Here is a 144,179-nt window from a genome sequence, read left to right on the forward strand (position 1 = left end):
TAACCCTGGCCCAGAACCATGCCTTGGTTGTTACCATAGGCTTCCGTCCCTAATTTTAGCTTTCCTGCATAGTTTCTTGTTGATAAAAACTGAACAAGAGGGAAACTAGAATTTTTATTGTTTTCTTGGCTAAGTCCAGTCAGAACGAGCTCCCCCAGAGAGGGGTGACAGGTGAGGAAATGGGGCACAGTGCAACCTAAAAATCCTGCTACCATCTCTGGTCACCCCCTTTAAAGTTGGATGGACCTCCAACCTTTTTCCTGAGCCAGGGTTTCCCAAATTGTGTTTCCTGAGTGTCAATAGGTATTATAAGAAAAAAGGTTTTCAAGGTCAAATTAGTTTGGAAATGCTACACAGTAAGTCCTCACTTAAGGCCATTCGTTGGTAGGTTCTTGGGAACTCAGACTTTAAGGGAAACACGTGTAAGGAAACCAATTTTACCATGGGCTAATTGATACAAACAGGATAAGTTTCAGGTCACAAAAACATCACCGAACTTCTAAATAAAGACCAAAACACTTCTAAAATCAAACACTGAAATGAATGTGAGCTTTTACATACATTTAAGAAAGATTAATAAACGCAAGTAAGATAATGATTTACCCATTTATTCCAGTTCAGGGTTTTAGGTGGCTGGAGTCTATCCCAGCAGCTCAGGGTGCCAGGCAGCAACCAGCCCTGGACAGGATGCCATCTCATCGCAGGGCACATTCGTACACACCCCCACACTCCCTCACACTGGGACCATGTAGGCACGCCAATGAACCTAACACGCACATCTTGGGGACGTGGGAGGAAACCGGAGTATCTGGAGAAAATCCATGTAGACATGGGGAGAATGTGCCAACTTCATACAGACAGTGGCCCCAGTTGGGAATTGGTTTTTTTTTTTCTCATCAACATTATAACAAAATGATGTGGAATGAAACTGTTATTTGAGGATCTGCTGTATTAAAAAAGGAGTGCATTATCTTCCTGAGGCATCTGTAACAAAGTACCAAAGACTGGGTGGTTTAAAAACAAGATAAATTTATTCGCTCCCAGTTCTAGAGGCTAGGAGTCTGACATCGAGGTGTCAGCAGGCTGGCTCCTTCTTGTGGGATCACAGGGAGAACATGTTCCATGCCTTTCTCTCAGCTTCTGGTGGCTGCCAGCAATGCTTGGCATTCCTTGGCTTGTAGATGCGTCATTCCAATTTTTGCCTCCTTCTTCACATGGTGTTCTTCCTGTGTGTCCGTATCTCTTCTTTTCTCAGAAGGACACTAGTCATTGGATTTAGGGATGGCCCTGCTCCAGTATGACCTGGTCTTAACTTGATTACATATGCAAAGACTCTATTTCCAAATAAGGTCACATTTACAGGTGTCAAGGGTTAGGACTCGAACATATCTATTTTCAGGGACACAATTCAACCCCACCAAAGGGAGGAACAAATTTCTTTATCTTACAGCTCCCTACAGGCTTTAATTTTGGTGACCGTGCAAGAGAGGAAGACAGAGCATGCTGCTTTTTTCAAATTCATGTAATCATGAAAAAAAAATTTTTTTAAATGGAATATCCCATGCAACTGGTGTTCTGAGGATCATGTTTAGGAAAAAATGCCTTGGGCAAGTAAGGAAAAAGTGTAGCCTCTTTCTTATTAAGTCTCTACTTAGGAGTGGCCACTAAACCATTGCTAAAGGTTCACAATAACTGATTGTACCGTCTGGTTGCCTGTTGGTGGCTGTTTATTATGGATGTCCCACCAGAGATCCCTGGCAGTCCCCAGGGCCTCTTCGTATGGGTCTCCAGACATGGCTGGTGAGGCCCGGGTGATATAGTGGGGGAGACTGGTCAACTCAGGCCATCCTCGAGGACAGCATGTTCGTGTTCTGGTGTTTATGGCTAATGTGGCACTCTGGTTTCAGACATCCTGGAACTTGCATGATGTTGCATTTCCTGAATTCTGAAAGGGGACATAGTGTCAGCTTGTTCAAAGGTGACTTGGGGGACAGTTGACAGGGCTGCTCTGTCTGTACGGGTGGGTTGTACAATGCATGCCCCTAGGGGGCACAATTCCCACAGCAGACATGTTAGACCTAATTTTCTTGTAGTTTAGAGTGTCCTGTTCTCAGAACATAAGTATTTTGTGACAATTTTCCAGCAGGTGGCAGAAAGTTGAAGAAGGGGAATCTTTTTCTAGTTGGCACAAAGGTGACATATAATACAGAGGTGGCCATGAGGGGGAAGGAAAAGCCATCATCATGAACTCTTGGAATGTTAGATCTGAAAGGGCTCTGAGAGGGTACTGGTCCAACTCTGGATTTGTCAGGACTGTTGCTTACAAATAATGGAAACCCAACTCCAAATGGCACAAGCGAAAAGGGGAACTAATCAGAACACAAGAACAGGATGCAGCTGGGACTCGAACATATTGGATTCAGGGATTCAGGGACTCTGACACCACCAGGACTTACCTGTCTCTCTGAACTTTCCTTTCTGCTCCTCAAATGCACCTGCCACCTGCTTGCTTTCTTTCTTAGTCTGCATGGTCCAAAATACAGTGGCAGACAACTCCTGGGTGTCACATGTTAGAGGTTTAGCAGTCAGCAGGTAGACTGACCTTATCTACGTCCCAGTGTTAAAATTTCTGAGGAGGAAACTTAATTGGTTCAGATCAATCAAATGGGGGGAGTGTGTGTGTGTGTGTGTGTGTGTGTGTGTCACTGTAACCATGGCAACTGAGTGGCTATTGGGGGTGGTGTGGGCAGGGAAGCATTGCAAGCAGAGGTCCAGAGACAGAAAATGGCTTGTCACCAGTCACAAAGACAGCTGACAGCAGAAGTAAGAGCGAACGAATTGATGGTCAAGTCTGTGTGCTCTTCTTCATAATCCTACACTGCCTCCCTCTCAACAGAATGTGATTTTATTGATACAATTTCCCACTTCAAAGTAAAAAAAATAACAAAAATATAATCAGAAAATTATTTAGCTCTTCTAGAAGAGGCAAGTGGAGAAATGAAGAAATACAAAGAAAAAGGCACTATATAAATACTAAGGTCATTTCCTGGTCCACTAAATATTTTCATACCTTCCAGGGCTGGAGCCAAAGAAATGTTCTGAAACAGTGAAAAAGGACACTGTGTGCGTAATTGGGAGGTGGGATGGCAGAGGGTTTGACAATCCCTATCTCCGTGGGTTACAGTTATGTTTCAATTACTCTGTCCTCTCCCCCTCCAAAATTATGAGGTAGGTATTTTTAGCTCCACTTTTCAGATGAGGACACTAACATTCACTAAGATTATTACCCAAGCTGATGAGTCAGCGCCAAGATTTCGACCCAGCCCGAGACTGTCTAATACCAGTGCCTATCAATGGTAACTCATTATTAATCCACGCAGATTGACAGTGATGAATGAAAAACTCTGACATGACATTTCTGCGGGTTTCTGGGACAAGCACTGATCACCTGGAGGCGGGGTGAAATTGGCGTTGCCTTCCTTGCAATAATAGCTGCCACTTTGGGGGAGCAGTTACGTACCAGGTACTATGCCGCGTTTATGATCTCCTTTAACCCTTAGGACCATCCTATGACGTTGGTACTGTTATTGTCTGTATTTAACAGGTTAGGAAACTAAACCTCAAACAAGCTATTGCATTTTCCTGAGTATTCTGTGAATAAATTCCCATCAGTGAAATGCTTAATAAAATGCTACATTAATAAATTAACAAAGCTCTCCCTGGACTCACTGGGTTGAACTTCTACACGCCTGACGTTCCCACCCCCTGCCACACGGTGACGTCACTACCAATCCTATCGCCTGGTTCCCAGCCAAGAACGCCGAGATCTCGCGAGAGCCGTGGCTTCCTCCAGCCTGTCTTGGACATGCGCGCGGCATACTGCGCTTTGGCCAGAGTGGTTTGATGGTTTTCTGTCAGTCTCCCTACAGTGGAGCTTTAACGAGGTACCTCTTTCCTTTAGGCCACCCAAGATCTCGCGAGACTTGCAATTCTGCTCCCCGCCCCCCGCCCCCGACCCACCTTGCGCCTGCGCAGAGCTCTTAAAAGCAGAAGGTCGTGCTTGGAGGAAGTGGTGGCTTTAGGTCCCGAGGCCGAATCGTCGTTACTATTTCTCTGAAGCTCCTCTCGGCCGCTTGCCGACACATCTTCCGCCAAGATGCCTCGAATTATGATCAAGGGGGGCGTGTGGAGGAATACCGAGGTGAGTCCCCTTTTCCCGCCGTTCGCTGCCCTCCGCCTCCCTCCAGCAGCTTGTGCGCACGCGCGCGGAGGTCGGGGAGGCGAGGAGGATGCCTCGCGGGGGTCTGCTCTGCTTAGGGGGCTGCGCGGGGGCGGACCGTCGGGGCCTCTACTGTGTGCCCTGACCCGGGCTGTGGGAGCGCCTCAAGGACAGGGACCATGATTTAACCACCTGACTAATGAGCTCCGTACTCACTGCCAGGCATTTGTTAGGCCCGTAGCGAGCATTTGTTGAATTGAGGACGCGCCACCCCCTTTCCCTAGATTTCACTCTGGCTAGGAAGCTAAGGACATCAGCTAAAGTTGGTCCTCTGGGCCACCACCCTCTCTCGGGCCGGGCACCGCAATGTCTCTGATACTTAAAAATAAAGAAGTTGTTCTGGCCACACTTTGTTTCTTCATTGACTTGCATGCAGAGGGGGAAGCAGCTTGAGTGCCAGGTTCAAATAGCCCGTTTATGCCCGCACCTCTCTGGTTATCTGTTATCAGGGCATAACCTGTCTTTCCTCTCGACGGATCTCAAGGTCTGTCTCTCTTTTCCTGTCACTCCGTCTTTGCCTGCATAGAAGCCTGCTAGGACAAATTGCCTAGGTAGTCTCTGCTCCCAGAAATGTAGTGGATAATGCCACTAGTGAGCCAAAGGGCAGTAGAGAGAGAGTAAATAGAGATTAGATTTTAGTGCATTTTGTGTACAGAGTGCACTGAATTTATCAGTTTCTGGAGCACGTCTTGTCTTTTCGTGCTTTTTTTTTTTTTTTTTTTTTTTTTTTTTACCTCTTGTGCCTTCTCGGAATGTCTTCCTACTGCTTGGCATCTTTCTGACCATCCTTTAAACGTAGTTCAGAAACACTTCTTGGAATCTTTGTGCATTCACCATGTAAGAATTAGTTGCACCCCCAGTGGTCTCAAGGTCCCTTTGTCTTCCATGTGTTATAGCTTGCTTTGTCCTTTTGCAAGTCCACATTCTTCTGTGTGATGCTAGGTAAAGTTTCTTAACCTCTCAGAGCCTCAGTTTCCTCATTTTTATAAATGGAGATGATACTTAACCTCTCTTGAAGATTAAAATGAATCAATATATTTAGAACAGAGTGTAGTCTTTCAGTAAATGCTAGTTGGTTTATCCCCTCTTGAGACAGCACTGCAAGAAGATCAGGTCTTGGTATCTCTAGAACCTAGGATAGTAACCAACATGAATTAGGTTGCTTGGCATTTGTTAATGAATGAATCTCTTAGACGGATACCCACTTTATATACTTAGTCGAAGATGTGTTAGGTACAGTAGTACTGCAACAAAGTTACAAATACAGACAGTGAAAACTGCCTCAGCTTTCCACTGAGGGAACCAGGCTGTTTAAGTTGAAGAAGAGGTGACTTCTGAGGGAGAGACAGATGTACAGAATCAATTAACAGCAGGATTCCTATGCAGTGGTCAAAGCCCTGCAGTCTTTCTTTCTTTTCTTTTCTTAAAAAAATCTCTGAGTATGGGATGGGGTGGCTCAAGTATGAGGCATGTGGCTCAAGTCCAGTGTGGAAGAAAGTCTGAAAGTAAAATCCTTCAAGTGCATTCATCTGTGGCTGCATCAGCACTGATGTCTGTGGTTCAGTTTCTCAGGCTGCCCTGAGATTGGTGCATTCCATATTGTGATGGGTACCCTGGTGAAATGGTATCTAGAGACTGGAGGAAACCAGAGGCAAAGCTAATTAATGGAATAGGGAAGAAATATTTAATTCTCAGGTTAGACCTGAGATGTAGATTCTTGGGTCATCGTTGGGATTAAAGAGCTGGAGGCTTGGATTTATGAGAGTCCCAACTTGCTTCTTGAGGCCTGGATGTGTCCTATTTTGATTCTCTTTTCCCAAGACCTGGTTCAAGGTAGGTGTTCAGGAAGTGTTTTTTAAGTGAATGTATAAATGAACGAGAGTTATAGTTTAAAAAGCTATACCTTTTTGAAGAGGACAGCCACACATTAAAAAATACTTTTTCTTAATCTCTATCATAAAGTAGGATTTCTTAGATTGGGCTGTTCCTACTCCCAATTTATTGGCATTTGTGGTGTAAGGGAGGGTAAGATGTCCTTCTAAGGGATTTCTTAATTTCTTGCATTTTGCTAATTCATGCTTGTTGTTTATCATTATAGTTAATGATGTTTTCCTACTTTTTTTTTTAATCCCAGGGAGTGTGTGAGTATGTCCATTTCTCTCTCTCTCTCTTTCTCTCCCCCCAGCAGTCCTATCAGAGTTAATTTAAATTTTGTCTTTTCTCACTTGGAGTTTTGTGATTGAATGTACTTTTTCTTTGATAATTTTTTTAGGATGAAATTCTGAAAGCAGCGGTAATGAAATATGGGAAAAACCAGTGGTCTAGGATTGCCTCACTGCTGCACAGAAAATCAGCAAAGCAGTGCAAAGCCAGATGGTATGTACTGATTAATAAGTGGAAAACAGAAAATTACCTTAATTATGATGAGGAAAATGTCAGTTCTTTGAACCTTATAAAGGAAAGCAAACATCATGATATTACAGAAAGTATGAAGTGGGAGATGGAGATTTGGTGTTTGATTTAGCTGTCAATTGCTGCTTATGTGATCTTAGACAAGCCGTTTTTCTGTCCCCTTTTCCCTGCCCTTGTTTTCTCCCAATTAGGGATTATAATACTTGGCCGTAACTGATGGAGATGTGAGACTCCATCTAAATGAGCTAATGTATTTGAGAGTGCTTTGTGAAGCATAGAGTCTACTTTTAGGGACAAATGGTCTCTGGCTTATAGATGGATTGTGTTCCTAAAGTTTATAAGGTGGCTCGGTTTTTTTTGTTGTTTTTTGATTTTTTTTAGAGACAGGGGCTTGCTCTGTCACCCAGGCTGGATCATAATGGCGCTGTCATAGCTCACTGTAACCTTGAATTCCTAAGCTCAAGCGATCTTCCTACCTCAGCCTCCCAAGTAGCTGGGACTACAGGCACATACCACGAGCCCCAGCTAATTTTTTTATTTTTATTTTTTTAGAGACAAGGTCTTGCTTATTGCCCAGGCTGGTCTCAGGTGGATTCCTGGCCTCAAGTGATCCTCCCTGCCTTGGCCTTCCAAAGTGCTGAGGTTACAGGCACGAGCCACTATGCCTGGGCAAGGTGGCTGGATTAGAACTTACTTTCCTAAATACAAATGATAGGCCAGGCACGGTGGCTCTCGCCTGTAATCCTAGCACTCTGGGAGGCCGAGGCGGGAGGATCGCTCGAGGTCAGGAATTTGAGACCAGCCTGAGCAAGAGTGAGACCCTGTCTCTACTAAAAAAATAGAAAGAAATTATCTGGACAACTAAAAATATATATAGAAAAAATTAGCTGGCCATTATGGTGCATGCCTGTAGTCCCAGCTACTCGGGAGGCTGAGACAGAAGCATTGCTTAAGCCCAGGAGTTAGAGGTTGCTGTGAGCTAGGCTGACGCCATGGCACTCTAGCCTGGGCAACAGAGCGAGACTCTGTCTCCAAAAAAAAAGACTAAATATAAATGATAAATAATGGTTAATTTTCTAGGAAAGCCCATAGTAGTTGAGTTTACTCAGAGCCAAAATATCGTATATTTGCTACCCCAAAACATACTGTAAGCCAACACTACACCTATGGTATCACCTTTTAAATCATAGGGCAGTGAATATACTAAGCTTTTTACATGTGTTCTTGGCATGAGGATCTGGCCCCAGTCACAACCCATGTGGGCCTAGGAATATACTTTGGATTGTGTAAAAGTGGCCTAATTTCCTAGGCACATGGATAGGGAAAAGATCAGAATGTAGAAATTGGACTCCAAAGAGGAAGATGGTTCTTAGGCTGAACAAGTGGTTCTGATTTCTGTTTCTCTTAGTGTGGCACTACGCGCCTTCTCTAATATTTGGTAGGACTTACATCTCGTTTGCCAGCCTCTCCTCCAGCTAAGGAGACTGGATGGAAGAGGTGAGGTGGGTGGGCCATTAGGAAAGACAGAGAGTGCGTAAATTTCAAACCATACCAAATGAAAGCATACAATGTTGAAAGACATTAGTGAGTGTAAGTCAAATGCTTAAAGAAGTAAGCCAAGGTGTTGTGAGCGTCAAAGCATGTGAAAGTACTATGAAAATTAGAAAAAGTATAAAAATATGAGATGATGTCTTATTTCCAAACAATTTCGAAACCTCTAATAAACTATAAAATAGATAAAAACAAATGATACTTGAGAAAGAAGGCATGTCATGATTCAGCCAAGTACCTTTTTTAAGTGTTACTAATCTTGCATAATTAAAATACAGTAGAATGTGGTGAGATGGGGAATATTGAGTGGGATACGTTTAACCACACAGTGAATATTCTATTGTCAAAAAGAACAGCTTTAGTAATTGAAGGATGAGAATGTGTGTTTTTCAGACACTAGAAGTCAGTGTAACTAATATGTAAATTGAATATTTATGCTGGGTGACTAACACATAAAATGATATCATTTTAATAGGTATGAATGGCTGGATCCAAGCATTAAGAAAACAGAGTGGTCCAGGGAAGAAGAGGAAAAACTCTTGCACTTGGCCAAGTTGATGCCAACTCAGTGGAGGACCATTGCTCCCATCATTGGAAGAACAGCAGCCCAGTGCTTGGAACACTATGAATTTCTTCTGTAAGTGAATCTTCAAAAGCTGCATAAAGTGTGTGTATGTGTTCTGAATGGGACTGAACATACTTTCAGCATTTTCTGTCTTTAAACTTTTATTAATCATTACAGATGTGAATAAAACCAAAAGAGCTAAAGCTATTGGATTATATATTCCAAATCTCAGATGACTAATCATAATTATAATATATATTATATATTTTTAAAAGAATTAAAAAATTATACAAGTAACACAGGTTAATTATAGGAAATCTGGGAATAAATAGTAAAAGAGCAAATAAAAGTCACCCATAATCACACTGCTGAGAATTCACTATTGGAACATCTTGATTGTTTACTAATAGTTTTTTTTTTTTATTAGTATGCATTTGTGATTAGAGGCTGCTTGGATCCTATTTCATAGTAATTGGAAACACTGAAATTAGAGAATTTTAATACCATCTCTTTCAGATGAAGTGATAGTAGAAATGCTTTTTTTTGTTGAAGCTTGTACATTGGGTTTGGAGGGGGGGGTGGAAAGAGTGTCAGAGCAAGAAACCTGGTAATTCTAATGCTAAATGGTATGACAGTGTGACTGACCCATCTGGGCTTTTATCTAGGGATAAAGCTGCTCAAAGAGACAATGAAGAGGAAACAACAGATGATCCACGAAAACTTAAACCTGGGGAAATAGATCCAAATCCAGAAACAAAACCAGCACGGCCTGATCCAATTGATATGGATGAGGGTAAGTGTTTGCTTATGAGCAGTGTCTTTCTTTGGTAACTGTAAATTACTCAGGCTTCTTTTTAACTCTTTAGTTCTTTTCTGAACTCCTCTGACCTTTTGGAATTCCAATTTTATAAGCAGTTGTTAATTCTAAGTATCTTTCCAAATGTATTTGGTCTTTTCTACTATAGAGTAGTTGGTCTTTTTGTACAGTGCACCTTTATCTTCCATTTCTTCAGTTCACTGAATTAATTAAGCAATGTTGCTATAGTCCTAGCTACTTGTCTTGGGAGGCTGAGGTGGAGGATCACTTCAGCCTAGGAATTTGAGGCCAGCCTGAGCAATATAGCAGTACCCTGTCTCTTAATCAAACATATAAAACAAAACAAAAATTAAGCAATGTAATACCACTGGGCAGATTTCCCAGAGGCTAGAGGTGAGCCCTTGAATATCCTGTTTCTCATTCCCACTCTAGGGAGAGAGGCAACAAGTCAGGATATTGGACCTCAGTCCTATTAATTACTTCTTTGACTATAGGCAGGTCATTTAATCTGTGTGAGAAGGTAACACTTTTGAGACTGTGATGAGACTCATGATGATTTTGTGAGGCATTGAATCAAGAATCAGGAATTGGATTTTAGACCCATGTCTGCTACTTATTGGCTATTTGACCTTAGACAAGTCATCTAATCTCGCTGGGCTTTGAGTCCCTTTCCTGCTAGGTGGAGAATAATAATATCTACTTTTCCTTACAGGGCTGTTGTGAAGCACTCAATAAATACTTGAGTTTTTAAAATGTAAAAGTTTGAAGATAGTGGTTCCCAAAGGCAAACTGGCTACATTGGCTGCATCTTTGTGACATGGGGGACTTTTAAAAATACAAGTACCATGGCTTCCCCTGGAGATACTGAGTCAGTTAATCCTGGGGTGGGAGGATGGGGTAGAGGGAGGGCAGTGATCCTGGAATCTGAGTTTTTTAAAAGTTCCCATGTGATTTCATTGGACAGCCTTGTGTAGAAGTTGTTCTGAGGCATCAGTAGTGGCATTTGTTATTCTATTCTGGAGAGCCATGAAAGATGTGTTGGAGGAGAGACATAGTTCTTAGCGAAAAGCTATATCTAATGATAGTGATTTCCTCATAATGGTCTTTACAGTATTTCACAATTTGTGCTGTCCCAGTTGATGATAAGGATATGATAATGTGGTCACTATTTAATGAACACTTGCTGGATGTGATACATACTTCATTTTCTTTAGCGCTTGTCAACATCTCTGTGAAGTAGGAACTATTAATCCAATCTTATAGGGAAATGCAATCAAGAAGGATAAATAAGTGACTGAGATCACGTAGCTAACAAGTGGTATGCCTGATTTTTAACCTAGGTTCTTTGACCCAAAACTCAAGCTATTTCCATTATATTACAGCACATAATGAGTATATTTATGTTTTTTCTCATTTTCAGTAATAGGGTGTATCTTACATACCTTGCTTCTGTTGGAGAAGAACTTAATTTTTCTTCTTTTTTTTTTTTTTTGCAGATGAGCTTGAGATGCTTTCTGAAGCTAGAGCCCGCCTGGCTAATACTCAGGGAAAGAAGGCCAAGAGGAAAGCAAGAGAGAAACAGTTGGAAGAAGCAAGGTATGCGTGGATATAGGGAAAAAAAGTATTTTTCCTGTTCTCTCACTTAATCAGTACAGAATACTTCTGTAAGCAGCTGTGTGGCAAGCAAGCAATCAATTCTGCAGCAGACACTAGCTGGGTGCCCTGTAATTCAATTCAGTTCTGACACTATCTACCTTGAGATAGTGCCAGATCACACAGGTTGAAGCCCCAGGTGGTTTTGCCTGTGCTTCTGACCAAGTGGCTATAAATCCGGGTTCTTACAGCCACTTATTTGGGTTCCATTAATTTGCTAGAGTGGCTCCCAGAACTCAGGGAAACTTACTCATGTTTACCAGTTTATTACAAAGGATATTTTAAAGGACACAAATAAACAGCCAGATGAAGAGATACATAGGGTGAGGTCTGGAAGGGTCCTGCACACAGAAGCTTCTGTCCCTGTGAAGTTGGGGTGCACCTCCTCCTAGGAAGTGGAGGTGGTGTTCACCTTCCTGGAAGCCTCTATATGTTTGGCTATCTGCAAGTTCTCCAAACTCTGTCCTCTTGAGTTTTTATGGGATCTTCATTCTGTAGGCATGATTGATTAAAGCATTGGGTGTTGGTGATCAACTTTACCTTCAGCCCCTCTCCCCTCCCTGGAGTAGGGAGCTGAAAGTCCCAACCTAATCATGCCTTGGTCTTTCTGGTGACCAGCTCTAATCCTGAAGCTACCTAGGGGCTGCCAGCCATCAGTCAATTTATTATCATACAAAAAAACACTTAAACACTCTGTAGATTCCAAGGTTTTTAAGAGATATATTGTAGGAAACAGGGATGAAAAACAAACATATATTTCACAATGTTACAATATGGTTATCTTCCTCCATAGTTCAAGAATTAGTGTATGCATCCCTAGAACCAGTAAAACTGTATGATTTGTCAACCCTGCTGGGTGAATAATCACCAGAATCGTCCAATTCCCATTTTGCTAATATGTCTTAGTTTATTTATTACTCTGAAAAAAATCTTGTATTTTTTTCCATCTAACCATTTCTGAATAGTTATAGAAAAAATAAATACTTTAAAAAATTTTGTAAGCTATGGCAGAAGTAATGCCCAGTTTACCTGGTGTGTTGGGTTTGTTCTGTTAGCATGGGGAGCTTCATTTGTTGTAGCCATCTTGGAGTCAGGTGGCTGGAGGACACACAAGGTTATGTGACTTTTGCATGACTACCATTTAGTTACTCTCCTTGATGGGTATTGGGCAGGTACTGGCTATGAAGCAGGAAACTTGGCTAAACAGAGTTAGTGAGTAAAACCAAATTTTAGGCTTTTTTAGAAATCTTCATTTAAAAAGTGATGTATATTAGGCATTTTCTTTTACCCAGGATTCTCTTCACATTCCGCTTCTTTTTTCATTTTGGTTAAGTTCATGATTGATATCATTCCTAATGGCCCAGAAACCAAGATGAAGTAGGTAAAAGGCAAATTGAAACTGTATAACAGCTTATTAGCTTTTAGGATAAAGGCATTGGGATAACCTCCCTGGCCTTACACAGTGCCTTTTGTGGTCCCCAGGCTGGGTTGGAAGTGCTTCGTGATCTGATGACTAACATTGTGTTGGTGGTTTCCCCAGTATGGTTTTAAAGTGCCAGATCCTAGGATGGAGGAGGCTTTCATGCCTGAGGATGCTTCTTGGCGTAGCTGGCCCATCACTAGCCTAGAATAATTAACTTATGTGGGAGTATGATCAGCCTGGGATAATAAATAGAAACCAAGAGGACATCCTAAGTTTTCTACCATTCTTAGCCACCTTTCAGTTCTGTGCACTATTTAATGTAAGGTTGAAAAAAATATTTTTTTTCCATTTTTGTCCATAGTTGTTTGGGGACTAAATTTTTAGAGCCATGTGGATTGGGCCAGGTATATAGCAAATGCATATGTGAAAAATCTCCCAAATGGGGCTAGTGTTGATTGCTTTAAATACATTTTTGCAGATAATAATTTGCTCTATAGTTTCCTGTAAATTTTCTTGTAGAATTATAAATTTTGCTACACATACATCTCTCGTAACAGACTGGATTGGCCTGTATGTGAAGTGCAGTGCAGGGCTATTTACTTTAAATGTTAAATTACGATCTGTCTTATAACTTAAACCATTTTTTAATTGATTATAAAAGTAACATACTTCCAGTATTCATTTGGGGACATGGTAGATACAATGGTATGTGGCTTCGTTGTATTCACTTGGCATTATGTTGTAAAGGTTTTCTAGTGTGATTTGAAGTCTTTATTTCCATTATTTAAGGAATGAAATCTAACATTTTGAAATATATCTTTCCAGACCTGTTTCTCTCTCAATATAGTTGTGTATTTATGTGTACATACCTATATTAACATTTATACAGAACTGGATCATACTATATATACTGTTTTAATGAGAAGTCAGCTGTTACTTTTATTGGGGTTCCCTTGTAATTGTTGAATCATTTTTGTCTCACAGCTTTTAAGATTTTTTCCTTGTCTTTGGCTTTCGACATTTTTAATATGATGTGCTTGTTTGTGGATTTCTTTTCTTTAATCCTAATTGGAGTTCATTGATCTTCCTGGATGTGTGTAGATTAATGTTTTTCAATAAATTTGTGAAATTTCCAGCCATTATATCTTCACATATGTTATTCTGCTCTTTTCACTTCTCTCCTTTTGGCGTTCCTAGTATGCATATGTTGGTGCATTTAATGGTGCCTCACATTTCTCTGGGATTCTGTTCATATTTCTTCATTCTATTCTTTGAATTGCAGTAATTGATACTGTTTTGTCTTCAAGTTTGCTAATTCTTTCTGCCAGTTCAAATCTACTATTGAGTCCCCCTAGTGAAGTTTTCATTTCAGCTTTGTGCTTTTCAACTCCAGAATTTCCATTTGGTTCTTTTTAATCATTTCTGTCTCTTTACTGATATTATCTGTCTGAGTTAACATTGTCATCATACCTTCCTTCTTTAATTATGGTTTCCTTTTGTTCTTAGAACATACTTACAATGGCTACTTTGAAGTCTTTGTTAAATCTGACATCTGGTTGTTCTCACAGGCAGTTTCTGTTGCCTGCTTTTTTCCCAGCGTGTAGGTCTCATTCTTTCCCCTTTTTTTGCATGTCTTATAATTTTTTGTTGCAAACTAGACATTTTATATAATGTAGTAATTCTGGGTACCCCACCCCATTGTTATTTGCTGTTTGTTTGCTGACTGGCTTGATTATTTTAGTGAAGTGTATTCTCCCCTGTCCTCCCCCCAGAAATATGAAGAAGCCTATGATGTTGCTCTTTAGGGAGGCACAGTCTTGGGTATGCCCACAGTCACCCTGGGATGGCATGGTTTGGGCAGGGCTCTTTGACATCACTTTCCCTGACTAAGCTCAGGTGTTAAGCTTCACTAATGGCTAGCTGTTTGCTGTATTGTTTTCTTTTCTTTTCTTTTTTTTTTTTTTTGAGACAGAGTCTCACTCTGTTGCCTGGGGCTAGAGTGCCATGGCATCAGCCTAGCTCACAGCAACCTCAAACTCCTGGGCTTAAGCAACCCTTCTGCCTCAGCCTCCCGCGTAGCTGGGACTACAGGCATGCACCACCATGCCTGGCTAATTTTTTCTATATATTTTTAGTTGTGTGGTTAATTTCTTTCTATTTTTAGTAAAGACAGGGGTCTCACTCTTGCTCAGGCTGGTCTCGAACTCCTGAGCTCAAACGATCCGCCCTGCTCAGCCTCCCAGAGTGCTAGGATTACAGGCGTGAGCCACCGCGCCCAGCCTGGTGTATTTTCAACAATGCTCTGGGACATAAATTGCTCTACAAATGGATCCAATCAAATCTGGGCTCCTTTGAAGGGATAGTTCCTAAGATTCATGTTTGATATTTGTTCTGACCCTGGGAGGGCTTCTCCCGGCTATCTCTTTCTCTGTTTCTCTCTGACAAAACTGGTGGGCCCACAGTTTCACCTGTATCTCCAAGTAATCTATCCAGTTTCTTCCCAGTTGTCTTTTACCACAACTTCCACTGTTTTCTAGAGTGCCCTTAGGTTTGAACTTCTCTATATTCTGTTGCAAATGAAGTCAGTTCCTTTGGGGAGAGATTTGGAGCTCTGTACCTGCTTTATGAGCTGAGTGCTTGGTGGGGAGTCGGGGGTGGGTCATCAGCATTCTCAGGTCTCCTTGTCTTGCCTCTCCCAGCATGGAACCCTCATCCACAAGCTGGGGCAGGGACTGTTAGGACTCCAGTATTCTCGGCAGCACTGAGCCCGAGGGAGGACCTCTGTTTGGATGGAAGAAGGGAGCCTCACTTCTCAGCCACTCTTGATAGAACTTAGCCTCTCCAGTGGGTATCTGGTGGCAGCATGAGAAATACTGATGTCCTGCCTCTCCTGGAGTGAAAGCCCTATGACTGGGAGCAGGTGGGGACAAGGAGCCCTGTGTTCTTGGCTGCACCTGTGTGGAGTGGAGTCTCCTTCTTCCTGACCTGGGGGGAGGGAGGGATTGCGTCTTGATTCGGATATTATACTCTTGCTTTTCTGAGTTTAAGTAGATTTTCTTTAATTAATGTTTATATGTTTGATGTATCCCTTTTGGATCCCTTCCGGAGACTTTAATTTGTTTTTTTTTAATATATATAATTTGCATGAGTTTCTCTGGGGAGTGGGTTTATGGAGTTCCTTCTGCTGTCATTCTGGAAGTCACTTATATATACTGTTTTGTAACTTGTTTTTCCTCCTTAATATTGTGAATAACTTTTCTTATCATGAAATCATTAAAATTATAGCATCAATAGAAAATACAAAGAAAAAAATAAAAATAACCAGCCTGAACAAGAACGAAATCGTGTCTCTACAAAAAACACAAAAATTAGCTGGGCATGGTGGCATGCGCCTATAGTCCCAGCTACTTGGGAGGCTGAGGCAGGAGGCACTTGAGCCCAGGAGTTGGAAGCTGCAGTGAGCTATGATGATGCTGCTGCACTCCAGCCTGGGCAACAGAGAAGACCCTGTCTCAAAAAAAAAAACAAAAAACAAGCTATAGCATCATAGGAAAATAACAAAGAAAAAAGCAAAAATTAAATGGAATTCCCCCCTTCAGTGATTATCATTGTTAATATTTTGGTAGACATTCTTCACCTCTCCCCAGGCATGTATTCACTGATAGATATGTATAAAATTTTTACATATTTCTCTGTAACATGTAAACTTCATATAACATTTTTTATATAGCAGTATGTCTTGGGCCTCTTTTTATGTTAGGGTAGATTTACAGCCTTTTTAAGGATTATATTGATGGCTATATAATATCTTATAGCTCTGCTATAAATTCATTTAATTTCTTCTTCTTCTTTTTTTTTTTTTTGGAGACAGAGTCTGTTGCCCGGGCCAGAGTGCCGTGGCATCAGCCTAGCTCACAGCAACCTCAAACTCCTGGGCTTAAGCAATCCTACTGCCTCAGCCTCCCAAGCAGCTGGGACTACAGGCATGCGCTACCATGCCTGGCCAATTTTTTCTATATATATTTTTAGTTGTCCAGATAATTTCTTTCTATTTTTTAGTAGAGACGGGATCTTGCTCTTGTTCAGGCTGATCTCGAACTCCTGAGCTCAAAACGATCCGCCCATGTCGGCCTCCCAGAGTGCTAGGATTACAGGCGTGAGCCATCACGCCCGGCCTAATTTCTTATTGATAGATGTTTAGATTGTGTTTAGTTATCCACTATTCTAAACAGTGCTTGGTGAAAAGTCTTTTAATTAGGTCTAGTTTATTTCCTTAAGCTAAAGGCTCAGCAGTGAAATTTCTGGCTCAAAAAATGTGAAAATCTTTAGGCTTTTAATGTTTATTTCCAGATTCTCTTTTGGGAAAGCTATACCAGTCTACTTTCTCATTACCATTGTCGGAGACTGTCCACTTTTTACACCCTTGCCATTAAAACAAAACAAAAAACTTAATGCTATTAATTAGATATGCCCAAATGGTACTTGTTAATTGTGATTCTTTAATTATTAGTTAAGTAGAACTGTAGACATTTTAACTATTTGCATTTTTTCCTTTGTAAACTGCTTTATTTCTTTTTGCTTTTTTCCCCCCCACTGGAGTGCATTTAAGAAAAAATTTTGCTTAGACTCTTTATATTTAACCATTCCTAATATTAATTGCAAATATTTTTTCTATTATTTGCCTTTTAATTTCATTTTATATATTTTTTAATAGTGCTATACAGAGTTAGAAAACTTAAATCTCAAAGCTGTTGATCTTTTCCTTTACCATATATTTAATTTATATTTAGTAAGTACATGCCCATCCAGAGAAAAGGTACATATTATAATTCCTTCTGGTTTTCCATTTTATTTTATTATGTACATATGTGTGTACCTTTAAATCAAAACTGGAATTTATATTGGTAAATGGTGTGAGGTGAGGATTTAAGAGTCTCATGCTCTACCGACTGAGCTAGCCGGGTGGTCGTGAGATGAGGATTTAAATAAATATTTTTTCCTTAAATAATCAGATGGTTTTCTTTTTTCTTTTTTTTGAGACAGTCTTGCTCTGTCACACAGGCTGGACTGCAGTGGCATGATCATAATTCACTGTAGCCTTGAACTCCTGGGCTCAAGGGATCCTCCTGCCTCAGCCTCTTGGGTGGCTGGGACTACAAGCATGTGTCACCATGCCTGGCTAATTTTTTAAAATTTTTTTGTAGAGACAGGGAGGGTCTCACTGTGTTGCCCAGGTTGGTCTCCAAGGCCTCAAGTAATCCTCCCTGCTTGGCCTCCCAAAGTGCTGGGATTATAGACATGAGTCACCACACCTCGCCCACATGATGTTTTTAACTCTATTGGATTATCCATCTCTGCCCTATGGTTGGTAATTTTTAAAGTGATTTTACATTCTCTTTTTCAGACGTCTTGCTGCCCTCCAAAAAAGAAGAGAACTTCGAGCAGCTGGCATAGAAATTCAGAAGAAAAGAAAAAGGAAGAGAGGAGTTGATTATAATGCTGAAATTCCATTTGAAAAAAAGCCTGCTCTTGGTTTTTATGATACTTCTGAGGAAAACTACCAGGCTCTTGATGCAGATTTCAGGAAATTAAGACAACAGGATCTTGATGGGGAGCTAAGATCGTAAGTTGCCTTTCTGATTTTGGAAAGGGAACGGTACAGTAGGAGTTATATGAAGGGCCAAGTATTATCCTTGTCAGAGTCAGATTTTTATTATTTAGCACAGCATGGCCTACATTTATTAAATATAAATGTAATTTAAAAAATTTATTTAATGAGTTCGCTTTTCTGAGAAAACCAGTGACTTTGGTTGTCATGTTTTTAGCACAGAATGCTGTTTGCAGCTCTTGAGTAATAATGCTCGGCTCTTAGTGGATTGTTTGCTCACTGAATCACATCTTAACATTTGTGTACATTTATGAACAGGCTAGGAACCTGTGATAATCTAGTCTGGTTCTGTTTGCCTTTTCTAGTGAAATATTTTACCTTATTTTTAATTAAAATGAAATTAAAAGAAAAAACTCACTGATGAATTCTTAAATCTTTTCACTTGATGGGGATAGGTAGGTATATTTATCAAATGTTTTTGTTTTAGAGTGTAGAGGATTTTGCTTATTTCTAGAGATTTTTAGAGTTTCTTTAGATCTTATGTCTGAATATTAGAGGGAGAACATTTTGTGGTTGTCAAGGATTTTTTAGTTTCCTACTCTGTTGACCTTTTATTTCTGTTGACATGAATTGTCACAAACAGTAGATACCAGCCAGTGTAAAACAGGATTTTCTTGGGTGTACTCCATTGTATTTATTTCTCAAATTAGGACCTTGCTTTAGGTATGCTCTGCAAATAAAGAGATTGAAGAGGAGTAGACTAGGTAGGGGGAAAGGAAGGAGGTATTCCAGAGCTTTGAAAGACCACCTTGAGTCTGGCTTTAGGCTTCCTAACCACCTTTAGGTGTCATTTGTCAGTACTAAAATAGTCTTTTTAAAAAATTTGTGAATTTTAAAAATCATCACAGTTTAATAACAATTTTAAAGGGAAACTAAAAAATTCACAATGTTTTCTTTGAAAGTACTTGCATTATTCATTTAATTAATTAATTATTTTTTTAATTCAGGATATTATGGGAGTACAAACATTTTAGTTACATGAAATGCATTTGCCTTGCTCAGGCCAGAGCTACAAACGTGTCCTTCCCCCATACAGTGTGCCCCATTTCCATTAGCTGTGGGTTCACCCACCCCACCCGCTCTGCCCTCCACCCCCGCTACCTGACTGGCATCCAGTGAGTATTGCTACCACGTGAGCACCTTAGTGTTGATCAGTTAGTACCAGTTTGATGGCGAGTACACATGGTGCATATTTTTCCATCCTTGTGATACCTCACTTTGAAGGATGGGCGCAATCTCTATTCAGGGTAATATAAGAGGTGCTAGATCACCATTGTTTTTTGTAGTTGGTAGTATTCCATGGTATACATACACCACATTAATCCACTCATTTGTTGATCCTTTGTATGCTTGCTTCCCTTTTTGCATACTCATCTTTATCCTTTTCCTAGGTACCCACACATTTTTATTGAATAAATCATAATGTAGGAATAGTTTTATGTTTTTCTTTTGACATTGTATGTAATGTTTTATTACAATCTTTATACTTACATGTTTTAATATTTAGTACTTCAGTTACTTAGTGTTCCCTATTTTGTTAATTCTGTTGCTATTGTTTGCATTCATCTTGAATATGGTAAGTAAGTAATGGTGTAGGGAACAACTTAATGTAAATTGTTTTCTCTCTTTTTTTTTTTGTTATTTTCTTAGAAATGGGATTGTTTGTTCAAAGAGTATGAGTATTTATATAGCTTTTGGTGTTATTGCCTATATGTAACTTAAAAATCACCTCTTCTCTACTTTGATCCATGACAGTGAAAAAGAAGGAAGAGATAGAAAAAAAGACAAACAGCATTTGAAAAGGAAAAAAGAATCTGATTTACCATCAGCTATTCTTCAGACTAGTGGTGTTTCTGAATTTACTAAAAAGAGAAGCAAACTAGTACTTCCTGCCCCTCAGGTACTCTAATAAAAGCAGTTTTTTCATTGTGTGGATTTATATGTTTATAGCATTTATTTAGCAGACGTTTGTGTATCAGGCTTGTGCTGGGTGCCCTTGAGAAATTCATAGTCTAGGCTGGACGTAGGGGCTCTTGCCTGTAATCCTAGCACTTTGGGAGGCTGAAGTGGGAGGACCGTTTGAGCCCAGGAATTCGAGACCAACCTGGGCAATAATGAGACCCCTGTCTCCACAAAAATTAAAAAAATTAGCGGAGCGTGGTAGTATGTCCCTGTAGTCCCAGTTACTTGGGAGGCTGAGGTAGGAGGCTCGCTTGAGCCCAGGAGTTTGAGGTTGCTGTGAGCTATGATGATGTCACTGCACTCTAGTTGGGGCAACAGAGTGCAGCGTCTCAAAAAAATTTCATAGTCTAATGTGTGAACCACACATAAAAATAAGTCATTCTAATGTAGTATGATAAATAAGCAACTTCTCTGTATAAATTATTATATCAGGTCTTAAAGTGCTTATATGTTGGTATAGTAAGTAATTGTCAGATCTTAACAATTCAACAGCAGGTTAGGGTGCCAGGCCTCTTTTTTTGAATTTGGCTGGGACAGAGGTGTGATTTGGCTTTGTGGACTTTAAGGTGCCACCTTTTAGGGTATGTTTTGTTGTGTGATGCTTCTCTTTTAGAGAAGACAGCTGGGAAAATCAATGTGGGAGTTAGGGAAAAGTGAGATAAATACATTCCTTCATTCAGCTTATTACGGGCTCTATTCCTTTGACTTAATTATGGTTGGTCAGCAACATGGGGACTTTGAATAACCTTTTGTTTTGAGTAGTACATACAGCTCTGTAAAATTGGATAAGTTTAATGGAGCAGAAGAAAGGACTTAGGAGACCAGAAGAGCTTCTTTCCCCAAATGAATGCATTGGCTGCATCAACACAAAGTTCTTAGGCATAAACATAAACTGATTTTGTCATGCTGCTATTCTTACTAGTGATATTTCTTAAATTGAAATTTTGCCTGTAATTTTTTTCTTAGTATTCCTTAGGGTATTTGGTAAAATTACTAACATACCTTTAGATTTTCTTAGGGATTTTGTGGCTTATTGGACTCTGTGTGATATTTTAATTGGTTTCTCTCCATCTTGATAAATAATTTTGTACAAGCACTGTTATGTTCTTGGTACATTAATATGTTGGTTTGAAGGAATTTTGGTGCAGAGAGACAAACTTTGCAGCTTGATTCTATATCATGTGATTTTTTTCCTCCCCCACATTATATAGGGAAAGCTTTGAAAAACTTTATTTGTGGAAACTTTCAAAGCCATGAAAAATGAGAGTAGTTTAGTACAGTGAGCCCCTTAGTACTCGTCAGATAGCTTCATCTTTCTGGAATATGGAAATAGGAAGTTATGTTGGTTCTCAGTTAAAATGTTGCTTACTATGATAATTGTGTCTTTTTAGATTTCAGACGCAGAACTCCAGGAAGTTGTAAAAGTAGGCCAAGCAAGTGAAATTGCACGTCAAACTGCTGAAGAATCTGGCATAACAAACTCTGCTTCCAGTACTCTCTTGTCTGAGTACAATGTCACCAACAACAGCATCGCTCTTAGAACACCACGAACACCAGCTTCCCAGGACAGAATTCTGCAGGTAAGGTGTCATAGTAGAGTGAGCCTTACGCTTTGTTTCTTGTCCTTAAAAGTATTGTCAAAGAGAATATTAAGTGGTTTGGTTGTATTTCTTTTAGGGTAAACAGTTTAAAACTGAGTTCTAAATGCATAGATCCTAGAGCATTTCTGTAGTAGAGAAGCTAAATCAGTAGATTCAGTACTTAGGTGGTTTTAATTCTACATTTATTAGTTCACAGCTTTTTGAAGCCAGCCCTTCTACCTCCATTGGTCTTTTGTATCTGTTAGTAAAGCATGGCATTTCAAAATTGCATGTTGCCTAGCAATCCTAGAAAGATATCAAATGTGTGTAGTTAGTAATTTTTAGAACTTCCTTGCATTTCTATACTTAGCTTGGCACAGTATGTCAGCAGTGCCACTTTTCTCCCTCTCTTTAACACATGGGGTATGTGTGTTCCCAGGGTGTCTGCATACCGGAGACTACTCAAGCCTACGAAACACTGTGGAATCATTTAGTGCCTTTACATCTGATTTCCTCTTCTTTAATAGTCAAGAGTATAATTTTAAAGCCTTGATTCAAAAGTCAAATAGTTGTGTAAAGCTTAGTAAGAAAACAGTTGTGCCCCTCATCACTTGCTCCTCAGAGGCACCAGTTATAACTCTTTGTTTTTACTCTCTTATTGTGGATATGCTTGTTACTTGTTGATTGCTTTCAGTTTCAGACATTATCTGTTGTTTTTCCACATTGAATTTGACATTTGGCTCTCTCATACCCTCTGTCTCTATCAGACACTTTGTCTATTCCTCCATCTTCCATTATGATTGTATCATATTTTTGATTAGCTTTATATGCATGGTTTACCTTATGACTCTAAATCCTGTTCACTGCTGAGCCATGAAGTACTTTATAATTTGTAAAAATTATAAAAATATGTAACATTTATAATATATAGCATAATAGTGTACTTTGCTATGAAGTATTTGTTTTTCTTAGGAGTTCATACTTGGGAGTTAATACTACAAATGTTTTATTCATTTGTAGATTTTCTCAACTTTATTCAGGTTTTAAATTTCTGCTGTCATATATTGAATTTTTTAGAGCTCTTTTTAAACCGTGTTCAGTATTTTTTTTAACATCTTATTTTTATTTTGTGAATATCTTCTGTTACTTCCCTGAGGCTATTAATGATAGTTTTGTTTTGTTTTTACAAATTTTCTTTTCCTTGCACAGTCTCTAAGTTTTTTGTTTTATTGTTGTTCTGTCTTTCCTATTGGATGTTTCCTGAAATGTCTGGTGATCTTTGGCTCTTGGCCTATATATCTAGGGGTGGGAGTGGGGGAGCAGGTAAAAGCTGCCTGGAAGCTCCTTGGATGTGGGTGAGGTTCCTTGACTGCTGGCCTCCCTGGAGGCTGATCTGGCTGGGGTGTTTCACTGGGGAATTCTTGGTGTCAGTATTTCTAGGTCTTTTCTTTTAGCTTAGTAAGGTTCCTCAGAGAAGTAACTTCCAATCTCCTGCCTAGAGGATATAAAGCTGGCCAGCCTCTGGGGACTTAACTGGGGGAAAGGGTGGATGTCTCCAATTTAAAATAAAAACTCTCACTTCATTTCCCTTTTTCACAATGATGATTTTGCTCTTAACTCTTCCTGGTATTCCCTTTGTTGTGCTCTTTTCAGCGAATAAAGCCACTCTGTCTTTTCATTTTTGTGTGTGTGTTGGTGTGTTCATGTGTTAACTAACCATACTGTAGATTTTGCTTTATATTCTCTCCTCTTTTTTTCTTATTTTGTTATTCATGAAAGTTCACTAAATCATTGCATGTCAGCCAACTCAAGGCTTTGAGGTCTGGACACACGATTTCACAAGTGTATAAGTAAAATGGCTAGCATATCAGAAGCTTTAAGAACAATATTGTGATTTTGCATTTATTCTCTAGGACCCTAAGCATAAGTAAGGAATGTGTTCCAGGGTGTTCAAGGCCAGGTAAAGTGTCAGGTAAGCCTGTTCAGGCAGATTGGGAAAGAGTAAACCTAACCACCCAGAGAGGAAACTTGGAGGGACCCAAACAGTCCAGAATACAGACAGGAATCCACATAAACTAAATAAGCCTATTAATCATATGGGACAGTAATGACTATGAGTATTGTAAGAATCCCATTAGCCAACCCCTTCTGGTGGCCCTGGAGTGATGTAGATGCTTCTGATAGAGGCTCTGTCAGTGTTGATGTGGCTCAGGGTGGCTTGCATATATGCAGCACTTCTCCAGGACTTTCGCTGAAGTGCAGAGCCTAGCAGGGCATGCTTTCCTGGTTCTGTCACTTTATTCACGCCTCAGCCTCTCTCCTTTCCTCTTCTCTGACAGATAGAAATATCATGCCCCTCCCCCCACCCCCAGTGTTTTTAGTAATCCTATTTGGAAAAGTTTGCAAGTGTGATTATTAGCACTTGAAAATTTTAAGAAGAATAATAAAAGTTTTTTTCATTTTGGGAAAAAAATTACATCTTGGTATATGATGAATATAATGATCATTCAATGGAAATCCTTTTATGTGGTTTTTAGACAATTTTTTTGACATATAATTCATAAAATTCACCTATTTTAATATATTCACAGAGTTATGTAACCATCACCACAATTTTAGAATATTTTCATCTCCCAAAAAGAAGTCCCATACCCATTAGCAGTCATTCCTCATTCCCTCCAACCTGCCAAGCCCTAGGCAACCAGCAGTCTACTTTCTGTCTCTAGAGTTCCTTATTGTGCACATTTGTATAAATGGAATCGTATAATATGTGATCTTTCGTGACTGGCGTCTTTCACTTGGCAGATTTTCAAGGTTTACCCATGTTGTATCAGTACTCCATTCCTTTTTATTGCTGAATGATATTCTATAATATGAGTATACTACATTTAGCTTATTCATTCATCAGCTAATGGACACTTGAGTTGTTTCTGCCTTTTGACTGTTAGGAATAATGCGCTTTGAACAGGTGTTTGTGTGGACCTACGTTTTTCATTTCTCTTGGATACGTACCTAGGAGTGGAATTAGTGGGTCCTGTGGTAACACACTTACTGAGAAACTGCCAGGCTGTTCTCCAAAGCAGCGGCACCATTTTATTTTTCTGTCAGGAATGTGAATGTGTGAGGGTTCCAATTTCTTACATCCTCACCAACACTTGTTACCTGTGTTTTTGATTATAGCCATCCTGTGAGTAGTTATGAAGTGGTATCATGTTTTTGATTTGCATTTCTCTGATAGCTAACGATACTGAGCATCTTTTCATGAGCTTGTTGGCTATTTTCTGAGAAATGGCTATTCATATCCTTTGCCCATTTTTAAATTGGGTTATCTTTTTATTGTTGAATTTTAAGAGTTCTTTATGTATTCTGGATATAAGTTCCTTGTCTGACCTAAACTTTGCAAATGTTTTTTTCTGTTTTGTGGGTTATCTTTTCACTTTCTTGATGTTCTCATTTGTAGAGGCTTCAATTTTTATGAAGTATAGTTTATTTTTTTATTTTGTTGCTTATGCATTCAGCTTTATCTAAAAAGACTTTTCCCAGCCCAAGGTCATGAAGAATTACTCCTGTGTTTTTTCCTAAGAGTTTTAAATAGTTCCAGCTCTTAACATTTAGATCTGTGATTCAATTTGAGTTAATTTTTGTATGTACTGTGAGTTAAGGGTCCACCTTCATTCTTTGAATGTGAATATCCAGTTTTCTTAGCACAATTTGTTGAAAATACTGCTCTTTCCCTATTCTAGGGTCTTGGCATCCTTTAAAAAAATCAATTGACCGTGAATGTAAGGGATTATTTCTGGATTCTCAATTCTGTTCCATTGATCTATTCACCCATCCTTTGTTAGCACCACACTGTCTTGATTCCCATAGCAGGCTTTGAAAACTGATTGTTAAATAGTATTGAGGTAATGAGAGAATGTTAATTAAGAGAGTAGGAGTTATTTTGAAAAAATACCAAACAGGTTTGGAGGCTGGGCCATATGCAGTAAGTTTAGGGCTTGTAACTTTGGATTCTTCTCCTAAAAGATGTGGGGAAGTTGTCTGTAAAGTAAGTATATTTGTAGGAATTAAGTTTAGTTGTAACAGAAAACTCCTAACAGTGGCCTAAATAGAACAGAGGTTTAATGTCTGTTTTGTGTTGTAAATGTTGAGAGAGAAATAAACTGGGGCTGGTGTGGTGCTCCCTGGTGTTGAGGAGACCTAGGTGCCTTCTGTTTTGTTCCCACTCCCCCCCCACCCCCCTTTGCCCAGCTTCCTTTCTCAGCTGCTTCTTGTCATAGGTTCAGTGTCTACAGGGCCAGCAGTCATGTTTGCATTTGGTGGGCAGAAAAGGAGGAAGAGGAAAGAAGGACGTACTCTCTCCCTTCTTAAGAACATGTCTGTCCAGTACATCATTTCTGCTTCTGTTCCACTGGCCAGAACTTAGACACACAGCCACACCTAACTTCTGGGGCATACAGTCTTTGTCCTGGGCAGCCAGATGTGTGCGTAAGAATTGAGGCTTGTTTTGCTATGGAAGAAGAGAATGGGTTTTTGGTGACAAATAGAAGTCTCTACCTTGGTAAGGTATTAGAAAATGATCACAGCTGGTTGAAGCCCTTTGGAACCAGAATTTAACCTGGTTAACTATAATATATTTTAATATATTTTAAGTTATTTTTATGCAAAATTTGATAAATTGGTCTTTGCTTTCTGAACTTTCTTTGGTTGGGTATCTCTTTTCTGTGTGACAGGTCGTGCCTCTGGCTGCTGTTGTGTGTAGCTAGGGATATGAGGAGTCTGCTGTTGTCTCTTGGCCTCTGATCTAGTCCTAGAGTGCATCAGTCAAGGTTCATTTAGGGGATCAGAACCACTATGAATACCATAGAATAAGGAATTTGTTATATAAACTAGTCCTTTACATAATTGTGAGGAAAGCTAGGGAAGTAAAGATCTGGAAAGGTAAGTCAAAAGATCAGGAAAGGTCACTAGCCCTCGTGTGCGTGAGTCAGAGGTCAGAGGGAAATCTGGAAGCGAGGCACAAAGTGGGGGTTGGTGTAGAAGTCTGTGGATGGTCGTTGGCTCCTTGTGGCTACTGTTTCTGTGAGTTTGAAGCTGGAAGTCTGGTGCTGGACGTGGGGTTGCTGTTGGTCCCCAGGGCTGGCTGTAAAGGAGAAGTGGACGTGGAGCTGACAAAAGACACACCGAAACTTGCCAGCGCCTCGAAAGGTCTCTCACTGCCTCCAACAAAGGGCAGCCTTCAGAATTTAGTGGTTGCTGTTTCACCTCTGTCACCTCTACTTCTGCCCCTTCCTCTACCTATGTTTCACTTTTGATGTACTCTGACCCCACACCATGTGGGAAAGGGGATTCTGGGAAACATTCCAGGGTAACCAAGTTGACAAAAGCAACTCCACTGTGTAGGAGACAGCTCTCAGATGCACCAGCACTGTGCTAGGCTAACCTCCCCCACTCCTTGGCCAGATTATTTCTGAGGGGTCTTTAAGAATACTGTATTCTATACCTTTGCCTGTTTGTAATATTGGCACATATGATTTGTCATATTACTGCCACTCTTCTGGGAGTATATGCTTTACCCTTTGATCCTTATTTTATTTTCTTATGCAGGAGTTAAGCCCACATACATTTCTTTCCAGGAAGAAGTTTATATTTAGAATAGCAAAAGGAACATACATAGAACTTTTGATAATGTGAAATTCAAGATTTTTTCTCACAAATATAGAGTAATGGAATGTCTTGCTCTGTTTATTTTCATTTGCCTCAAAACAGTGGTTTAACACATTTTACTATGCTCCTGATTGCTGTGGGTCAGGAATTCAGACAGCACAGAAGGAGTGGCCTGTCTGTGCTCCATGATATCTAGGGCCTCAGTAGGAAGACTCAGCAGTTAGGGGTGACTGGACAGGTACAGGCCATAATCACCTGGAGGTATCATCTTTCCATGTCTGGTGGTTGCTGCTGGCTGTTGATTGGGTGGTCCTCAGCTGGGAATGTAGAGTGAATCTGCATGTGGCCTCTTCATGTGACTTGGACTTTCTTACAGTATGGTGGCCTCAGAACAGTTGAACTTCTCACATGGTATTTCAGGGCTCCAGTGTGAGTGTTGTGAGTGTGATGGGAAGCTGCATCTATTTTTAAACTAGTCTTGGAAGTCAAGCAGTGTCACTTTTGCTGCATTCTTTTGGTTCCAAGTGAATCAAAAGCCCACCTGGACTCAAAGGGAGGGGACATAGACCCTACCTCTTGATGGAAGGAGTATAAAGGTTGGATTGTAAGAAGAATATGCAGCATGAAAGATATGGTAGTGACCATCTCTGGACAATAAAATCTGCCACAGGCCCTAGGTTGGGGATTAAGAAATTTATAGGTGTGAAGATAACAATGAAGGCAAGGTTACAGTGGAGGGACTAAAGAGAACATAGTTAATTCTGTCTAAAGAGATCAGGCAAGACTTCTGAAAGGAACCTGACCCCATGAGTTGTTTTCTGTTGAAGTGTATAGGTCACTTGGGAATATCTTAAACTTCCCAGTAGAAGAAACAGACTCAAATATGCTCATGAACACTGTGCAGGGGTGGGGGACCTGTGGCCTTGGGGCCACACGTGGCCTTCTGGATCCTTTGAGTGTGGCCTTTTGACTGAATCCAAATTTTACAGAATAAATCCTTTTAATATAGGTTGAGGGGCTGCACTTGGGGATCTGGAGAGCCACATGGTGGCCTTGAGACCACAGGTTCCACCCCTGCTTGGATTATAAAGAGGTTTGGCACAGGTAATAGGAGAAGCTTTTGGATAATGGCAGTATCATATGTGAGGCCACAAATGCCATATCGACATAAAACTATTCCAAACCTCTGGTGTGTGATGTTTTAGGTTGACAGAAGGAATGGAAGTATTGAAATCTGCCATGGCCCAGTATTCATTTTCTCTCTTGGTTTTCATTGAGAAAATGTGTAAGAATTCTGTCTGCTTTAAGATTTGTATAGTAGGACCAGAAGAGAGGATTCTGCTAGCCTGTCTATACTGTTAAATGTGCTTCTTTGCCTTCTCGTTAATCAGGAAGCCCAGAACCTCATGGCCTTGACCAATGTGGACACCCCATTAAAAGGTGGACTTAATACCCCATTGCATGAGAGTGACTTCTCAGGTGTGACTCCACAGCGGCAGGTTGTGCAGACTCCAAACACAGTTCTTTCTACCCCATTCAGGTATTATAAAAAGACATGTTTTGTATTTTAGAAAAACTTGAATCCAAGGACTTGCACAGCATGTTTGCTTTAGTAACGTTGGCAGAGAATGGAGTTAAGTATTCAACTTGCCTTTTGGATTTCTCCTTACTCATAGTAATAAATAGCATAGTAGTATCCAGGAAATGTTTAAACTGTTTGGGGCTTCCCTTTTTTAAAAAAATTTTTTATTTTTATAAAATGTTTATTCTCCTAAATCCGCTGCATTCATAGGATGTTAACACTTTAATGCTTATCATTTCCACCAACAGCAACATTATCTAAGTAAACCAAAATAAGCCCTTTTATCAGAGATGTAGTCAATGATTATTAATACTTTTTTAAAAAAGACCTAAACTTCCCCCAAATTTCAGTGCAGGTAGTTTTATTGTATGTTTCATCTAGGAGGTTATTTAAAAAATAGTGTGTAGAAATGAATAGTTTCAAACTGAGTAAATATGTTATACCAGGTTATAAAATTCAACAAATAAAAAGCAATTGCCAAGCTGAATAATAAGCTACAAGACATCATAATTCTGGCTTGTACAGAAATGTGCAGTGTTTTCAAAGCTCTTAACAGTTACTCACGAATACAAATCTCCACAGCTTTAGAGTTGGAAGTTGAGTTTCGCAGTAAGGTAATTTTAACCTCCATTTACATTCATTTTAATATATTAAGAAGATGTTTATTCTATGTCACAATGGTGCTTTCCAGTGTTCACAATTTACAGTTTCAATTTGTACATGTGTAATTCACTAACATAAGGGACAGTTGTTATTATTACAAACTATCCATAAAAAGAAAAATAAAACCCACCTTACATAGAACTCTGAACATGGTATGTCTTAAAACAGATAATGCAACATGGTTTTTAATATTTTGGAGCTTCTGTTTTTCCAAAGTTTCAGATGCTATCACCTTGTTTCTGAATACTTTATATTTGATTTTAAAGAGTAGATCCTGATCCATTTTTAATGATCATTGGGTGAATTTTATAAAAATTGTAAACATTTTTATACAATCTAAAATCCAAAACTTCTCGAGCACTAACATGATTTTGATTTTTTGGATTTGGGATGCTCAACCAGTGAGTATAATGCACATATTCCAAAATCCAAAATACAAAACTCTTCTGGTCACAACATTTCGAATAAGGGATACTCAACCTGTATCAGTGATGAGCAAATGCCACCTCCTGTGCTAAGCCCCTGTGACCAGTGGTGTTCATTTCAAAACAGCTTACATGGGTTCTTCCTTTTGTCTTTAAAAGCTTCCCCTTGCCCCAGCCCCAGCCCCAGCCCCCGCCCCCTTGGATATAGCTATGGTCTGCCATAGCATGCATATCCTGAATTGCAATCTCTTGCTAGTCCCAAATAAACTCTTTGTTTTAGAGAGCCAGTCTCTCAGTCGTTTAAGTTGACAAATGGTAAAGTGACCATCCATCTACCCACCACCTAGTTTCTATGATTGTTATTGGTTTTTGCTTTATCATATATCCATCCATCTATTAATCCATTTTATTTTTAATGCATTTCAGAGTAAGTTGTATGTATAAGTCCATTTCATCCCTAAGCACCTCCATGTGCATATCATTAAGTAGAATTCAGTATTCATTCACAATTTTTTTGTTTTCTTTTTAAAGCTACTGTCTTTTAAGAAGAATTTTTAAAATACAAATGCTATAAAAAGTCATGTTAAAGGCCGGGTGCAGTGGCTCACGCCTGTAATCCTTAACACTCTGGGAGGCCAAGGTGGGAGGATCGCTCGAGGTCAGGAATTCGAGACCAGCCTGAGCAAGAGCGAGACCCCCGTCTCTACTGAAAATAGAAAGAAATGATCGGGACAGCTAAAAATATATAGAAAAAATTAGCCGGGCATGGTGGCACATGCCTGTAGTCCCAGCTACTCGGGAGGCTGAGGCAGGAGGATTGCTTGAGCCCAGGAGTTTGAGGTTGCTGTGAGCTAGGCTGACACTCTAGGCTGACACGGCACTCTAGCCCGGGCAACAGAGCGAGACTCCGTCTCCAAAAAAGAAAAAAAGAAAAAAGTCATGTTAAAATGGAATTTGAATTCTTAAGGGTTGGAATATTTGGGATTTGCTTTTAAGTGTTAGGATATATCCTCTTACTGGTTGTTTAGTGTAGAAAGCATCTCAGACTATTACAGCTGTACTTGATAGCAGAATCAAGAACCATTGGCATCCAGTCTTTATATAACATTTAACATTTCTTGTGAAGCTTGTAAGAGAGCCTAATACCTCTTTTCCTGTGTTCATTTGGCCCTCCGTATCTTCTGGTTTTGCATCAGTGGATTCAGCCTAACTGCAGTTTAGAAATACTCAAAAAAAAAAAATAAATAAAAAAAATAACAGTACAGCAATAAAAAATAATACGAATAAAAATACAGTATGACAACTCTTTACATAGCATTTACATTGTATTGGATACTATAAGTAATTTAGAGATGATTTAACATGTTAACTGCCTGGTGAGTTGTATTTAACTCACGCTAGTTTTGAGCCTGGGGCCTTATGAAGCATATGTTACTCACATGTCTTCACCTATTTTTCGAGTTGCATATAACTTGCACACAGAAAACAAAACAAAACAAAATAACAGATTTTTCATTAAATTAGAAAGGATCGTTTTGTTTTTGAAGTTTTTTTTCTACTTATGTAATAAAACACCATGGCCCCAAGGAAAAATTTTTTTTTCTAGTGTGGCAATGTGTTAAAGTATATGGGAGATTGTGCATAAGTTATATGCAAATATTATGCCATTTTATATAAGGAGCTTGAGCATCTGCAGATTTTGGTATCCAAGGTGGCTCCTGGAACCAATCCCCCATGGATGCCTGAGGGGTGACTGTATGTCTTGTCTCTCAACTAGATTGTAAGCTCCTTGGGGTCAGGGACTGTGTCTTACACGGTAACACCTCACCTATTAGGAGTAGCTGTCTGGTAGCACCACTAGTCTGGAACACACCAAGGTATAGGATGTAAGCAACTCTCCCCCCCCCCCCCAGAAAAGACTTTGAATAATTAAAATATAGGCTGCTGCAAAGTGTATAGATTTTATTCCTAGGAGAGTCTCTTAGCCCTCACTCAGAACTTACTCATGTTTAGATGTGATTCTAAAAGTGTGTGGTGTTTGGTTTCTAAACAAAATGTAAAGGGAGGAACTACGTAAAGTGTGCACACTGATGGTGACAACAATAATGATGTCATACCAACAGCTTGAAAGGGAGGAGACAAATGATAAGATGAGGACACTGAACTCAAAAAGTGTCATCTAAGGTCACTGAGTATGGCAGCCAGCCTCCCTGCCTGCTGCTTGTTCTTAGTCACCCTGATGCATTAAGAAAAGCTCGAAATAATGTTTGGTGGACCTAATTTAGAAATGTAAGAAAATATTAAATGTAATGATTATTAGAAGTCAATAAAATAAAAATACTGTGTGTAAATATTAGGCTAGCTAGACCAAACCTTTATTTTTACCTAGAGAGCTAACTTAAAACCAGCTAGACAGAATTTCTGGAATCTTTATTTCTTTCTTGTTTTCTATATTTCCTGTAAAATAATTTATGTGAAAAACATTTGAAAGTACAATCCAAATGTAAGTGGCACTTTTATTAATTGGGATTTCTGTTTTTCTAGGACTCCTTCTAATGGAGCGGAAGGTCTGACACCCCGGAGTGGAACAACTCCCAAACCAGTTACTAACTCCACCCCAGGTAGAACTCCTCTTCGAGACAAGTTAAACATTAATCCTGAGGATGGAATGGCAGACTACAGCGATCCCACTTATGTGAAGCAGATGGTAAGTGTCAGTTCCCTTTTCATACTAAAAAAGATTTTTTTATATCCCCTGGGTGTCAAAATTTTCCCCCCGTCAGTGCATATCACATATCCTTTAAGAATCTGTACACCAGTGGGTGCCAGAAAAGGAAAAGTATTTGTAAGACTTGATGAGAAGGGGGAACCTTTTGGGCTCAAAAAACTTACTTTTTCTTATGCTTATTATGTTTGTGAATATTGATGCTGAAAGTAATGCTCCTTGTGTCTCTTTTGATTTTAATTTTTATCGTTTATTAATACTTTCCTTTCTTGAATGACACATTTAATTTTCTCTTTCCATTTCTATAAATACAATTTTGAGTTTCAGATGCCTTATAAATTAGATTTTGAGACTGAATTACTCTGTTTGCTTCATACATTTAGAAGGGCAGTGTAGATCTCAAAGCCAAGTTAATTTGGTGTTGCTGATTTCAGTGAAGCTTTCTTTTGTGTATTTTGCAGGGTGATACAGAAAGCTAATTATAAAAGTTACAGTTTTTGCTTCTGCCCCTGTTACTGTTTTTATTATTTCACTATTGGGCCTTATTATCTGATGACACAGAAATCCTGCGTTTTTTTTAATGAAGTTTCAATGATAATTGACTTGTCTTCAGTTTACAAATTAATTTTAACTTCATGTATTGATTTGGTTAATTCATATATATTTTTAATGCCTAAATTGATATCAACTAATGCCAACTCTTAAGAACTTAATGTGTGCAGAGCATGCATCTGAACAATTTAGGGAATCTAAAGTTGAATAAAGATGTCCTTTGTTCTAAAGAAGTTTACATTCTGGGGAGATTGGCAGTACGAAGCTAAGACCGAAAATCACTGTAGTATCAGAACAGAATGAGCCTTTTGAATAATACCAGCATGCTTGGGGTGGTTAAAGAAAGGAATAATCGCTTTTGTGGGTATCAAGAAAGCCTTCACTGAAGAGGTATACTCAGAAGGAGGGTGGGGGCTGTCCCAAATGGAAGCCACAATATGAGTAAGCGTGAAGATGTTTTGGACATAGCAACTCTTCTGGTTCTCGCACCTATCATGGTGTAAGGAGTAGTGGGAAATGAGGCTGGAAAGGTGAGCCAAAGATGTACTGGGGAAAACTGGGTACCAGGCAGTTTCTTTGGGACATACAGACTCCTTTTCTTTTATCTACATATACTTTAGTATTTTCATTAAAAATAAACACATAAATTTGGGGATCTTTCAGATTAAGGTTTAATCAAAGGACAAACTAACTTTTGAACCTATTCTTTTCATTTGCTATTAAATTTCAGTGACAGAAATGTATGCCTTCAAATGAAAATCCTAGTGGTCTTTTTTCTGCCCCTGCCCCAAACCTTCTATTGGAATATCCCGGAGTATCTTCATTGATCACTAGTCAAAGTTTATGATTGGTCTTAATGTAAGGAAGAAAGGGAGATAGAAAATAAACAAAAAACCTGACTTAGCTCTGAAGTCAGGGATCATATTTCTAGAATTAATACGAGGCTATTTATTTTTTAGATACTCTCATAATACTGGTTGAATATTTTAATGTGTGTGAATTGAGAAGGACCAATTCTTTTCTACAGGAAAGAGAATCCCGTGAACATCTCCGTTTAGGATTGTTGGGCCTTCCTGCCCCTAAGAATGATTTTGAAATTGTTCTACCAGAAAATGCTGAGAAGGAACTGGAAGACCGGGAAGCAGATGATACTTATGTTGAAGATGCTGCTGACGTGGATGCTCGAAAGCAGGTGGGTAACTGTGCCGGCAAGACGGGCGAGTTTGGCTGAATGTGCCTGTAGATTTAAAAAATAAAGAACAGCTATTAAATGTCTCAAGATCTCCACTTATAAGATTTTTCAATATTTAAGAAAAATTACCCTACAGTAAATTACTATGCCACTAATAATATATACTCCCATAATTAATAATAAACTCATAATATCTTGATGGGCATTCTTAAAATATGTATATATATGGGAATTTAAATATTCTGTTAAATTTTTTTTTTTTTTTTTTTTGAGACAGAGTCTCACTTTGTTGCCCAGGCTAGAGTGAGTGCCATGGTGTCAGCTTAGCTCACAGCAACCTCAGACTCCTCGGCTTAAGCGATCCTACTGCCTCAGCCTCCCGAGTAGCTGGGACTACAGGCATGCGCCACTATGCCCGGCTAACTTTTCTATATATATTTTTAGGTGTCCGTATAATTTCTTTCTATTTTTAGTAAAGACGGGGTCTCGCTCTTGCTCAGGCTGGTGGTCTTGAACTCCTGACCTTGAGCGATCCACCCGCCTCGGCCTCCCAGAGTGCTAGGATTACAGGCGTGAGCCACCGCGCCCGGCCCGTTAAATTTATTATGCTTCTCAAAAATACACACAGGAAATCTTTTAGACATTGCTTCAGTCTAGCAAAGAAAAGATGGTCAGTCTTAAAAACAAGTACATCTTGGATTGGTTGAATAAGTGGTTTTAAGTCAATGTAAACTAGTAAAAACTGTAGGTATGGAAATTCAGAGAATGTGTCAGAATAATATTAGTAACATCTTGTACTAATATATCTTACAGTTAAATTACTTTCTCATTTGCACATAACAGCCCAATGATGTAAATAGGAATAGGTATTACAGGTTGAGCATCCCTAATCCAAAAATCTGAAATTTGAGATACTCCAAAATCTGAAACTTCTTGAGTGCCATCATGATGCTCAAAGGCAATGTTCATTGGGGCATTTTGGATTTCAGATTTTCAGATTCAGGTTGCCCGACTGGTAAGTATAATACAACTGTTTCAAAATCTGAAGAAATCCAAAATTCCAAATAATTTTGGTCCCAAGCATTTCAGATAAGGGATACTCAACCTACAACTCCATTTTAGAAATGAGGAAACAGACTAAGATGAATTCAGCTAACTTTCCTAGGTCTCATGACTGGTAAATGGTAAATTTTGAACTAGCACTGAAATTATGTGACCCTTTTCAGTAAGTCTTGCTACACTCCATTTCTGGATGATTTTAGGAAGCTTTAATCCTGGGATTGGAGTTTAGAATGACATCAGTGGAAGTCGTATTGTAGAGGGAAACCACGTGAATATGCTTTTTGGTGGGGAACAGAGGTTGATTCTTTTTTTGTTTAGTTCTCACCTACTTTGGAGTTACATTTACTCTCAGAAATGGCATGAGATTTTATTGTTACCCCACATTATTCATAATTTAAGAATCAGTAAAGAATACATTTATTGGCTGGCTTTTTGAATTAAAAGTCAGAAGCTTTGGGGTAAAAGAAAAGGGTTGTGTTGCAGGAGTCTAAGTGTAGGATTCCTATTCAGACAATAAAAGTACATGCAAAGTTGGAGTACATTCTAATAGACATCGGAAGTTCTTAGTTTCTATTGTAATGAGAATGAATAGTCTGATTAATTTCTTTGGCTTTAATATTACTTTTCTACAAACTTGAACAGATTTCTACAGCTTTAGTGCTCGAATATACATGATCTTACAGACCAAAGTCTTTTCCACTTTCCTGAGAGGTGTCAAATACTGTAAAGCTGCAATAATGGATATAAAAATCATTTTTTAGGCCATACGAGAAGCAGAGCGTGTAAAGGAAATGAAACGAATGCACAAAGCTGTCCAGAAAGATCTGCCAAGACCATCAGAAGTAAGTGTTAGAATTTCTTATGCTTAGCTTAGGAAGTCTTAAGTTTCTTTTTATATATATTAGTGCTTTTTACATCATTCATAAAGACTGTAAAACAAAATATCGTCGTCTTTCTGGAACACAGTGAAGTAGTTCCCTAATCCAATCTTTAAAATGTTTCTCTGGTACCAGTAAGAATTTAGAAGGGAAATAAAAGAAATTGTTTTTGCAAATGTAAAACTGCTATTTAATCCATGTTGTAACAGGTAATAACATTAGCCTATTGCAGTGATAGTTTGGTAATTGTACTTGTTTTAAAATTTTAGGTGAATGAAACTATTCTAAGACCCTTAAATGTAGAACCACCTCTAACAGATTTACAGAAAAGTGAAGAACTAATCAAGAAAGAAATGATCACAATGCTTCATTATGACCTTCTGTATCACCCTTATGAACCATCTGGAAATAAAAAAGGAAAAACTGTAGGATTTGGTACCAATAATTCAGAGCACATTACCTATCTGGAACATAATCCTTATGAAAAGTTCTCCAAAGAGGAGCTGAAAAAGGTATGATTGAGCAGGCGTATTTCTATGTTGAGATTTAAGTATTTGTTTGATGCTGTGTACCATGGACAAATATGAGCTTATTTTGCCACATTGGTATTCATAAATAACTGACACAGGGTTAGGAGATAAATATTTATACTACATGTTATGAAAAGGACATGCTTTAAATACCTGCATCTCCTATGTTCAGTGGTCAGCCTTTATCAGATAAACACTGGCTTTGGTGGCAAGGTATTTTTGTTTAATGGGTTGGTGTTTTGCTGGTTGACAGTTGCTGTAGTTATTTTCTGTGCTCTGCTGTGTCTAAATAGATATGAATGCCTTTAATACTTAAAGCTCACTTATTTAGACTAATGTGAAAAGACAGGAATATAATAAAAATGTTTACAAATTAAACCTTTTACCTATTCAAAGGAAGGAAATATTTTTTACTGAATTTATTTCCTTCACATGATTTCCTCCTACTCTTTTGGATAAGGACATGAAGAAACAGTTTCTTACGTAAGGTCTATGTCCTGTTGTTTTCCATATGCATTCTATTCTTTCTGCTTTGACAGAGCAAATAGCTGCGATTGTGAATAGAAATCTTTACAATGGTATAGAAAATATAATGGATTTTGTAGTTGGAAGCAGAGTGGTCGTTAGCTTACAAGCCTTTTTTCTCTATCCTTCAGCCTTGAGCAGCAGTGATAGATCCATTGATTTGGAATGAGCTGCTGCACACTTGGGAGAAAACAAGCAAGATTCTTTCCTGTCTTCTGTACTTCTCCTCTCTCCCTAACTCCTCAGTTTTTTACTTTCTATTTTCCTTATTGCATAAGTAGTACATATTTATTACAGGCTTTTTTAGAAAATAGAGAAAGGAAGGAGGGCTTAGATTTATATTTCAACAGCTTTTCCCGGATTTCTGAGTAACTCTGAGTTAACTCATTTTTTGGTAGGTGCGATAGGGAAACTGACATCCGTTGAGTGCCTGCTCTGTGGTGAGCACATTTAATCATTGAACTGGGGTTGAGAATCAGGCTGCGAAATTGATACTTGCACAGTTTCCTTTTTTTAGCGTGAAAATATGAGGGGAAAAAGGAATTTAGGAAATAAATTTTCCTCAATTTATTATATGTATGGAAACCTGAAACAAGGGTCACATTGTTGCTTTTAGAGGTTCTATGGAGGATAAATTCTAATACAGTTTTTGAAAATAATAATTCAAAGTATGGCTTTGGAATTATTTGAAACAAAGTAGTTTATTCTCTCATATTTTATATATCCATTTATATTTCTCTTTGTTCCAAAAAGAATCTGAAGCAGCTGTTTATTTAGCAGATTATTTATGGATAGTTTAAAGATACGTTAGCCATATTCTTTCCTAATGATTATGAGAGCCAAACTTGTAAATTTTTGTTGTGTACAGTTTCAGAGTGAAATTGCATTTCTCTTTTAATAAAGTGTCAGGGTTTCATTAAGCATGTCAAAATTGGTTTGTTACCATTATTTCCCTTAAGAGGTATTGTGTTTTTTTTTTTTTTTTTGAGACAGAGTCTCACTCTATTGCCTGGCCTAGAGTGCTGTGGCGTCAGCTTAGCTCACAGCAACCTCAAACTCCTGGGCTCAAGCAATCCTCCTGCCTCAGCCTCCCGAGTAGCTGGGACAAGAGGTATTATTTTAAAGTATCCAATCTTTATTGTCTATAGACAGGATTTTCCATTTTTTTTGTGTTAAAATTTTTGATTTATTGGTCATTTCTCTTGATTTTATATATTTTGATGTGTGCTTATTTTCCAGTATTACTGGGAAGATTGAAAGCCTTCTATAAGGCAAAGAAGGTGGTTGCCAGTTTTTCATAAGCCATGAAGCAGAAGGTTGGAAAAAGTTCATGAGATATGCTCAGAGAATTCTGTGTGTCTGGCATTGGACTGGGCTTTTTAACATACATTGTTCACTTAATCCTAATAACAAACATATCTGATCTAAGGTCAGCATCATAAAGTTAAGCAAGTTCAGATAGCTACTTTAGTTGTAAAGCTGTGATTTGAACCCAGGTCTGCCCAACCATCCCTCTCATTCTGTCATCTTAAATTTGTTCTTTAGTAGCGAACTTAAAGCTGGCTTATGGTCTGTCATTATCTGATTTGTGCCCCAGTCTCATTCTCTGGCAATGTCAGGATCATTCCTTCAGAATGAGAAGAAAGTTGTGAAAAAAAGATGCCTGGTTAGCCTTCATTGTGAGGTCCTGAATGTCAGTAGAATGGTGGAGTGGAAGGAACACACTCAAGCATTGGTGCCATTTGGCTTGGATCCTGCCTCATCTGCTTACTAGCAATGTGGGTTTAAAATATATATATATCTATATATATTTATTTATTTTAGAGACAGGGTCTTGTTGTGTTGCCCAGGCTGGAGTGCAGTGGCATAACCATGGCTTATTGTAACCTGAAACTCTTGGGCCCAATGCAGTCCTGCCTCAGCCTCCTGAGTAGCTAGGACTGTAGGTGAGTGCCACTGTGCCTGGCTAATTTAAAAATTTTTTTGTAGAGATAGGGTCTTGCTATGTTGTCCAGGCTGGTCTCAAACTTCTGGCCTCAAGCGATCTTCCCACCTCAGCCTCCCAAAGTGCTTGGATTACAGGCATGAGTCACCGTGCCTGGCCATGATGTGGTTTTGAGTGAGTTGTTTAATCTCTCTGAACCTTACTTTCATCAACTTTAAAATGAGGTTAATATTGGTTACTTGGTAAGATGATTGTGATCTTTGGAGATAATGTAGGTAAAACTTTTAAACCTAGTTTCTGACACGTAGTAGAGACCTGAGAAATGGTAGTTGCTCTTGTAATTAGTGAAAGCAAGGATGTTTATATTATTGGGGAAATGTGGATTCTTGACTTTTTAAAGATTAGTCTGCCTTGACTTTTAGGCTTTTTAATCCATTTTTATTAGGTATTGTCCCCTCCCCGCTTTTCCAAAAAACAACCAACCCAAACTCTTTGCCTTTGGTGCAAGGAAGAAAGGAATAAAAACTAGTCTTTTTGAGCTTCCTGGTGATGGCAAGTATTTGTAGTACTTAAACTTGTTAAATTATTATTGTAAACAGGCCCAAGATGTTCTGGTGCAGGAGATGGAAGTAGTAAAACAAGGAATGAGCCATGGAGAACTCTCAAGTGAAGCTTATAACCAAGTGTGGGAAGAATGCTACAGTCAAGTTTTGTATCTTCCTGGGCAGAGCCGCTACACACGGGCTAATCTAGCTAGCAAAAAGGACAGAATTGAATCTCTTGAAAAGAGGCTTGAGGTTGGTATCTTTTTAAAATTCTAATTTTAAATGTACCTTAATTACAATAATGAACCATAATACCACTGGAGACAACTTCAGAAGAATAGACTTGAGGTGTTTGTTATCTTTGCAAGTATTGAAGAAAACTACACTGAAGTGTTTGATCTTCCTTGGCCATGTTCGTTGGTTTTCTGCAGTTAATTGTTGGCTTTCGTGACTGAAGAGTGCCCTGCAAGTTGACCACAGGTCATTTAGAACCTTTTAGATCTGAGAGCAAGGAACCAAGAAGTCGCCACTAGTCACTCAGAACAATATAGATCAACATTAAAGTAGCCTGTTTTCTCTAAGGAGGAATCTCAGTGATACCAAGGAGTTTTTTTCTATAGCCAAGAGAGCACATTTATAAAACTTGGGTATGAGTTAGAGAAGGCAGAGCTGGATTACCTAGACAATGGCTTCCATGATTTTCCATGTCTATGAAAATGTTGAAACATACTAGATGCAGTTTCATGGCATATAGTTAATATAGTCTGCATATTTTGAATTCTAGAATCTCTGCAGGCATTTTGCCAGTGGCATGTAGATTGTGATTCATAGATCACCAGGCTGCCTTATGAATTCTTAATGGTGATCCTCGGGAACTAAGGCCAAGATGGGTTGGGGAAGAGAAAGGGTACTTCAGGCAGTCATATGCAGAAAATGGCCTTAGTTTCCTCTTATGTGATCATCAGTTTCTCTTTACACAAAGCAGATTTGCAAATATTTTTATTTAGGGTTAAGACCAGAAATAGTAAAATCATTTGGGTTGGTTGGGGCTGTGTGGGGCTGGGGAAATCAACAGGAAAAGGCAGTATCTTTTAATTTGAGTTATTTTCAGCTTTAATTTAACATTTAAGATCACATGTATAGGCACCTGGTAGTTAATGCCTGTGAGCCCCACCCCCCCCCTTTTTTTTTTCAGTTAGTGGGAAATTACTGGTTCTGAAGTAATTCTCATCTTAGGTGAAATCTTAGCAGTTCAGTACTGCTGATTACTCTAGTTGTATTACTGACTTCCAGCAGGGTGTGCTGTTGCTCTGTGTTTGAATTAGAAGTTAAAGTTAGGGAAAGTAGAACGTCAGTGGTTAAATTGTTATGTTTTATGTTGTGTAGGCTTCATTTCTTATAAATGGTAGTTAGCAGTGTAATTCTGATCTAAGGTCAGCATCATAATTGATTGGAAAGCTATTTGGAAAGCTTCCTTGTAACATTTATATATGAATACTGAAGTCTCTCAGTTTGAAAATCTCATTTGAGGTAGGGTAAACTCTCTCTGCTGCGAATGGCAAGGACATTTTGTGCTGTTTAAAATGTTTTAAAAAAGTTTTTCCCTAAATCTCATTTACTTTGTTGAGGCTCTAACTTTCATGACAGCAAATAAATGTGTCACAAAGTGAGTAGTGCCATAAAATACAGTAATTTTTATTTCTATCTTGAATTGGTCTTGTGAGTTTTGAAGGGAAAAATTCAGAAGAACCACTGCTGTTCTTGTGGAGATTTATTTGGGTCGTTTATGAGCAACCATTAAAAACATGTGGTTCTCTTTGTTCAGTTCAGTACCAGGAACTGAAATCGTCCGTTGAACTATTTTTGTTGAAGGATTGGTGATTTTGGAAGAATATTCATAAAACAGTCTGAAGTAATTTTTCTCTTCTTGACTCCTGGATAACTTACTTTATTGTTTACCCAGCTAGTTTCTTTTAAAGAATACTTAATCAAGTCCTTTAATTTAGTAAGCCATGCTTATTTTAAATGGGAGTTCATTAAGTCTTTAAAAAGAAGAAAAGCATCTCAAAGACCCAAATAAACAAAACCTCCATTTTATTTGTATCCATCCCTAAATCAAAACTAGGTTTCTTTTAGCTTATTTTAGTTTTTGAAGATACAGTTCTACTGGTTTGAAATACATAAATATTTTATTTCAATTGTGGTAATTCTTTCATCATTTCAGTTGATTGCTAAATTATAAACATTATTCAAAGTTTGTTGTGGGGAAGGAACTCCAGTTATACTGTATAAACTAAATGTTATACTTAAATTATCCTTTCCATCTTAGGTTCAGGGAGATGTGCCTTTCTGTACAAGCACCGTACACCATGGCTGCCAGTGTGTTTGATTTTTGCTGCCATGAACTTTGGAACAGTGAATCTAAATTATGGCCCTATCATAGCCTATCAAGCAAGATGAAATCCAGCTTTGTCGTGGCTGGTGTCTCCTAAATAGATTAAAAAAGTATGCCTTGAGGTTTATATTGGAGCTAGTCTTTAAGCCATTACTCATGATTAATATTTGAAACGCAGCACTTAAATGAAAATCCTTAAGATAATTGTTTAAAACTAATAGAACCATCTCAGATTTTATGTAGAATGTGGTAGGGGGTATGTGTGTGGGAGGAGTCTGTTAAATAAATAGAATCAGAATGTAGTTACAGATCAGAAGTAAGTGGAAAAGACTCCTGAATTGTAACCAAGTCCTTATATTTTATTCTGCTTTTGAGGCAGAATTAACTTAGAACTTTGCCAGATATTTGTGTGTAAAATAAGACAGCAACAGCAACCATAGCAATGACAGCTAATATCAGAAAAGAAAAAGTTATGAAAGCATAGCATGCTGAGGCCATTTTAACAGGGTGGCAAAAAGCCCTGTGTATTTCAATAGCATCTGGGGGCATTACGGATGTATGGTAGGAGAGTAGAGTGATTGCTGTTTACAGTAATAACCCAAATTAATAATATAGCTTAATTTCTGTTCAGTGTCATGCTTTTTTTTAAAAAAGAGAGATGGCTGTAATTCTTGTAGGAAAATGTTTATCAAATGGTTAAAAATAGGAGAGCTTTAGTACTTTTATTTATTCACACATTCAGTGACTATTACTGAACATTTACTATGTACCAGACACTGTTCTAGGTCCTGAGGGTATAGCAGGAACAAGGCAGACAAGTTCTCTGCTCTTGTGGGCTTCAGTTATCTGGAAAATGCTTACTGTGGAGAACTTCATTTTTTGATGATGCCAGATAAATGAGTCATTACTGTATTTAGGAAGTGCAAATAGAATTTGAAGTGTTCTAATTTGTTTCTACTTTAAGTGGAAATAGGAAATCATCTGAAGACATAATTATTTTGAGTGAAATAATTTCCAGTAGGTGCAAAAGTGAAATAAGAAGTCTGAATTTAGGCCTGCCATTAAATTTAATAGTATTTGAAATAGTATCTAAACTGCTGTGTTGAGGAAGTTTGGCTGAAAAGTAGATTTTGTCATGTTAGCTATAAAAATGGAAAGGCTTTCCTTAGAGGTAGAAACTAGGTCCAGAAGTAATACTGCTTCTCTCTGTAATTTACTGGCGCAGTCAACTCTAGTCAAGAATTATTATGTAACCTTGACTTCTTGGAAGTAAAGTAACTTAAAGAACATAGATAACACATTTAAAATCCTTCTCAGTGTATTTGTGGAACTCTTATGAGGACCCCTAACTTAACTGAAGGTTATATTTCAGTGAAATTGGCTACACAATGTATCCTATTTTCTGAGTGATTTTCATTATGAAGTCAGATATTTTTACATAGGAAAAAATTTGCTTACTACTTTAAAGAGTGAAAACTTAGGGTAAGGATTAAATTAGTGGGCAATTCTGGGTAGAGGGCTGTATGTTGTAGTATCTTAGCAGGTTTATGCATATGTTCTCTTTTGTGGGAGTGGGTGTTGGGGAGGTGGCTTGTGGTGCAGGAGGAGTTTCTAGTACTTTGGAATACTCTTTTTCCATGACCCTTAAAGGCACTGAAATATTTCATAGTTGTATCTAGCAAGAACTCTAAGAGCCATACCAGAGATCTCCTTAGTACCAACTGTGTTGCTTCTGTTATGCCTCAACCTGAGCTGAATTTATTTCATGCATTTTATGTGTTTCACTTCTAATATATACAGATGTAAAGTGTTTTTGCATTGCTTTTGTTAGGGTATTACTGTCCTTGGAAAGGATTTTCATAAGGTTTTGCCTTATTGATTAGTTTCTTTTGCAGGGATGCAATCCGATAGCTGCTAACTCATAGATAATGGCAATAATCACTTACTGGGACCTGCATCTTATCAGTATAGAGAGGGTTCACTGATAAAACTTGATGTTAGTGAGAAGTCTGGAGATTAAAGGAGAGTCATTCATGGACTCTTTCGTTTGCAAACTTTTTGGTGCTTGAACCACATCTTTACTATTACAGCATCATACTGCTGAATGATGGACTAGGAAGTGGAGCTGCCATTGACTACTTACTTATTTGGGGTATCCTTAAACCTGTTTTTCCAATGGCGTAAGGTTATATTCTGGTTCCCCAAGCAAGAGTTTCAGTGAGGGATGCTCTTAATGTTTCTGAACCTCACTGTAGCAGACTTTAACTGAAGACAGTATTGGAGACTCAAGAATGATATGTTTATTTTGGAATTACTTAAGCTTGGTAACCTTAACAAACTTAGCTTGAAAGTAACAATTACACTTTTATAAGTCCCATAGAGCTCCCTTTTGTAATGACCCGAGGAAACACTTACGGTTCTACTGATTCATCTCCTGGGAACCATCAGTTTTCCATTGGTCTCTGGCCAGTCTTTTTTAGACAGTTTCTCTTCTATGCATTTAAAAAAATAACATTTGTAGGCGTCTTTCTAAAAATAATACCTGTGTTTTATGGAAGATTTAAAAGAAATAGAAAAAATAAAGAAGAAAAGGAGCCTACTATCCAGGCATAATCACCTCAAACATACACACACACACACACACACACACACACGCACGCACGCACACATGCGCCCCAGCCCACCTTCCCCCTCCCCCATATAACGTTTTTTTATTTCTATGTATGGATGAAGGGAGGAAGGTGTAAAACTATACTGGGATCATCATATAGTACACTTTTCATTTAATAGTATAATATTGTAAATATGATTTTAAAAAGGAGAGAAACATTATCATTTGCTGTCATTTAAAGTCTTTGGCAAAATCTCCGAATAATTAAATGCTAGTTATATTCTGTCCTTAAAAAGTTGTTAAATGTTACCTTTTTTTTCCCCCATAAAATTTTTCTGAGAGGTGTTTGTTTTCCTATAGCTTTATAGCTTATTAAGACTAAAAGAATTTGGAATTTAAAAATAATAAACTGGGAAAAGTAAAATCTTTTCTCAGGTATCAAATAAAATTCTTATAAGTGGGTATGTACAGGTAAATGTCTAAATCAGGGAAAGAATGATGGGCATATACATTCATTAAGGTCTTGTTTACGTGTGTCCAGAATAATTTGTTTTTCAGGGAGCAGTTTGAGTCTGGTGGCATTAAGCGTTCAGTCCCACAGCTTGAATTTCTTCAGGCATGTTTGCATTTCAGGGGCTGAGGCAGGGAGGACATTTGGTTTGTTAGTAGTGAAATGGCAATGTGTTGGACTTTCTAGTAGGACACAACTGTATAGCATCATTTAGTGGCTGTGTGGCCTAGTGCAAGTTACTTAACCTCTCTGGGTCTCATAAATCCTTACCTATAAAATTTGGGTGGGTAATAGTTTTTATTTAATGGAAGTATAAGATAATGTAAGGTTAAATGAGATACTGTGTGCCTAGCAAATAGCAAGTTTTAGTAAATTGCAATTCTCCCCCATGTCTCTTCAAATGTGCATCACTCTTGGTTACCTAAATTGGATTATACTTGGTTTGATACTATGAAGTATTAAGAAGTAACTTCACCTTGAACAACAGGCTAAGTTTTTATATTCTGTAAATTTTGATTAATACCTGAAATTTGAAACATGGGCTGATTTTAAGAGAGAGATTGTTACAATGAGGCTTTTTTTTTTTTTTTTTTTTTTTTTTTTTTTTTTTTTTTTTTTTTGACGGAGTCTCACTCTGTTGCCCGGGCTAGAGTGAGTGCCGTGGCGTCAGCCTAGCTCACAGCAACCTCAAACTCCTGGGCTCAAGCGATCCTACTGCCTCAGCCTCCCAAGTAGCTGGGACTACAGGCATGCACCACCATGCCTGGCTAATTTTTTCTGTATATATATTTTAGTTGGCCAGATAATTTCTTTCTATTTTTAGTAGAGACAAGGTCTCACTCTTGCTCAGGCTGGTCTCGAACTCCTGACCTCGAGCGATCCTCCCGCCTCGGCCTCCCAGAGTGCTAGGATTACAGGCGTGAGCCACCACGCCCGGCCTACAATGAGGCTTAAAACTCAGATTTTGGTTAGTGTAAATGGATTTTACATCATTGGATTTTAATTTAACATTTTGTGTATACATTTTGGTGTGTTGAAACAGCTGACATACTTGTAAGTTTTAATGTCTCTATTATATTATATTATCTTGATGTTCCATGGTTGATGGTATGTATACAGTCTTAAGAAAATAATTAGCCTTAGAGTACATGTAGTACTGAATTTGACTTTTAAAAAATCTTTTGTTATGGGAATTTTCAAACATACTGAAAAGTAGACTAGTATAATGAATCCTCATGTATCATCACCCAGCTATGGTATGATCATCAAATCATAGCCACTCTTGTTTCACCTGTTATCCCGCTTTCCACGATTATTTGAAGCAAATTCCAGATATCATATTACAAAATAGAGTTATGGTGCATGAAATTTGTCAGTTGGGTCTCCCTACACATTTATATGTAGATATATTCTCATTCATCTCCTGCTTTGAATTGAATTTTACCCTTTCATATTGGATGAAGTCAGCCTTAATTGTATCAAGTGTTGGTCTACTTTAAATTCTTAATAGTGGTAGTGTACTTCGTTTTTTTAAGATTATTGGAAATTTTCTGCCAATTCATATTTAAATCACAGTAGTGGCTTCTAAACTTCCAGTTATAACCATGTTTGAGAGGTTTCTCTGGTAATTAGAATAAAGTAATCTTAGTTCCAGTGCTAACTTAGTTAGATGTCTTAAGAAGATTCTAAAGTATGTCTGTAAGTACATATAAAGATTTCAAGAGCATTTTTTGAAAACTTTTGGTAAATAAACTCTAAGATGGAGTGAGTTGAAAAGCCTTTTTTTTTTTTTTTGAGAACTTGTGGTAAATCAGCTGTAAGATGCAATACAAACTCCTTAAGCCAATATTGTTTTCTTCAAAATTGTTGTCCATCGGGGTAGTTGCTAATGCTTACTTTTTTTAAAGGACTTAGAAATATGAATCTGATTAAATCAGAGTCTGATATTTTTTTCCCCCCTGATTCTTTGTATTTAAAACAATAAAGGGCCGGGCGTGGTGGCTCATGCCTATAATCCTAGCACTCTGGGAGGCCAAGGTGGGAGGATCGCTTGAGGTCAGGAGTTTGAGACCACCCTGAGCAAGAGTGAGACCTCCGTCTCCACTTAAAAAAAAAAATAGAAAGAAATTATCTGGACAGCTAAATATATGTGTGTATATATACATATATATATATACATAAATTAGCTGGGCATGGTGGTGCATGCCTGTAGTCCCAGCTACCCGGAAGGCTGAGGCAGGAGGATTGCTTAAGCCCAGGGGTTTGAGGTTGCTGTGAGCTAGGCTGACGCCATGGCACTCTAGTCCGGGCAACAGAGTGAGACTCTGCCTCAAAAACAAAACAAAACAAAACAAAACAATAAAGGTTTTTTTGTGGGGGCAGGGGGGACAGAGTCTCATTCTGTCACCCAGGCTAGAGTGCTGTGGCATCAGCCTAGCTCATAGCAACCTCAAGTATAAAACAATAAGGTTTTATACTCTCTTGCACTTCAGTGTTATTTCTGTGTGTGTGGATGTTGAGGTGGGGGCATTGGGGCTGATTTAAGGTAGTTCTGTGCCATGTATGCATGTGCATTTCATGCCTGAGATTTATTGGCTTGAAAAAGACCAGAGGGCCGGGCGTGGTAGCTCACGCCTGTAATCCTAGCACTCTGGAAGGCCGAGGCGGGTGATTGAGCTCAGGAGTTCGAGACCAACCTGAGCAAGAGCGAGACCCCATCTCTACTAAAAATAGAAAGAAATTATCTGGACAACTAAAAATATATATAGAAAAATTAGCCAGGCATGGTGGCGCATGCTTGTAGTCCCAGTTACTCGGGAGGCTGAGGCAGCAGGATTGCTTGAGCCCAGGAGTTTGAGGTTGCTGTTAGCTAGGCTGATGCCATGGCACTCTAGCCTGGGCAACAGAGTGAGACTCTGTCTCAAAAAAAAAAAAAATGACAAAAGAAAAAGACCAGAAACTATAGTTTAAGTATTTTTCCTCTTAAAGTGTATTGAGTAGTCATAGGTTGAGCATTTTATAAAACATGCAGGTACCTTCCTTCATATTTTAATAATAAAGTGGCAAGTGTAAGATAACTAAGCTAAACTTGAATATTAAAAGCTGTATTCTGTCTAAGGAAGATACATTTAATGATTAACTTCATAGAGTTCTTCAGCTAAATTAATTTTTTCCTGTGCTTAAATTTATTTTTGTATAACTTAAGTCCATATTTGCATGGAATCTTACCACAGTATTTGAGCCAGAAGACTTTTATAAAGGTTGAGCTAAATGAAATAAAATGGTTGGTATTAAATGGAAACTAATAACTTTTAAGTTTTAAAACCTCTGGTGGTTTGGGAATAATAAATGGCTCAAGTGTATGAGGTAAGATAATTCCCAGATACAGGGTACTAATAATACTAAATATACCTTGATAATTATTAATAATTAAACAGTTTCTGAGCATACTATGTTACACCATATTAGAAATTGAATATCCATGAAGTGAAATGTATATCTAATTGAGTTGTCTTAACATGAAAATATTAATTTGTATGGCTAATTTTAAAAAAGCACTTTATCTTAATTTGAAATTCTTTGCTTTTTGGGTTTTGGAATGTGTATTTGAATCCAGATGTGATTAGAATATCTAATGTGGGTATTCTTAGAACATGCTGAACTATAGCATAAGGCTGTGGTCTCCAACTCCCCAGGCCGTCAACCAGTTCCAGTCTGTGGAGTGTTAGGAACTAGGTGGTAGGAAATGGTCCGCACAGTGGCAAGTGAGTGAAGCTTCATCTGTATTTACAGCCGCTTCCCATTGCTCACATCACCACTTTAGCTCCGCCTCCCGTCACATCAGTGGTGGCATTAGATTCTCATAGGAGCCGGGCCTCTACTGTAAACTGCGCATGTGAGGGATCTGGGTTGTGCTCCTTATGAGAATCTAATGCCTGACATCTGAGGTGGGGCTGAGGCAGTGATGCTAGTGCTGGGGAGCAGCTGCAAATGCAGATTATCACTAGCAGAGAGGTTTGACTGCACAGTAAATGTAATGCACTTGAGTCATCCCCAAACCACACCCCTATCCGTGGAAAAATTGTCTTCCATGAAACCTGTCCCTGGTGCCAAAAAGGTTGGAGACCACTGGTATAAGGAACTTGATATAACTTGAGGAATTCAGTTGTTCATTTCTTAGGGGGAATGAGAACTTTTTGGTAGGTATAGCTGAGAAAACAGCTGATACCTAGCTTACGTAATGAGTTGGGCTGAAACAGAGTTCTCTATCCTGATTGCCTATTAGAATCATCTGGGAGCTTTAAAGATAAAACAGCCTGAAGCCATTTGAATCATTCTGTGGGGTTAGGACACTGGTGCTGGTAGATTTTAAAAGCTCCGCAGGTAGTTCTCAAGTTTAGCCAGTGCCTTAAAAAGACATGCTCCAGGAATATTTGAAGTGGGAGACGGAGAATGGAAGTTATTATCCTCTCTCCTTGATTGTGTTGTAAAATTTGTAAAGTGGAAGTTTTGCCTTTTTAAAAAAAATCTAACTCTTTCCTCCACCACCTTTCTAGAACTTAGACTCAGAAGTACTGCTTTTGATTTCTGGGGGAAATAATTCTTAGATTTTTATGTCCAGAAGAATTGACCCCCACCCCCACCCCCACCCCGTGGAGGTAATGTTTCTACTACTTGGATACTTTATTTTTATAATCGCCTATTGAGATAAAAATTACATACAGGGCAACCATTTAGAGTTTAATTGGTTTTCAGTAAAGGCACAGAGTTGTGCAACCATCATTAGAATCATCACCCCAGAAAGAAACCCTGTACTGTTAGCAGTCATCCCCCTCACCTGTCCAGCCCTTAATCTACCATTAAGGCAGCTGTCTACTTTCTGTATCTAGTTGCCTATTCTAGACGTTTGAAATAAGTGGACTAATATAATATGTGGTCTTTTGTGACTGGCTTCTTTTACTTAACATAATGTTTTCAATGTTCATCTACGTTATAGCATGTATTTGTACTTCATTTCTTTTTATGGTTGAGTAATATCCCATTGTATGGATAATACCACATTTTGTTTGTCCATTCATCACTTAATGGATATTTGGATTGTTTCTACCTTTTGGCTATTATGAATAATGTGCTGTGAACATTTGTGTGCACCTTTTTGGATGGATTTATGTTTTCATTTCTCTCAGGAAATACTAAGAGTGAAATTGCTGGGTCTAATGTACTTGGATACTTTCTTCACCTAATTTGAACTTCAGGGTTAGGAAATCTTCCCAAAGAATTGGGGAAATTCATGACTCCATGTTCTGGTAATGTTGTAGGACAGAGGTCCAGTGTGTAGTGTTTGGTCTTGTGGTCCTCAGGAGGCAAACTGCTCACTTAAAAGATGAAAGAGCTGTTTTTCCTTGATCTGTTTCCAGGAAGGGGTCCATATAGTCTTTTCTTAAAGTTGGAATTTTAAAGAAGCTTTTAAAGCCTTATCCTTAGTCCCTTAGTTATTAGAGAGGAGAGGTAAACGTTTGAACTCTGAGTGTCTGTAAAATAATAATTGTCATCAGAGTTAACATTTATTGACTGCTTATTCCATGCCAGGCACTGGAAGGCTGAGGGTTTTTACGCATATGATCTTATTTAAGCTTCATAACAACTTTTAGCAGTTTTACTGGTGGAGAAATGGAGACACACAGGTTAAATAACTTGCATCAGCTCAAAACAGCTGGATGGCAGTGCTGAGTAGTAAGAGTGACTCACTCCTTTGCCACTGTACGTGCTGCCTGCCTTCAGTCAGTGTTTCCTGACTCCTAGAAGGCACATGGCATTGCCATGGAACTAACTTTGATTTGTTATCAGAGGAAAACGGTTCCTTTATAAAAGACCTTAGCAGTTCTTATGAATTTATTCCTCAAGCAAATTGCAGAGAAATAAAAGCTTAACTTTTATAAAATACTAAAGAAATGAATAGTTTTAAAGGAGTTTTATTTAAATTAATTTTTAAAAAATTTTAATTATGGGTACATCATAGTTATATATATATTTATTAAGTAGGATACATGTGATGTTTTGATACAGGCATACAATGTGAGTTAATCAAATTGGGGTACCCAGCACCTCAGACATTTAATATTCCTTTGTGTTAGGAACATTACAATTCCATTCTTTTAGTTACTTTAAAGTATACCCTAACATATTGTTGATTGTAGTCACTTTGTTGTACTATCAAATATTGTTCATTTTATCTAACTATATTTTTGCACCCATTAACCATCCCTACTTTATCACCCCTCCCTGCAATCCTTCCCAGCCTCTGGTCCCCATCATTATACTCTCTGTCTCCATGAGATCAATTGTTTTTAACATTTAGCTCCCACATATGAGTAAGGACATGTGAGATTTGTCTTTCTGTGCTTGGCTTATTTAACTTAACATAATGTTCTCCAATTCCATCCATGTTGTTGCAAATGGCAGGATTTCATTCTTTTTGTGGCTATATAATATTCCATTGTGTATACGTACTATAGTTTCTTTATCCATCCATCCGTTGATGGGCATTCAGGTTGATTCCGTATCTTGGCTAATGAATAGTGCAGCAGTAAACATGGGAGTGCAGGTATCTTTTTGATATGCTGAATTCCCCTCCTTTAGATACATACCCAGCAGTGGGTTTGCTGGGTCATATGGTAGTTCTATTTTTAGTTTTCTGAGGTATTTAAAGTAATTTTAGATCCATCTCATGTTAGTAAGTTACATACATGCAATGCCACCCCCGATTGTCACCCCCCATAGGCTTATTTGACTTTACCTTTTAATAAAACTAAGATGGAGATGTACAGATATGAAGAATTAATAGTACTACTTTTCTAGTAGAGGTACTGTGCTTTACATTTTGAGGCACATTTTAGTTCTTTGGGGGTTCTTGCATATTCTAACCATAAAGCATTGAGATTGAAAATGTGTTTTTAATTCAGATGTTATGCATCAGAAGTAGATGTTTCAGAGTTGTATATTTGTTTTGAGACAGAGTTGTATTGTTTCCAAACATTTAGAAAACATCCTAGGTACACAATTTTCATACCAGTATTTTGCATTTGACAGTATTTTTTCCATGGTACCATTTCTGCTTATTTATCTCCCCCCACCCCACATTTAATGTCTTAGGAAAAAAAGTATTTACATTATCACACTGTCTCCCTTGTTTGTTATAGGGTGTTCTTAGTTACATTATTTTGAATTACAGAGTATAATTTGGGTGTACATTATCCTGAAACTACCCAGTTTTGGTTCTTATAGAAGTCACTTTTTAGAATCAATTTGAGAGAGAGAGGGATGGAGGGAGAGAGAGAGGAAGAGAAGTAGGGGAGAAAGGAGGAAGGGAGGAGCAGACAGACACAAAGAAATTAGCACAGATTTAATAATCCCTAAAGCTTTGATCTCACAATTTTAAGTGTTGTGTGTTGAAAACAAGCGTTGGAAGATCGCTTTAAAATGTTAAGTGATTATACTGTGGGAATGCAAAATATATACCTAGATAAGATGTTACGCTAATGGAATTCTGCGTTTCACATCTGTTCCGCCTCTCCTTGGATTCTCCAAGCTGGGACTTTCTCTGCCCTGTTGCATCAGTTTACGTGCTCCAGAATTTTGTTTTAAGTCTTCCTTCTGTTAGTTGTCCATCTTGTTTTTTTGTGAGTTTATACATATTTCTTTTCCCATAATTTTAGAGTTATCTGAGAAGGCAGCCAACCTGTATTCAGTATACATATTTAATAGGAAAACTGTCATTTCTCTTAATTTTATGGTATCTTTTCACTCTTCAAAATAAAAAAAAATTGTTGCCAAGTGTGATATTGGTATTCTCTTCCCTTCATGGGTTTTATACCAAATTTAGGATTATGACATTATAAAAATAGTCTAGTCATTTTGTAGTTTGAAGGAGTTATGTTTTGATCACAACTGTGGTTTATTAATTGGATGGAATATTATTCAGTTATTAAAAATATACTAGATGTATAATATAGAAGTACATTTTTTATATTTTATTTTTAATTGACAAATAATCATATGTTTATGGAGAAAATGTGAGGTTTTGGTACACATTGTGGAATGATTAAATCAGACTAATTGACATGTTCATCGCCTTGAATACTTACGGTTTCTTTATAGTGAGAACATTTAAAAATTCATTCTTTTAGCTATTTTGAAATATAGAATACATTGTTATTAACTGTATCACAAAGCTGTATAATAGATCACCAGAACTTATTCCTCCTGTCCAATTGAAACTTTGTACCCTGTGACCAACATATCACCTTTCCCTATCTATCCCTTAAACCCCCCAGACCCTGGTAACCAACATTCTACTCTCTACTTCTATGAGATTGCCATTTTTAGATTCCACATTTAAGTGAGAACATAGAGCATTTGGCTCTCTATGCCTGGCTTATTTTGCTTAGCATAACGTCCTCTAGGTCCATCTATATTGTTGTAATTGACAGAATTTCCTGCTTTTTAAAGCCTGAATAGTATTCCATTGTGTATGTATACCACATTTTAAAAATCCTTTCATCCATTGATGGGCATTTCAGTTGATTTCATATCTTGGCTGTTGTGAATAATGGTGCAGTGAATGTGGGAGCGCAGACAGCTTTTCGATATACTGATTTCAGTCCTTTGGATATGTACCCAGAAGTGGACTTGCTGGATCATATGGTAATTCTATTTTTACTTTTTTGAGGAAACTTTATACTGTTTTCCAAAATGGCTGTACTAATTTGCCATACCACCAGTAGTGTACAAGGGTTCCCTTTTCTCCACATCCTCGCCAATACTTATTATCTTTCATCTTTTTTATAATGGCCAATATGACAGGTGTGAGGTGATATCATTGTGGTTTTAATTTGCATTTCTCTGATGATTAGAGATGTTAGGCATTTTTTTTCATGTGTTTCTTGGCTATTTGTCTGTCTTCTTTTGAGAAATGTCTATTCAGGTCCTTTGTCCATTTTTAAAAGAGGGTTATTTGTTTTCTTTTTATTGAGTAGTTTGAGTTCCTTGTATATTTTGGGTATTAGCCCCCTATCTGATGTATGATTTGCAAATATTTTCTCATAATCTGTGGGGTTTTTCTTAACTCTGTTAATTGTATCCTTTGCTGTGCAGAAGCTTTTTAGTTTGATACCATCTCATTTGTCTGTTTTTGCTTTCATTGCCTGTGCATTTGGGGTCATATCCAAGAAATCTCTGCCCATTCCAGTGTCATGGAGTTTTCTTCTAGTAGTTTTACAGTTTCAGTTCTTATATGGAAGTCTAATCCATTTTGGATTGATTCTTGTATAAGGGTAAGTTAAAGGTCCATTTTCATTCTTTTCATGCTCTACCAACTGAGCTAGCTGGGCAGACATCCGTTTTCATTCTTCTGCATGTGAATATCTGGTTTTCCCAATCCTACTTATTGAAAAGATGGTCTTTTCCCCATTGTGAGATCTTGGCACCTATGTCAAAAATCAATTGACCAGAGGTGTGTGGGTTGATATCTGAGCTCTTTATACTATTCCATTGATCAGTGTATTGTTTTTAATGCCAGTACCATGCTGTTTTGATTACTATGGCTTTGTAGTGTATTTGGTGTGTAGTGCCTCTTTTTGCTCAAGATTGCTCTGGGTATTTGGGGTCTTTGGTGGTTCCATACAAATTTTAGGATTTTTAAAAAATTTCTGTGAAGAATGACTTTGGAATTTTGATAGGGATCACATTGATGTAGATTGCTTTGGGTAGTGTGGACATTTTAACTATTAATTCTTCTAATCCATGAACGTGAGATATCTTTCCATTTATTTGTGTCATGTTCAGTTTTTTTCATAAATATTTTATAGTTTTTGGTATACAGATCTTCACCTCTTTGGTTGAATTTATTTACCAGTATTTTACTTTTTTGCTGCTATTGTAAATGGGGTTGTTTTCTTAATTTCTTTTTCAGGTAGTATATTGTTAGTGTACAGAAATGCTACAGATTTATGTATCTTGATTTTTTTTTTTTTTTTGTATCCTACAACTTTACTGAATTTATCAGTTCTAATAGTTTTTTGGTGGAGTCTTTAGAGTTTTCTGTAACAAGATAATGTGTTCAGCAGACAGAGACAATTTCACTTCTTCCTTTCCTATTTGGATGCCTTTTTTCTTTTTCTTTTTCTTTTTCTTTTTCTTTTTCTTTTTCTTTTTCTTGCCTAATTGCTCTTGCTAGCACTTATAGTACTATGTTGAACAGAAGTGGTATGAGTGGACATCTTTTTTGTGTTTTTGATCTTAGAGGAAAAGCCTTCAATTTTTCACCATTGAGTGTGATGTTAGCTGTGGGTCTGTCTTATATGGCCTTTGTTATGTTGAGGAACTTTCCTTCTGTACTTAATTTGTTGAGAGTTTTTATCATGAAAGGCTACTGAGTTTTGTCAAATGCTTTTTCTGCATCTATTGAGATGATCGTATGGTTTTTGCCCTTCATTCTGTTAATGTGGTGAATCACATTTATTGATTTGCATATGTTGAACCATCTTTGCGTCCCCAGGATAAATCTCACTTGATCATGGTGAATGGTCCTTTTATTAATAATGTGATGTTGAATGTGCTTTGCTAGAATTTTGTTGAGGATTTTTTACGTCTGTGCTCATTAGTGATATTGGCCTGTAGTTTTATTTTCTGGTAGTGGCTTTGGCTTTGGCTTTGGTATCAAGGTAATGCTAGCTTCATAAAATGAATTTGGAAGTATTCCCTCCTCTCCAGTTTTTTGGAAGAGTTTTTGAGAAGGATTGGTATTAGCTCCTTAAATGTTTGGTAGAATTCAGCCATGAAGCCATCTGGTCCTGGGCTTTTCCTCCATGGGAGACTTTAATTACTGATTCAGTCTCCTTGCTCTTTGTTAGTCTGCTCAGAATTTCTTATTTCTTTGTGATTCAGTTTTTGTAGGTTATATCTTTCAAAGAGTTTCTTCTAGGTTGTCCAATTTGTATATAATTGTTCATAGTAGTTAGTCTCCTGTGATCCTCTGTATTTCTGTGTTATCAGTTGTAATGTCTCCTCTTTCCTTTCTGATTTAATTTTATTCTCTCTTTTTGTTTTAGCCAAGGGTTTGTCAATTTTATCTTTTCTCAAAACAAATTTAGTTTTGTTAATTTTTTATATCATTTTTTTAGCCTCTATTTGATTTATTTCTGCCCTGATCTTTGTTATTTCCTTCTTTTTGGGCTTAGTTCTTCTTTTAATAGTTCCTTGAGGTATAGTGTTAGGTTGATTTGATATCATTTTTTTTCTTTTTCGATATAGGCATTTAGTGCCTATGAACTTCCCTCTTAGAACTGCTTTTGTTGCATCCCATAGATTTTGGGATGTTGTGTTTCCATTTTCATTTGTCTCAAGATATTTTTTAATTTTCCTTGATTCTTCCTGTTGTAGATTTCTAGTATCATACCATTGTCATTGGAAAAGATACTTGATATGATTTTGATCTTCTTAAATTTGGTGACACTTTTTGTGATCCAACATGATCTATCCTGGAAAGTGTTCTCTGTGCCCTTGAGAAGAATGTGTATTTTGTTGCTGTTGGATGAAATGTTCTGTACATGTCTGTTAGATCCCTTTGGTCTGAAGTACAGTTCAAGTCTAGTGTTTCCTAATTGATTTTTTTGTCTGGATGATTTGTCTGTTGTTGAACATGGGATATTAAAATGCCCTACTATTATTGTGTTGCAGTCTATGTCTCTCTTCAGATCTCTTAACATTTGCTTTATATATTTAGGTGCTCTGATGTTGAGCGTGTATGTATTTATAATTGTTATATCCTCTTGATGAATTGACCCCATTTTCATAGTATAGTGACCTTTTTGTCTCTTTTTACAGTTTTTGTTCTAAAATCTATTTTATCTGAAATATGTATAGCTATTCCTTTTCTCTTTTTGTTTCTGTTTCCATGGGATATCTTTTTCCTTCCCTTTCAGTTTTTGAGTGTCCCTTAAGGTGAGGTGATTCAGTTGTAGGCAGCATATAATTGTATCCTGTTCTTTATTCATTCAGTTACTCTGTGCCTTTTGATTGGGGAGTTTAACCCATTTAACAGTCAAAGTAATTATTGATAGGCAAGGACTTACTAGTGCCATTTTGTTACTTGTTTTCTGGTTCTTTTGTAGATCCTTCCTCTCTTTTACCAATGAGTTTTATACTTTCATATGTTTTCATGTTACTAGTTAGCGTTCTCTTTGTTTAGCTTGAATTCCCTTTAGGATTTCTTGTAAGGCAGGTCTAATAATGATAAACTCTCTAAGCAGTTTTGTCTGAGAAAGTCTTTGTCATCCCTTTGGTTTTGAAAGATATGTGTTGGGTACAGTATTCTTGGTTTACAGCACCCCCCTCCGCAACCCTTCTTCAGGCTTTAACACATTGACTGCCACGCTAGGAAAAAAAAAATCTTTCCTTGGGGCCACGGTGTTTTATTATGAAAATAGAATAAAAACTTCGAAAACAAAATGATCCTTTCTAATGTAATGAAAAATTTGTTATTTTTTATTTTTTCTGTGTGTGAGTTATATGCAACTTGAAAAATAGTTCTCGCAGCTCCCTAGGTGAAGAGACATGTGAGTTACATATGCTTCATGAGGCCCTGGGCTTACAACTATCATGAGTTAAATACAACTCACATGGCAGTTAATGTGTTAAGTATATCATCCTACTTCTTCAGCCTGAAAGGTTTCTGCTGAGCAATCTGCTCAAATAGTCTTATGGAGGTTCCCTTATTTATGATGATTCATTTTTCTCTTGTCGCTTTCAACACTCTCTTTGTTTTTAACTTTTGACAATTTGATTATGGTGTGTCTTGGTGTGGATTTCTTTGGATTCATCTTATTTGGTGTCTTTTGAGCTTCCTGGATCTGGTTTTCTATTTCCTTCCCCAGGCTTGGGAAGTTTTCTGCCATTAGTTTTTTGAGTATGTTTTCTGTCCTTTTCTCTCTCTTTTCCTGGCATGCTAATAATATGTAAGTTGTTCTGCTTGATGGTGTCCCATAAATCTCTTAAGCTATCTTTACAGTTTTTCGTTCTTTTTTCTTTTCTTTCTTTTTTGAGACAGAGCCTTACTCTGATGTCCTTGATAGAGTACAGTGGCATCATTATAGCTCACTACAACCTCAAACTCCTGGGCTCAAGCAATCCTCTTGCCTTAGCCGCTTGAGTAGCTGGGACTACAGGTGTGTGCCATGATGCCTGGGTGATTTTTCTATTTTTAGTGGAGACAGGGTCTCGTTCTTGCTCAGGCTGGTCTTGAACTCCTGAGCTCAAGTAATCCTCCTGCCTCTGCCTCCCAGAGTGCTAGGATTACAGGCGTGAGCCACTGTGCTAGGCTTCATTCTTTTTTCTTTTTGCTCTTCGGATTGGATGATTTCTAGTGACTTGTCTTCATGTTCACTGATCCTTTTCTTCTGCTTGATCTAGTCTGCTGTTGAACCTCTCTATTGAATTTCTCATTTCAGTTATAGTATTTTTCAGATATATGTTTCAGTCTGGTGCTTTTTATACTTTCTGTCTCTTCATTGAAGTTCTCAGTTTGTTCTTGCATTGCTCTCCTGACCTCAGTGAGCATCTTTGTGACCATTATTTTGAATTCCCTGTTGGGTAGATCACATATCTCCAATTCACTCAGCTTGGTTTTACTTGGAATTTATTTTTCTCTTTCTTCATTTTTTTTAACTTGCTGTGTTAACTTCTGTACATTAGATAAGACAGCTGCCTCTCCCAGTCTTGTCAGACTGGCCTTGTGTAGGAGAAGGATTTCACCAATCCATCCAGCCTAAGATTTTAAGGTGCCTCTCAAATGTTTCCATTTGTCCTGACTGCTATCTCTATTTTTGGTGGCCTCATGGAGATTAGGGTGTCCCATGTCTGTCAGTTCTCTGTGATCAGTAAGGTGGAAGCCAGCCCTCTAGATGTACCTGGAAAGGTTGAGGTGTTGGATGTATGTCGTTCCCTCTGTCCTATTGTTGAAGCTGAGTGCCTGATTCCCCGGCTCTGTGGCAAATGCCTATACTGGTGTTCAGGCTACCCCATGATCCTGGGGAGATAGTTGCTGGCAGCAGTCCTGTTGTATAGCCACCTTTTTGTTTTGTGTGGTCTAGGGAGAGTTAGGAATGCAAAACCTCACAACCAACTTCCAGAGCTAGGATGTTATAGTCCCTTGTGTGATAGCTATAGAAATTGTGGCACTTGGTACATGGATAAACTCCTTTTAGGAAGAATGGGTAGACCTGGATTTATCAGTGAGTGAGTGGAGGAAAGTCTTGGGATGTGCCAAGTTCCTGCTCAGGTTGCCAGAGGGCTACTGTTTGTTTCTGGATGCAAGTTTAAGTTAGAGGCCAGGCTGTCAGGTGGCCACTGGAAAATTACGCTATAAACCCTTCCGGGTAGTAATGTGGAACTTCACTTTTTTAGGCCCTTCTATGCACAGCTCTTAAAGGGTGTAGCCCCTGAAAGTACTTGCATGCCTGATTTTTTAATTTTTGATTTTATTTATTTTGTTGAGACAGAGTCTCACTCTGTTGCCCCGGGTAGAGTGCAGTGGCATCATCACAGCTCACCGCAACCTCAAACTCAGGCCGCACCACTATGCCTGGCTAATTTTTTCTATTTTTGGTAGAGACGGGGTCTCGCTCTTGGCTCAGGCTGGTCTCCAACTCCTGACCTCAAGGAATCCTCCTGTCTCAGCCTCCCAGAGTGCTAGGATTACAGACCGTGAGCCACCATGCCTGGCCTTGCATTCCTTAATCAGGCAAGCTCTTTGTTCTAGGAGTCCAGTGATCTAGAGCTAGGATGCAGCCCCTCAGGTGGAAACTGTAAAAGTTGGGGTGCTTGATGTGTGGACAGACTCCCAGAAGAGCAGTTTTGAGGTATAGATCATGAAGATGGGCTGTTGCTAGTCCCAAAATAAATGCAGATGAATGATAGCAGAAGCTATTTTCAGAAAGTGGTTGTTAATTTTTCCCATACTGTGAATTTCAGTTCTGCTTTGACATTGAATCATGGGTTAAGTTATTATATAAATAGATTATAAATTACTGGGACTAACCTGTGAAAACCTTCAGGGGCAAGATAAATCCCTCCTAAACCTAAATTGTGTTATGGTAGTTGAAGTATAAGGGGTTCTAGTGTATTTTCACTTCAGGGCATGTAGTTAATCAGTGGTACCTTTCTAGCCCTGTTATTTAATAGCTTGCTTTTCTCATGTATGCTGATGTGATCTTCCCCTGCCCTCCAGATAAACAGGGGCCACATGACAACAGAAGCCAAGAGAGCTGCAAAGATGGAAAAGAAGATGAAAATTTTGCTTGGGGGTTACCAGTCTCGTGCTATGGGGCTCATGAAACAGTTGAATGACTTATGGGACCAAATCGAGCAGGCTCACTTGGAGTTACGTACTTTTGAAGAACTCAAGAAACATGAAGATTCTGCTATTCCCCGGAGGCTAGAGGTAATGTTATGTATTACCTTGAAGTGTTGCTTAGAAAGAGAGCTGCAGAGAATTATCAGAGCTTTCCTTTTTTTTTCTTTTCCTGTGCACGCTATTCTGAAGTTGATACTGTCAAGCCTTTTTCAATGAGAGCCTAACGTTTTTGATTTTCTAGTCTAGAATTATCTGTGTGTTGATGGATAGACCAGGCAAGTGGTGGATACAAAGATCTTCCCTTTACTCATTTTCTGTTTTGTATAGAGATACATGGTGAGATGGAATAAGTAACCGTTGTCATTTTTCTCCCTGAAACTTGATTGCATCTCATTCATGCAGCTTTATGAGGGGAAACTAAACCAGTGTCTTTTTGTTTTGGAATTTAGGATGTGGGGAGCATAGCTAGTCATCCCAAAGCATCAAATTCCTTTGGCCAGGTTTGGGTTAGATTTACCTACCAAATGTGCATGAGAGCCCCTCCGTGCTAACGGGCAGTCAGGGCTTATTTACAAGCATTTGTAGGTGTTGATAGGACAAAAATAGCTTGTGTATTCGAGGTAGCCACAGAGATTGTAATCAAGATGGTAATCACATGACCAAATCGAAGAATGGCTGTAGTACTGGTTTTGCTATATTTGTTTCTTTTTGGGGAATATTTACCTCTCAAGAATCATGAATTAACTCAGCTGTTTCTAAGATAAAATACCATAGATATTTTTTCAGTGGACTTACATATAAAATAATTATTTAATATTTTTGTCTCTTCAAAGTGTCTGAAAGAAGATGTTCAGCGACAACAAGAAAGAGAAAAGGAACTTCAACATAGATATGCTGATTTGCTGCTGGAGAAAGAGGATTTAAAGTCAAAATTCTGAAGCATAGTTTATATTCTGTCATAGGGTGAATTATTGATGGTTTTCATACTCTGGAAGGCTGAAACTATGTTTCTCTTCGTTGACAAATTTACCCACCATCTGTGGTTTTTTGGTTTATTTTAAAAGATGTCAGTCTTACATATGCTGTGTATAAAGACTGTAACTCCACAGGACGGACATTTTAGGGTTTAAATTATTAAGACGATCATTCTTTTAGCAGTGTCATATTTGCAAAATTTTTTTGTTTTGGCCTTTAATTTAAAAAGCCTAATTTTAAAGTGCTGCCTGTGAGTAAACTCTTGAATAAAAACAAAATATAAAAAATTTAAAATGTAGCCTTTTGTTTGAAGTAATTAGATGCTTAGAGTGCCTGTAAACTAGCAGCTATGTACTTTGTGTCATATTTAATGAGTAACTCGGGTCATCAAATGGCCTTCTAATATCTTAGCTTAAATCCTTAGGAGGCAATCCTTTGTGGCTTTGTTAAGTTTTCGGCGCAGAATGGTCATTTCTCTATACACTGACAAGATAAACTTTTTAGTACCTCAAATTTTTTTTTAGTATCACTTTAGGGAAGCTCTCTTCTCTGCCAGCTACTTATTACAAAGTTTATGGATTAGGACTTAAAAGATGTAATTTTTCTTAACCTGTTACTTTCTTGTGTTTTTTTTTTGACAAAGACATTTTAAAGGTTAATTTCACTAAGGCCATCAAACTTCATTAAAGCTCTGCGTTTAGCTTAAAAAGTCAATCTCATGAATGTAGAATTTGGGGAATGGGTAGAAGTAGGGAGATCTAATTTTATAACAATTCATATAAAATGATTTAAGTACAGTGTTAGTTGGCTACAAGCTCAATATAGGCCAACAATGTGTTGGGCTCACCAAAAAAGTTTGCCCAATCTTAGAATACTTAGGGATTAAAGGGAGAGAAGGAGGAATTCGTTCATTCACTTGTTTGTTCGTTCATCCATCCTGTATGAATGTATACGCTGTGCCAGAGTCTTGGAGATAGAATAACAAATAAAATAGGCTTGGTTTTATGGAGCCGATAGTCTGTTGAGAATGGCAGACAATTAAAATCCAAATGTTGGCTGGGTGTGATGGCTCACACCTGTAATCCAAGTGCTTTGGGAGGCTGAAGTGGGAGGCCAAGAGTTCAAGACTGGCCTGAGCAACATAGAGAGACCCTGTCTCTACAAAAAATAGAAAAATCAGCCGGGTGTGGTAGCATGCCCCTGTAGTCCCAGCTACTCGGAAGGCTGACGCAGAGGATTGCTTGAGCCCAGGAGTTTGAGGTTGGAGTGAACTACGACGACAGCACTGCACTCTAGCCTGCGCAACAGAGTGAGGCCCTATCTCAAAAAAAAAAGAAAAAAGAAAAAATCCAAATGTTTAAAGTGATTCTTATACGTTAGACACTTACTAAAAATGTTGGGGATGAGCAGTTATTAAGACAAAGGTCTTGCTCTCGTGGAGGTGACATTAGTTGGGGGAGATACTGAACATGTACAGAGAAATATCAAGTCATGAGGTTTAGATTCTATGGAGGAAATTTAAATAGGGTGATATGAGATAGGGATTGAGTGGCAACTTTAGATTGGATGATCAAAGATCTCTTGAAGAAGTAACATTTAAGATAATATGTGATTGACATTTTAGAAGGAGCCATCCTTGTGAGATTCAAGGAAAGAGCATTCCAGACAGAATGAATAGTTACCACAAAGCCTCCGTAGTGTGTTTGAGGAACAAAAAGGAAGACAGTGTGGCTAAAGTGTCAAGAATGGCATTTATATAAGGCCTGGCTGTATAGAGCCACACATATAAAAGGCCGTGGTAAGGAATCTGGATTTTATTGTAAATATCGTGGAAAGCTATGAGAAGATTCTAAGCAAAGGAATGACATGATCAGATTTGGTTTTAGAAACATCACTGTGGCCCTACTATGATGTCTGAACAGGGAAGCCAGTTAATTTAGGAGCCTGATGCAGTAATCCAGGCAAACAATAATAGCAGCTCAAACTAGGGTCCAGGCAGTGGTGATGGAGATAGGTTGGAGAGATTTGAGAGGTAATATTTTCTTGTAGTCTTACCAGACCATACATGGGTATTTTCCTGATATCTAGTCACTTAATCCTAGTATATTTTTAAGTAATTTCTCCTGGGTTTTCTAGGAAACTTTGGTATCATCTATCTCTGAATAATGATAATGTTTCTTGTAGTAGTTTTATTTCATTTTTTATTGCATGTTTTGTTGGCTGAAATGTTTAGAATAATGTTAAATAATGATAACAGTGGTAGACATTCTTGTTTTGTTTCTCATTTTAATGGCAGTGTCCATAAGTATTTTAATTTTAAGTTGACTGTTTTGAGTTAGTCTTTATCTAGAAAGATAGTGTCTATTTTTAGTTTTTAAAGAGTTTGAATTAGAAATGGCTCTGGAATTTTGGGCATCTGTTAAGATGTTCACATAGTTTTTCTCATTTGATGTGTTAACATCTTATTATTTTCCAACATTAAACCACCTTCATCCTCCTAGAATCAGATAAATTAATTTTTTAAAAATTAAAAAAATGGGCCGGGCGCGGTGGCTCACGCCTATAATCCTAGCACTCTGGGAGGCCGAGGTGGGCGGATCGTTTGAGCTCAGGAGTTCGAGACCAGCCTGAGCAAGAGCGAGACCCCATCTCTACTAAAAATAGAAAGAAATTATATGGACAGCTAAAACTATATATAGAAAAAATTAGCCGGGCATGGTGGCGCATGCCTGTAGTCCCAGCTACTCGGGAGGCTGAGACAGGAGGATTGCTTGAGCTCAGGAGTTTGAGGTTGCTGTGAGCTAGGCTGACGCCACGGCACTCACTCTAGCCTGGGCAACAGAGTGAGACTCTGTCTCAAAAAAAAAAAATAAAAAAATAAAAAAATAAAAAAATGACTTGCATTTTATGTAGACTTAAATTATATGGATTTAGAATATTTGATCTAATAATAATAAAGGCTCACTTTGTTCCCAGAGTTTGAAGTAATGGACATACTTGTAGCCCCCCCAAAATTACTAAGAATTGTAAAATTTCAAAACCTGGCAGTCTCAGTGAATTGTAAACTGCTTATGCTTTTGCCGCAAAGCAGTACCACTTTAATTGATAAACAGACATTTTATAAACAGACAGATAAACCCTGTTAAACCCAGGGTTCTTTCCCAGCACCACTCTGAGCAATTCTGGTTACTATTTTAACATTCACATTGATCGTGTTTTCTCACAGACATTCCTTAAGTGGTGGTGGTAAAACTAGTGTTGAAAACATGTTCAAGTCTCAGTAACTTTGGAGCAGAAATTAAATGTGATAAAGAGCTGGGGGGGGGGGGAACCACCATGAGCAAGAGTCCTTTTTGAAATAGTAGAAATAATGCTGGGATAATAAAAAACAATTATCAAAGAAAAGCTACACTACAGTGATGGCAGACTTAATGTTGGCCAGCCATGCATCCTCCTGAGAAATTCATTAGAATTTGATTTGCTAAGCTTTTATTTAGGAAATTTATAATTTTACATGAGCAAGATTGGTCTTTTGGGCTATTGTACAAATTTTAACATTGGGATTTTGCTAGCTCTGTAAAGTAAATAGAATAACTATATATTTTTTTGTGCGGTAAGTATTATAGCATGGGAGTGATTTGTACTGTGAAAGATTGAAAGACTGTGCTTATAAAATTGAGTTCAGAGCCATTTTTGGAAATAATTTCTTGATAACTTAGTTTCTTTTGTGATTATTAGTAAATTATCTATTTTTAAATTTAAGCAACTCTAAATTTTAAAATTTCTGTTTTAAAATGTATTTCTCCTTTTATGTTTGGTATTTACTGAATTTAAATAATTTATACTTTTTAAGAAAAGTTTTCATTTTGTTGAAATTTAAACATTTGTTAGTAGAGAATTTAACACTATTTTCTATTAATTTTGCTACTCCTAGTTCTAAGATATTTACCTTGCCTTAGTTCTACCACTTTTTTTACTTGATTAGACTTGTTAGGGATATCTTTTTTCTCTTCAAAAAACGAGTGTTTTGATTTATCAATTGTGATTTTGTCTTAAAATATATTAATTTCTTATTTTATGTTTATTTTCTTTGTCTTCTCTAGTTTTTTCCCCTAACTTTTTGAATCTGATGCTTGTTTTTGTTTATATACAAATGAGTATGTTGAAGGCTTTTGAATTATCTCTAAGTTTAAATATGTTCACATCTTAAACATTTTGATGTGTAGTAGTCTTGTTTTCTAAGTAGTTTACCGTTGCATTTTAAATTTTTAGTTCAATAATTAAGAATCTTTAAAAATTTCTGTGTGGTTGGCTTTTTAAAAATTTTTTGCTACTTGTAAGATTTTTACCTTGTGGAAAGAAAACATGGTGTATGTGGTTTCTGTTTATTGATGTTTTGGTGCCTAGTGTCTTTGAAAAGTGTTCTATGGATATTTTAAATGAAGTTTTATTTAGTTTGTATAGGACAGAGGTGAATGTGTGTTTACTCAGCCAATTTAATTATATTATTCAAATTCAGTTTTCTTATTGTTAGCTATAAATACCATAAAATAATAGTGTTGTGTTAAAGTCTCCTATTATAGTTATTTCTCTCAATTATATTTGTTTATCTAGAGCTTTTGCTTTGTATATTTTGAAACTTATTTAGTATATAAATACTTGTGTGTGTTGTGTACAATTCTTGTGGAAGACTAACTAAAGTTACCCTTTTTGTCCTGCTTATGCATTTTGCCTTGAATGAAATGTTATTAGAATATTTCTCTTCTTTTTTTGTTTGTATTTGCTTGATAGATTGTCTATCTTTTTATTTTTAACTTTTGTATATAATTTAATTGTCACTTAGCATATCTTGTTGGGTTTTGTATTTCAACCCATTTGGACCAAGTCTTTGCATTTTAATAGGGTCTGATTCACTTGCTTATATGTTAATTACTGACTTTGGTCTTCTGTGATCATGTTTTATGCTTTCTCACTGATTTACCTGAATGGATTGTAATTTCCTGGCATTAATTTTCTTAATGATCTAGAAAATATATATCATCTTTTAAATTTTACAAATAATTATGGTATCATTTAGGATGTAGGGTCCATTCTGGAGAAAGAACTACACCAGTAATTTGAACAAGGAAGATTCAGTATGAAGAATTACTAACTAGTAATAGGGGAATTAACTACTAGGAGGGACAGAGGTATCGCTAAAGATACAGGAATAACAGATGTGGGGGGCAGCGGCTACCTGGCAACTGAAGGAGAGTACCTGAAGAAGGACTTGAAGAGCCCTCTCCCTCCTCTCCCAAGGCTGAGATTCACATCTCACTGAAGAGGGTGTGGGTGGAGAAGTTTGCTGAGTTGCCCCAGTCCGGGGAGGCAGGCGGGGAGCCAGTGAAACTCCACCGGAAGTCACTTGCTGGGGTGCTGGTGGTACTTGGAGGAAAGCTGCTTGCTGGGGTGCCAGCAAAACCCTGCAAAGTGTGCACCACTGGGTCCCCCCATCTCACTCACAGAGAAGCCTCCTGCTGGCAAGGAAGCCACATGCTGACAGTGACGCAGTGGGAACAAGAAGGGAAAGCACCAGAACCAGAAGTGAAGCCCCTTCCACGTGAAGTATCTCTGTCCCTCAGAGCCTTTTTCCACTGGCCAAGTGGAAATCTTTTTAGATTATTACGGCTGCAGTATCACAAAGCAGGGAAAAAGAGTGAATTTGGAGTTGGCACGATAACCATTGTTTTTCAAAATCACACTCAAGCCTGTAGTTTTCTGACCTGAGTCAAGGGTGATGCAGTATTCGGAACCAGTTTTAATTCCATTAACAGCTCCTTTCACCGTGGTTGGAAGACTTTATGTAGGGAATCTGCAGGGGGGAGTTCTATTTCATTATTCAAGGCTGTTTATCTCATCTGGTTGTTCCTAGTGGCCAGTCGTTGGGTTGGGTCTACTTTTTTCATCTCTGCCTAGCCTCACAGGCGTGGATTATTTGTTGGAAGTGCTTCCTTGGCGGTGTATCCTTCCTGCAGTCCTGCAGTATTTCTTTAGGTCCCCTTGATTCCATATTTGCTGCCAGAGATAAGGCCAAGGAGGAAAGTTCAGGCAATGTGACGGTAGTCCTCCCTTATCCGTGGTTTTGCTTTCTGAGGTTTGTTACTTGTGGTCACTGTGGCCTGTAAATATTAAATGGAAAATTCCAGAAATAATTCATGAGTTTCAAATTACATACTGTTTTGAATAGCATGATGAAGTCTTTTGCCATCCCACTCCATCCCACCCTTGTTGTGAATCATCCCCTTGTTCAGTGTATCCATGCTGTATACAATACCTGCCCATTAGCTGTCTGTTGTCAGATTGGAAAAAACATAGTACAGTCATGCATTGCTTAATGAGAAGGATGTGTTCTGAGAAATGCATCATTGGGTGATTTTGTCATTGTGGGAGCATCCTAGTGTGCAAACCTAGGCGGTACAGCCTATTGCTCCTAGCTACAAACCAGTACAGCATGTTACTGTACCGAGTAGGCAATGATAACATAATGGTAATTATTTGTGTACTTGAAAGTATCTAAACATAGAAGAGGTACAGTAAAAATATGGCATAAAAGATAAAAAATGGTATACAGCACTTACCATGAATGGAGCTTGCAGGACTGGAAGTTGCTCTGGATGAGTCAGTAAATGAGTGGTGAATAAATGTGAAGGCCTAGGACATTACACTACTGTAGACTTATAAAAACATTGTACACTTAGGCTACACTAAATTTATTTTTTAAAAAAGTAAATTGCATTGCACGTTATGATGGCCATAACATCATTAAGGCAGCAGATATAAATCAGCTCCATTATAGTCTTAGGGGACTGCCGTTATATATGCTGTCCATCGTTGACTGAAACTTTATGCACCGCATAACTCTACATACAGGCTACGGTACTATCTGTGGTTTCAGGCATCCACTGGGAGTGTTGGAACATATCCCCTGCAGATAAAGGGGGACTACTATATCTCTTTTTTAAAACATTAATTTTTGTCAGCAGTGTATGTACATGTTTTACAAAGTCAAATTCTAAGAAGATAACGATAGCTAGAATTTTTTTACTTTACATAAAAACATAAGCAACCAAAACCCCCTGGATAATATTTACAACATAACTAGATGACAATGTATCTCCATGAACTCCAAAATATGAGCGGGTGGGGATAAACCTCCAACAGTCGCCAGACCTGTGTGCTGTCAGTGTCTGTGCGGGAGAGAGCAGAGGGAAGCAGTGGGGCATCCGACAGAGCTGGGGTTTGGGAGAACCCTAAAGTGGTCAACAGGTATCCATGGAGTGTGTGATGGGCCAATCTGAGAACAATGGCTACAACTCCTACGGGTTTTGCCCATCCCAGTAGTGGGTAAGCGAAAGGGAGTACAAGTTTGAAGACAAGTTAGCAATCTCTTTGATTAATAGATTAAACATTTTTTTAGATGGGCTTAAATATTTCAAAAACCTTGTGTCTCAAGGCAAGATATTTTTCTTTGAAAAAAATTACAATAACTTAGTAATAGATGGGTATTAAAATTACCAGCTGTAACACCTGGGTTAACTTACCTTGTAGAGCTGTTCTGTCCAGTATGGTAGGCACTAGCTACATGAGGCTGTTGAGCACTTGAAACATGGCTGGCTCAAACCGAGTTGTGCTCTTAGGTGTATAATACTGGGGTTTGAAGACTTAGTAGGCAAAAAGAATCTAATATAATTCAATAATTTTTTAGGTTGCTTACATGTCGAAAGGAGAGTATAGTTGACCCTTGAACAACACAGGTTTGAACTATGTGGGTTCACTTATTTGTTGATTTTCTTAGGCCTCTGCTGCTCCTGAAACAGCAAGACCAACCTCTTTTTCCTCCTCCTCAGCCTACTCAACGTGAAGATGATGAGGATGATCTTTTGTGATGATCCACTTCTTCGTAATGAATAGTAAATGTATTTTCTATTGAAAATCTATATGATTTTCTTAACATTTTCTTCTCCCGAGCTTACGTTATTGTAAGAATACAGTACTTAAACCTGTAACATACAAAATATGTGCTGTTTGTATTATTGATAAGGCTTCCAGTCAACAGGAGGCTATTAGTAATTAAGTATTTGGGAAGCCAAAAGTTATACTTAGATTTTCAACTGCACGGGGAGGCCAGTGCCTTAATCCCCACTTTCTTCAAGGGTCAACTGTGTTTTGGATATGTTCAGTTATAAAATGTATTATTGAAATTAAGTTCACCTGTTTCTTTTTACTTCTGTGGTTAATAGAAAATTTGAAATTACATATGTGGCTTGCATTCTAATTCTACTGCACAGCACTGTTCTAATTTGTGTGTGTGTCTGATTGAGTTCTAATTCCATTGTGGTTTGAGAACATACTCTGGATGATTTAAATCCTTTTAAATTTATTGAAAGAAGTTTTATGGCCCAGCATACAGTCTGTCTTGGTGAATGTTCCTTGTTCACTTGAAAATAACATGTATTCTGTAGGCTGTAATGTTCTAGAAATACCAATTAGGTCAAATTGACCAATAGAGTTCAAGTCTTCCATATTCTTAATTGCCTTTTCTCCCCATTGTTCTGTAGATTGCCGAGAGAGGTGTGTTCAAACAATAGCTGTAATTGTGGATTTGCATTTGCCTCAGTTCTGTCAGTTTGCTTAATTAATCTATTTAGAAACTTTGTGGGTTTTTTTTTTTTTTTTTTTTTTGAGACAAAGTCTCACTCTGTTGCCCGGGCTAGAGTGCCATGGCATCAGCCTAGCTCACAGCAACCTCAAACTCCTGGGCTCAAGCGATCCTTCTGCCTCAGCCTCCTGAGTAGCTGGGACTACAGGCATGCGCCACCATGCCCGGCTAATTTTTTCTGTATTTTTCTATATTTTTAGTTGTCCATATAATTTCTTTCTATTTTTAGTAGAGACAGGATCTCGCTCTTGCTCAGGCTGGTCTCGAACTCCTGAGCTCAAACGATCCGCCCGCCTCGGCCTCCCAGAGTGCTAGGATTACAGGCGTGAGCCACCGCGCCAGCTGAAGCTTTGTTATTGTCTGCATGCACATTTAGGATTATTATGTCTTGATGAGTTGTCCCTTTTGTCATTATGAAATGTCCTTCTTTATATCTGGCAACATTCTCTGTCCTGAAGCCTGCTTTGTCTGACACTAATATCGCTATTCTCGTTATCTTGTAACTCCTGTTTGCATGATATTTCTCTTTCTCCTTTTAACCTCTCTGTATCTTCATAGTTTAAGTGGGTTTTCTAGAGATATGTAGTCGGGTTGTGGTAGGCATGTATCAGACTGCTTGATATCCCATAGGTCACTGAGGCTCTGTTCTTTTTAAAAATTATTATTCCTTTTCTTCTCTGTTCTTCATTTTATATAAATTCTATTGCAGTTTTTCAAGTTTACTGGTCTTTTTTTCTTCGGTGTCTAATTTGTTAATGCTTTCCCATGAAATTTTCTTTTCAGATATTGTATTTTTCTTTAGCTCTTGCCCTTTGTTTCTTTTTACATCATTTCTCCTCATTATATTCACATTTTCCTTTACATCCTTGAACAAATATACCATGTTTATAATAGATGTTTTAGTATCCTTGTCTGCTAATTCCACCATCTGTCGTTTCTGGGTCTGTTTCTGTTGACTGGTTTTTCTCCTGGATCTTGGTCATTTTCCAGTTCCTGCAGGTCTAGTACCTACAAAGGATGGTACACATTGTGAATGTTACCTTGCCGGTCTTTGTTTTCTTCCTTTAAATTATACTGGGCTTTATTCACAGTGAATTTACTTGCAGATGGGCTTCATCCTTTTGAGGCTTAATGTCCACACTCATTTGTTACGCATTGTCTGTGGCTGCTTTCACAACAGAATTAAGTAGTTGCAACAGAGACCAGGTAGCCTGCAAACTTAAAATATTTCTGTTAGGGTGTAAAAGTTTGTAGTGGAGGGAGAAAGAATTCTCAGACAGTGATTAGGATATACAAAAGTAAAAGTTTATTTTCCTGAGAAAGAAAGAAAGAGAAAGAGTGGCCACGACACACAGAGTGGGGAAAGAAATGTTGGGTGGTGAGAAAAGTTGCCTGGTGGTTTTAAAGGGTAGAAAACATTTTTTTCCCTCTGCTTCAGAGGACTGATAACAAGAGCAGCTGTGAGGCTGCTGTGTTGGCTTTTCTGTTTCTCACGCAGCAGGTTGATAGCAGAAATTAGTTTCCTCTTGCTAGCGGGAGGCACCTGGTACTGTCTCTTCTTGAGGAAGCAGGGGAAGCTCGCGGTCCTACTGTCCGCTCAGGAACTTTTTCAAGGCTGAGAAGAACTCAGAGATAACAGGTTAGGCCACATATGTTTTAATTAAACAAAGGGTAGTTGTGTGGTGAATTTATTTCTCTTACTTTCCGTTTGATAGTTTATTTCCTCTGTTAGATAGGTTATTATTAAGACCACCTTTCAGTTTTCCAGCCTATCCTTTATAGAAAAATTTTGCCTATCCCTGATCCCTGTTCTAGTAAGTGCTTATGATTTTATTTTTTTCTTGCTGCTGGGGCTGGAGTACAGTGGCACGATCATAGCTTACTGCTTACTGTAACCTCAAACTCCTGGGCTCAAGTACCTAAGTAGCTAGGACTATAGGTGCACACTGCCATGCCTGGCTACTTTTTTAATTTTTTGTAGAGATGGAGTCTTGCTATGTTGCCCAGGCTGGTCTTGAACTCCTGGCCTTAAGTGATAGTCCTGCCTCGGCCTCCCAAAGTGCTGGGGTTACAGGCATGAGCCACTGTGCTTGGCCTGTTACTTTAAAATGAATTTATAGCAAAATGTTTTTAAACTTTCTCAGTTTTAATTTCTAATGTGAATATCAGTAAGTATGACATACAAACAAAAGTTTTTTGAAGTCCTTAATTTTTTAAAATGTAAAGGTATCCTGAGACCAAGAAATTTGAAAACTTACTAATTTAGATTAAACTTGCTGGATGAAAGTAACATCTTCTGCCCAGGGAATCCACAGCTGTCTCTGTCTCTGATCAGAAGTATTACGGCGTGCCCTGCCCTCCAAGTCCCTTCCAGTCCTACCTGCCATGCCTGGGAGGGGTGGTGGTGGCTGTGTCTTCTGCGCAGTGAATCACTGTCCTTTTCTTATTCCTATTCTCTGATTCTGAGGCTTTTCAACTTGAATAAGCAGCGACAGTGACCAGTTAGATTTTTGTTGTTTTGGTTTTATTGCTCTTTTTTCTGTCTTGATCCTGGAGAGGTGTTCAAAATACAGAGTCATGGGAAAGCCCAAAGCAGTTATTGCACTAAAATATCATTTGCAGATGAGGTGACATGAGGGGAAAGAATTTTCCCAAATGATGGAGTTGGTGGTGTTCAAGCTGAGCTCAGAATCCAGGCCTTGTTTTTCCATTATATCCAGCTGCTGCAGGATCTGAACTCTCAAACCAGACCAACCCCAGAACACTTACTGATCTCTAAGTAAAACAACCCTTTATTTGCTGCTCCTAGTAAACCTGAGGGGCTTATCACCCTGAAAACCAGCATGAACTGAAGGTGTAAAGGAATGTACTCCTTTGATTCATGAATAATTATGGAGAGTCTGTCTTAGGAGTTTATCTTGTACTTAGGCCTTTGGAACTGAATTTATGGAAGAGCAATTAGCAATTGTCATTCCTTCCCACCAAGTGTCACTTGATGTCTCTCTTCCCCTTTTCCTGCTGAGAATATTTGGCTGAATGCATCTGAAGATAGTTCTTGGTAAAATGAAGTGAAGTGGCTAAAAAAACAGCATTTGGGCCAAATTCTAAAAGCCATGCATATGGCCTGCCTCTTGGAGGTTTATCATGGACAGTATAATTTACTCTTTGCTTGCAGAGTAGCTTAATATCTGACTGAAAATAGAGCTGCTTAAAATAAGGGGTGGCTACACTTAGATAAAATAGACTTTAAGTCAAAAACCATCACAAGAGACAAAGGTCATTATTTAATGTAAAGGGGTCAAATCATCAAGAGGACATAACCATTATAAATATATATATGCACCCAACATTGGCACACCTAAATATATAAAGCAAATATTAATGTATATGAAGGGAGAAATAGCAATACAATAATAGTAGAGGACCTTTTTTGGTAGTGGTGAGGGGATGACAAGGTCTTGCTCTGTTGCCCAGGCTGGAGTGCAGTGGCATCATCATAGTTCACTGCAACCTCAAACTCCTGGGCTCAAGCGATCCTCCTGCCTCAGCCTCCCAAATAGCTGGGACTACAGGTGCACACTACCATGCCCAGGTAATTTTTAAATTTTTTGTAGAGACAGGGTCTCACTATGTTGCTCAGGCTAGTGAAGGACTTTAAAACCCCACTGTAAACAATGGATAGATCAACCAGACAGGAAATACTGAACTTGAACTGTACTTTGGACTAAATGGACCTAACAGACATATATAGAACTTTCCATCCAGCAGCAGCAGAATACACATTCTCTAGCACACATGGAACATTCTCCAGGATAGATCATATGTTAAGTCACAAAATAAGTCTTACAAATTTAAGAAGACTGAAATAAGTTGGAAATCATTTCTAACCACAATGGTATGAAACGAGAGATCACTAACAGGAGGAATTTTGGAAAATTCATGAACACATGAAAATTAAACAATGTGCCCCCGAACAACCAATGGGTCAAGGAAGAAATTAAAGAGGAAATTTAAAAATATTTTGAGACAACACTGGAAACACAATATACCAAAACCTATGGGATGCAGCAAAATAGAGAGACGTTTATAGCTATAAATAAACCCTGACATTAAAAAGGAGATCCCAAGTAAATAGCCTAATATTATACTTCAAGGGACTAGAAAAAGGACAAACTAAACCCAAAGTTAGCAAAAGGAAGTACATAATACCAGAACAGAAATAGAGAATAGAAAAACCATAGAAAAATTTAATAAAACTAAGAGTTGGTTTTGTGAAAAAATAAAATTGACAAACCCTTAGCTAGACTAAAAGAAAGACAAACTCAAAAAAATTAGAAATGAAGGTGGGAACATGACAACGGCCTCAGTCATAGAAAGAATTATAAGGGGCTACTATGAACAATTACATGCCAATAAATTGGATAACTGAAAGAAAATGAATGATTCCTAGAAAAATACAACCTACAAAGAGTGAATTTGGAAGAAGTAGCCAGAACAGACCAGTAACCAACAGAGACTGGAGTAGTAATTAAAAACCTCCCAACAAAGGCCAGGCACAGTGGCTCATGCCTGTAATCCCAGCACGTTGAGAAGCCGAAGCAGGAGGATCCCTTGAGGTCAGGAGTTTGAGGTCAGGAGTTTGAGCCCAGCCTGGGCTACATAGCAAGACAAAACATTAAAAAATTGGCAGGGCATGATCCCATCTCAAAAAACAACCAACAACAAAATGGTCCCAACAAAGAAAAACTCAGTACCAGATGGCTTCACAGCTGAATTCTACCAAACACTCAAAGAATTAATACTAATACTTATTAAACTCTTCCAAAAAATGACCTAAAAGGAATATTTCCAAACACATTTTACAAGGCCAGCATCACCTTGATACCTAAGCCAGACAAAGACACTGCCAGAAAAGAATACCACAGGCCAATATCTCCGATGAACATTGATGCAAAAATCTCTAATAAAATATTTGTAAACTGAATTCAACAACACTTCAAAAAGATTATACATAATGACCAAGTGGGATTTATCCCTGGCATGCAAAGCTGGTTTAACATAAGCAAATCAAAGTGATATATCACATTAATGTATGATAAATGAAAAATGAAAACCACATGATCATCTCAATTGACACAGAAAAAGCATTCAACAAAGTTCGGCATCCTTTCATGGTAAAAACTCTCAACAGTTTAGGTACAGAAGGAAAGTTCTTCAACATCATAAAGGCCATTTATGAAAAACCCATAGCAAACATAATCAATGGAGAAAAACTCAAAGCTTTTTCTCTAAGATTGGGTACAAGGAAAGGATGCCCACTCTTCCCACTTCTATTCACCATAGTACTGAAAATACTAGGAGGATCAATCAGACAAGAAAAAGAAATAAAAGGCATTCAAATTGTAAAGGAAGAAGTAAAATTATCTATTTGCAGATGGCATGATCCTATATGCATAAAACTCTAAAGACTCCACCAAAACACCCCGTTAGAACTAATGAAGGAATTCAGTAAAGTTATAGAATATTAAATTGACATACACAAGTCAGTAGCATTTCTACATACAAATAATGATGTAGCTGAAAAAATCAAGAAAACAATCCCACTTACAGTAGCATCAAAAAACAAAAGAAACTTAGGAATAAACTTAACCAAAGAAGTGAAAAATCTGTACACTGAAAACTATAAAACATTGATGAAAGAAACTGAAGAAGACACAAATAAATGGAAAGATTCTGCGTTCATGGATCAGAAGAATTAACATTGTTAAAATGTCCATCCTACCTAAAGTGATCTACAGATTCAGTGCAATCCCTATCAAAATGCCAAAGCTATTCTTCACAAAAATAGAACAAAAATCCTAAATTCATGTGGAACCACAAAGACCCCATATAGCTAAAGCAATTGTGAGAAAGACAAAGTTGGAGGCACCATACTTCCTGATTTAAAATATTACAGAGCTGTAGTAATCAGAACAGTGTGGTACTGGCATAAAAACACACTTAAACCAATGGAACAGAAAAGAGAGCTGCTATGGTTTGAACATGTCCCCCAAAAGTTCATGTGTTGGAAATTTAACCCCTAATGCAACAGTACCAAGAGGTGGGACTTTTAAGAGGTGGTAAAGTCACACGAATGGATTAGGGGGTTAATGCCATTATCTCGAGAGTGGGTTAGTTACTGCAGGAGTGGGTTCCTCTTAAGGAGGACACATTTGGCCCCTTCCTGTTTTGTGTGCTTGCTTGCTCTTCTGCCTTACACCATGGGTGATGCAGTGTGAAGACCCTTGCCGGATGCTGGTGCCATGCTCTTGGGCTTTTCAGCCTCCAGAACTGTAAGAAATCTCTGTTCTTTATAAATTACTCAGTCTCAGGTATTCTGTCATAGCAACAGAAAGGAAACTAGACAAGAGCCTAGAAATGTATGGCCCACTAATTTTCAATAAGGGCCCCAACAAGTCACATTGAGGAAAGGATAGTATGTTTAGTAAATGTTGCTGGGAAAACTGGATTTCCACATGCAAAAGAATGAAATTGGACCCTTCTCTTATATCATACACAAAAAACAATTTAAAATGGATAAAAGATCTAAACGTAATACCTGAAACCATAAAACTCCTAAAAGAAAACATAGGGGAAATCTTCTTGATTTTGGCCTTGGCAATGAGTTTTTGGATATCAGACCAAAAGCTCAGTCCACAAAAGCAAAAATAACTAAATGGGGCTACGTCACATTAAAGATCTTCTGCATGCAAAGGAAATTATCAACAAAATAAAAATAAACCTACAGATTGAGAGAAGATCTTTAAACCATATCTTTGCTTAGGCATTAATCTCCAAAATTTATAAATAACTCATACAAATCAATAGCAGAAAAACAAATAACCTGATTAAAAAATGGGCAAAGGACCTGAATAAACATTTCTCCAAAGACATAAAAATGGCCAACAGGTGCTCAACATCACTAATCATCAGGGAAATGCAAATCGAAACCACTATCACCTCACACCCATTAGGATGGGTACTATTAAAAAGATGAGCGATAACAAGTGCTGGTGAGGTTGTGGAGAAAAGGGAATCTTTGCATGCTGTTGGTGGGGATGTAGATTGGCACAGCCATTATGGAAAACAGCATGGAGTTTGTGAAGAAAAAAAAAAATAGAACTACCATATGCCTCAGCAATCCTAGCATACACACAAAAGAAATGAAATCCCCACCTCATAAAGATATCTGCACTCTCAGGTTCATTGCCGTATTATGCACAATAGCAACAGTATGGAGACAACCTAAGTGTCCGCCGACAGATGAATGATCGGATAAGGAAACTGTGAAATATATATTACGCTCTATCCCTCTCTCAATAGAATATTGTTCTGCCTTAAAAAAGGACATCCTGCCATTTGCCACAACATGGATGGACTTGGAGGACGTTATGCTAAGTGAAATAAGGCAGACACAGAAAGAAAAATATTGCATGATCTCACTTTTATGTGGAACCTAAAAAAAAGGTCAAATACACAGAATAAAACAGCGGTTATTAGGGATGGAGGTAGGAAATGGGGAGACAGGTTAAAGGATGCAAAGTAGCAGATATGTAGGATGGACAAGTCTAGAAATCTAATGTCCAACATGAGCATTATAGTTAATATTGTATTCACGATTTTTGCTAAATGAAGTAGATTTTAACTGTTCTTGCCACCCACAAAAACGGTAACTGTGAGATGATGGATATATTAACTTGCTTGACTATAGTAACCATTTTACTATCTATATGGATCTCATTACGTGTTGTACACATTAAATATACACAACAAAATTTATAAGACAAAAAAACAAAATATGTGGGTGATGGTATTTGATCACTCCAAGGAGAACTCCCTGCTCCCACAAGAAAGTCTGCCAATTACAGTTCTGGTTTTAAAACTCTTTACCTGAGGAAAGAGAGGTCAAGAAAACCTGCCCTGGCCAGGCATGGTGGCTCAGCCTGTAATCCTAGCATGGGAGTCTGAGGCGGGAGGATCGCTCGATGTCAGGAGTTCAAGACCAGCCTGAGCAAGAGCGAGATCCCATCTCGACTAAAAATAGAAAGAAATTATATGGACAACTAAAAATATATATAGAAAAAATTAGCCGGGCATGGTGGCGCATTGCTTATAGTCCCAGCTACTCAGGAGGCTGAGGCAGAAGGATTGCTTGAGCCCAGAAGTTTGAGGTTGCTGTGAGCTAGGCTGACGCCATGGCACTCACTCTAGCCCAGGCAACAGAGTGAGACTCTGTCTCAAAAAAAAAAAAAAAAAAAAAAAAAAAAAAGAAAAGAAAAGAAAAAAAAAAAAAAAAAGAAAGAAAGAAAAGAAGAAAGAAAGAAAACCTGCCCAGGTTTTGGATTTGCTTGCTTGAGAAATCTAGACTACAAGTTTTAAGCATATTTTTAGACAGAAGTGTCCAGTGTCTGTCCCCACAGTTCTCTTAATCGGTTCGGAAAATCTGGTGGAAGGAGGAGGACGACAACCGTGTTTTATTTTCGTGCTGGGCTGGCAGGGAACGGAGAGGCTCGGCTGAGCGAGCCGCCTCTTCTCTGCTTGATGAGTTAGGAGGAGCGCAGGCGGCTGAGCAGCTGCTGAATGCTTAAGGGATTTGCAACTGAGCTCGGAGGGAGCGCAGGATCTTAGCAGTGATGAGCCTGCCTATGGGGACAGGAACTAAACTAGAGGGATTTTTGCTTTTTTGCAGTTTCTCCTGTAGCAGCTGTCATTTTCCAAGGGGGAGGGGCGCGGGGAACTAGCGGGTGGACCTCAGGAGAATCATGACATGCTATTTACTAAATCACCTGTTGGGCTTTATTTTCCGCTGTTGCTTTGATGGTAATGCAGTGTTCTTGCCTTTTAGTAAGCACCGGTTCTGAAGTGACATGCCTGTAGGGGTGGTTAGGAGGTGGTGGCACACTTCTTCCAGATGCCATCCGTCTCTCTGTCAGGGCCCCCCGGGGTGTGGTCCTAACCCTGGAGCCGGCTGGCTCAGCCCGGTCCCGCACCGCACCCCCCTCACCCCGCACAGCTCCAGTGCCATCTGGTGGCAAAACTGGGGAATTGCTTTTAACCGAGGCACCAACAACTGGGTTAAGACTGACCTTCAAATCTGGGAGAAGGATAACCTGTTCATTCTCAAGTGTTACCACTCATTTTAACCAAACTTGCAACTTGCTTTCTCTTTTGAAATCTTTATGTTTAACTAGATGAATTCCAAAATAATACTAGGCCCTCAAATCCCTAGCAGATAAATGAAGAAACAAAAGCAGTGATTTTTCTGGGTGGCAAAACCACAGCAAATATGTAGAAGGAAAAGCCTAAACAAACCAATGTCCTCTGAGAAACAGAGGTTCATCCATCCAGGATTTCAGTCCACCTCAACAGACTGAGCTCGTGCAGGGTGGGGCTTGCCTTATTCACTGTGGAAGCCTTGGAGTCCGGCCCGAGTGGGGGCTCCTTGGGTGTGGGTGAGGCAGTGAAAGACCCCCTCCAACAGGAACTGAGGTGTGGCTCTAAAGTACCACGACTGATTCTAGAGCAAGTTCATAAACATTCGGGTGCGGCCTTTTTCCACGCAGTGCCCTAGAAAGCCATGTACTTACTTCAATAATTCTGCCACTGCTCAAAAAGAAAAAAGTCTTTGGAGCTGCTTATGGGGACTATTTTGAATACCCCCAGTGCTGCTCGGGAAAGACTGACCCGGGGGTAGCGCCTGCAGCGGGGCTGGCGAGGAGAAAGGCAGGAGGACTGTGAGAAGTTACTGCAGGGGTCTAAGAGCAGACGTTGAAGCTGGGGGCAGCGGGGAAGGAAGAGGGGTGTGTTCGAGAGGCTTTGTGAAGGCAGAGTTGGAAGTGCTGGTACCTGGATATGGAGGTAAAAACTGGGTTTGGGTTAGTTGCCTCCGGCAGGGACAATGATGATACCTCTGATGGAGATGGCAACAGAAACTGATTTTGGAGAAAAGATGAAACATTTGTTTTTAGTAGAAATATCAAGCAGCTGTTAGAAAATGTGGATCTGAAGGTTGTTATTGGAGATTGATCTGCGCTTCTCCACAGAACAAACCTCCTAAGTGCCTGGGAGCCTAACAGCTCGCATTTGGTAAGCATCCGTGCTCACCCCTCTGAGCCCTGCCCAATTTAATCCTCACACAACAGAGGGCAAGTGCTCTATTGTCTTCTCTTTAGAGATGCAGATAAAGTGGTTTGAAAGGATAAGTTATAGCCATTTCCTCCCTACCTAAGGCTGAATTAAGTAAGATGAGGAAACAAGAAGAAAGAGGTGAAAAAATCAACATTATTACTGGTAAAAGCAGACTGGAGCGTGGGGCTTGGAGTCCTGATGGCAGTGGCTTCCCAGAGCCCCCACCCCCATCCAGAGCAGGAGGAAAGGGAGAAAGAGGCTTATTCCCTGACTTGAGGACTTTGGCTGTCACCCACCGGACTGGTTACTCCTCCATCTCCGGGCAGGAGGACAGGAGAGTTTAGGGGAAACCCTTCTCTTAGAAAGCAGACGGATGGGGAGGGAGTGTTCCTGGGTCCTCGCAGTAAGATCTGTGGCTCGCAGAGGGCACGTGTGATGCAGGCGCTGCATTCAAAAGATGAACCCTCACCCAGAGGCGCTCAGGCTGGTCCGCAGGTGGTGGGAGGGGAGCTCGGGTGTGGGAACTTGGGGATGATCTCATGTGGTGAGTCGCAGAGTAGAGCTCAGGACCGAGGGCCATGGGGAGGTGAAGGCGGGAGCTGCAGACTGGGCAGGGAGTGGGGGGAGACCGTGCACTTGGGGTTGCCTTTGTTGTCTCGAAGGACGGGTCAGCTTTTACCAGCAAGAGAGGAGAGAAGCTCATTGCAGGTGACGGTGAGGGAGGGATGGAAACGTGGACAGCCACAGCGGGTCTCGAGGGGTGGATGGAGTGTGGAGGCAGATTGCAGGGCTGGATGAGACACTTGCCATTCCTATTGGCCTAATAGTATATAAAGTCCCTTCATATGTTGGTGGAATCTCTTCTTTGCTCTGTACTATGGGAAGCTGAAAGCTTGCTCTCCCCTCCTTCCTGGCAGCGAGAGCTCCCCATTCAGGGGCTGCTGGACTCTGAGGCACAGGAGCACGGGCTGTGTGGGACCCACTCTTTCCAGCTTGCAAGAGCCACCTGAGGAATGTCCGGCAGAGGTGGGGTGGGGAGAGCCTCAGTGTGTCTACCCCGTGGGTGCAGAACTGATTCTGACAACAGTGTTGCTACAGGCACTGTAGACACCATGCCTGGTTCTCTGGGCCTCCCTGAGATAGTGTGAGCTATAAACCCCCTTTCTCCTGAAACTGGTCAGCATTGGTTTCTGTTACTTGCAACTAAGAATCCTGGTGGGGAGCCAGTAATGGGGGGGGGGGTGGACATGCAGGAGGAGGTTGGAGCCAAGGGGGATGATATACTGAGAGGTGTGGATGCCGGGCCCACGCCTCTGCCTCCTTGTTGATGTGATAGTCCTGACCCAAACTGGCCAAATAAAATCTTTTCTGCTGGGACACTGAAGTTGAAACAAGGGTAGAATCTCCACTAGCGGCTGTACAGATGTACAAAGCCGGAGCAGAAGGTCGGCTGCCATGTTTCCTCACAGGGATGGAGCACCAAGAAAGCTGTCTCCAGAAAGGGGCAGAGGTGAGACCTGGGGAGGATTCTGGTGGCTTTAGGATCTTCTTGAAAACCAGCTGCAGACCTCCCTTGGTCCCTGCAAGACCTCCTGTACATCAGGTAACTTGTGTTGGTTTCTGTTACTTGGCACCAAACCACCCCAGCTAATGCCAAGATCAAGGACTGAGGGGGAAAATGGTGGGAAACTCTCCTTAGGGGACGAGAAGGAGAGTTCCCAGCAGAGGCGTGAGGAGGGGGGCGTTGGCTCGGGCAGACGACTGCTGGAGGCCGGCTTAGGGGTGAGCGGAGAGGCGGTAGAGACCTGGAAGGCAGCAGTGCTGAGCGAGAGCTGACAGGGTTGAGAGGTGTGACCGTGAGGGTGGCCAACTTGTCGTGGGGAGTCAGGAACAGGCAGCATCATGGATGCTGTCCAGGTTTCTTGCCTACGTGGGAAACACAGGAAGATTTTCTATATGTATCTCCCAAGGCTAGTCTCCCAGGGCTTCGGTCCTGTAAGTTTGGGTGGGTTCTGGCAGCTTCCCAGAGGCCTGTTGCTTGCTGGTTGCAGCAGGTGAGTGTGTAAAGCTGGGCTGAATTCCTACAAGGAGACAGGCTCCAAGGTGCTCATTTCAAGAGAACCCAGCCTTTGGCAGGCGGGGCTGGGCCTGGGAGTCAGGGTGGTGGCTGTCCTGAGTGGACCCTCTCTGTGGACTTCAGGGCCTTGAGGCCCGGAGCCTCACTGTGACACCAGCGCCAGCACCACCCTGCCCCACTGGGTGCGCACAGTCAAGTTTGGGAAACGCTGCAGGAGCCTCAGCCGGGAGCTGCCTTGTACAGGAAGGAGAAGCCTGTTTTTCTGCTGGTTGGCCCCTGCTCCCGAGAAAGCTCGATTAATATTCTCCTCCCTGCAGAGGGCTTCCTGCTCCGAAGGCTGCAACCGGCCCTTCCTTGGATCACTCATTATATTAACAATTTGTCTGTTATTTGGAACCAGTGAAAAAGGCCTTCTCAAAACATGCCCTGAAGCTCACGGGGCATATGTGATAACTTCCTCAAGCCAACCTGAGACTTATTTAATTTCCCTGCATAGTCCACTCCAAAGAGTTTTTCAAAAGCAATTTTCTGAAATCTTTGGGTAGGCCATTTGTTGCACTATAAGACTTTCTTCCCAGAGGGATTTGTGATTATAACTGGAATGAGAAAGCTCTGTTATTAGAAATAATATTTGGCCCTAGAAGACGCTAAAGAAGTTGGGTGGGGGGAATGTAGAAAGGGCGGGGGAGGCTGGGGCCAAGGGAGGGGAGAACAAGGGCTCCTGCTGTAGCCAGAGTTCCCATTTTTGCGCTTTGACAAAGAGGCAGAGAAACCCAAGGAAAAATAAAAGTTCAAAAAGGAGCTGGTTCTTCCAGAACTTTGCTATCCAATATGGTAGCCACTAGGTACGTGTAGCTATGAAAATTGAAATTGAAATTAACTACATTTAAATAAAATTAAATATTCAGTTCCTCAGTCACGTAGCCACTTTTCCAAAGTTCTGTTGGGCAGCACTATTCTAGAAAGTCGTATAGGGCTGTAAGACATATTGGCTAAATGGTAGTAATTTATTTCTAGTTCGAAAACCACACTGCACATGCTGAGAGGGCTCTCAAAGTCTGGATGGTCCTCCCTAAGCACGGTGGGGACGTGTGTCTTCTTACTCTGCGATGCTTTGAAACAGTTACGGAAACAACAGCATCTGCGCCCGTTGCTCTGGTGAATTGGCAAGGAGCTGTGGGCCATGCCCTGAGCCCTAAGCCAGCAGTCCTGGCTTCACCGTCTGTCTTGCCCCACGCTGGACAATTGGTAACACTCTGGATCTCTTTATGCAAAGACGATGTCTGTCACCAACTAGAGGGGTGCTGGCGAGCAAGGGAGACAGTGCAGCTTTGAATTGCTTAGAAGATGGAAACCTTTATGCATCCTCATTTAGTTAAATAAAACAGCAACACCGAAATTAAACAACAACAAAAAAATACACTTCTGTCTCCCTGTCTTTCTGATGATATGTGTATTTCTATCTCCAGGAAAAAGTTCATGGGTGGAAGTGGCAGAGGTAAGCTTCCCCCCAGCCCCTGTACTGTATTAGAATTTGAGGTTGTACAAGTTTGATATTGCTTTTGAGATTTAATTTTAACTGATTTGGGACTAATCCCGGTGCAGGCTGTTTTACATACAAAACCTTAGTTTGGCAGAGCAGCAAAATGATATTTGAAACACAAAGGCATTTGCATTTTTACAGAGCTCCACATTTTATGTAAGGAAGGGTTTGCACATATGGCATGTGCCTATCGGTTTCCTGTCTGAAGTTCAAAGCACCCTGGGCCCTGCAGTTTTTTTCTGCCAATGAGGGGAAAGCTCTTTTCTTTTGACTCGTTTAGGCAGCATTGTTGATTGGTTCTCCTCGTGCAAGTAAAACAGCATCTAAGAGAAAACTCTGTTTTTTGTATTGGTCTTTGAAAGCATATTTCAATATATTTCAAACTCAGTTGAGATCACATTTTATAGATACTCTGTGAACACAGGTACATACTTCTGAGTAGCACTGAAGGGAATGAGATAGATAAGGAATGCCTAAGGCAGGACCAGCAATTTCAGAAAGGTTAGGACGGCAGCCCCGTTCAGCTCAGCATCTGTGACCGCCCAGTTCTCAGTCGGCCACCTGCTTTGCCAACTTGTGCCTGGGGTGTGGAGATTATGGCCGAGTACAGCATCCTCCCTGCACCATTTTAAACAAGCCCTGTAAATGATCATATATCTGAAGACCTGGACACTTTCCCAAAGCACATAAAAGACAGAGAGAGAAAGATTCTTCATTGCATTCAAGAGTCAAGGTGGAGTTCACCAACCAGCCCTGGTCCCTTCATACATTTGAAGAGGTTAGGGTAAGCCTGTGTGCCTTGATTTCTCTACATTTCCCCACATACATGACCAGGGTGCAAACGACCACCCCACGGAGCGGCAGAGAAGCAGGAGAGCTCTGGGGCTGGCTGTCCTGGCACTGAGGAGACAGAGAGCAACCGGGCAGGAAAAAACCCTCAAACCCTGCCACACGGAATTCAACTGCTCAGTTTTAGAGGGAGCAATTCCACATTTAGGGACTGACCTACAGCTACGCCAGCCACGGAAGGGAAACCCCTCATTATCGCATTGTGTTATCGAAAGAAATGTCCACCAATGAATTAAACTCATTACGGCAGCATCCTGGCGGTGGGGTCCTCCACCTGCTCCTGCTGGCCCCTCTCTGTCCCAGCACCAGCCCCCAGCGGGGCTGGCTTCAGCCCTCCCCCTGTGGAAGGGCTCTCTGCTCTGTGCCCGCCCGTGCTGTGACCCACAGTGACATGTTTCAGACTCGTTTGTGGTTTCTTCCTGTCACGTCTTGGCTCCTTGGCTAGGTCATGAGCTTCTTGAAACCATGTCTTCTACTTACCTGCCCAGACAGAGGACTGCCGCTCGCTCTGTCTCTGCCTCCCTCCTCTCTTCCGCCTCTCTCACTTGTCCCTGGCACCTCTGGCCCACAAACAGCCCAGCACCCAACCAGCACATGAGCCTTAACTCTGGGAATTACCAAATAATTCCTTTTGCTGGTCCAAATGGCAGGGAATGGGAAGAGGTGAGACGTAGAGGAAGAACTTCCTGTTCTCAGAGTCGGAAGTTCGAGTCCTGACTCTGTTATTTTTAGGCTGTGTGACTCGAGACAAATTACTTGGTGTCTCTGACCTTCCCTGTGTGGAATGCAGCTGTGACTGCTCGAGTAAAGGGGTGTCACGTGTCAGGGTGTTAGTCTGTGAGCCACCACATGCCTGCACCTGGAAAACCTTTTTACCACCCGAGTCCTTCATGATCCCGGACTGCAGTTCACGGAGAAAGATACCAGAGCATGTGGCCCCACACCACATTCAGAGTCATTAGTTTGCTTGTTTTGACCAAAACTTGGTCCTTGTGGAGGAAGGGGGCCTCGGCTGGGAGGCCAGGAGCGCCCGGAGAGTCACTATTCTGTGGGGTCTTGACGCAGACGTCCTTGGCATCCGTTTGTATCTGATATCTGGTTCATGGTGGACCTGGTGAACCAGAAGCATAACCAAAGTATGTCGCGCTGCAGTATTTAAAAAATTGACAGGAAGAGCAGTGTGGGGTGATGAGTGTGAAAACATTGCAGTTTTGGTTTTCATCCATTTAACACATAGTTTTGAAAGCCAGTCCGGGAAAACATGCTCTGTCATCTGCACAGTTAGTTGGGTGACATCCTTCCCTGCTCAGTGCTGATGGGGGAGACGTGAGGATGGCATTTGTCATCGCCCCGAGGAGCAGTCAGAAGAGTGGAGAGGAGCTGTGTGACCTTGGACAAGTTACCTACCCTCTCTGAGCTGCAGTCTCCTCCTCTGTAAAGTGGGGCCCTCCGTCATCGGGCCTGGTGGAGACGACGTGTGAAGCACCCAGGGCCCTGCCTGGCACGCAGCAGGCCCTCCGTCAGTGGTAGGCATTGCTGTCACTTAATACATTCAGAGACAGGAAACAACAAAACCACTACTAGTTTGGGGTTTTCTGTTACAGCTGAACTTAATTCCGACTGATACACTTACTTTACAAATAAATTCCTCACTCCTCTTAGGAAAAGAATCTGAAATCACAAGCCCTAAACTTCCTACACGTGGCCTAGCCTGTAAGCCTGTTTCGGATTTTTTCCAGAATAACTCTCTCAATGGACGTTCTCAGCACTTTTGAACAGTCTGTGTTCAGAGCCCATCTAAAAAGGCGGTGTGTCCAGCTCTGGCCAGCGGGACAGAAGCAGAAACGATGTGTGCGTGTCCTTCTTCCTCCGTCCTCGTTTCTGCCTGCGGGGTGCTCACACGATGGCGGGCCCTGCGGCCACTGTGCCCTCCACAAGGAGACCCTGCAGAGGGAAGCCCGGCATGGGGGAGGACAAAAACAGAAGGCACCCAGGTCCCCAACACTGGGGAGTGCCACACCAGCCCAGATGACACCTCTGGACTTTCGGAATGTGCAAAGACACCCCTAAAGAGGATGAGCCTGTGGGATCACCCGATGAGGGGGCCAGCTGTGAATAACCGAGAGGAACAGGCATAGGAAATACTCCAGCCAAGGTTAAACAAATTAAATGACAGTAAAAACAGGAGAAACGTTTAGTTACTGTTAGGTAGATAGTGAGGGATTCTGGGTCTCCAACGGCTGAAAGTGGGTCTTGCCTTGGTGCTTGACCTTGGTGCTGCCTTGAGCAATTGCCCCACCTGGGAAGAAGGACAAGGGCGGGCCCCAGGCCCGGCTTGGTGCTGCCCCACCTTAATCCTGTCCCAGGCGACTGCCATACCTAGGGGAGGAGGGAGCGCCCTACCAACCTACCCATCAGAACTTAGCACGCCAACTGCAGAAGAACGCAGAGGACTCTCTAGCCCACCAGCCAAGTGGCATAGGTGCAATAGTCTGGAAGGTGACTTAGGACAGCCTAAGGCTAAAGCTAATTATCATGTCATTCATTAGCTTAAATCTACATTGCCGTTCACTCCCCACCCCCAGTGGGCTTTCAGAGGGTCTCAAGGGACATCCTCATATACAGTAAGACTCAGGTCATATTACTCCCAACTGTCCATCGAAGTGGTTCCACAATGATATCTGAACCACGGGGAGGTCCCTATCCAGACACTATAAAACAAGACCCAGACCATAACCAAGGTCTCTTTTGCTATGACAAGGGGTCCGATCGTCATCTGTGACGTGTGTATCTTGCTCTGTAAACCTGTATCTTGCTCTTGCTCTATAATCCTATCTTGCTCCCACTCCGAGCTTGCCTTGCTTTGGTGTGCCCGGTCAGCCTTCGGCCAAGAGCACACCAAGAACCGACAACACAGAACGAGATTGCCAAACCCCACATTACTACTTTTGTTTTTATAAAACTTTGTTTTCTAAAACTTGACCTAACTATGGTCAAGATAGGACGATATTTATAGAAATAAAAGGTCCAAGGTCAGCACATAAAGTGTGCGGTTAGGGGAACAGCATCATCCCCTAGGGTGGTTTCTGGCCGTGTGCCCCAGGCTCTGACCTTGACCTTGGTCAGCTTAACAGTGTAAACAAAAACTTGTATGACAGCCTAAACACGCATACTTACTACATTCTGGGATGATTTGAAGCCAGTCAGGAGAGCTGATATTTTGGAAAATATTACACGATACAAAAAATATTTTGACCAAACAGAATGATGAACTAAATGTAACATTAGGAAAAATGAGGTGAAGATGAATGGAAGAATTTGCCTGATTTGGGGCCCAAATACTATGAGGGGAATTGAGTTTAATTGTGAACTTGGGGAGAAATAGAACCGTCGGGGGTGGGAGGAACAGACTCAAACAGGTGAGATGGGAGTCCCAGGTGGCGAGAAGCCAGTGGGATGTGGGGGAAAGTGACTTACGGGCCGTGTGCCAGCTTCCTAGGGCTACAGCAACCAAGTGCCACACACCGGGTGGCTTACACAGTAGGCCTTTATTGTCTCACAGCTCTGGAGGTTCAAAGTCCAAGATCAAGGTGTCACCAGAGTTGGCTTTTTCTGAGGGCTCTGAGGGAGAATCTGTCCCACACCTCTCTCCTTGCGTCTGGTGGTTCAGGGCAATCTTTGGTGTTCTTCACCCGCATCTCTGCTTCCATCGTCACGTGGCATTCTCCCTGTGTGTGCACGTTTCTGTGTCCAAATTCTCCCTGTTTGTAAGGACACCAGTTGTGTTGGATTAGGGTCTACCCTGGTGACCTCATTTTAGCTTGCTCAGCTGCAAAGATGACCCTAATTCCAAAAAACGTCATATTCACAGGTATTGCGGTAAAGACCTCAACATCTTTTTTGGAGGAGACATCATTCAACCTGTACCAAGCCCTTTTCCAACATTCAAAAGGCTGTCATGTGCAAGAGGCTTCTCTTCCACATGGCCCCACGGGAGAGCAGGGTGGCAGTCCCCCGGAGACAGCTTCCTGTCCAGCTAGAAGACCTCACAGTCTTAATCTGCTGTTCTCTGCATGGACCCAAGCTTCTTTTCTCTCTCACTTGTCCTCAAGGGCCGTTTTGCTTCCTCCTGCCCCCTATCTAAGCTAAAACAAAGATTCAGCTGTATAATTGGATATTCTCCAAATTAACTTCCATGTAAAGTATAGTATTTATTTGTTAAAAGGTAAGAAATTACAACAAGTTAATTTGAAGCTTACATGTATATTAACACAACAGTAACCATAGCAATTGTTTAGGACTTAAATCAATGAAAGATTTTTTTTTAAGGAGAAGTAGGTTATCACTGATATGGTTCAGAACTGCTGATTCCTGGTGCATGGTGATACAAAAGCAGACCAACTTTTATTTATTTAAATGTTCTTTAGTCAAGGTACACCCTTGCAGGACTGTTCCACATATTTATTTGGAGAATGAGTTCGTAACTATTCAAAGTCATTCAGGCTTGGTGAGCAATTCACGTCTCTAAGCCCTGGTGGGGTACTCCTGAGTTTAAACAACAGATTTGAAATGAGCAATGATAACACAATGATTATTAGAGGATGAAGAAACTGAACTTGAGCTACTTTAATGCTGTCATTCGATGGGACCACTTCTAATTTTTATTTGTATTCAAAATTTAAACAGTGCAAGTGCAAATTGTGAGTTGTAACTTTTTTATTTGATAACCACAAATGATAGCTCAATAACTTTTTTTTTTTTTTTTTTAGACAGTTTCACTCCGTTGCCTTGAGTAGAGTGCCCTGGCATCAGCCTAGCTCACAGCAACCTCAAGCTCCTGGGCTCAAGCAATCCTCCTGCCTCAGCCTCCCGAGTAACTGGGACTACAGGCATGTGCCACCATGCCCAGCTAATTTTTTCTATATATTTTTAGTTGTCCAGCTAATTTCTTTCTATTTTTAGTAGAGAGGGGGTCTCGCTCTTGCTCAGGCTGGTCTTGAACTCCTGAGCTCAAACAATCCGCTCGCTTTGGCTTCCCAGATTGCTAGGATTACAGGCGTGAGCCACCGCACCAGGCCTCAATAACTTTTTAACATGTAAAAAGTGGGATGTGTTAAAATATGATTTACTCTGTGTATCAAATATGCTGAGTGGGGGGCGGTGGTGTTAGAAATAATTGGGAAATCTGTTCTTGGGGGCAGAGTTCTTCTTCCCTTCTCAGGAACTAGCGAAAACCCACCCTAGGAGAAGAGGTGGGGTGGGGGAAGATTTAGTGACTCTAATGGGAAATGGGGGGAGAGTTCAAAATATGACCTGGATATGGCCTTTGAACATATGCATATATTTAATAAAAATATATTAGTAATGGACATGCAGTTTTGTGACTGGCTTTTTAAAAATGTAATAATATGTGGTAAATCTTTTCATGTAATTAAGGTTTTTTCCTGAAATACTATTTTTAGTGGCTGCCATCTTGCTCCTAAATTCCCTTCTGTGTGTGCCCCTTTGCCTTGTCTCCTTACCTCACACCATTCACTTGAATAAATTCACGTGCTTTAAGAACTTAACATAAAAAGCAAATTCTGAAACTATTAGAAAAACAGGAATCTATCTTTGAGATCTCAGGTAGAGAGGTGTTGTTAAATAAGATTACCACTCCCTACTACCCCCTAACCACAAAGCGAAAGAATAATAAATTTGGTTTCATTTTCAGGATGGTGAAAGTTACCGCATGAAAATGAAAAGACAAATGGCCTAATAGAAAAAAATACGAAGAGGCAATTTGTACAAGAGGAAATCTCAGTGGCTAGTACACATATGGAAAGATGCTTGGCCACACCAGTAACAAGGGAAATAAAAATGAGAACAACATTGAGATGCCATTTTCACTCATCAGATTGAAAAAATTAAAGGCTAACAATATCAAGTATTGACGAGGATAAAATGTAATCTCGTACACTGTGAGAGAAAGTAACCCGGCAGAATCTAGTATAATAGAAAATGTGTGTATCCTAGGATCCAACAATTCTAATTCTGCATTTACACTCAAGAGAAGCTCTTCAGCATGTACCCAAGAGGTGTGCCAGGTTAGACACAATGTGCACATCAATGAGTAGGGAAAGGATAAATACAATGTAGAATGTTCCCAAGAGGAATTGCTGTGCAGTAGTTAAACAGGACCACTGAGAAAAATGAGGACGCAGAATGATACATTTGGCAAGACAGTATTTATAAAAATCTAAAGCGCAGGTAAAACTTTTTTTCTTGGGTACAGACGGGAGTTGATGCTCAAATATTTAACAGGAATGATAATGTAAATCACATAATTCAATAAATACATCCAAAAATTAAAAAATATTCTCTTTTATTCTCTAAATTGTAGCACAAATTATTCATCAAATAAATCGTATAATTTCCAAATTGTTTGTTAATTTTTAGGAATTGGTGGCAGCTTCTGTTGGAGGTGGCTGACTCCAGTTCAGCGATGCACTGGCCCGAGCCATGCTTTCATACAGGAAATGGCGGCAAACTCTTCCACCAATTTCCCTGTGACATTAGTCATTAGGTAACTTTTAGCCTCAATAAGAGGAAAATCTTTCTGAACATGATATTGTAAATGGTGTTGATTTAGCTTCTGCTAAACTAACACCAATTAAATCAAACATTTTCCAGGCCTCATAAAAATGTCTGAAGTTTCCATATAGTCTGTACTTCTGTGATGAAATCATTGAAACTCCCTCCTTGAAATGTCTAATTAGATCAGGTCTAATCTTTCAGGCGGATGAGAGGAGGCGCTAAACGCCTGGGCTCTGTCACCGGACTGCTTGGTTTTGATCCCTGAGCTCTAGCACTTCAGTTTTAAATACTTCTGTCCTGGGATTCCTCATCTGGGAAAATGGGGATGATGATGATGGTGATAGGGATGGCACTTAGTGAGGTATGACACACCGAAAGTGGTGCTCGGCAGTGAGCGTCACCACGAAAGTGCTAGCTCTCATTTTAATTAATTAAATTCAGATTCTTAATGTCAGTCAGGGGCAGGTGCTTAACATTTTAACACCTGTTCCACCAAAAGGAGGTGAAATTTGACAGGGACTGTGGGAAGAGGGACCTACACACCCCAGGGGACTTCCGGCCCCCAAGTGTCCCTAGGGACCTGTGCCTGCCTCCCCTCCTCCTGTCTCCTGGGTGCCCCATGCTGTCAGACCTGGCAGCATTGACCAGCGCCTGCCAAGCCGCTGCCTGGCAGCCTGCTCTCCCGCCCCTCCTAGCTCAGAGACTGCAGTTCCACACACATGGCCATGTGGGGGTGACTCCAAGAGAGTGGCAGTTGCTGGGGCAGCTAAAGCCTTTGGCGGTGGGGTCGGGGGATGGTCGCTTCCGTGCCAGGATGCCAACACCTCCGCCAAAGAGTCCAGGCTCCTGGGCCAAGGAGGCAGGTAGGGATGAAATCTTGCACTCCGGAGCTTCAGAGGGTTAGTGGGTGCTGGAATCCCCAGCCAAGGCTCCCCAGGCCCTCTGGGGCTGTAACCCAGGTCCTGGAGATCCCGCCCATGCCAGGTTGCTGGATTGTAGGCAGGTGCAGGGGTCCCACGGAAGGGCTAAGGTGGTGAGGGTCGTTCACCAACCAGTACATAAGAACTTCAATTTTTTGCCAACCAGTACAGCTGGGCACTATGCAAACATAGCTCCTTTGTCAAGCATCTGTAGTAAGAACCGGATAGGCCTGATTACAGCAGTTCAAACCTCGTAGGAATGTTCCCAGCGAAAACGAACAACTCTTAATTCGGAGTGGTGTGAATATGAGTGATTGTTATTATTTGCTTTTTCAAAAAATTTATTATTTCAATAGATTTAGAGGGTACAAATGGTTTTTTGTTACACAGATGAATTATATAGTGGTGAAGTCAAGGCTTTTAGTGTACCCATCACCTGAACAGTGTACATTGTACCTGATGGGTAGTTTTTCATCTCTCACCCCCCACCCTCCCCCGTCTGAGTCTCCCGTGTCCATTATGCCACTCTGTATGGCCGTGCCTACCCAACGCTTAGCTCCCGCTTGTGAGTGAGTACATGTGGTATTTGTTTTCCCATTCCTGAGATACTTCTCTTAGGATAACGGCCTCCAGTTCCATCCAAGATACTGCAAAAGACATTATTTCATTCTTTTTTATGGTTGAGTAGTATTCCATGACACGTATATATACACACATATATATATGTGTGCATATACACACCACATTTTCTTTATCCACTCATCAATTGATGGGCACTTAGGTTGATGTCATTATTCTTTTTTTTTTTTTTTTTGAGACAGAGTCTCACTCTGTTACCTGGGCTAAAGTGCTGTGGCATCAGCCTAGCTCACAGCAGCCACAAACTCCCGGGCTCAAGCAATCTCCCTGCCTCAGCCTCCCGAGTAGCTGGGACTACAAGCATGTGCCACCATGCCTGGCTAATTTTTTCTACATATATTTTTAGTTGTCCAAATAATTTCTTTCTATTTTTAGTAGAGACAGGGTCTCGCTCTTGCTCAGGCTGGTCTCGAACTCCTGACCTCAAGCGATCCTCCCACCTCAGCCTCCCAGAGTGCTGGGATTACAAGGCGTGAGCTCCCGGCTAATGTTATTATTTTTTATTCTCTTTTGTATTGAATTAAAATTCTCAGAGAAAGAAAACTTAGAAAAAACAAAACTTTTATGAAAGACTAAATTGTGTGATGTCTTTTTTTAAAAAAAAAAATCAGCATAAACAAAGAAATCTACTAAGGTGTCATTTGGCACCGGAAGCGTTCTTTAGCAAAATTACAAATTAGATAAGTTTTACCTTCAAAATTCCTCACTCCAGTTCCCATGACCCTGTATAAATGCCACCACCCTTGAGTTTTCTGTACAAGGTGGGTTATGACAAATGCATGTGGTGTCTTCCTCTTCTACCCAGGCTTCAGCTGTTTTATTTTTGCTTTGGAGCTCAGAATTGTTCTTCCCTTGAAGACGTCCAAAGGGCATGAACATCCAAAGTTTTGTTCTGTAATAGCAAAGGTTTCCTCTTTATTATTACTTTAACTGCTTTTCAGAAACTGACAAAAGTCAAGATGGTAAATTTATAAAGGATTGGCAGTTTATACCCCCTTTTTCTATACAAGGTTAAAAATAAAATTCAATTAGCAAATTTGTTATTATTTTCTGACTAAATTATATGTTTGATTTTAACACATCCAACTCAACATTAAATAATTTGTACATTGCCTTAGTCCAAAAAGGATCAGAAATAATAATACCAAATGAGCAAAATAAAACAAGTTAGAGTCATAAAATAACAAAATTATTTCACTCTTCTATCTCCATGCTCCCCACAAACAACAGAAAAACTCCCTTTTTCCCACCTCTTTTTTTCCCCTTTTACTCTTCATCTTGTCTCCTTTACGGTTTAAATGTTTTCAAAATTGTACATTTCCTGCTTAAAGAAATAAACAGCTAGTGGTGGAATTTCAGGGGCAGATCCTCAGTCGCCCGGGTGGTGTGGGGCCAGAGGTCCTCACCCGGGCACCTGCCCTAGGTGGACGAGGGCCCAGCCCAGTGATCTAGCATCGGGGCAGTAGCAGACCAGTGTTGGGGACGGCTGGGAGGGAAGGCAGGGGAGTGTATTAAGGTCACAGAGGACACGCAGGGCAGGCATGAAGCTGGAGGGACATGCCCTGTGTGCCAGTCCCTTTCTGGACCTTGTTGGTGGTGAAACGCCGAGTGTCTTTGTCACAGATGACGTGGTGCAGACAGCCGGGTCAGAGGACAAGGTCGGCTCCTGTAGCCTTAGCATCAGGTTTCCGAGGGGCTCAGAGGCCTGAAAGCTTGCACGGGGGACCTCTCTGCCACTGGCCCGATGTGATAGACGGCTGCTCTGTAGCTCGGTTTTCCTGATACCTCTCCTTCCCCCCCCTCCACCTGGCATCGCCAGCTCCTTTCCGCTTCCTGATACGCTCCCGGGAACCCCAAAGGTTGTTCCTCCTGGAGCATTTACATTTTAAAAGGAGACCAGGGAGCAATATTCTAACCCAATAAAATGAATAAAATGAAAACTACCTGTAATGAGCACCTACTGGGCATCAGGAGCTTGTATAAGTGTTACCCCATTCAATCTTCACAACCACCCTGCAAGGTTTCGCTTCCCTATTTAGCGAATAGGGAAGTGGAGGCTTGGGGGTTTGGAAAGGTGCGTTCATGGTCAAGTTCACAGAGCTGGAGGCTCTCTGGTGGGGCTGGACTGGAATGCACAGTAGGTAGAAGCTCAGTGCCCAGGCCCCTCCTCAAGACAGGGACCCTTCCCCCCATCCCTGCCTCAGGGCTTAGGCCCCCAGAGCCCACCCGGGAGCCAGGACCCTCGCCCCTTGCCTGTGGCGCCTGGGCTGTGGTGGGTGGCAGAGGAAGGGCTTGCTGGTCTGGGCTGCCCTTCTGAGGCTTGAACAGGAAAGACACAAAGGTCCCATTTTAGAGCTGCAGTCTGTTTCCATGTCTCTAGTTGCTGAACCACCAGGAGGAAAAGCATTTGAGGTATTTCCATGGGAAATGGTAGCCAACAAAAGCTCCGTTGGGTGGTATTCTAGTTAATTGCAGGAAGGCGGGCAGCCCTCCAGGATATTACCTTTCTCGGGCTGGAAAGTGTTTCTTTGAAAAACGTTTTGGTTCAGCTGAGGCCTCCTAAGTTTTCGCAGATTTGCTTGTTCATAACTACGATGAGAGTCACCAAGTCGGTCCTTGGGGGGCTGGGAGGGGGTAAGGTGGAGGCAGCGTTGGGTGGGAGGAAACCACTCCGATGACAACTCTCTGCTAAATGATGGCTGGAAAACACTGGATTATATTTCCCAGCCGGTATAAATTCCTAAAGGGGGCCATTCCCCCGAGGCCTGCCTCCCCCAGACGGAAACAGAATCTGCGACCCTGAATGAAATGTCTCATGCCCCTGCTAAGGGGAGAAGGCAGGAAATGAAGAGAAGTGATCGCTCTTCTTAAACACACTTTAAAAAAAAAAAAACATAATGAAAAGAAAATCATTTGCAAAGGTGCATGAATCCAAGCGTGTTACTCCTGACACATTGGTTTTGCATGTGGTTTTGCCTTTTCAGAATGTTTTCAATTCACCGCAGCCCTGGGAGGTGAGCACGGCCTCCATCAATCTCTGCACCTGAGAGATGAGGACACTGAAGCTCAATGACTGACATCACGGTCCCCTGCTGGTGAGACATGGAGCCGGCACATCCATCAGTCTGTCGTGACCACGTATCACAAGGCACCTCCTCTGAGCCAAGTGCTAGGCTGTTGGCAAGGACGTTGAGGTGGCCACTGTCTAGCTGTGGATACACATGCCTCATTTAAGTAGGACAGCAACAGAACAGCCCAACTCGAGCTTCAGTCCTTCAACCTGAGGCTGACCTGGAGCTCTGCGCAGAGAGAGATGAGGGTGGACTGGAAAGGGAAGACAGGTGGCACTTTTTGATGAGAGCAGTACCTGACTGTTGACCCCTGCACAGGGCTTTTTCCACCAGAGCTCGCTGAGTTCTACATACTGTTCCCCAATGGAATATTTTAATTATCGTTGGTAGTAAATTTCATATCTTCGGGCTGGGCATGGTGGCTCACGCCTGTAATCCCAGCATGTTGGGAGGCTGAGGCGGGAGGATCGCTTGAGACCAGGAGTTTGAGGCCAGCCTGAGCAACATAACTTTGTCTCAAAAAAAAGCAATTCATATCTGCTCCTTGTTACAAATTCAAATATATAGGCATAGGAAGTAAAAGGTGAAAGTGTCATTTCCCCTACTCCTGGCAATCCCAGCTCCCCCTACCCCAAGATGAATGCGTGTTAACACGTTGAGGTGTCTCCTTTCGGACATCCTCACGTGTGTACAACCTGTGTGGGTCTCTGGCCGGGACCCTCCTCCACGCTGTTCTCTGCGCAGAAGCTGACCGCGTGGCACGCGCTGCACCCACGGCTCAGCCCTCCGGGCCGAGGCGATGCTGGGTTATTGACCCTCCACCTCCCCGCTCCCTCTGGGCTAGGTCAGCTGCTGGCGTGGCCCTCTGCTGGGGTCATGGCTCCCGTCAGGTGGCTACCTGCAGTTTCCCTCTCTGGCTTCCCAGACTACCTCCTCCTTCTACCCTGAGCCCCAGGGGTGGTTACTGGCCCAGCTTTCCTCGCTGATATTTTTTAAACCCTGAAAATAAACCCTTTCATTCAACTCTCTTCAAATCACCCCACCCCAAGCTTTTCACGAGCTTGACTGCTAATAAACACGTATGTTGTTTTGTAATCTGCATATATACGTGTGTGCATCTAAAAACTGGTTATATATATATATGAATATCCTGTTTTTTAAGGTCAGCATCGTATTCCATAGTATTTTATGAACTCAGTCCCCTACTGATGAACATTTAAGGTTGTGACTTCTTCTGGGAGCCTGAAGCGGGCCGGGGCTGCAGGAAGCGCACAGGGTGAGCCTGCGGCAAGACACTCCTCACTTTCCCGTGTCAAATAGCAATAGACCCTGTCCAGATCGCCGGCCCTTGAGGCGTGTGACAGCCTGGGTTTTGAGGCGGCCTCATGTGGAATGGCTGCGGTGAGGCTGGGGCGTGGGCCGCGGTCATTTGTCTCCCAGGGAGGGAGCTGAGGACCCGGGCCTGGCCCCGCGTGGAGTCTGTGGGGCCACCCCCCCACCCCGCCCAGGCACGTCCCATCCTGTTCACGAGCTGCTTCTGGAGGACACTTTGAAGAGAAGAGCAGCTGTTCGTACTAGAATTGAAACAAAGAGAAAATGAAGACGCCGAGACAGTGATGGTTCTTCAATGTAAGAAGTTTTATGGGGGAAATGATGTGTCCTTGGGGCATTCGGGGAGGAAATGGGGCAGTCAGGGAGAGGGTGCTTGTCGCCACAGCTGGTGCCAGCCGCTGGCAGCCCTCGGCTCTGTGCAGGGCCTGTGCAGAGCCCAAGCTCCAGAGAGGACAGACGCGGCGGCCACTTGTCCTGCCCTCCACCGGCACCCGCAGTCCGCAGCTCCACGAGCATCTCCAGCCCGCCGTCCGTCCGCAGCCGCCGTCACCCAGCGCCGCAGGGCCGGGCAGCCCGGCCTCTCCTCCGCGGCCAGCGAGGCCGGGGCTCCTCGGGGCCCAGGCGCTGGGCCTCCCGGGGCGCCCGAGCGAGGCGGCGTCGGGCCTGCCAGCAGGGGGCGCTGCTGCTCCAGCACACGGCCGGCCGCCGACCTGTTCTGTCCCGGCTTCTGCTCAAGGAAAGGAGTGAAGCCCGTGCGGGTCTGCTGGCCGCGCCCTGCCTGCCTGAGCTGCCGGGTCTCCCGGGCACCCACTGCCTGCCGGGCTCTGTCTCGGGAGCTGAGGTGCACAGCCCTCAGGGACTTTATAATCCTGCATAGGATGGGGACAGCTTGCAGGGGGATTGGCAAGTGTCACAAAGCGAGGCCCAGCCGGGTCTGGCATGCTGAGTCCACCTCCGTCCCAGCCGCTTCTCTGGACTCCAGAGGCTGCGCGGATGGTCTTGCTCCAGGTTTTCCGTTGTTCCCCTGAGTGATGGCAGAAGAGGAAGCAGCTCCCCTGTGTGGGACCGTAGGTGACCAGCTGTTCTCCTTTGCCCGTCATGGAGGGGCTCCTGGGATGCAAGACTTTCGTGCTAAAACCAGAAAGTTCCAGATGACCCAGGACAAGTTGGTCATCAAGTTGGGTACCAGCCACTTTTCAGGCATTATCTCACAGAACACACATTGGTGGTAGTGTTAGCATCCCCACTGCAAAGAAGAGGAAACTAAGGGTCAAACAGGCTAACAAGCCGCCCAAAGTCTCAGGACAGGGAGAGAAGAGTGGACATTTGCATCCAGAACTGCCCAACACGTGCTCTTTCTGCTGCGCACTCCAGCCTCCTGGATGCCTCGAAGTCGGAGCTGAGAAGCAGCTTTCCCAGGCACATCTCTGGGGCCCAAAGCGCAGGCAGCCGTGAGTCATGGGCATGGACAATTATGACTTGGCATGGTGGAGCCCTGTGACGGCTTGGAGGTCTGAGGCAAGCAGACATCAGAAACGAGGCAGATGGGGGCTTGCTGGGCCCCATGGTCAGAACTCAGGCAGCAGAAAAGTACACCCTGGACCAGGCCCAGGGCCACGTCCTGGCTGACACAGACTGGGAGGGAGATACCACCACAAAGAAGGCCCCCATAACTGCATGTGCCTCCTCCACAGCCCAGATGTTTATCTCAAATATCTTTGAGGGGAAGAACCAAACATCCGAGCCTGGTGAGCTCAGGCCCTGTGTGTGGGAGCACACGCAGGCTGACCTGGGGTAGGGGCTGGGAGGCAGGAGGAAGCAGATCCTGGTGGAAGGTCACTGTGGTCTCCCTTGTGGGGCAGGCAGGGACAGCTTCGGCTACTTCCACAGCTTGTCATGAAATGGTGTCAGGTTCTGACAAAGAAGCCAGATAAACATTCGGCCTGAGCATGGAAACCAAGATGAAGTGATTCACTCGGTCCTCGATTCGTTTGGTAAAATCAGCTCTCGCCAGCTGGGCAGTCGCCCATGCCGGGTGCCGTGCTCACGGCTGCTGTGACAGATAAGCCCCAGCTCTTCGTCCCCCCCCCCGCCCCCCCAAGAGCAGCCAGCCCAGCAGTGGCAGACTCCTCAGCAAGTCACTGCAGTCAGGATAAGTGACAAGCTTATCAAGATGGCTGGTCAAGGGCAGGAGCCGTGACTCATGCCTGTAATCACAGCTACTTGGAAGGCGGAGGTGGGAAGATCGTTGAGGCCAGAAGTTCAAGACCAGCCTGGGCTACACAGAAAGACCCTGTCTCAAGAAAAAGAAGAAAGGAAAAAAAGATGGCTGGTCAAGGTATCAACTGTTTACTCTTGCGATCTGCACATGTCTGCTGGGCAGGGCTGCTGCTGCCTTCACAGGTGAGAATTTGGGAAAAGTGCCCTCTCTGGATGAGCACAGCCCTCAGCAACACTGCTTTGCAAGTGGAGTTTAATCTCCACCAATCCCCGCAGCTAGACACATTTGTGCAGTGCATAAACTGAATAACTGTACATGGTGGTCCTGCCAACAGAAGGCTGTTGGTATCAAGGACTGATGAGCCCTTTTGCAGGAGTGAAGCTGCAGGTGCCTGAGACCTGGGTGATGTTCTCCTCATCTGGCCTCTTTTGTGCATAAAGTGGATCCATGAGAAGTTATTCAAGAAGACAAGGAGGAGGGAGGGCTCCCTGAGTGAAGGAATAAGGAGTGCAAATGCGCAGAAGCATAAAACCTCCAGGGTGACTAGAGCGTAGGGTGCAAGGTGGGGACAGCGGGAGATGAGTTGTGCAGGAGCCAGAAGATAAAGGCCTGGCCCTGTGCAGGTTGCTCTGTGGTTGAGGCCCAGGATGGTATGAGGTGGGCAGAGAGAAGGGGGCAGCAGAGGGCTGGGTGGGGAGGTAGCCCTTCCTGTTCGCAGGCTCCCTAGAGCTTTATTCCCATACCTCGCCAGTGATATTCCCAGAAACCTCTGAGCTCTGTCTCCTGCCCATTGTGCCAGCTCCTGCTGGGAATCTTGGAAATAGAAGTTGGAGCCTTACTCTTGAGCAGAAATGCCAAGGCTAAAAAAGAAAGTCATGGCTCCACATGTGTGCCTTCTGGGACTAACCGGGGACAGAGGGTGCAATGGGGGCTTGGAAGGAGCAAGCCACTGGCTCAGTGTGATCTGGGAGAACTTCTCGGCCTCTGCCCACTGCTTGTGTACACCTGGGTGTGAGCACAGTCCCCACACCTGACTGGGGCACTGGGTAAGTCACACCCCCTCCCCTTGGTTCCTCCACCCGAAAAGGGCACAGCAGCCCCACCCACCCCGGGCCCAGGGCATTCAGTGTCATGATTACTCTTCCTCCTGGTGGGTGGCAACACCTCAGAGACCCAGTCCTGCTGCTCGCCCATGTGGGTGAGAGTGCAGGCCTAGGTTTGCTTTGACATAGCCAAAGAATTTAACTATTTTCTTTTTCTCTTAAGTTCCGATTTGTCCTTTTGGAAGGCACAGGACAGAGGCCAGAAACGGCTCCCTTGACTGTGGCTGATCGGGAAGGGATGGAAATGTGTAGACAATGGCTGGTGAGCCAGGCCGGCCACGTCCCAGGGGCCAAGCCCCACGCTGGGCTGTTCTAACAAGAACTTGAACTGAACCAAACCATGACCCCCAAACTGGAAAACACTGCCCTGATTCACTGAACCCGAAACCGAATCCAAATATTATTATTTTTCGACTGAACTCTGAATTGAACTAATGTTTTTCTTAAATACCTACCAAACCAGTTCGAACCAGACACAAACATATGTGTTTTCTGAAACTATTGAACCTGAACTTCAAAATAATCTCCTCTCCGAGGGTGAAGTGAGACTTTATTTACTTGAGAGTGTCCTATTCACAGCAGGTCAATAAAGCCTCCTTTATGGCAGGAGTAGCTTTCATTTGTTTAGCACTTTAATTTCACTTCTCATTTTTAAAAACTCGGGTATAATTTACATATAGTGGAATGCCCTGATGTTAAACGTAGTTTGATTAATTTCGACAAATGCATATACCCACAGAACTCACACCCCATTGGAGATATAGCATGTTTGCATCAGCCCAGAGAGTTCCCTCGGCCCCATCCAGGCCAGCCGCACCTCCACCGAGCAACCACTCTTCTGATTTCTGTCGCCTTTGGTTTCTCACTTGAGGCTTATGAACAACTCCCCCACCTCCACTCTGGAAAGAGAGGGCAGATATGATGATACCCATTTTATGGATACGAGAACTGAGGCTCAGAGAATCACAAACGGCTTGTTTGTGTTCACAGAGCTAAGTCGTGGCAGAGTTAGAACCAGCCAGGTTTCTGGTCTCTTAGCAACTTCTTTCCATCTCAAGCCATCTGCTGAATTGGACGCCAACAGTGGATGGACGCCTTCGTGGGCTTCCCAGGGAACATATCCCACCTCTGGGCTCCAGGGCACGATGGGATGTGCTCGCCCCACAAGCAGGATGGTTTCACCTATTTTTTAAGACCTCCCAGCGGAGAGTCTGACGCGTCTCGTTCTGGGCCGAGCACCCCAGCAGACAGGGTGTTCTCCTCGGGCCCCAGCGCATCCGTCTGGCGGCAGCCTGCACTGGGGTGCCTGTGCCCTGTCTCCAGCCTGCCTGTGTGTGGCTGTCTGCCGGTGTCTCTGGCTGCCTGCGCGTAGACAAACTGCATCTGACCCCCGAGAAGCAGTGTCTGTCTCCCCAAGCAGGCGAGCGAGAGAACATTGACCAGGTTCCCAGGCTGGGTTTCCTGGGGAAACATTTTCCAGAGCCTACAACAATGTTGTATTTGATTTGATTTCCCCTCCAACCCCCCTCTGCAGGCGATTGTGTGGTTTGGGGTGTTTTGCTCCTAGTTATAATCCAATAAAGAGCAGCTGCTGAGATTTTTCCAAGAGTGCCGCTTTCAACCGCCCTCGTTGAAAACGCTCTAATTTATTTCAGTCGCTTGTGGGAAAACCAGCCTTAGCTCAAAACAAAGGCGTCCTGTGCTGATGCAATTGCCCCAGGAGTTTCTCCTTGGGCCTCCGAGGCTGCTGTTGCTCACCGAGGAGGCCCAGGAAGAAGCCTCCTTTCTCCGTAGCTGAAGTGGTCTGGAGGAGCCTTACTGTCTTCCACATCGCTCAGGAGGACACAGGAGTCCCAAAGCCCAGTCACAGTCAGGAGCCAAGATGCTCATGGCTGGCTGATCTCCTGCGGCTCGCAGAGGTCAGGTCATCAGTCAGTCACACCTTAGTGTGAATTAATCTGGTCATTCTTCTTTCTGTTTAATATGTAGTTGAGCCCTGTCCACCGAGGGGCTAGCACTCCAGGTGAAAGGATTGAGTAAAAGAGAGGAACTTTTGGCTAAACAGACCTTCAGTGGGGCCCAGACGTGGTGAAACCTATTGCAGGGGTACAGGGCACTTTGAAGGGGGGAGAGTGGGAAGAGACTCAAGGCAGGGGTCGGCGGAGACCTCAGGGGTCATCTTGCTGTGGCCATTCAAGTTCACCTGTTGTCTCCAGTCTATCAAGGCACCATTGAGCCCTGACTATAGTGATTAAAGATGCTTCATCCTAACCCAAATGCCTTTCTTGTTGGGCAGCACAAGGGCCTTCTGGGCTCCAAATTTCCAAGTGGTGGCCCCAAGGTAGAGTGATGTGTGAAATGTTTTTGTTACTTTGTCAACTCATAGATACGACTCTGATCAAATTACACCTGGTGGTGCCACCTGTTTGGCTATAACTGTGTTTCCAGGTGAGGGACTCTAGGGGTGTGCTGTGGGGTTGGCTGCCTCCAAGGCCCTGTTTTCCATTTCGTTTGCAAAGTGATTTTCATAGAGCCACAGAGATCTGTTTCTTTCCAAGTCAGAGGAAGTCCCATACCTGTGAGCATTTGCCTGTGAGGTGCCCTTTCGCCCCGGGCTGCCCTCTGCCCCCAGCCACTCCTTGCCTAGAAGCACCTGCAGGGGCCGGATGAGTCAGGTAGACAGAGTCTTGCACAGGCAGAAGCAAGACCTCTTCCAGCCTTTGATTCCTAGTGGTTAGTTATAAAGCTCTGGCGTGGTGTAGATGCTAGAAGAGTTCCAAATGCTTTAAAAGTACCATACAGGTTTCCAGGATTCCCAGCCTGCTGAGATTCTGGCTTCGTCCCTCTGACGTGGGACTCAAAGACCTTTATTTTTATTTAAAAAAAATCTTTAGTATGTCTGCTCATTTAGAAAATTAAGAGAATATCAATCGTCATGGTCTTTCCCTCCGACAGTCACATTGAACATTTTTGCAGCTTCCCTTGCAGTCTTTATTATTGTGCACACATTTGTGTTTGCACCAGTGCTGCACACTCAGCTCGGTTCCTTTTCCTTTTGAGCATCACGGGTATTTTCCCGTGACATTCAATATTTTTTGAAAGCCTGGTTTGCACAGGCTGCACATAAGGGAATCTTTGCCTGACAGATTACTTCCTTCAGGTGGGTTCTCAAGTGTGTGAGAAAGCTCTAGAGCAGAGCTTAGCTCATTTCCTTGTACTGGGTTCTGCTCCCCAGTGTATCACCCCCTTTCTCCTGCCAATATAGAGTGTCTGCTCATTTATTTTCTCAGTTTTAAGACCACAAATGCAGTGTATGCTCCAGGGGGACCAGCCAGGCAATATGCAGGCACGTGGTCCTCAGTTTCCCCATCTGACCATATCCCCCCTGGGGAACCATCAGTTTGGGGTGTGTCCTCGAACTCCTTTTTCTTCAGTCTCATTTTTGTTTTTAATAAGCTCCCAGGTGCTGCCCGGGCAGATTGGGAACTATGGGTGTGGGGGAAGGACAGTCTGGGAATCTGAGAACCTGAGACCCGTCCCCGCCCCATCACCCACCCGCTCTGGGAACTTGAACACAAAAAGTGTCCAGACCTCGCTTTCCTCTTTGCAGTGTGGGGATAATGGTATCGCCACTGCCTGCCTATCAGACTGTTCTGAGATTTGATTAGCCAGGTGTGGCACAAATAGACAAAGAAAACAGCAGAACCAAACAGGATGCTTAGTTAAATTTGATTTTCAGATGAATAATGAATATTCATATGAATATTCATATTCATATTCATGATGAATATTCATATTCATCATATTCATAAATATGTCCCATGCAATATTTCATCTGTGTTTTACCTGGCAACCTACATGAGATGAACATGTGGAAGCGACTTTGAAATGGGCCCTGGCAGGATACCCCCACCCCCAACCCCAGCCCCCCAGACGCCACCTGGCCCTTTCCTTTCCGTTAGAGATGGCTCCTTGCTTTAGGGCTGATCAGGGCTCATCCATCCTTGGACTTGAGACAGTCCCTGGAGCCCTGATGCGGCAGGGAGGAGGAGTCCCTGGAGCAGCAGGAGTAAGGAGCGTGCCCGGCTGCGTGCTGAGCACCTACTGTGTGCCAGGCATTGGTAAGCACCCTGGTCTCCATGTGTGCCCTCCTGCTCCTGGAACTCACCCTGCTCCTGACTCCCTGGCCCTCCCCGTCCTCAGCCTCTCATTCCTCTGCTTGAACCCTGGTCCCAATTCCTTATCTGGCAGCATATTTGGAAATACTCTTGGACTTGCTCCCTTGGCTTCCTATACGAGTGCTCAGGTAGCCTGACACAGAGGCCCTGGGCAAGGGGCGAGTTCCTCCAAAGACCCTGCCCTTCCCGTGGGGACTGACCCATTGAGCCTCTCCTTGGGTTCCTCTGCCTCCCCCAGCCCCAAGCTCAGTCTTTCACATGAACCTAAGTGGGTGGCATTGGTGGTATGATCTGGGGGCTCCAGGACCCCTGTCCTTGTCTCCCCTTCTTTGATGACTTGCATGGAGCTGACTTTCCTGGGCATCGCTGGGTGCCCTGGGGCCGGGCATGGTGCGCTTCTGCAGTGCCCTCTGACACTTCCGCAGCCCTCATCTGGCACTCCTCAACCCCAACACACACTCCACCAACTGCTGTCTGCAGCTGAGGGAGTCAGGACTTCGTGGAGCCCCATGAGATACAGATATCTTCTACTCAAAATGGCTGGGCATGATATAATTTTGTTGTAAATTGGATGCCGTTGAAACCTGTGTTATACTATAGCCCAGTGGCATTTCAGCGGAGACCATGTGCAGGAGTTACATCACTCGAGCAGTCACACACCTCGTTGGGGGGCTGAGTCCGAGCACCTCCTGGGGCTCCAAGTTCCAGCGTCTTCACACCCCGTGCCTCGGTCCCGGGGAGGTCAGAAACTCAAAAGCGCGAACCACGACTTTTTAGATGTGTTATTTCTCCTGGATAAAGTCATTGAGCTGTTATGTTCACCTTATAAATATTGACGGTAATAATGTCTCAAATGTATACAGCATTTTAATTTTTTTCTAATCAATTCTAATAAGACTTAAAACAACATGGGGAAAGCAATAGCTTCTTTTCTGCTCCCAATTCAGTCCCTTCATCTTCCAGTTGCCCACTAACCTTGTTTGGGTTATAACCTTCTAGACTTTTCCATCCATACGTAAAGGTATATGTGTGTGTGTTTATATTACTGGTATCATACTACACACATTGTTCTGTAATCTCGCTTTTTTCACTCAGCAGCAGATCACGAACGTACAATTCTTGTTTATCCTTCTTACTTGTGGTGTCCTGTTTGGCTGTGTCCCAGCAACCTCCTCCTGGTTGACATCTAGATCGTGTTCGGTTCCCCTGCTGTCATAGTGCTGCAGCGAACACCTCTACGTTAACCGGGCGCCCCACGGTGGAGAGTTGATGTGTGCAGTTTGCACGCTGTCCACCCACTTCACAGATGCAAAAACTGAGTACAGAAGGGACGGAGGCCCTGCAGGCACACAGCTGGTAGGCAGGAGGTCAGCTCGCCTTTGAGGCCCAGTCCCAGGCCCTTTCCACTTCCTCACAGCCACCTCTTCCAGGGATCAGAGTGCCTTAGACCAGCGCTTCTCAAACTTCATGCGTACACAAAAGCCCTGGGGACTGGGTTAAACGCAGATTCTGATCCAGCCGGTCTGGGGTGGGGCCTGAGCTTCTGCATTTCTAACACGCTCCCAGGTGATGCTCATGCTATTGGTCTGGACACTGTGAACATGAAGGCTTTGGCTCAGTTAAAATCCTAAGTGTCTAGCAGGGTTTTTTTAGGGGCAAAAGGGGGAGTCGAGGGGAGACATTAGTGGTGTGGGTGCCTTCACTGACCTCCAGTCTGGGGGGCGCTTTGATCACAAACACCGTAAGCACCAGGGGTAGAAGTGCCCACAGCGCCACACAGTGCTAGAGCTGGAAGGGACCTCGGGGACCAGCTAGTTCAGAGGACTGGGCCCGTTGAGGACGCTGACCTGCCCAAGGCCTCCGGGGCTTGAGCCAGATGCCACGATTCTCTGTCCCAGCCAGGACTTTCTACCTGGGCAGTACCAGGGACTGGCTAGCACACACAGGTGACTGCTGGATCCTGGTCCCCACCCTCGTCTGAGTTCCTTTTCCTATGTGTCACCGCTGTGGCCAGAGCTTGACCTGAATCACTGACCGGGGAGGGTGAGTGGGGCCTTGGACGGCAGAGGTGCGGGCACGGCCCTGTCTGTGCAGAGAGGGGCTCCGCCGGCTTTGAAGCTTTCCAGTGGGGCCCGAGGGCCAGGCCCCGTCCACGGGAGGGCCGGCTTCTCACCGGGCTCGGCAGCGAGCACTCCTCCTGCCCCGACCTCCCACCTGCCGCAAGCCTGCTGCACGCCCTCACCACGGAGCCCCCTTTCATCCATTCATCCCCCCACACGGCAAAGGTCTGTGGGCCTCCTACCGTGTTCACGGGGTAGCCCTAAGTGCCGTGGGGGGATTCAAAGGTCAATGAATCAGAGTCCTTGCCCTCACCAGGCGGGGCGATAAGGCAAGATTCACATAATTCTAAGGACATTACTCGAACTCTTCTGGTTTCCAAATCACACGCACAACCGTGATTTCACTTAGCCTTGAAAGCCACCTGGCCTCTCGGGAGAGACAGTGGTCGAGCCAGGCCACCTGCCCCCAGAGGTCACAGCTGTGCCGGGCTCACCCCGTCATTTCCTGGGAGTTGGCTCTGGGCGGGGAGACACTGAACACTAAGGAGGTGGGACCTTGGAGGGAGGAGGGACAATGGGACAATGGAGGTTGATGTCAAAGCTCTTGTGGGGGTCCAACACTGGGGGAGCCCCCTCGGGTGATTCAGGACCCCAGGAATATGGAGCTAGCGGGGGACGCCTTTCAGAGATCTGTTAGTCCCTCCCTGGGTGAGGAAGGGAGCGGTATTTGCCCAAAGCCAGGCTGCAGGCGGGGCAGAGCTGAGGCCCGGCCTGCCTGTCCCTGAGGCCACACCTGTCCTGCTCAGTGACTGAATGGGGGCCCCAGGGTGGAACGTGAAGGCCTCTGCCGCCTCTGCCCACCGCTCCCTGCCGCCGCCCACGGTCCTTCCTCCCCTCAGATTTAGGGTTGCAATTGTTTTTTCAAGGCATGACTTTGGGTTAACAATCTTGAATGAGTCAGTTAAAGGCTGGGGTTACCCCAGTAAAGACACTGATATGCTTTGAGGGCCACTGAATGTCCCCGTAAGGTCCAGGTGGGTGTCTGGACAGCTGTGGGAGTGTGGCATTCTGGATGGGCTGCTGAGGGGAGGGAGCCTGCGAGGTGTTGGCGGTGGTGGGCGATGCCTTCCCAGCAGATGGGGACAAGGTGAAGGCAGTGTGTGTGCTGGGGGGGGCACAGAGGCAAACCCGCCTCACAGGTGCTCCCCACTTAGAGCCCAGGCTTGCACACGAAGGAGGGGGTGTCCGGTGGCTTTGGTGGGAGCCAGCAGGGGGCACAGTGAACCTTCCCACCTCCCACTCCAACCTCCTGCGGAAGCTGGGGTGGTGCCGAAAGGAGTCCTCCTCCGTGGCACTGGTGGGTCTCAGCTGTGCTCCTGTGCCCCTGAATGTGTGAGCTGCGGGGTGGGGTGCAGAGTCCTGGCCTAACCCAGTCTCCCCTGCTCCCTGCTGGCGAGGCCCTGTGGGTCTTCCAGGCCTCACTCACTGTTTAACGAAAATCAATATTCAGCAGACCCCAGCATTTACCCGGCGCTTCTGTGCCTGGTGCCTTGGAGATCTGGAGTTGCTGAGGGTCCCCAAAATATTTACATATTGAAAACAATCCTGGGCATCTCCCTCCTCCCTCAGCTGTTGGCCAGGAACCCCTCGCCGAGCACCTACCTCGTTCTGCACACGCTGCAGAGGCTGCCACAGCACCCCCTGATTTGGGTCTCCCTATTTCACAGAAGAGGAAGGCAAGGCTGAGAGAGGCCAAGGAATACACTCAAGTTCACACAGCTGTGAGAGGCCGACGGGGGCTTAGCGGGTCTGCCTGACCCCAAAGCTCACGCTTTCCCGCTCTGATTTACAGGATTTAGGTTAAACATTGAAATAGTCCCACGTGCATGTGCCTGGCTCAGCGCTGGCCTTGGCTGCTTGTGGGTGGGATCAGTGAGTGCCCTTGTGAGAAGAGGCCAGAGAGCTCTCCAGGTCTCTCTCCACCATTGAGGACACAGCGAGAGCTTGGCCATCCGCAGCAAGAGGGCCCTCACCAGAACCCAACCCTGCTGGCCCTGATCTCAGACTTGCAGCCTCCAGAGCTGTGAGCAATACATTTCTGTGTTTATGAGCCACCAGCCTATGGCACTCTGTTATAGCAGCCTGAATGGACTAAGACACCCTCAGGGCCTAGAAAGGGGTGTATTTCGCTGTGCCCCATAGGCGTGTCTGAAACGTGAGTGTTAATTAGATTTTTCTGAACGTCCATAACTTAAATGTATTTGGAGAACAGGGACGAGAGAGAAGTTGCTCCTGCAAAGAAAGGAATCCTTTCGTGTTGGGAGGTAAACCTTCCCCAAAGCCATCTCTGAAGGAGACACTTGAAAGTGGTTACCTTAACATGAGAGGCACCTTGACAGTCACGGGGTGGGGGACATTGGGCTACCATGAATCAGGGGTCCTGGGTTTGGTGCCGTGACAGTGTTTAACTAGGGCTGAGTTGTGTCATGCTGGGCCTCAGGCACCTCCTCTTAAATGGGGCAGCGAGGCCAGCACCTCCCAGATTTTTCTGTGCCTGCGGTTCTTGATAAAATGTGGGTTCTGATTCAGCAGATCCGAGAGGGGCTCAAGATTCTGTGCTTTTAACCAGCTCCAGGTGCTGCTGGTCCATGGACCACACTTGGAGTAGCAGAGCTCTAGAAAATCTCTGAAAGCCCTTTCACTGTGAACATCCATGGCTACGGTTTGAGGTGGGAAAAGAAGCCGGGCTCCTCACGTTTAAGGGCTTCCTAAAAAACAAAGAAAAAGTTCTGGGCCCAGAGATCTCACACACACACACACACACACACACAGACACACACACACACACACACATGCACATGTACACATACACCATACCAGGAGAGAGAGAGGCAGAGACAGGGAAGAGCAGACAGAGGGCCCACAGGGCCAGGACAGACACAGCAAAGGGTGCAAAGAATAGGAGAAAGACAGGAAAGACAGGCAGGAGTGCAGAGGTGGAGTGGGGGGAGGAATGGGGAGGAAAGGAAGAGGTGGAAGATCCCAGCTCTGCCTCAGCGCAGGGTGGGCTGTGCAGACCGCAGCCCTGCCTGAGCGTCCTGGTCCCCCAGAGGTGATGCTCCCTCCAGCTCCAGTCGGGTCTGCCTCCGCCCCAAGGGGTCCCATTATTTTATTTCACATGTTCGTATTTGGAAAAAGACCTCAGCGCGGAGGCCGTGTGATGGCGGGGAGCGAGGGGGCGGGCACTGCCGTCTGATGGAACATTAGTCATGCTGCACATTACATTCGCTAATGAGAAAATGATTTCAAATTGCCTCAAGGGATGGTTGTGATTAAACTATTTGCCTTGACTTCCTCTGCTAAATTGAACGTGTGCACTTACGAGTGCGCGTGTACACACACACACACACACACACGCGGTCGCACCCACAGATCCGCTCACCCAGGGCCTCGGAGCACGTCCTCTGGAGGATTCGGTTCAGCCTCTGACTTCCAGAGGGTTCGGCTCCCAACCTGCTCACAGCGCGCCTCTTCCTAGTGTCATTCAAGGCCAGCTGGGCCCTGCCAAGGGAGAGGGCTGCTGCGAGTGGCAGTGGCGTCTCAACCCCTGCCAACCAACCCCGTTCCCGCAAGGTCCTAACTGTCTGCAGTCTGAAGGGCTCAGCACGTCGGGATGAGCTTGTCCCGGGCATCAGATGTCTGTCCCTTAAAGAGAGAAGCATTTTTCGGTCAAGAATCTGGAGCTCTTTTCAGATCCCTCTTTATTTTCTCTGCTGTGAAACTCAGATTTTATTTGGACCTCTCATGCATGAGCTGGGCCAAGCCATTAATGTGCAGCCCTGTTTGCTAATACAGGTTTTTGAAGCATATTTCAAAAAAGAACCAAGGCATACTGTCAAACAAGGATTTTATGCAGAATTTATAACACAGGAAAAGAATCCAAGAGTGCACGGTCTTGATTATTAGGATATTAACATACATACCACTCCCCCTCCACCCAGTTGCATTCTCTTTGAATCCTGGCCACACTTCCAAGGCCAGTGCAAATGGTCCCTTCCCTAGGGTCTCTCTCTGACCGTCACCACAGTCACGATTGAGCCCTCCCAATTCTGGGCTCCATCACTTTGTTTCTAGTTGATAGAACTCAGCAAATATTTATTGAGTCTGTATCAGTTAGCGTTTGCTAGGTTATGCTGTATTAACAAACAACCCCAACCACTCAGTGCTTTACTACAACAGCCTTCTGTGTCAGCTGCATGCTGGCTGTGACACTGACACTGGCCTGTTCATTCCGGGATCCAGGCCAAAGTAGCAGCCTCCATCTTGGACATGCCATTCTCAAGGCAGACGGAAAAAGAGAATAATTGTCAAAACACGTGTTGCTCTAAAGGCTCTGCTCAGATATGGCACACGTCACTTCTGCTCACATCCTGTTGGCCAAAGCAGGTCACATGGTCAAGCCTGATCTCAGTGGGGAGGAACAATCCTCTTACCACGGGCATCTCCATTGGCCGACATGATACATCCTGGAGGTCAAGTTCAGTGCCTTTGGAGTCATCATTTGGAGCAGTTTGGCATATGTTCTTAGCACTCTACCAAAATCCACTCCCCGTGATCATTAGGGTCTTTTCAATCACCACATTTCATGGTCCTTTTTTCTTTCGCAGGCAAGTTGCCTGTTACTTGATATCTTGGCTGCGGGAGATTCTGTCGGCCACTCTCATCTGTCAGCTTCTAGGCCTGGCTTTCTCCTGGTTCTCTTTCCACCCTCTGGCCACCACCCCTCAGTATCATTAGGTCCTTCTCTTTCTCTAAATTCCTTTATTTATTTATTTATTTATTTATTTATTTTTTGAGACAGAGTCTTGCTTTGTTGCCCAGGCTAGAGTGAGTGCCGTGGCGTCAGCCTAGCTCACAGCAACCTCAAACTCCTGGGCTTAAGCAATCCTTCTGCCTCAGCCTCCCGAGTAGCTGGGACTACAGGCATGTGCCACCATGCCCAGCTAATTTTTTTTTTCTATGTATATTTTAGTTGGCCAGATAATTTCTTTCTATTTTTAGTAGAGACAGGGTCTCGCTCTTGCTCAGGCTGGTCTCGAACTCCTGACCTCAAGCAATCCACCCGCCTCAGCCTCCCAGAGTGCTAGGATTACGGCGTGAGCCACCGTGCCCGGCCTTCTAAATTCCTTTAGATGTTATGGTTCCCTTTCAGTTGGGGAACCTCTTCCCTTGATTTGATTTCAATGTCTGCTATTCTCTCTCTGACCACAGACTCATTTTCTCTGCTAAGCCTGGTCCTCCTCTTATGTGGCTGATTAAATACAGCTACACCTTCTTTGCAGCTCCTGCTGTCACGAAGTGGAATCTACTTCCTTTCGTCCTGTATCCAGGCTGCCCACGTGGCTGGCTCTGACCAGCGGGGTGTGATGACATGGTATTAGGAGAGTTTGGGAGCCTGGGCCTTAAGAGCAGCCAGCCGCCGCCGGGTAAGGAGGCCGGTCTGGCCTGCTGGGGGATGAGAGGTGAAGGAAAACTAAGGTGCCCTGGGTGACAGCCAGTGCCAACTGCCAGGCTCAAGAGTGAAGCCAGCTTGGCCCTCCAGCCCAGCCGCCCCTCAGCTGAATGCAGCCGACTGAGCGAGTCCAGGAAAGACCAGCACAGCAAGCATCCAGCTAACCCCTCAAATCATGAGCAATCACAAACCTTCGTTGTTTTAAGTCTCTGAGTTTGGGAGTGGCTTGTTGTATGATAGATAACTGAAGTATCTATATCCCCCAGGTTGGTTAATGGCACTGCTACCTAACCAGTTTCTCAGCCCCCAACCCCGGGAGTCACCCCTCTCTCATCCCTCCGCCGCGACCACATAGCCAGCAGGTCAGTGAGACCTGTCACAGTGATCTGAGGGAGAAATGGGCATTGTTGTCTAATGGGTATAGAATTTCAGTTTAGCAAGATGAGAAAGTTCTGGAGATTGGGTGCACAGCAGCATGACTAAACTCAACAATACTGAGTGGGACGCTTAAACGTGGGTAGAAGGTTAAATTTTATATGAGCATTTTGCCACGATTTAAAAAGTGACCTAAGCATTTTCTGGTCCTGCTCCCCCCAGTCCCCACCCTCCACGCTGCTTTCTTTCTGAGTGGCAGCTCCAGCCCTGACACTTACTTTAAAACCCAGAGCCTCCCTCTCTGCCTTCAGGGTAAAATCCAGACCCTGTACCAGGAACTGTAAGGTCGTCTGTCCACCCTCGTGTCCCGGCACTTCTGCTTTCACTGGCGTCCTCCCGTTGCTTGTGTGCCTTCCAGACCCTTCCTTGCCTCCAGCCCTCCAGACCCCGGCACAAGGAGTTTCTTGCACTAGAATGGCCTCGCCGCTTCTCATTCCACAGTAGCATCACTCACCGGCTCTTCAGGGGTTCCTATTTTTTAATGCAATTTAAGTTATCAATACATTCAAAGCCTTACGTTTCATTTCACCCTTTGCCCTGGTAATTCTAGTTCTGAAACTCTAACCCTTGAAAACCACACAAATGCCAAACGACTAACACACCTTGCGGGTGGTGGTTGGGGGCAGAGGAGAAGGCAGGGAAGGAGAAGCCATTGTTTATTGTGCCAGTCCTGTCATGTCATGGGAGAGTAACACGTAAACACGTTGTGTCATGCGTAGCTTCAGCAGGTGACGGAATTGTGCCGGACATTTCTGTCAGCATCTGTAATCCTTACCATGCCCCAAAGTGTCTATTACTATCCCCGTTTTACAGATGAGCAAATTGAGGCTCAGGTAGAAAAGGTATTATTTTAAAATAAACTTCTTATTGAAGTATAACATACATAGAGAGAAGTACACACCTCCTATGGAGAAAGCTATGTCCTAGAAGCTGAGAGAAGAGATTGTTGACAGAATCACACACTGCCAAGATGCCAAGTAGCATGCAACTTGCCAAAACAAAACAAAAATCTAGAAAAAAATGAGAACAGTTTTCTTTTTGGTGATTGAAGACTTTGAGGGATTAGCGCACAGTGAACGTGTCTGTGGATCACCGCCCAGAACAAGAACTAGAACACCCCAGTGCCCCAGAAACACCCTGCGTGCCCTCCTAGGTGCTCTCCTTCCCAAACGTGACCCCTGTCCTGGCTTCTCACTCAGCGCCGGGCAGTTTGCTTGAAGGTGTGCTGTGAGGAAGGTGTGCTGTGAGGACAGGACGCCCCTGTCGTGTCACGTGAGACAGAGACGGGGCTGGCTGCACAGCTCGGCTGCATCCTGGCCCTGGCTTCGCTGGGGGTAGGCATGGACATCTGTGCACCGAGGGCGGGGGAGGCCTTGCCTTTCCCAGCAATCAGAGAAAGGCCTTCCGGGGGGCCTCTCTCTCCATCTGCCCCAGGCAGGGACCCTGTCTGTAAGGCATGTGTGTGCGCACACAGACACGCGCAGACACCCCCATGACTCTCCGTGGCTTAAAACCCGTTGCAACTGCAGACCTTCCTAATAAATCCCTGCTCTGTCCCGGAAAGCTGTTGTGAACTCAGTGGAAGGAAAGCTTTTAAAGTGACCCTCCGTTTCAGGCCCGAGTCAAAGCCTTGTGTGTTTTCTTTCCTTTTCTTAACTGGAAGGTTATGTGTTTCTTAGCTACTGGTCAGACTGGATGAGATTGCCAAAAAGCTTTCAGGGAATTTCCTCACTGTGTAACAAATTTATGAGTCATGGGAGAAACCGGGAAATGCTGCAGCCGCTGCTTCTTGCTGACTTGAGCCTTCTCGCAGCACCTCGGCCTGGGATGGAGCCCGCGGAAGGGGTTCCTGGCCGTGCCGGGGAGGGAGCTGTCTTAGTCTCTGCTCCCATCTGCGTGCTCCTGTCCTCCCTGGCAGAAAGCTGTAAAAGTTCTGTCAAACTGTCAGCCACCGACAGGGCAAGTGCAGAGGTGCCGTGAAGGCCTGGCAGATGGGGGGGTGGGAGCGCAGGTGGACGCAGGCAGGTTTGGGGCCCCATCCTCCATCTCTGCCTGGATAACCTTTCAGCTGCTCAGACTTAACGTGCCTAGAACTGAGCTCTGATCTCACCCTCACGCCTGTGCAACGCGATCTTCCCCATCTTACAAAGTGCTGACTGCATCTATGCCAGATCGTGTTTTCCGAAAACGGCCACCACGATATCCTCATCCAGTGTGCTCTTCCGCAATGTGACGTTGCCCCTCCCCCATCAAGAAGGAGAGTTAATTTTTCCACCCCTTTGAAACAGGCCAGGCCCGGACTGCCTTGAACAACAGAGTACGGTAGAAGTGGTGCTGTGCTGTGTGGGGCACAGGCCTTAACTAGCCTGGAAGCTTCCACCTCCTGCCACTTGGAGTTAGTCATCCACCGTGTAAGAAGTGTGACTACCCGGGGACCACCCTGCTGTGAGAGGCCCAAGCCATGTGGGAGAGCCCTGGAGGATGAGAGAGTGGAGGTGAGGAAAAGGAGAGAGAGAGAGACTGAGATGCTAAGAAGCACTGAGGCCCTGAACGCAAGTAGAGAAGGGGAGACGCCCTCTGGGACGTGGTCCCTCCACCCTGGCCTCCCAGCTGACACCACGTGCAGCAGAGACAAATGGCCCAGCCAAGCTCTTTCCTATCCCTGACCCACAAAATCATGAGCAAAATAAATGGTTGTTTCAAGCCACTAAGTTTTGGGGTGGCTTATACCGCAGCAGTAGGTGAGCAGAACACCATCTCCCCGGTCACCAGACTGAAAACTTCCCGCAGTTGTCTCAACTTTTCTCTTTCTCTCATACTCACATCCAATCTGTAGGAAGATGCTGTTGGATTTGTCTTCAGACTATATCCGGAATGTATCCACTTCTCATTACTTCCTGTGATACTGTGATTTATAAGATAAACACACACACATTGTATATATATGTATTTGTCCTCCTTCCCTCCCCGCCCCCCCCCCCATGGCTGCACAGCCGCAGGGTGGGGGCTGGTCACTGGGAGGACCAGGGCATGATTAGAGGGTAGGGGCTTCAGCACCACCCCGGCCTCTGGAGAGGGGAGCAGGGCTCGAGGTTGAGTTGATCACCAATGGCCAACAACGTAATCAATCATGCCTGGGTAATGAAGCCTCCATAAAAACCCCAAAGGCCTGGGGTTTGAAGAGCTTCTGGATTTCTGAACACGTGGAGGCTCCTGGAGGGTCGTGCGCCCAGAGAGGGCCTGGAAGCCCCGCGCCGCCTCCCGCACGCCTTGCCACATGCCTTGCCACACGCACCTCTTCCCTCTGGCCGTTCCTCCCTGCCCTTTGTGATATCCTTTAGTAAGAAGCCAGTAGACATAAGCGAAGTGTTTCTCCGCATTCTTTTTCTTTTCCTTGATGGCAACTTTCATTTCTCTGCATTCTACGAGACGTGATAGCAAATTAATCGAACCTGAGGTGGGAAGCCCCAGTTTGTAGCCAGCTGGTCAGAAGTATCGATGACAACCTACTGCTTTTGACTGGTGTGAAGTGGGGGGCAGTCTTATGGGCCGAGCCCTCGTTCTGCGGGATCTGACGCTACCTCCGGGTAGCCGGTGTCAGAAATGAATTGAATGAGAGGACTTGGGTTTTCTCCTATGTCTCCTACTTCCACGGCTGTCACTCCAGCCCAAGCCACCACCTCACAGCCCAGCCTCCTGCCCGCACCCTTCAGTCTGCTCCTACACCCAGGTTAGCCGGGGCCTGTCCTCTACTCAGAACCCTCCAAGGCCCCGCTGCGCTCCGGCCCTGCTGCCTCTGGCCCTGGCCCCTCTCCGTGGTCACTTAGTAGCCCTCCCCACCCCAGCCCCCGCCTCGCCCACGCTAGCCCAGGTGCACCGGCCTCCTTCTTGCTCCTCTGTGCAGCCCCAGCCCTTGCATTTGCAGATCCTTTTGCTGGAACCTGCTGTCCCAGACGGCTGCGTGGCTCATGCCCTCACCTGTGCACGGTCCTGACGGAGGTACCACCCCAGGGACGTCTTCTCTTGCACCCATCTGCCCGCCCCACACACTCCCATCCCACTTCCCTGCTTCTCCACGTGCTGTTTTTCCTCATATCATTTGTTAACCAAGCGGCCACAGTCTCCACGTGTTCAGTGACTGCTGTCTGCTCACCAGAATGTCGCCAGGGACTTGGTCTGTTTTGTTCACAGACATATCCCCAGGCATTTGCCCAATGCATTAGCATAACTTTCCTGAGCCTGTTTCTTATCCTAAAATGAGGGAAATTATAGGTGCTTTCAAGGGATTGTGAGGACTAAACAATAAAATTTATGTACAGCACTTGGCGTTGAGCCTGGGACAGAACTACCCCTCGGACCTGGACCAGGAGAGGGGACAATTCCCAGTACCTCTTCAAATAGTGCCTACCCTTTCAGGACAAAGAACATATATATATTTTAATTTTTTTTTAAATTGGAGACAGGGGTCTCACTCTTGTTCAGGCTGGTCTTGAACTCCTGACCTCAAGCGATCCTCCCATCTCAGCCTCCCAGAGTGCTAGGATTATAGGCGTGAGCCATCACGCCTGGACACGTATTGGACATTATCTTTAGGAATTTTTGAGTCATAATGCTGACTATTCAGAGTCTATGATACACAGAGTTTGGGCCATTTTCCTAATGCTTGGCCTTGCTGCTCTAAAACTCCAACTGCACACTCATAGAGCCAGGCTGTCCTGTGGTTCCTTCCTGGTGTTGTGCAGTTGCAGCGGACAATGTCAAAGCTGTCACAGACCTTAGGACCTGCCCTCTAATCATGCCCTGGTCCTTCCAGTGACCAGCCCCCACCCTGCGGCTAAGGTCACCCGCTGGATGAGTCTGAGCAAAGGACTGGGCCTCTGAGGAGCTCAGCTTCCTCCTTGACAAAGTGGGCGACAGTGCCTCAATCCTGCTGGCCTTGGGCACCCCGTGGGAGGATGGGCATGACGTGCCTGGTGCGGGTGTCTGTGCCCTGCCCACTCACTGCCCATCCCCAGCATGGCCTCCCTGCCCCAGCCTCACCAGCCATCCATCCTTGTCACATTGACCTGCCTGCTCAGCCCTGCGTCTCTCCGGCGGTGACGCAGAGTTCTGTTCCTGTAGATCACAACTTCTCCCAGGCCCCAACCCCTAGGATCTCTCACCACCAATGGATGGTAGCTATGGCATGGCCTCAAAAAGGGGCGCCTCCTTCGATTTTGCCTTCTGGGCACCCGTCTTGCCTCACCGTACGCCTGGCCTGTCACACAGCCATGCGTTGCTGGTTTCAGGTAGACAGGAAAGCCTCTCATGCAGCGTTCTCAAGCAGTGAGCATCAGGGCCACCCGGAGGGCTGGATAACGGGGGGCATGTAACACACAAACTGCCAGTCTGAGCCCAGAGTTGCTGATTCAGTAGGTCTGGGGTGGGGCCCAAGAGTTTGCATTTCTAGCAAGTTCGTAGGTGGTGCTGAGGCTGTGGGTCTGGGGATCCCCTTTGAGAACCAGTCCCCTGGAGATGGCAGTGGCACAGAGCTCCCTTGTGGGCCCAGCAGCTCCCCTCCCAGAGGCCCGGCTGCCATGGCGTTGGTGCTGTCTCTCCCTGGGCTTGGTCACTCTGCCTGCCGGGATACTCTTGCCGGCACCCGACTGGGCCCGGAGACACTTGCCTTAATATATGGGACTTGGTGGATGCTCAGAGCCTGAGGAGGACAGAAAGCTTCCAGCACGCTGTACTCAGACTCCGGTGTTGAGGCGGGTTTTATTGCTCACTGGGGAGCACGTATATGTGCAAGGCCTGTTTCCTGCTTGCTGTAAAACTTGGCAATGGAGTGAAACTGGGTGGTTATAGAGTTTCTTGGGGGGCCGTGTCCTTGCTCACCGTGGAGCAGGTGGGAGAGGGTCTTTCTGAAAAATGCTGGGACTGAGTCTCAGCCATAGTTGACTGGGATTTGTGTGCCCTGTGGGCTATTTAATGTCATTGTGCAGAGTCTCCTTGGCTCCAGCTACTCCTCTCTCCCCCTATTCTGGGCCCCTTTGGGTGGTCCACACCGGGAATGGCCATTTAGGCTGTCTCTGGTCAGGGCGACTTGTGTGGGGCTCATCCCCATGCTCAGGAGATTGGGGTACTCACTGCAGAAGAAGATATACCCAGGAGGAGTGCCCCCTCTTCGGGAGTTGGCTAAGCGCCTCTCTGGGTGCTGAGTGGTGACCCTGCCCTCCACTCATCACCGGCTGGTCACCTCATCTCATCCTAGCCCTAGTAGGAGCCTGTGAGGCCCTAAAGCTCTGTGCCTGGCTCACGGGGTGGCCTAGTCAGCACTGGCTGATTAGGGAATGTGGGCTTTGAACCTGGCTCTTTCTCACCCCAGGACCCTCCTCTTTCTGCGTCATGAAGCGGGGTGCCACCCTCTCTTGCCCACCCTGTAGCGACAGGTTTGTTTCATCCAATGCAAACAACACCAAAGGCCAGGGTTGCCTTTTGGGTTTGGCCAAGTGTGAGCAGGAACACTAGCGGGGGAACGCAGGTGTAGGTCACCTGTCCTCCTGGAGAGTCTTCCTCGCGCTCTGCCAATAGCGGCAGAGCCCACTGGAATTCCTACTGCTGCGTGTTGGGGCCACACTCAGTCTGGGATGACATTTTCTCTTTCATAAAACTGGCATAAGACAGCTTGAGGCAGTGAGGAGACCAACCCCCAGGAAGTCACCAGCCCTCTGGGGCAAAGGAGGACCAGCTGGGGACTGTCCCCCTGTCCCTCCCGCTGCACTTCCCCAAACCTCAGCACTGTGAGTCACTCTGCCAACTGCCCTCCTTTGTGTTCTAGACATAAGCAGGGGGCAGGGTGTGTAGGGGGGTTCTGTTTCCTCCTCAGTACAGTGATGAGAGCTTGGACTTTTCTAAAGGAACTTGCCTGAGACACCGGGGATCGATCAATCTCTTTTCTGGGTAATACTAATAATAAAAGCAGTCAGCACTCACAGGCACGATGGGCCAGGCCTTCTCCCGAGGTTTTCACCCATATGAACTCCTTTAACTCTGATGAAAGCCTAGAATGGAGGAGCATTACTCATTTCCATGTTGTAGATGAGGAGACTGAGGCTCAGAGAGGTTCAGTTGACATGGCCAAGGTCACGACGGGGCCAGTAAGTGGGGAGCTGGGACTTGAACCAGGCAGCCTGGGTCCTGAGAGTGGGCCCGCCTGCTTCTCCAGCCTCATCTCCTGCTTCTGCCTCAAGTTCTCTAGAGTCTAAATCTGGGATTTCGCTCCCTTTTCTGAAGACCCCAGGCTTTTCTAGGCTTCTTGACATTTGTGTGTTCTGGCCTCCCTGCTGAGGTGGCTGCTTGCTTGGGTGGCTCCCTGCCAAGCTCCCACTCACCTGTTTGGGACCAGCAAAACAAGTCCTTGGGAACAGCCTTCTCAACCCGAGTACGAGTTGGCCAGCCGTCCTCTGTGCCTCTGAAGGCCTTTCCGTCCACCTGTGGCACCTGTAGTAGCAGAGACAGTGGCTGTCTCCCCGTGAGGCCTCAGGGCAGGGCTTAAGGCTGAATTTGTCCCTTTGATGTCCAGGCCTGTCATTCTGCACCAGTGTTTGGTGTCCTCCTCTCCAGCAGCCGCTTGGCCTCTGTGGCAGAGATGGCTAGTTGTCCCCTAGTATCAGTTTTGCCTTCTTCCCCTCTTAGAGAACTTTCGGATGGGCTTGTGGTACCCAGAACAGATATTCTATTTCCCAGCCTTCTGTGCAGCTGGATGCATCCATGTGATGAAGTTCTGGCCAGTGGAATATGGGAGAAGTGATGTGTGTGATTTCTGGGTCATGCCCTTAGAGGGAAGGAGGACATGCCTGTCCCTGGCCCTGTTGGTTGGCTTGTGCACATGGTGGAGAGCTCTCTTGGCCACGTGAGCTGTGGCCACATTCTACAGATGGCAGAACCACAAGATGGGAGGAGACAGGCCCCAAGGAACGCAAGCTGCCTGCCCAACCCAGACTTCTACTTCAGCGAGAAATGGACGTCTGCTGCATTCAGGCTACTGTGAGCGGAGGTCTCTGTCAATCATGCCCAGATCTGTGTCCTAAATAGATGCCCACTCTCTCACGAGGAGCACTGTCTTGCCCTGGGAGCTGGTCCTCAATGGCTGTCAGCAGGTGGAGATCAGAAGAGGGCCATGTCCTTTCCACCATGTGGATCCTCCACCAGTTCACAATTGCCGGGCGTGTGCAGGTCGGGAGCAAAGCCAGAGCAGCGCGTCCCAGACCTGCTCCTGCAGCAGCACACGGGGCTTGCTGCACCTGACAGGTCGGCATCTTTGGGCACAGAAGAACCCAGCCATTGGTGCTTTTAATAAATTCTCCAGGTGACATGGCCCCCTGAGGTTTGAAAACTCCATTTGTTAAATCCATTTATGCTTCAGGACCTCCCAGGCTGGCCATAAGCAAATGCATATTTGTTTTATTGAATAAATGTGTACCAGGCAAGCAGCTACTGTGTGCTGGGTGCTGCTGGCGACATGGGCACAGTCCTTGCCTTCATGGAGCTCATGTTCTGGTAGGAGAGACAGCAAGGAGCAGCTAAGCACATGCATGTGTGATCTCAGGCAGGGGTAAGTGCCATGGAACAGAAGGAAGCAGGGGAATTGGGGTTGGGGACAGGCTGAGAGAGGCTTCTCCACGCAAGTGACGTCTGAGCAGGTCTGTGTCATGTGAAAGGACAAGCAGTGTGGATTGTGTTAGTTACAGGCTGAGCTGACACACCACATAGACCCTCAAAATCAAATGGCTTAAAAACTAAGGCACTTACTGATTCCTCACATAATCCTCCAGGGTGGGTGTTCAGGCTGGTGGGCTGGCTCTACCCTGTGCAGACATTCCGGGACCCAGGCTGACGGCTGCTCTCCCATCTTCCAATTTGATCTTCAGAGTCCTCTTTGTCACATCACAAGGGTGAGGGAGGCAAAGACCATTGTGGGTCACCTTGGAGGCTGACAGCCACAGAGGCCTTCACTAAGTTCATTACAATGATCTGTTTTGAGATGTAACCCACTCGGTGAGCTCTAGAAGGACCACTTTTGGAACTGGTGTCCAAACATGAATAAACAAAGATTTCTGATGACTGGTTTAATAGAATTGGGGGATTTTACAGTTGTGAGGGAACTCAGAAGTAACTTATTTCTACACTCCCATTTTATAAAGGAAGAAATTGTTTCTTGACAATGAGACAAAGTGGCTTGTTTAAGCCTACAGGGTGAGTTTGTGGCTGAATAAGGATGGAAGATCCAATCTCCTAACCCTTGGGCGTGTGGTGCATAGGACGTGGAAAGAACCCTGGATTTGAGGTCTGGAGATGTGGCCAGAGGTCTCTTAACCCTCTTCCCTGGTCCTTTCCACAGAACTTGATCATCTTCTGGATAAAAATGTCATCCTTTGGGATGATGTTTATGTATCGTGTTAAATAGTCTCGATAAAACTCAACATACTCTTTAAAACATTAGGTTGATGATGCTTTGTAGCCTTATTCATTGAATTAATTTATTTTGCCCCAGCAAACAGGAGTGGGGGATATAAGGCCACATAACTCTACTTAGTTCAGCTTCACGGACCTCTCAGACATGCTGTCCACGAAGCAGCAAACTGGGGCACCCACGGAACACCAGAATTGCCCTGTCCGTTAGCTAAGCTTTTTTGTTTTGTTTTTGGCTGCATGCAACAGAAACCCTATGACTAGCTTGGGCAAAGAAAAACAGTACAGTAATTTATTAGAGGGCCCATGGAACACCTCATATATCAAAGGAAGTCCTGAACAACTAAGATTTGGAATGAAACAGGGCTGCCCCTGATAGCTCAGCAGCAGGAGTTCCTGGATCCTCTCCTCACTGGGCCCCCACTAACACAACCCAGCCCAAAAGATTTCTGGCCCATGTGTGTTGATGTAGATGTCAAATTCCTGGTAAGCAGAATGTGCCAGACCCATCTGGGGTCATGCATCTCCCGTGGTCAGTCAGCTGTGGCCACTGGGTAGGATTATGTAGCAGAGATATGGCCTTTGAGCCCACCTTGAAATGTCTGGCTGTGTCCACCACTGAAGAAGCCACCCGAGAGATGTCTAGGGGACCCTGTGAACTTCTACCACACCAGCAAGGCTTAACCTTGGATAGGGTACAAAGTCATTCCTACTACTTTACTATACAGGAAACCAGCATCCTTAACACCACTATTAACTCACTTGTTTTCACTTATTTTATGCCCAGAGCTTTGGGACTCTGGCCAAGACCCTTTCCTTCTTGGATTTAGCTTCTCATCTATATATAGAGGGGGTGAGTCTTGCTGATCTGTAAGGTCCCTTCATGTTATAATATAACCTGCTGGCTGTGACAGCTCAACAGCCCCATCCCCCTGCCCCAAGGGTGGAGAGTGCCTGGCTGGGCCCCACACTGTGCACGTGAATACATACAAGTACATGGAAGTGAATATGGTCTCTAAGAGGGCATCACACACACTTGTGTACTCGGGCACCTTCTAAACTGTGATGGTGGTGCTCTCTTAATGCGAAGTGTTGGTCGAGACCACTGCCCTGGACTGAGCGGGTCATGTGATGAGTAGGAATCATCTACATGGATTGTTAAATACTCCAAGCAGGAAATTCAATGGCTGGTATATCTCTCTTCATGATGTGTTGGTGTGGTTTAGGCTGGAGCTGGAATTAGAGGTCCTTCCAGGGTTTGACTGATAGGATCTGCAGGGGATGAGTGGGGGTGGGATGGGGTAGGTGTGTGGGGGCAGAGAGGGCATGGGTGAGGAGAATGAGACTCTAGTAATCTCACAGATGCCTCTTAAGGGTCAATGGGTTCATGGACTTAGATGAATAAAATCTGTGGGAAGCTGGTAGAAACCCTCCATCATCCACAATTGGGAAATCTACCTCGTGATTCATCTAGGGTTGTAGGGCAGTGATAGGAATGGGGTTGAGGAATGTGTCGATGGAGAGGACCTATCCCAAGCTGGGGAGCACCTATCACCAGACTCTCAGATATGACCCCAACATGGCCCCCACCCACAGTATGAAGTCCAATTCACAGATGAGTCCTGAACCATTCCAACCATGTCTCAGTATCCCAAGTCAAAATCTTGGAGTTAGACAATGACAACCAAACAGGTCCTCAGAGAGAAGATTGCTTTATCACAACACTTTCTTCCCAAGTTCTCCTAAACTCAAGTCGTGTCTTTGGCAGGTGTGCATAGGTAGGTGAATTTCCTCTCTATGGTCACTAGTTGTTTATCTTGTTGGCAGCTATAGAGACAAACATCTCACCCTCACACAACCCAACCATTCAGGGTCAAAAGCCTCCCTAAAATCAACCACTGTCAAAGAGCAGTTGATGGCCACACCCAGCAGAGACTAATCCTGCTTCATTCTCTGGGGTTGGGAACCAGGCAGCCCTTCCCTGAGCCCATGGCTGGCCACCAGGTGTGTGTACAGCAATATGGTGGGTGGATGTATGCAAGGTGGGGGGACATGAGTAGGGAGGACCACTGGCTGGCAGCGACACTAACTGTGATGGCACCCTGCTTGGCCCTCTCATCCATCCTTGGGCTCTGAGTGGCTTGTCCATGGTTGCCAACAGACAGGTCATGTAGAGTTTCCTAAAGCATTTATGTGTGTGTGTGTGTGTGTGTGTGTGTGTGTGTTTTGTGTGTGTGTGTGTAATAGGCACAGAAATAAAGTTATGACAGAAAAAGAGTTATGACCCAAGGCCTGACAATGTTCCTTCCTTAATTAGACTTGCGGAAATGCACCATTTTTGCTTTAAAAGAAGTGTAATGAAGATGGATTATAGTTCAGGGTCTGATTGGAAGGAGCCAGGAACTAAGATTAATTAGCAGCAGCATGTGGTTTATTTTCAAGGTCGTTTTTACTCAGCTTCCAGAAATCCTGTTGTAATATCTTCAAACTCTCACTGAACTTTTCATGAGCAATGGGGTGGAGGATTTTGTGATCTTGTTTGATGGAGAGAGGCATTTGCCTTCCTGTGATACTCTCTGGGTGGCCAGCCCCTGTCCCTAGCCATGTCAGGATGTCTGTGGATGGCCACCTCGAGCTAAACCAATCCCTTCCTCTTCTACCCCGTATGGCTTCCATAGGAATGGCTTTCCAGCTGACATTTATCAGGGGATGTGTGGGCGTTGGATCTGAGGGTAGTTTTTTAATCCTGCAAGCTGTTTAGAGTCTCCTAAAATTCCTCAACATCCTTTCTTTTCATTAGAGCTTAAAATTTCCAAGGGTTTTCTGGAATAGAGGATAGCTTTAAAATAGCCCATTCATTGCAGTTCCTGTGCTCTTTGGAGGGTCTAAACAACATTATGGGTAATTCCTTGGTTAGCATTCAGAGATGGTCCCACCTGGTCTCGCAGCCTTTCCTTGTCTTCCATGACATCTTTGCCTCCTTTCTACCCAAGGACTAGCTGTCACTTGCTGCTTTCTCCTGGCAGGTGTTCTGGGTTTGACAGGAGCTCCGTGACCTTGGGGTGTGGAGTCAGTGTGTCTGCGATGCCTACGATTCCCCTCATGGCTCAGTGCCACCCTCCTCTACATGACGATGGCTTCCAGAGCAGCAGGCTAGGGTGGGTGTGGGGCACAAGCTCTCTTCCTCACGCCACTGTCGCCGCTGAGGGGAGAAGGAGGAGAAGGAGACAAAGAAGGTGATGTCTGAGATGATCATGATGTTAGCGATAATGATGACGATGATGGTGATGATGAAGGAGGAGGAGGGGAAGAAGAAGCAGGAGAAAAAGGAGATGGTGTCGGTGATTATGGTGATGTGGGTGATGCTAACACTGATGATGACGGTGTTGATGGTGGTGCTGATAGAAATGGCGATGTTGTGACGTTGATAATGACCGTGACGCCAAGAAAGACAAAGATGCGATGAAATCCAGCATTTCTAAACATTCGCCACATGCCAGGCACGGTGCCAAGCGTCTCGCACCCGGCGACTGAGGAAGCTTGAGTGCACAGAGGATGAGAGCATCCCTAGAATCACACAGGTGCTAAGTGCAGAGCCAGGCTCAGCCAGGTCTGCCTGACCCCACAGCCAGTGCTCTTGACTCATATGCGTGTCCCGTTTTGGGAGAAGAATCTGGACTGGGAACTCAAGACAGTTGTCTCAACCTTCTCCATATAACAGAATTACCTAAGGAGCTTTTAAAAAATACTGAAGCCTGAGGCTCAACCTTAGAGATTCAGAATTAATTGTCCTAAGGTGGAGCTTAGGTATCGAGATATTTTATTCCGGTGAGTTTGAAAACCACACTGTCCGGATGATCACTAAGGTTTACCCAGAGATGCTATTTCAGGCATCTCTGATCTCCTCTAATCTCCCTACCAGGAGGCTGCAGGGAAGGAATTCTGGAAGCACAAGTTAGCAGGGCCAGAGGACAGCTGCAAAAGTTCGATTCAGGTGAGCCCTGGGTCAAGCCAGGCTGTGAACCAAGAAAGGCTGGGACCAGAAAGCCCCGCAAGGACACGTGAATTGTGCTCTGGGACCGCTACCATTTTCCTCCACTTTCTGGCCATCTCTGATGATTGTGGAACATCTTAGAGACAAAAATAATATTCCCTATTGTTTCTCCCTTCAGTGTGTTGTCCTGAGAGTGAATTTAGAAAGAATAGCATCATTCTCATCTAAAACAGGCACCACCTTAGAGCTCCTTTCATCCAAGCTTCTTATTTGTAGTAAGGAAACTGAGCCCTGGAGAGGGACAGTGGCAGGCCCACACCCACAAGACCAGCTCACTCAGCATGCGTTGGGAGGGCTTACTTGCCGCTGCTTTGAACGAGGGCACTCCAGGCTTTTTTTTCCATCATGGCTTTCTGGAAAACCAAATCAATATGCTTAGCACAGTTTTTGTTCATCTCTTTGAAAGACGCAATGTGGCAGTTAAGTCCACTGTCAATATTTTTATGAACTCTGTGGAAAATATGATGTTAAAGGCTTTTGGTAACCACTTCATTAAGCTTGGTTTTTTCTAGGCCACCACAAAAGGTAAATAAACCCTAATGAGTAATACGCCCAGACTGAGATCCTGTAAGCTATCCAAAGAGTCAGTGCCTAAAAACCCACTCATCCCCCCCGACCCCGAGCCCCAGGGGAGTCTGAGAAAGGTGATCCTAGCCCTGTGCTGTGCACCAAGACCTTCAGACAAAGGCTTATTAACCCGCAAATTAGATACTAACTAAATAAAGCCAAAGTTTCCACAGACTGAGAAGAATTGCACAGCATTAGCAATGCTGTGAGGTCAGCGCTCTGCCAGCTGAACTCCCAGCAAAGCAGAACTCCCGGAACCAGCGCAGAGACTGATGGCGCTGTTGGGCCTAGCACTGACCCCGGGCTCTGTTCTTTCATTCCTTCCACAGATCACAGGCAAGGTGTTGGGGTGCAATAGCGGTTAAGACAAAGTTCTAGCCCTCGAAGAGGAATTAGGGTGCAAGCAAACAGACCTGTTACTCCAGGGGTGCAATGGGGACGCGTAGGGTGAGTGACTGCCCCATATCGGGGATCAGGCCAAGAACACTTCCCTGGAAGGACTGGAGAGTTGGAAGAACTCCTTTCTAAAACAGGAGGCACTTGAATGTGTTTATGAGATGACAGGAAAAAGTCACCAGAAAGAGACAGGATTGAGGTCAGTTACTGGCCTAAGCTTCCCAAGCAGGTGGCAGAGGATGGAGCCAGGTGGGAGGGCAGCCTCAGGAGGACAGAGAACCTGCCTGGGAAGCGGATGAGAAAGAGACGAAGGTGGACACAGATGTGGAAGCATTGGGGGACAAGGAACCAGAAGTGGGGGAATGGGAAGATGTGGCAGCTTTGGGTGAACTAGGAGGTGTGACATCATCCCAGAGTGTGGGGTGGTGAAGAGGTAAAGGGCGTCACGAGAGGCAAAAGTTTAATAAAGTGCTGGGAGGGTGGCCTGTGCATTCATCCAAAATTACGGCAGGACTTGGGGTGGGGAGACAGGTGCCCAAGATAGCACTGGAAGAGGGGAAGGTTAGCAGGTGACAGAGATAAAGAGAGTTAGAGAGTGGTCTTTCCAGGTGACATTGAAACATAATGGAGTGAAGAAGTAACCTAGAAGTGGCACTGAGGAGCGAGAAGGATGGATTCCATCAATCTGTCAAGAACGGTGGAGGGTCTGGGACTTTGCTCTACTGACAAGCTAACACTGAGCCTGCTGCAGCCTCATGGACGCTGGCAGAAGACTTGAGACTCCTGGGTCAGAGACAAAGGACCATTTGTGACTCACAGCAATGGCAGTAGCCAGAGTATCTGCATTTGTATTGATTCTTTGAGCTCTAATTCCTACAGGGTGATACAAGGAAGTTCAAGTGATATCTGCACATAAAGCAGGTTATGTTTCAGGAGGGGGACCCTGAGTTTAGGGACTCTGAACCTTTTATAATGGGCAGTAGTCAGCCTTCTCTTTACTCTGGAGGGAAACATTATTTTATTACACAGGTCAGTAAGCATATATGCCTTTTGGGCCCTCAGGGGCTCCATCTTCCAAGCCTGATCACTGTACATGCACCTTGGAAAGAAAATCCAGAAGGAAGGCAGTCAGTGTCTCTGCTGGCAAGATATGCTAAAATGTGAAGGATATATGGAGAATTCTGAGCACTTTCAAGCCCAGGTCTGCTGGATGTGAGGATAAATAGTTTTTACTTGCCAGGGTTTGGAGGAAGTGGTGTCCTCAGAGGCCAGCAGGATTTTAGGTAGAGCCAGGAGGGAAAAGATGTATTTCTATGAGGAAGTTAAGAATTTAGGGAATTTGTTCCTAGCCACTAAAAACAGAAGTGCTTATTGGATCATTAAAAATAAGAATTTGTACCAAAATTACATTTGGTACAACATAATACAGTTCAACATTGTATTGTCGTGCATTCCAGAAAAGGCAGAGGGGGGTGGGGCTGGGCTATGGGCGAGGAATGAGGGCCCTGGATGGTGGTCCAGCCCTCCAGCAACTGGCTTGCTCCTCCTGGTCATGATTTCCTCCTCTGTAAAATGACAAGGATGGACATATTTAATAGTTTTGAGATCTCTTTTTAACTCTAACCATCTATGATTTCCATGCTCAGAAAATTAGTAATCTAAATATAACAACTAAAGAAATTCTCTATTAGCCTGAAAAATCCTGTTTTTGAGGAGAGTTTACTGTAATAAAAAGATAATGAAGAAGAAGGTGGTGGTGATAACAATCACTACAAAACAGAAGACGGAAAACATGACTCCCAGTCTGCTTTTGGATGCCAGAAGTATTGGCGGGTATGACTGCCTAGACAGCAAATTTGTTTTAACTTTCTGGAGAGGCTGACTGACCGGCCCTGATTTCCTAATGCATGAATAGACACTTAGAGTCTCAGAGAGGCAGCATGTGTCAGAAAATGAATGTGGGCTTTGGAGCCCAACAGACCTGGGCATAAATCCAGACTCTTTTACTTACTAGCGATGAAACTGGAGTGCGTTACTATTTTGTGGTCTGCTCCACAGCCCCCTCTTTTGGGAGCTGTACACCCACTTTCTGGAGATTGCCCCTACCCCTACTTTACCCACATGGTTCCTGTGGGAAGTTATGCATTCTCACACAACCACGCCCCCTGCCCACAGTTGATTGGTTAAGGGGTGGGTATCTGGCCCAACCTGAGCCAATCAGCACCTTTCCCTGGGATTTCTGAAACTGAAACTGAGGAATGGAGTCAGTCCTCTTCTGGGGAAGGCTGACAATGACAGCCATGTGGAATGTCCTGCCCTGTACAATGTGAGCAAAGACCAGAGGTGGAGAGAGAGGGCTGGTGGTGTCTGAGTCTCTGCCCTAATTGTTCTGAGACTTGGTGCCCATTGCCTTTCCCATGCATGGTTTGGTTCTTAAACCCTTTGTTGTATTTCCTGAACCATCAAATGTCCCTTTTTGTATAAGGTTGGCCAAATTGGCTTTGACCGTTTGCAATCAGAAGAGGTCTGATTCATTTAGGAATCCTGGCCAAGTTGCCCTCACATCTCCTCAATTTCCTGATTTATAAAATAGTAAAAATTGGGATTAAAATGTGTAGTATAGCTGCAGGGGTAGCTGAGCAGATGATGTGACATAACATATGAGAAAACCTGGCACTATGCCTTGCCAGTAGGTGAGCTTAAGAAATATTATTTTCTTTCCTTTTTGGCCTTCAAGGCATTGAGGAATCTATTTTTTTTTTTTTTTTTGAGACACTGTCTCGCTCTGTTGCCCAGGCTAGAGCACAGTGGTGTGATCATAGCTCACTGCAACCCCAAACTTCTGGGCTCAAGCAATTCTTCTGCCTCAGCCTCTTGAGTAGCTGGGATTACAGGTGCATACCACCATGCCTGGCTAATTTTTTCTATTTTTTGTAGAGACAGGGTCTCGCTCTTGCTCAGGCTGGTCTCAAACTCCTGACCTCAAATGATCTTCCCACTTTGGCCTCCCAAAGTGCTAGGATTATAGGCATGAGTGCCTAGCCTAGGGTGCTATTTTTAAAAGCTAACATTTATTGAACACTTACTCAGAGCCAGGCATTGTACTTGGAACTTAGAATGCATAATATCTTTTAGCTTCACAGTAATCCTAAGGAGAGCTACTGTGGTCTCCATTTGACAGATGTGGGACCAGCATGAAGGGAATGCATACGGGGACCATGAACTTGTTCACTGGAGTTAAGGCATCCGGCCCTACTCCCAACCCTGTACTGCTTGAACCTCAGAAGAGGTGGGTTTGGACAATTAAAATACAGATGAGATAGTAAATGTGAGAATTTACTACCTTGACAAGAGGTTTAGCCTGACAAGAGGTTTAGCCTGAAAATAGAAATACTACCAAGACAGCTTGGCTGAGTTAACCATGAATGGGCTGTGGAGGGTTATTAAGAGGGGCTGGGGCAGGTGGGGCCCACACCTTTGGAGCTTAACCTCATGGGGAGGTTAAGCTGTCTCCCTCACCTAATGGAATACCCTAGAACTCCCTGCAGTACAGAGCCCTATATCCTCTGACCTACATCTCCCCCTTCCCTCCCTGCCTACCCCCTGCCCTAATAATCACTGTTTTGTTCTCTATATCCGTGTATTTGACTTTTATCTTTTAGATTCTGCATATAAGTGAGATATTTTTCTGTGTCTAGATTATTTCACTTAGTATAATGTCTTCTAGGCTCATCCACGTGGGAAATGGCAAGTTCTCATTCTTTTTTAAGATCTCTGAATAATATCCTATTTTATGTATACACACACACACACACACACACACGCACGCACACACGTACAGATTCCAGAAACTGACATATATATATGTATATATGTACACATATATATTCATTCTTTATTCATTCATCCATAGACAGACACTTCCATATCTTGGCTATTGTGAATAATGCTGCAATGAAGTTAGGAATGCAGATATCTTTACAAGGTGGTGATTTCATTTCCTTTGGGTACATGCCCAGAAGAGGGATTGCTGGGTCGTTTGGTGGCTCCAGTTTAATTTCTTTAGAAATCTCCATTCTGTTTTCAATAATGGCTGCACCACTGTACATTCCCACCAACAGTATAAAAGTTCCCTTCTTTCCATACTCTAACATTTGTTTTTTTTTTTTTTTTTTTTTTTTTTTGTTGAGACAGAGTCTCACTTTGTTGCCCAGGCTAGAGTGAGTGCCGTGGCATCAGCTTAGCTCACAGCAACCTCAGACTCCTCGGCTTAAGCGATCCTACTGCCTCAGCCTCCCGAGTAGCTGGGACTACAGGCATGCGCCACTATGCCCGGCTAATTTTTTCTATATAGATTTTTAGTTGTCCATATAATGTCTTTCTATTTTTAGTAGAGACGGGGTCTCGCTCAGGCTGGTCTCGAACTCCTGACCTTGAGCAATCCACCCGCCTCGGCCTCCCAGAGTGCTAGGATTACAGGCGTGAGCCACCGCGCCCGGCCTAACATTTGTTATCTTTTAACTTTTTTATGCTAGCCATTCTAACGGGCATGAGGTGATATCTCATCGTGGTTTTGATTTGCATTTCCCTGCTGATTAGTGATGTTGAGCACCTTTTCATATACTTGTTGGTGATTTTTTTGTCTTCTTTGAAGAAATATCTATTCAAGTCTTTTGCCCATTTTTTAATGGATTTCTTGTTTGTTTTCTACAATTGAGTCATGAGTTATTTATAAATTTTGGATATTAACCCCTTATCAGATACATGGTTTGCAAACATTTTCTCCCAGTCCATAGGCTGCATTTCATTTTGTTGATTGTTTCCTTTTCTGTGCAGAAGCTCATTATTAAGAGTTTGATATAGTCTCATTTAATTTTGCTTTTGTGGCCTAAGCTTTCGGTATGATATCCGAATATCAATGCTAATGCCAATGTCCAGGAGCTCTTCCCCTCTGTTCTCTTTTAGAAGTTTTATAGTCTCTGATCTTACATCTAGGTGTTTTATCCATTTGGAGTTGATTTTTGTGTATAGTGTAAGATAAAGGCCCAATTTCATTCTTTTGCATGTGGAAATCCCAGCACCATTTATTGAAGAAACTGTCCTTTTCCCATTGTGCCTTCGTGGTGCCCTTGTCAAAAATTGGTTGACTATATATGTTTGGATTTATTTCTGGGATCTCCATTCTGTTCCACTGATCTATGTGTCTGTTTTAGCCAGCACTATACTGTTCTGCTTACTACAGCTTTGTAATATAATTTTAAATCAGAAAGTGCGATGCCTCCCACTTTGTTTTTCTTTATCAGATTTGTTTTGGCTATTCCTGGTCTTTTATGTTTCCACACACATTTCAGAATTGTGTTTTCTATTTCTGTGAAGAATGCCATTGGGATTTTGATAGGAATTGCATAAGGCTTTTTAAACCAGTGGATAAGACTGTATACCTAAATGTTCTTCCAGCACTCACACTTATGGATTCTCTGACCACAGCAGGCCTTAAAGGATTATGGCAAGAACTAGACATGACTTCACTGTGTACTAAACTGGGACACTCTTCATGTCCCAATTTTTCCAGTGTGAATTAAGAGCCCTGTGTGAGTGCAGGGGACATCAGTACAGACAGGGCTTGGGAAGGCCGTTTGTACCTGCACCTGGTAATCATTAGCTTGCCAGCTCCCAGGGCTCTGCACGCGTTGGGAAGCATCTGCTTCCTGCTAGAAAGGACTGTTTCACTTTTAGCATAATAATTTGGATGTCTTAAGGTTTGGGGTTACTGCTGCATTAGTCCCACCTGGAGGCATGAGAGGGTAGTGATGCCATCTGAAATCGAGATTCTGATCATCTTTGGTAGGTTTTTGATGTGTTTATTGGAGCCTGGCTTTTGGCCCAGCCAGAGCCCCTGGGGCAGGACCTGCCTGAAGGTGCAGATGCAGGAGATGAGGAGCTGGCACTGGAGCTCACAGCTCCCTCCAGAAAGTGGGTGGCACCTCCCACTCATCTCTCACAGACTGTGGTTCGCCAGCCTTCCCACCCAGCCCAGGTGACCCTGCTCCTGCATCCCCTCGCACACTTGGATTTCCTAACGCAGTGGGCGTGATGAGGTCTCCCCAGATGCCACCCCCACCCCGATTCTCCCATCATTGGCCCCTGAGCTGCCTGGGGGCAAAGACCTGCCACCGCTGGTGGCCAACCCTTCCCAGCACATGGCCCTGTACTGTGGCCATTCTGGTTCTGCCCTCAACCCATAGCTCGCCCTAGGCCGGCCCTGGCCTGGCTTCTGTTGGAAATAAAACCACAGGGTCTTGGAGAGTCCCACCCTGACTTACATTCACCAAATGAGTTGGAGGTGAGGCCATTTGAGCTCTACAACTCCCGTGCGTCTGTCGCAGCGATTCCCCACATCCACAGCTCTAGCCTGTTTCTTTTCTGTTTAAACAAACAAACAACAACAAAAAACAGCACTTCAATGCCTCCCCATTTTCTCAGGAAATAAATACACACATCTCAGTACGGAATTCGAGACCTTACCCAATCTGGTCCCAACCTCCTTCACCAGCCTCCTCCCCCCACTGTGTTAACAGCCGGCCTTTGCTGGCACCACTTCGCTTGGAGACCGCCTGTGCCACACCGTTATACCCACAGCTCCCCCTGTCTGAATGGCCACCCCCACCCTGCCCATCTGTATGTGCTGGGTGCTGGGCCACCCTCCCCAGCCCATTTCTGCAGCCACCCTGCCCCCGTGCAGCTCCATGGCCAGACGCCCTGCCCTGCCCCTGCCAAGCCTTCTCTGACACGGTGGCAGCTCGTCTCATCACCCTCACCTGGCTCTGTCTGCATCCTTGAGGGCAGGACTCCATCTCTGTACCCCCCAGAGTGCCCGGCACACGGGAGGGGGACCCTGCATTTAGGACTGGGTGGAAATGGAAGGGGATGCGTGGTGTGGTGGCTCCTCTTGGACAGCAGGTCTGGCCTTGGAGTGGCAGGAGGAAGAGGCTGAGTGCAGGGTGAGGTTTCAGGGGAGGTTAAGGGGTCTTCCTAGGTCCCCCAGACTGTGGCTGCCTGTGACTCCATGGTATGTGCTGTTGACATGAAGGCAATAGTTCCCAAACTCATCAAGTTCAAAGAAACTTTCATTATTAAATTTTTTCCCTTGTAGACATAGGTTTGGGAATATGTTATCTGCCAAACAAATTGCACTTATTTGCTAATTTATTTTCCTATCTTTATCATTTAGAGACCCAGGTAGCTGCCACTGAGAGCTTCAGATCAGAGGAGGCCGGCAGACACACTGCGGTGCACTAGTTCCCAGAGTAGGGGAATTATCTGAGTTTACCAGTGTGGCCGTGTAACAGACAAACAGATGATGTCACCACAGATTTGGAAATAGCGAAATGAAGGAGCTCATCCTCATCCTTGCCCCCCTGATAGTGTAATTGGACATCTCTGGATTGAAGTTCCTTGTTTTCTTAAAATGCAAATCCCCTGGTTGGAGTGACGATGTAGCACCGATTATTAGTTACACCTGAATAAATGGAGTTATTAGGGTTTATTAAGCCATCAAGGGAGACGACTGAGAGAGGACCCTGGGCCACCCAGGAGGACAAGTGTTTGGAGATAGTGTCATTTCACCCCTCACTGGCCTCGACTAGGTCGACACACTCAAATATTGGCTTGAGGGGATTCTGAAGTCAGAGTGTGGCCACCCCTCCATCCTGCTGCAGGAACCCGATTTTACTCACAAGGGGGGCGCCCCCACTCAGCGTGGGGGACGAGCAGGTTCCGTACCATTCCACTTTGCCGGTGTTGTTTTGGTGGTGACCGGGTTAGCCATTTCCGGCCCGTGGGATATAAGGGAGTTCACCCCACCCCTCCGTGGCAAGGAGAGGAAGAATGTCCTTCTCCCCTCCAGCTGCCTCCACACAGGGGTGTGTGAAGGTGTCATGTGTGGCTTATGACAGCCATCTTGTGACCACAAAGGGCAGCCACAAACAAGCTGTGGCATCACCGAGGGGCTGAATTAACCCACCCAGGAGCTATCTACCTCTGGACTTCTCGTTGTGAGAGATTAGAACCCTGTTACGAGGGCAAGTGTAGTCAGGCTTTTTTGTTCCTTGAGCCACGGCCCGTGCAGGCAGAGGGGCCTGGGGGGAGGGGTGGGGAGAGAAAGCCCCTCCCGATCCGCTGGCCTCGGCCTGAGCGCTGTGAAGGCGACACAGAGTGGGCAGGGTCGACCCACAGAGCGGAGGTCCCTGGGGGTGTCTCAGCCCCAGGAGCACAGAGCTTGAGGGGCCAAGGCCGCTCCTGGCTCCTGAGTGTAGCCAGAGACGACCCTCACCCTGCCCTACTTCCTGCTGCTTCCCTGCTAGACTCCCGGGACAGGACACAGATGGTCTCTCCCAGGACAAGCTTGCACATTCCATCGTTGGTCCAGGCCTTCACAAATGACTTTCCTTCTCGTCTGGAGTTTCTCCTTCCTTCCCACATGTGGAAGTCTACGCCTTTGCCAGGTCAGCTCAGACTGGCCTTGCCCCACCCCCAGGCCTCCCTGTGTTTTCATCCTCTCGCTAGAGAGCTCCACGTGGGCGGGAATGACAGCTCAATTTCCATTAGGTCGTATCTGTAGGGGACGCTGCTGTCCCTTGCCTGTAGGGCCTGGCCCCGCCGTCCCCACACAAGCTGGTGGTGTCCCGCTGCAGCACCTGTGGCTTACTGCCCCAGGGCTTGGCTGGAAGCCCCAGGGAGCCCACGATGCCTGTGGCATGTTCATGCTCCTGCTCCCGTGCCCCTCAGGCGGGTGGCTCTGAGCACATCCTGCACAGGCGCTCAGAGGTCCCGGTGGCCTTGAGCCCCAGGTGCCTTCCGTGGTAACCTGCTCATGAGGGCCCCTGCACTGGCATCCTTCCCTCCCGGGTCTCACTGGCCTGCTCCCTCACTGACGCCTCCTGGGATCACCTCCCTAAATAAACCACTCACATCAGAAGCCTTGTCTCAGGGTCTGCTTCTAGGAGAATTCAGTCCCAGACAATATCTCATTCCCATGGCCTGTAGGATCCCGAGTCCTTTGTACACCACATCACGATAGACCCAGTCTCCGTTTCCAGCTCAGGTCTGGGTTCAGGTCCTCTTGCAAGGGCCAACTGGCTATGAGTCTTTCGCTCTGACCTTTTCTCTGACCGCTGGCCTGGTCACGAGCACTGGCTGCCCACTTGCCCCAGGCCCATCTGCCATCATCTCCACCCCGGCTCCACCCCATGCGATCTTATTCCTTCGCCCTTTGCTGTGAGCTTCTCTGTCTTCCTGAACAACTTTACCCTCATCCACTCCTCCCCTGGGCACGCCCATCCCTCGACACCCGGCATGGCCAGCAGCTCTTCCTGGAAGCCACCGCAGCTGCTCCAGTCAGAGTTGGAGATGCCCCTTTGTGCCCCTACTGTGCATTGCACCTGCCCTGTTTGAGCTCTCACCACGTGGCTGGATGGGGAGACACATGCCTCTTCCATACCTGGTACGTGAATGCAAAACACCTGCCCCACCTTGACTGACAGCTTCTGAGGGACACGGACATCCCTAAGTCCTTGTACTTCTGGGGGGCACCTGCCCAACTAGAGCAGATGGGGGTCCAGAAATTCCCATTGGTGACTCAGCATCCTCTTGACAAAGGGGAGACAGAGCAAAGCTGGTTTCGAGGGAGGCGGCTCCAGGGAACAAGGAATAGAGCAGGAAGGTGGGGCTGAGGGGAAATAAGAAGCAGAAAAATGTTTAAGTCACAAAGCAGCAGGGAGCCCTGCCAGCCGGTAGACAATTAATCAAAGCGAAAAATCAGAAAGCCAGCTTGGGCTGATGTTGGAGTTTGATTGCATGGAGTATTTTTTATTAACTTCACGTTTTGCCTCGAATTTCCCCCCTTACTCTTTCACATTCTGGGGCCCTCATGTTCCTTGACTCCCAGACTCTGGGATAGGTGGTGGCAGGGAGCCTCCCTCCCTCTCCACCCCTGCCCTCCACGACACACCCCGCAGGCTTTGTCTCAGCCCCTCTCTGCCCGGGCTCCCGTTCGCTTTCTCTGCGCTCTGGGTACCTGTGCCCACACCTCTTTCTGTCTTTGCGCCCTTTGGGGCCAGGAAGGCAGTTTCTGGAGCGCGACTCTTCTCCTACCAGCCTGCGTGTGTTCTGCAGCCGTCCAGACCCTGACCTGCGCCCAGGCTGTGAGGGCGGGGTGGGGTCCAGGCAGGTGGAGGCTGGCTCCCCGTCTGTGCTCTGACTACACACTGCCCAACTCATCTTTGCTTTACAGGGGACTCAGTTTCTTCACTGGTAGCCTGGGTTGGCAAAAACACATCGAGAGGGGAGGAAAGAAATAAATTAAAGGCACTGAGCATGTCCTGAGTGTCAGGCACTTTTGCATATATTGCTGAGTTTGCTTCTCACCACCGTGCTGCGGGATAGGCAGTTACTGAAGAAGCAAAGAAGGTAGAATCGAAGAGCTTACAAGCTGTCAAAGTTTACAGAGCTCTTAGAGGGGACCAGGCCGGGGCTCCCACTCAGGCTTCTTGCTTCTAAAATCTGCCAATCGACAGTAGCTCTGCTGGGCGTTGTGGCTCATGCTTGTAATCCTAGCGCTCTGGGAGGCCGAGGCGGAGGATCACTGGAGGCCAGAAGTTCAAGACAGTAGCTCTGAAATATTGTCCTACTCCCCACCCCGCCCCACTGCTGTTGTCAGGGAGAAAAGCAGTATCTTTTCCCCTCCCATCACAAGGTTCATGGCAGAGACTCCTATTAAAAATAGACAGATTAACAAGAGAAAAGCATACATATTTATTTAAGGTAAGTTTTATGTGACATGGGAGCCTTCAGAAATGAAGACCCAAGGGAACAGGGACATCTGTGTTTTTACGCAGAAGTCTGACTGGAGGACAAAAGGGTGTGCTCTAATGGTAATAAACTGGGGGACTCGGCAAGGCCTGTTCGTTCAGACTCTTCTGTATCTTCATTCCTCCCTCCAGGTGGAGGGAGGACCCTTCTGGAATGAGGGTCTCATGACCCAATTTAGAGTAAGGTCAGAGAAGTTTTCAGGGCCTGTTTCGGGGACAAACGGTGGGAGAAGGTTGGAGAGATCCTCCTGCTTCTACTGTTATCTCAAATGCTTCAGCCCAAAATACTCAGCATGCCAAGGTGCCACATTTTGGGGCAGTGTGTCCTGGGCCTCTTCCTAGTCTCAGCCCACCCTGGTTCTCCCTCCAAACTTCTACCTGGGTTCTCAGCTTTCTGTCCATCTCTGCCACCCTAGCTATTCTTCCAGAAAGCACACCTGATGTTGATGCTCTCCTGCTTAAAAGTCCCCCACAGCCTCCCTTTTGCCTAAAAAGTAAAGCCCAAGCAAGGTGCCTGTGGTCTGGTCCCCATCTGCCTTTCTGGGAATGTCTCCCCGATCGTCTCATGGTTTCCCGAGCAGGAGTCCTTGCTCCACACCTCTGCCATGGTGCAAATGTCCAGGGCCGAGGGCCCCACCCTGCACCCCTGCCCTGCCTTTGGGCTCTGTCCTACTCCAAAGCCCACGTCTAACATCTGCTCCTGGGGAAGCCGCCCCTCACCCCTTTTGGCAAATTCATCTGTCAGTTCTCCCCACAGTGGGTCTGGTCTATGTCGCCCTTTACACACAGGCTGCCCGCTAGACTCGGCTCTGTGCAGATGGGGCCACTGTCCCTTCGGCACCAGGATGCCACCTGCACACGGGAGCAGCACCAAGGTGCTTCAGGCCGTGGACTCTGCACATGGTGGAAAGTGCTGCCACCTCTTTGGGGACAGTCATTGCAGGTTGGTTTCCGGGAGAAGCAGACTCTGAGGAGGAGTTTGTGTGCAGAGTGTTTAGTAAGGAGGGCTGGGTGCGGGGGGAAGAGGCAAGGGCGCAGGCATGGGCAGAGGGAGAAGCCACGCTGCGGTGCAGGCCCAGCGACAGCCTGGGCTGGCCCCACAGGAGCTCTGGAGCTGGCGTGGCCCATTCACAGTGGACCTGCTTTTGACGGAGGTAGCTCTTCCCGGGCCCCCAGGATTGCTTAGTCACTGGACGTGGGCTGCCTGGAAAAGGACGCGGCCTTGAGGGGACAGTCCTCTGCGGCTGGGGCAATGGCTGAGGCACTGACAGCTAGGGGCTGTCTGCTGCCACCACGGCCTGCAGCTGCAGAAGTCGTCCTTCCCTGAAGGGGGATCTGGTTGGTTCATGACAGTGTTCACCACGGAAGGGGTCCCAGAACCCCCAGGAGCATAACTGCTCTCTTCTCTGCTCCGTACTTTGTACATGCTCACATTAAAGCATTTGTGGCAGAGGGCTGTGCTTATGGGCCTGCTAGCCATGGCTAGGACAGAGGCCACGATGACGCAGTTGTCTCTAGCATCGGGCACAGAGGGGGCCAGCAGATGCACGTACGGTCTGTGCAGGCGCCCCACAGCCCTGCAACGTGCGCTGAGCACCTGCCCTTGTGAAGACCCTGAGCCACTCCTTGGACCCCAGTGCCATCTTAGGGGCCTGTCCAGTGTGGAGCTGGCCACCCTCCACCATGCCTTTGAGGCACCTGCATTTTGTCTGCCTCTGTTTTGGCCCCCAGCCCTGCAATTTCACAGTTTTCTTCCTTTCTGGGGCCTTTCTGCCGGGCCTGGATTGTGGGAGTGCTCTGGGGAAGGAGAAATGGGGGTTGCTTATGGGCACCTGGGCCACAGGGGGCTGGGGTGGTGGTGAGCGAGTCGGGGTGGTGATGAGGAGTCGGGGGAGCAGCTTGGTCTCCATAAGGGGCTTCACTCTGCAGGGAATCATGCTGCAGATGAAGGCACGTTGTTCTGGGGGTGCTCAGGAGGGACACAAAGGGTCCCCTCGCAGTGTCTCCATCTCTGCCCGGAGAGCCGGGGCTGGCTGCCAGGTGGAATGCGTCTGGTCCTGAGGTGACCAAATACAGTCAGAGCTGCCTTCTTGAGAGGCACTGGGTCCTTGTGGGGGGCTATGGAGGCCCCAGTGCTGACCAGAGCGGCCTGGGTCTGGGGTGCCCAGGCCAACCTGCTCCCCGTGTCCCAGAGGAGGCCTGGGGTGGGGGTCCTGGGCCTGGTTGACCTGAGTGAGTCTCAAAGCCTCTGTGGCCTTCTGTTTGCTCTTCTTTCCCTGCCCACCTGGCTGTCATGAGAGGCTTAGTCATGTGCTTGCCTCGATGTCCCCTGTGGGTCTCTCCTTCCCCGGTTGGATTCTGATTCACCGTGACTATTCACTCCTCTTCCCTCTTGCAGACTGTGTACCAGTCACCTTCAAATCCTCGGGGCCGGAAGCAGAGGCTATAGCCACATGTGTCCCCAGGCTCCTCTCTGTCCCACAAGCATCGTGCCCACTCCTGCCTTTGTGATTTTCTCCATCTATCTTATGCTCCTTGCTTCCTCTCTCTCTCTCTCCCAGGCCTACCCAAAGTCTGCCCTTCAAGCCCCAACTTGAATGCCACTTCCTGCATGAAGCCCACCTTGACTGCTGCAGCCAGTCTGTACTGGTTTTAGTGAACTCCAAGAGAGCAGAGCACGTGATTTGCTTTTGTTTCAAGGCATGTTCATCCTTCTACCCAGAGATCATAACTCTTTATGGCAAGAATGACATGATAATGAGGACCATAATAGCTAGCTGAGGCTCAGAGAGGTTAAGCAACTTGCCTAAGGTCACACAGCTACAAGTGGCAGCAGAGCTGGGGCTGGGTTGGGGCTCCCTGGCTTTGAAGACTCTACTCATATTTACTGTGCTTTCTCCCGGGGTCACTGGCACTCCATATGCCCTTGATAGAAACCACCCTTCATTCAGGCTGTTGAGGTTGGAGAGTTGGTGTGAAGGCAGATGAAGGGATCTTAAAAGACAGGCAAACGGACTTGTTGCCAATCAAATCTCAGATTCTCATCCCAGGGAGACTCAGGCACCAGGTCCCTGAGGTGAGACCCACACTTTAAACAAATTTTTGCTTTCTCCCCTTTAGTTCTACACCCCAAAACTTGCTTCATGTCTTGCTCTTGGCCCAGAAGTTCCTCCAGCTGTCTCCAGCAACTTGCTGCTTCACGGGAACCTCATCCAGGCAATTTTCTACTTCACACTGCAAAGAATAACAGCCAGGGGGCTGTTTTTATAGGAAAAACTCCTCAAAGCCGAGCAGCTCTCCACTCCTGGGTGGACGGCGGGAGACTGCAGGGTGGCAGTGCTTAGAGGAGCTGGAAAAATTCACTTCACGTGTAGATTTCCACTCGCCCCTGGCTGCCACTGCAGTGGAGAGTTTCAGCATTTCCTCACCATCTGCATCCACTTCTGTCTGTTTAATCGCAGGGCCTGTGTGTCTTGAGCCTTTCCTGCCTGACCTCTCCAGCAGCTTGGCACGCAGGAATTCTTGGGATTCTCCTACCCCTTTGGGGAGAGTCAACTCAAACTGCCTCCACAGAGCCTGTCATTACCCCCCGTGGGGGCGGGGAGGGCAGTGGGGCCCTGGGGACCTGCTGTGTGATAAGATGCTGCCGGGTGCCTTGGGATCATAGATGGTGATTCTCACAATCTCTGCAACAGGTTGATTTCTCAGAAGCGGATCCAGAGATGGAGTTTGGGGCAGACGTTTATGAGGGGTCAACACCCGGGAAGGGATGGGGGAGGAAGAGGTGTGTGCAGAGAGGACGCTGAACTGTGGTTCAAGCCCTACAGGGCCTCAGCGTGGGGAGTCTGGAGCAAGAATTGCCCATCTGGGTGTCCAGTGTTGGGCCACAGTGGCCGGGCCTGGATACCCCCGCCGGGATTTGTAACTGAGCGCAGGCTGGGAAGGGGTGGCCTTGGCGGAGCGGCAGCTCTCTGCCCCTGAGCCAGATCCCCAGGGAGCCCACAGCTGGAGGCTGTGCTGACTGCACCCCACGTGCCCTTGAAGCAGTCATGTGTCCTGGAAGCGGAATCCAGGAGGTGCGTCTGTGTCTACTGTATACAAGGTGGTCTTCCTCTCATTTTACAGAGGAGGCTGCTAGAGGGTACGACACTGCCTGAGGCCACATAGCTAGTAAATAGTGGAGCCTGGATTTGAAGCCAGGGATGCCTGAAGTGAAACCTCATGCCTTTCCCATGAGATAGTGCCCCAGGGCCTTGGAGAGGAATAAGGAGAATGCATAACGTTTGTTTCTAAAGTTGATTGTCAGTGTGTTTCTGTGCAACCGGGGAAAGAAAATGTGTTCTGATAAGCAGATAATGTGCAGCCCGGGGACAATGTGTGGGACCCAGACCCCTGGGAAGGGGCTTCACGGCTGCGGAGGCTGGCACGGTTGTGGTGCTAGAAGCCCTCGGGGTGAGACCAGGGGGCCGGCTAACTCGGGATGAGCAGGAGGGAGAGTAGGCACAGGGAAAATGCTCCCTCCAACGGCTCCCTGGTGGGATTTCACTCACCTGTGAAACAACAACAAAAATAAACAAAAAGCAAATGAATATCTTGATTTGGCTTAAGGGCTGCCAACTTTTTCTTTTGCCCAAGAAGGACATTAGCAAAAACTCCACTGATACGGGTTGAATTATGTCCACCCCCTAAAAGATATGTTGAAGTCTTAACTCCTGGTACCTGTGATGTGATATTTGGAAATAGGGTCATTGCACGTGTAGTTGGTTAAGTTAAGATGAGGCCGTGCTGAAGTAGAGGCGCCCCTGATCTAATATGCCTGTTGTCCTTATAAAAAGGGGAAATTTGAACACAGGGGGGGGGGGTGAAGACACAGACACGGGGAGGAGGCCGTGTGAAGGCTGGAGTGTGAGCAGGAACGCCAGGGATTTCTTGCCCCGGATGGGAGCTGGGAAGAGGCAAGGACGGCTGCAGAGAGAGCGTGGCCCCGCCCGCCCGTGATGGAGGACATGTGGCCTCCAGAACTGTGAGACAACACATTTCTGTTGTTTTAAGTCACAGTTTGTGGCACTTTATTACAGCAACCCTAGGAAACCAATACACTCACCATTTAATATCACCCTTATTTAAGAATATTTTAACTCCCAAAATAGGAATGACAATCTCAGAATACTCTTTGAATTGAAAGCATTTAGCTTTATGAAAAATTTACCCCAGGGGCTCACTTCTCATCTTTCACCTTGGACCAATAAGAATGCCATCCCAGACTAGTCCCCATTCCTGGACTGGTGCTTGAGGCTGCTGCTGTGGCAGAAGGAAATAAGGAAGGGGCTACTGTGGCCCCGGGGGTCCTTACACTTC

The 144,179-nt window shown here is 43.9% G+C and overlaps 1 protein-coding gene across 1 annotated transcript; it reads left to right on the top strand.

Moving 5' to 3' along the window:
- Positions 1-3,950: 3,950 nt before the first annotated feature.
- CDC5L (cell division cycle 5 like) lies at positions 3,951-62,341 on the top strand. The gene is made up of 16 exons (XM_069487750.1): positions 3,951-4,201; positions 6,552-6,655; positions 8,718-8,879; positions 9,473-9,600; positions 11,121-11,220; positions 18,105-18,323; positions 20,124-20,268; positions 21,722-21,910; positions 28,969-29,117; positions 32,792-32,954; positions 34,552-34,716; positions 36,540-36,620; positions 36,926-37,168; positions 40,256-40,453; positions 61,002-61,214; positions 61,961-62,341. The coding sequence occupies exons 1-16, from the start codon at positions 4,157-4,159 to the stop codon at positions 62,063-62,065; spliced, it is 2,409 nt and encodes an 802-aa protein (XP_069343851.1). The 5' UTR covers positions 3,951-4,156; the 3' UTR covers positions 62,066-62,341.
- The last annotated feature ends 81,838 nt before the right edge of the window (positions 62,342-144,179 follow it).

The sequence above is a fragment of the Eulemur rufifrons genome, chromosome 15, assembly GCF_041146395.1.
Source record: "Eulemur rufifrons isolate Redbay chromosome 15, OSU_ERuf_1, whole genome shotgun sequence".
NCBI lineage: Eukaryota > Metazoa > Chordata > Mammalia > Primates > Lemuridae > Eulemur > Eulemur rufifrons.

What these genes read in the sequence shown, in the direction of transcription:
- CDC5L (XM_069487750.1), top strand. Translation starts at nt 4,157, where the DNA reads ATGCCTCGAATTATGATCAAGGGGGGCGTGTGGAGGAATACCGAG. An exon ending in GCGTGTGGAGGAATACCGAG is followed by an intron (nt 4,202 to 6,551) that starts GTGAGTCCCCTT and finishes TAATTTTTTTAG; the next exon opens with GATGAAATTCTGAAAGCAGC. An exon ending in AAGCAGTGCAAAGCCAGATG is followed by an intron (nt 6,656 to 8,717) that starts GTATGTACTGAT and finishes TCATTTTAATAG; the next exon opens with GTATGAATGGCTGGATCCAA.